This window comes from Capricornis sumatraensis, chromosome 16 (assembly GCF_032405125.1).
Source record: "Capricornis sumatraensis isolate serow.1 chromosome 16, serow.2, whole genome shotgun sequence".
Classification (NCBI taxonomy): Eukaryota; Metazoa; Chordata; class Mammalia; order Artiodactyla; family Bovidae; genus Capricornis; species Capricornis sumatraensis.
The window spans coordinates 19340244-19463780 of NC_091084.1; the positions used below are offsets into that span (position 1 = coordinate 19340244).

The following is a 123537-nucleotide window of genomic DNA, read 5'->3' on the forward strand; positions in this document are numbered from 1 at the left end:
TTTCACTTTAGCCACCAAACTATGTGACCCATAAAGGACATTTCAACTTTTCTGAGATGTGTATTCTTCAGCTGTTAATCAAAGGCAATCCTTGCTGAGGACAGTCATCAAGATCCTCTCTTTTAAAACACTTTGATTTAACAGAACATGATGGTGGTGCTACAAAAGATTGTTTAATGTCACAGGTCTTTTTTCTAATTGTTAAAGCGCCACCTGTTGGAAATACTGATATTACATTCTAATACTCTGAAACACATATCCGAAAGGTAAGAAATGTTAAGTGCTCATCCACAAAATGGGCTTCCCAGGTGGCTCAGTGGGTAAAGAATCTGCCATCATCCACAAAATGGGCTTCCCAGGTGGCTCAGTGGGTAAAGAATCTGCCTGCAGGAGAGCAGGAGACTAGGGTTTGAAACCTGGGTCGGGAAGATCCCCTGGAGAAGGTCATGACAACCCACTCCAGTATTCTTGCCTGGAGAATCCCATAGGCAGAGGAGCCTGGCAGGCTACATACAGTCCATTGGGTTGCAAAGAGTCAGACACGACTGAAGTGACTGAGCACAGCACATCCAAAAAAGAGAATCTAAATTCAAAAGGCAAATAATGAAAATGGTACCAGCAAAACACTCTCTTCTGACAGTGTTACCACAGTCCAATTGCACAATTTACTACCACTATATAACACTAAGGATCTAGAAACTCTATTATACTATTCAGCAGGAATTTTTTTTAATGACATGAATATCTACAAAAAATATAGAAAAATCAATATTGCTTTAATAGACTGAGAAAGAATTTATAGGAGGTTCTCAGCTTAAGAATGTGTTGTGTTTTAAAAGCTTGTGTGTAAGCCAGATATTTGAAAACACATCTTCCACGAAAGTGGCATTATATAAGCTAAACTGACAGTCTTCACAACTTACTTAAACCAGGATGCACAGCCTTGTGTGTGTGTGTGTGTGAAGTCACTTCAGCCATATCCAATTCTTTGCGACCCCATGGACTGTAGACCACCAGGCTCCTCTGTCCATGGAATTCTCTAGGCAAGAATACTGGAGTGGGTTGCCATGCCTTTCTCCAGGGGATCCTCCCAACCCAGGGATCAAACCCGTGTCTCTTGAGGCTCCTGTACTGCAGGCAATTCTTTACCGAAGCCCCTCCTTATATGCACAGCCTTGCAGTATTGTTATATAGTTTTTGAATGTCATTCATAGCATTGCTTCTTTGGAACCCTGAATTCTGAATTTTAATGTGAGATGCCTAGACTGGAACTCCTCTGCCCCTTTCCAAAGGCAGCAAGCAAGGAGGAACACCAGGATTAAGGGCAACAGGTAAAAAAAGAGCAGGGTAGGATAATTTACTCCCTACAGACATCAAGAGCCTATTGATAAGGGTGAAAGAGGAGAGTGAAAAACCTGGCTTAAAACTAAATATTCAAAAAACTAAGATCACGGCATCCAGACCCATCACGTCATGGCAAATAGATGGGGAAAAAGTGAAAACAGTGGCAGATTTTATTTTCTTGGGCTCAAAAATCACTACGGATGGTGACTGCAGCCATGAAATTAAGACACTTGCTTCTTGGAAGAAAAGCTATGACAAATGTAAGACAGTGCATTAAAACAGAGATACCATTTTGCTGACAAAGGTCCATATAGTCAAAGCTATGGTTTTCCAGTAGTTGTGTATGGATATGAGAGTTGAACTGTAAAGAAGGCTGAGCACTGAAGAATTGATGCTTTCAAATTATGGTGCTGGAAAAGACTCTCATCCCTTAGACTTCAAGGAGATCAAACCAGTCAATCCTAAAGGAAATCAACTCTGAATACTCATTGGAAAGACTGATGCTGAAGCTCCAATACTTTGGCCACCTGATGTGAAGAGCTGACTCTTTGGAAAATATGGGAAAGGTTGAGGACAGGACAAGATGATGTCAACCTCGAATGAGATGGGTGGGTGGTATCACCGACTCAGTGAACATGAGTTTGAGCAAACTTCAGGAGATATGGAAAGACCAGGAAGCCTGGTGTGCTGCAGTCCATGGGGTCACACAAAGAGTTGGATGCAACTTAGCAACTGAACAACAGACATGTATCTGCATAAGAGGCCTTACTTTAGATCAGACTCTCCTTAAATGTTCTGAACTGGGACCAAAGACAAAGTTCACTAATCTCACTTCACTCAAGAAGTAAGATGACCAAGGACTAGAAAGATGATAAAAAGCTGTTGACATGGAAGAGCTCAACCTGTGGTGAAAAGGGACAAGTAAATGACAAGCACCTCAATTCACTAAGTGTTATAAGGAAGATGTGAATAAGCAAGGGCCCCTGGGAACATAAAGGAGGGGGAGACCCAGCCTGGACAGCCTAAAAAAGGCTTCATAGTAGCACAGATTCATTTGAGCTCAGACTCAGAATACTGGATACTGAGTATCCAGTGGGATACTGACACCTGAGATTCTCCGTCTGTCTGTCTCTGTCTGTTTACCTGCTTAGTCATGTCCAACTCTTTGCGATCCCGTGGACGGTAGCCTGCCATGCTCCTCCATCCACGGGGTTTTCCAGGTAAGAATACTGGAGTGGGTTGCCATTTCCTGCTCCAAGGGATCGTCCCAACCCAGAGAGGGAACCCAAGCCTCTTTTGTCTCCTGTGTAGCAGGTGGATTCTTTACTGCTTGAGCCATCAGGGCTACTTCATCACTATCCCTATAGATACAGGTTTATTGTTAATCAAGTTTCTTTAAAGAAATAATCAGTGTATTAATCAAACTGGAAGTCTTCTCCAAAGAGTCAAACATTTTAACATAACCTTTTTCCACTCACTGACAGATGTTAATGGTAAAGAGTGAAAACCAAACATCAGTTTTAACTGGCTGCAGGAAATGAAAGATTATTTCACTTTAAAAAGTTTTCTTTAAAAATCATTAAGGTAATTCAAAAGTTTTAAATGTTTATCCCAGCAAATAACTTGGGAGCTTGCTCTGATTTCCCCTCCATTCTGACATAGCCCCAAATAGATAAGGCTGCCCACCTTAAGACATGACTCTAAAAAGTTGTATATGAGGAAATCTTGAATATATTGTCATTTAAAATCCACAAGGGGAATTAGGTAATCAAAGAAACCACACAGTAAATATATTTCCATGAAATCAAAATCTTTTAATAGTACGAATTTACCCTCAGTTTCATTATTATATTTTTCATCCCCAAAAGTTCACATACAGAGTTTTTACAAAGTGGTATTCTGGCAGTTGATATCATAATGACGCTGCATATTAACACTCTGCATTGAAGAGGTATCATAAAAATCGCATGGCACATTATTTGCTAAGAAGTAGCATAGGTACAGTTGGGAGAAGGTTCCTAGCTTTACTGTACTCTACTTGACGGCTTCTATGGTACTCACAGTTGCATCTCGGGATTTCTCAAGTGCTGCCCCACCCATTTTCCCTTTCCTAAAAGGCCACAAGGTTTGTGGACAATTGGCTCAGCAAGACAAAACTCAGATGCCTCCAAATGAGAAAACCTACTCCCAACCACCCTGGGCTGCCCCTTCTCCTGACTACCTAGCCCATTCTGGACAGCCTGAGTCTGGCTCACACCCAAGTATCTGCCCAATCCTGCTTTCCCACTTGTGCTTCTAACAACCCAGGGTGCGCCCCATATCTTGTCTCCCTAACACTAACAGGTATTTGGCCTGAAACATACAGAAACACAATCCTAGCCTCGGCTTCTGCTCTATTTTGGCATTTCCACTTTTGATACATGATTTTAATAATCCTTTTAAAATCCAACTGGATCAAACCCAATGCTATGGAGTGTTCACTCTGATAAGTTTTCAAGTAGCCCAAGCAGTAGGCTCTGCTTTATCCAGGTGACAGCTCCCAGCTCCCCAGGAAACCTCAGGGGCATGTATATGTCTTCTTCTCCAGCTACAAGACTGCAGAGTGGGTCTCCTGCAGGTTCTCCTCAAGCTTCAATCCCAGGTTGTCAATTCCAATGCTGGTGACTGGTGGTACACTGCTTTCAGCTGGCTCTGCCGTGCATGTCGGGGTGGAGCAGTACAGGATGAACCCTATCATGATGACGGTGAAGGACAGGATGTAGAGTCCTGAAAACTAGGAGGAGAGGATCGGCTAAGATAGTGGTCTCTCACATACACATCTTTGCTGCTGCCTTCTGTCCACTGAGTTCGGAGAGTTACCTTCTCATAACCTTTCAGATAAAAGTTGTCCAAGGAGATATTAAGGACCCAAACTGTCCCAAGTATCTGTGATCTCTGCCAATATTACCCAGCCCATCAGTCAACTGGGTAAAACATCTTAGATCTCTAGGAAATGGACTCTTGCCTTTGTCTGCAATAATACAGCAACATCCCACCTCACAACTAGTCCCACGTACTTAGTGGAGAGACTAAAAGGAAAGACCCAGATTTAGACCCTAGACAACAACATATAACAATGGCGTGAAACAATAAGAAAACAGAAAGGGTTGGAGAAGGAAAAGAAAAATAAAATGAAAGAGAAGAAAAAGTGAGACACATTCTCAAGGGTAGAAGGAGAAACGAAATAGGTTTTGAAATGAGTATTATATAGATTGCTGGTGCCCTCCAGCTGTGGGCTTCTACAGGTCACCATTGGTTTCAACATGTTAATGTTTCATAGATGCTCAATTAGTTCTTAACCTTAAACTTTTAGAACCCTGGAAGAGCCAGTTTAGTTCAGTTCAGTTGCTCAGTCGTGTCCGACTCTTTGCAACCCCATGAATCACAGCACACGAGGCTTCCCTGGCCATCACCAACTCCCGGAGTTCACTCAAACTCATGTCCATTGAGTCGGTGATGTCATCCAGCCATCTCATCCTCTGTCATCCCCTTCTCCTCCTGCCCCCAATCCCTTCCAGCATCAGAGTCTTTTCCAGTGAGTCAACTTTTCACATGAGGTGGCTAAAGTATTGGAGTTTCAGCTTCAGCATCAGTCCTTCCAATGAATATTCAGGACTGATCCCCTTTGGCATGGACTGGTTGGATCTCCTTGCAGTCCAAGGGACTCTCAGGAGTCTTCTCCAACACCACAGCTCAAAAGCATCAATTCACCTGTGCTCAGCTTTCTTCACAGTCCAACTCTCACATCCATGCATGACCACTGGAAAAACCGTAGCCTTGACTAGATGGAACTTTGTTGGCAAAGTAATGTCTCTGCTTTTGAATATGCTGTCTAGGTTGGTCATAACTGTTCTTCCAAGGAGTAAGCATCTTTTAATTTCATGGCTACAGTCACCATCTGCAGTGATTTTGGAGCCCCCCAAAATAAAAGTCTGACACTGTTTCCACATCTAATAGCCAGAGCCCTCCCCAAAGCTAGAAGACCTCCAATGGACTCGGTGATGATGCAACACCAGTGATAATTTCAAGCAGAGCAGGAGCCAAACTAATTTCCATGGGTTTCATTCTTGGATCCAATCTTAGCACAGCACCCAGCACATAGCTAGTATTGAATAAATGTTTTTGTTCTGAGGGGTGAGCAGTGGTTTGGGTGGGGGGAGGTGACTCAGAGAAGATTAAGGGGGAGTTAAAGCTATTTCAGTTAAGTTCAGTCGCTCAGTCATGTCCAGCTTTGTGACACCATGAATCACAGCACTCCCTGTCCATCACCATCTCCCAGAGTTCACTCAAACTCAAGTCTATCGAGTTGGTGATACCATCCAGCCAACTCATCCTCTGTTGTCCCCTTCTCCTCCTGCCTCCAATCCCTCCCAGCATCACAGTCTTTTCCAATGAGTCAACTCTTCGCATGAGGTGGCCAAAGTACCGCAGTTTCAGTTTTAGCATCATTCCTTCCAAAGAACACCCAAGGCTGATCTCCTTTAGAATGGACTGGTTGGATCTCCTTGCGGTCCAAGGGACTCTCAAGAGTCTTCTCCAACACTACAGCTCAAAAGCATCAATTCTTCGGTGCTCGGCTTTCTTCACAGTCCAACTCTCTCATCCATGCATGACCACAGGAAAAACCTTAGCCTTGACTAGATGGACCTTTGTTCGCAAAGTAATGTCTCTGCTTTTCAATATGCTATCTAGGTTGGTCATAACTTTCCTTCCAAGAAGTAAGTGTCTTTTAATTTCATGGCTGCAGCCACCATCTGCAGTGATTTTGGAGCCCGAGAAAACAAAGTCTGACACTTTTTCCACTGTTTCCCCATTTATTTGCCATGAAGTGATGGGACCAGATGCCATGATCTTCGTTTTCTGAATGTTGAGCTTTAAGCCAACTTTTTCACTCTCCTTTCACTTTCATCAAGAGACTTTTTAGTTCCTCTTTACTTTCTGCCGTAAGATTGGTGTCATCTGCATATCTGAGGTTATTCATATTTCTCCCAGCAATCTTGATTCCAGCTTTTGCTTCTTCCAGCCCAGCGTTTCTCATGATGTATTCTGCATATAAGTTACACAAGCAGGGTGACAATATACAGCCTTGACGTACTCCTTTTCCTATTTGGAACCAGTCTGTTTTTCCATGTCCCGTTCTAACTGTTGCTTCCTGACCTGCATACAGGTTTCTCAAGAGTCAAGTCAGGTGGTCTGGTATTCCCATCTCTTTCAGAATTTTCCACAGTTGATTGTGATCCACATAGTCAAAGGCTTTGGCATAGTCAATAAAGCAGAAATAGATGTTTTTCTGGAACTCTCTTGCTTTTTCCATGATCCAGTGGATGTTGGCAATTTGATCTTTGGTTCCTCTGCCTTTTCTAAAACCAGCTTGAACATTTGGAAGTTCATGGTTCACGTATTGCTGAAGCCTGTTTTGGAGAATTTTGAGCATTACTTTACTAGCGTGTGAGATGGGTGCAATTGTGCGATAGTTTGAGCCTTCTTTGGCATTGCCTTTCTTTGGAATTGGAATGAAAACTGACCTTTTCCAGTCCTGTGGCCACTGCTGAATTTTCCAGATTTGCTGGCATACTGAGTGCAGCACTTTCACAGCATCATCTTTCAGGATTTGAAACAGCTCCACTGGAATTCCATCACCTCCACTAGCGTTGTTCATAGTGATGCTTTCTAAGGCCCACTTGACTTCACATTCCAGGATGTCTGGCTCTAGGTGAGTGATCATACCATCGTGATTATCTTGGTTGTGAAGCTCTTTTTTGTACAGTTCTTCTGTGTGTTCTTGCCACCTCTTCTTAACATCTTCTGCTTCTGTTAGGTCCATACCATTTCTGTCCTTTATCAAGCCTACCTTTGCATGAAACTTTCCCTTGGTATCTCTAATTTTCTGAAGAGATCTCTAGTCTTTCCCATTCTGTTATTTTCCTCTATTTCTTTGCACTGATCGCTGAGGAAGGCTCTCCTATCTCTCCTTACTATTCTTTGGAACTCTGAATTCAGATGCTTATATCTTTCCTTTTCACCATTGCTTTTCACTTTTCTTCTTTTCACAACTATTTGTAAGGCCTCCCAGAAAGCCATTTTGCTTTTTTGCATTTCTTTTCCATGGGGATGATCTTGATCCCTGTCTCCTGTACAATGTCATGAACCTCAGTCCATAGTTCATCAGGCACTCAATCTATCAGATCTAGTCCCTTAAATCTATTTCTCCCTTCCACTGTATAATCATAAGGGATTTGATTTAGGTCATACTTGAATGGTCTTGTGGTTTTCCCTACTTTCTTCAATTTAAGTCTGAATTTGTCAATAAGGAATTCATGATCTGAGCCACAGTCAGCTCCCGGTCTTGTTTTTGCTGACTGTATAGAGCTTCTCCATCCTTGGCTGCAAAGAATATAATCAATCTGATTTAATCAATCTGGTTTTGGTGTTGACCATCTGGTGATGTCCATGTGTAGAGTCTTCTCTTGTGTTGTTGGAAGAGGGTGTTTGCTATGAGCAGTGCATTCTCTTGGCAAAATTCTATTAGCCTTTGCCCTGCTTCATTCCGTATTCCTTGGCCAAATTTGCCTGTTACTCCAGGTGTTTCTTGACTTCCTACTTTTGCATTCCAGTCCCCTATAATGAAAAAGACATCTTTTTTTGGTGTTAGTTCTAAAAGGTCTTGGAGGTCTTCATAGAACCGTTCAACTTCAGCTTCTTCAGCGTTACTGGTTGGGGCATAGAATGTGATACTGAATGGTTTGCCTTGGAAACGAACAGAGATCATTGTGGCTTGTCGTTTTTGAGATTGCATCCAAGAACTGCATTTCGGACTCTTTTGTTGACCATGATGGCTACTCCATTTCTTCTAAGGGATTCCTGCCCGCAGTAGTAGATATAATGGTCATCTGAGTTAAATTCACCCATTCCAGTCCATTTTAGTTTGCTGATTCCTAGAATGTCTAAAGCTATTTACAGTACTCTAAACTTTTGAAGTCGGTATCGTAAAAGTCAATTGTGCTCTCCCATAGAATGTTCGTTTTTAACTGTGAGGAAACCTAAGTAACTTATTCAAAACATGTTCTGCTTGATTTGGAGGTTTTAAATGTTTATAAGAAAAAAAGTCTTGTTCCTCTTAAGAAGTATTAGGTGCCTGGTCATGTCCGACTCTTTGCAACCCCATGGATTGTAGCCCACCAGGCTCCTCTGTCCATGGAATTCTCCAGGGAAGAATACTAGACTGGGTAGCCATTCCCTTCTCCAGGGGATCTTCCTGATTCATGGATCGAACCCAGGTCTCCCACATTGCAGGCAGATTCTTTACCATCTGAGCCTCCAGGTGATTAAACGGAGGCACCTTTATTAGAAGAGAGAGACTGAGGGAGTGAGATAATAAGTCTCCTGAATTAAAGGCTCTTACCTTTTTTTTAACTACCCTTTGTGTCTGGATCTACACAGGAAGTTTCTGTGGCTACTCTGTTTGGTGAGTATTTACTAAAGATCAATCCGGGGAGGGGGTGGAGTCTGACACCAATGAAGGTAGAAATTTTTAACATTTTCTTCAACTGTTTCAAAATATTAGAGCCCAGGTTATCTTAGATGCTACACTTTTTTAAACTGGTGATATATTGAGTTATGATTCTTTACTTAAAATTTTCTTCTAAAACTCTAGGTATCTTCTTTATGTTCTGTATGATTTCCAACCTCTGTAATTTACTCTGAAGATCACAGCAGACCTCTTTCCTTTACAAGTCTTGAAATAGCCTTTCACCAAAAAGAATAAAATCTGATTAGAGTTAAAAGTGAGCTGCTAGACATGCAGGGACAAAGACACACAAAGCAAAAGAACTGTAAAGGAATTATCACTTGCATGTTCCATTTTGAAAACAATAGTGTAAATCATTTGGGCAAAAAAGACACACAAAAAGGCTTTTTCTCATTAAAGTTAATAGCAATTAAAGAGCAAATACTACATTTAGGGAGCTTATAATAGGTAGCGACAAGTGTATTTTCACTTTGAAGCTTTTATTTCTTTAAGCTTACTTCCTCCTTGGACAATATTTTATTTATGAGGGAAAAGTACATGTTAAACTACTAATGCTATCTCAATATGTTTAGTTTTAAGAAAAGCACACGTGAGCCAGGCCACAAGTTATACTGCAGAGCTTTCAAGCTTTCTCTGGTAGCCATCAGCTGGCCTTGAAATGCAGAATAAAATCACCACGGTCCTCTAGTGGTGGCCACGTGAAAAGCAGTAACACCAGCACGGAACAGCTAACACTTGAAAGGCTTGCTTTGTACCCCTTAATGATTTTTATCACAGGAAAGAACCTAAGCCTATCAAGATCACTGTTCTGATTCACTCTGACATCTGTCACTTTTTAATGATGCCACCAAAAAGCTATAAATACTTCTTCAGGCTTGGTTTGTGAATACCACAACCAGTAGGCTTTTTCCAAAGATAACAGCTAGTTTCTATGATGTAATTTTGCAAAGCAAAAATGGTTTATGCTTCTTAAGCAGAAATTTCTGGGAATACACTGAACTAGGCATTCTGAGTTCATGGTCAATTCCTGGGCATAGTGTCAATCAACACCGTGTAATTTCCACCCAGATCTAGAGCTTTATAAGAATAAAGAAATACAGTTGCTATACCCAGCTAAAAGTAACATTACCAAGCAACAGCTGACATTCTATTTGTTCAAATGATTGTAATAGCAGGCAGGTTAACAAGCTTTATACTATGGAAAGATAGATTTCTAAGGCAGTAAGAAATTCTTGCTAAGGAGATGAGAAGGTTTTATTTTGGGATCTAAAATTTTAAAGAAACCCACTACTTCTTTTACACCAAACAAATGTTCCTATTTGAACAAGATCTATTTGCTCACCTTATAGCCAAACAGAAAGAGTCCAAAGAAAAGACTGTAGAGGTCAGCTGTCAGGATGCCCAGGTTGACAGAAGTAGCACTGGTGACTTTCATCACCAGTGGCATGAAGCTATACAGGCAAAACATACAGAGGGCAAATGCTACAAATAGCAGGGCTGTGGGGGGAAAAATGCAATATCTAATGTTAAAGGAAGAAATCAAAAGATAAAGGATAAAACTTGCCTGATGTAAAATTCCTTGATCTTTTAACATACTGTCCACAAAGTCTCTTATTAACAGTAAGCATTACAAATGAGACATACAAAGTTCTCATGTGATGTAGATGAAGAACTACAACAGAGTGTTAGATGATCAAGGCCATAGAATCTTGCTTATGGTGTAAGCTAACAGCTCTTTTCACTCCATGCTATCCACACCTGCCCGGTGAGGTGCCAATGATAAAAGACATCATGGTTGGACACAATTTGTATGGTTGAATTCAAAATAAAGTATTCTTAGGGTATCAAAGACAGTTGTTAGAGTCTTATCTTTTGTTCATCCTATAAGAGAGATAGTCATGTGGGTGCTGACTACTTAGTATCTCTGCTTCACAACCACTTCTCCAACCTCATTCAACACATACACAGTACACACACAGGAAATCTAAGTTACTTACTTAAATGAAATCATTCAAGCATGGTAAATGAATTTCAATTCAATGACATTTCATGCACTACTTTTTTCCATCCATAAGGTTCAAATCTTTCCTGACTGTCCCACTACTGCTGTCTTCTGTTGTTTATCTGTGCAGATGCTTAAGACTATCAGATGAGAGAAGCAATCAAGATGGTAGTGACTACACACCATCAGATTATTTAAGTTAATACTTCACTGATTATACCAAGCAGGCAATCTTTACAAGAAGTCTGAGGACACGAAATATAGATCTAGTTGAAAGCTAGTGTGACCAAAGGTCAGTCTTATTCAGAATTCCTAGTAAAGAAAGGTTATTCTTGAGGGTAAAGATTAAGGATTAACTTTTACAGGGGTTCATTTACAAGTTCTCGGAGAAAACTTGACATAAACCACTATAGTTTTCTGTGTACTAAATTACTCTGTGATTTTATACAAAAATGCCTAAATAGTATTATTAAAATATTTCTTGGTGTGTGTCAGGGGAAAGACTAAAAATAATTATTATAGATATACATACCAATTTTCCAGTCCCAGTGAATGCTGGCAATATCCTTATATTCCACAATCAATCTGTGATTAAAAAAGAGGTCACAGAGACATCTTTATATAAATTTTCATTGTTTTATAAACAAGTTCCTTCAAGCTTTAAGTACTTCACTTTAAGTGCTTCAGCTTTTAAGGTAATGAATTATGTTGACTTTTGGTTTTCATAAAATATTTTAAAAAACTATCTTTAATTAATGACAAAGAATTAAACTCAAAGGAGACCATAAACACATGTTTGACACCCCTAGAAGCACTGTTTAGTGGTAGTCAGCTACAGGAGGGAAACATGATATTATGAATAGGAAGTTAATATTTTCTAGGAATAACTGAAAAAGAAAGTCTTCAACTGGTAATACAAAGTCTAATGATATTATAAGCAGGAATCTTAAGCATCAAACATGTGTAAAAAAAATGAGGCATAATTACTGACATTTTAACAATCTTCGAATAGATATTTAGCAAGCTGCTGATTTTGAATATGAATTTAGGCCAAATAAACAATGAATGTTAGTAGCTGGAAACTAATCATCTATGACATATTTGCTGATTTTGTTTTTAAGGATATGTTTAGAATCTTACAGCTGTATGCCACTGATAATTGTTCCAAATAAGCCCACCATTCCTAAAAACTCCCGTCTGCTCAGCTTCTTCACGATGTATTCTTCACACACATTAGAAACAGCATAGAGGGAAGCTCCAAGAAGGACCAAGATGTCACCAATCAGTACATTATTACCTATAGAGAGATAAGCCATAAAAAGGGATACATTGTCACTAGGGAAAACTCTCCAGCTTGCTTCCAGAAGTATATCTGACTCATAATCATCTAAATAAGATTTTATAGGAGAAGAAACCCTGATTTTTAAAAGTTTAAAGACTTACTCTTCTCACTTTCTGGCACAATTCTGCTTTCATTTTTCTTATTTTGGATCTTCAGGAAACTAACAGATTGGAAGATGGTGGTGTATACCATAATGTAAGGCCCCAGAAAATGATTCTATGACATGGGAAATTAATGGAATTTATTAATGGGAATTCACTGAAAACTACAGGGAAGCAAGGCAATTTTCTCAATCAAAGGAGACACTGAAGTCGCTTGCAGATTGGGGAAATTCATAGACCTTATTTAGATTTTATACTATAAACTATCTCAACCTTGACATAAAGAATATCAAAATGTTCTCATCTACAGAGTAGCTGAAATAGAGGTCATTTAGTGTACACAAAGTCTCCTTTTTGATGGCAACAAAACCTACAGTAGGGTTTCCGGCAACTAATCTAAATGTATGGGCTAAAAGAAGATTATTGCAAATATATAAAGTTCTCTCTCAGGACACAAAACAAACTAGTGTGACAAAAAGCAAGGACTCTGGGCAGGTAGGAACATAGAATGCTTTGTCAAAGTGGTCATAGTACCAGAAGCAAGCAAATCTAAAAATAAAAATTTTAAGATAGGTAATCAGGACATGTTCTCTGCCTTTTACTTTATCTTTGCAAAATAAAAGTGAAGAAATAAGCAAAATGTCTTCTGTGACTAAACCAGAAACAAGTAACACAGTCTCACCTGTATTTTCTTCCCTCCCTGCTAATATGTCTGCACCAACCATAGTTCCTACACCCAACAGACAGACAGCCACAGCAATGAAGTGGATCACTCTGTATCTTGCATAAAGAATAAACCACGAAAGAGCCATCAACACAGGAATCCCAAAGCAATCCAAAAGCTGCATGAAAGGAGAAATAAAAAACTTAAAATATCTCTCATTAGTGAAAAGATGACCAAGTAATAACAGAAATTGGTGTTTATTGAGCATTTATTATTGCCAGCCCTGTACTAAATGCTTTATCTGGATGAACTCATTCAATCCTCACAAGAACTCTATGAAACTGGAACTTCAACCTCCATTTTACCCATGAGGAAACCAAAGGCACAGAGAGCTTAAATGAGTTGCCCAAAATTACACAGTTAAAAGTTTGGGAGTCAGTTGATGAACCCAGGAATTCTGCCCAACAGCCTATACAATGTATTTCTACACTCTCACTTGTGTTTATCCTTAAGTCCAGTAGACATGTACCCATTCAGTCAATAAATATTTAAGTATGTGATATGTGGGAGACACTAATGGAGGAGGTGGAATGTAGAGAATAAAAGAGGTACCAAGTGGAGTATTTAGAACACTAGACAGAGAAAAATAGCATAACCAATGTTTAATTGCAGTTGGGCTTAAGAACTACAAAAAGAACAGGTTATTATGAGAAAGCAAACAGACGCCATCTCCCTGACAAAGTGTCCAACCCCACCATATAAGACAGATACTTGCTCACAGCAAATACTCTCGCTCATCTTCATCATATACTCCTCCACCACCTGTTGATTCTGGGTCCAGAAAATACTTGCTACACCCCTGATATTGCCAGTCTGAAAGGCAGGGGGATCAAGAGTGCCAAAATTATAGTAAATCCAAAATCTTTGCAAGATAAAGTAAAAAGAGATTTCATTCATTCGATTCTCAAAGGCACACATTTGTAGAGTGCATTCAAGGATAAAATACATTCCTTTTACTAATAATGTTCCTGATGTTGCTGTTTGATTGCTCATCCTGTATCTATTTAGTCTTGGACAAGGCAGGCCCTAAATCTCAGCAGTTTGTTTGATCCTATCCACAGTTGTTTACTGATTGCCTTTCACTGCAATGTCAAGTATAGGAATGGGCACTTTGCCTTCTGTTATTTATTCCATCTATAGAACTCTAATCTCTTAAGTGCTTTATTGAGCCTGCCTGAATAACAAACCATTAAACGATGCAAATGATAATAGCTTGTCCTGGAAGACACCAAAAGAATCTAGTCATAGTGAAGTAATAAAATCAAAACTATGGTCCATAAACAAAAAAAAGTAGACAAAAATCTCTCTAAAAACTATCACAGAAGACTCCCTATCCTCAAATTGTATCTTAAAATCAAACTTAAACCTGCTCTATTTTTAACCATTTTTGGTGGGCAATGACTGGCCAAACAAGAGAGGCACCTACATCTTGGTGAGAGCTCCCAAGGCCTCAGGCTCCAGCCCTGCCATTGACCAGCTGTGTGATCTCCAGCTAGTCAACTCTTGAGTCAAAATCTAAAATCAAGAAGTCAGACCAAATGACCTCAAGGTACCTGGCCACTCTAAAGTTCCATGACTTCTAATCTGGTATCTATCACAGTCAGTCATTTATCTAAACGGAATCTTTTCAAAATGTATTCCTGGTGACAGATGCCTTCTGCTTGATGCTTTTAGTTCTAAGAGCCATCTATTTAATGTTTAAAAATTATTGGCTAGATTTCTGATTTTAAAAAATAGATATGCAACAAGCAACAAAGGTTTACTGTGTGGCATGGGGAACTATAGTAAATACCTTGTAATAACCTATAATGGAAAATAATTTCAAAAATAACATGTGTGTATAACTAAATCACACACACACAAAAATTCTACTTTTTGAAATTAAGCAATGTTTATTTTTTTGCCACGTTTTCTAAATGGCCTATGGACATCTAATAACAACATATGAGATACAAAATTTTAAATATATTTGTGTAGGATATGATTAATATAAATTAATTAAATATAAATCTATTATATTTAAATTATTAATGATATCATTCAAGATGCTCCTATTCTTATTTATTCTGCACTTGATAAAATATTCTCAGAAAAATATTAATATGTCTCACTGCTACTGCTAAGTCGCTTCAGTCATGTCCGACTCTGTGCGACCCCATAGACGCCAGCCCAACGAGGCTCCCCCGTCCCTGGGATTCTCCAGGCAAGAACACTGGAGTGGGTTGCCATTTCCTTCTCCAATGCGTGAAAGTGAAAAGGGAAAGTCAAGACACTCAGTTGTATCTGACTTCTTAGCGACCCCATGGACTGCAGCCTACAAGGCTCCTCCGTCCATGGGATTTTCCAGGCAAGAGTACTGGAGTGGGTTGCCATTGTCTCACTATGATTATATATTTTTTCTTTTCCTTTATATTTCTTCTGATTTTTCCTTTATATATCTTTGTTTCTTTGTTGATAAGGTATCTAATGGTTTATGATGTCTATCTTCTTTGTGAATTGCTCCTTTTATCATTAAAAATATTCATCTTTGCTTTAAAAAAATTTTTATATAGACACAAGAAGTAAGAACCTGGAATGAGGGGGAAGGATGGATATAAACATGAATCAGACTTTGTTAGTGATACAGTGGAGTATACTCTATAGAGAAGAAAATGAAATTGAATTAGGCCTTTGAGAAGGGGCTTTGAAAAGGATGCATTCTAGAAATAATATAGCCAAATGAGAGAAGCTGGTTGTGGGTAGGGAATGTGTAGATATGGCAAGTGAAATGAGAAGTAACATGAGTAGAAACCTAGGCCAGCAATGTCAACGTCATGACACATGATGAACCACTACATTAGCATTTACAATTACAGAATCCTTGAAGGAATCCTTAAGAAAGAGGTTCAAAGACCATCCAATTTGAACTTCCACCCTCTCAGGGGGAATTCCCTGGTGGTCCAGTGGTTAGGACTCTGTGCTTCCACTGCAGGGGGCACTGGATCCATACCTGGTTGGTAAACTAAGATCCTGCATGTTGTATGTCCATAAAGAAACAAACAAGCAAACTTCCACCCTTTCGGATTAACCAGACTAGAGGTTTACTCAAGGAGATAATCCAATTGAAGAATTCCAGTGACAGGCACTCTTCACTGCTGGAAGGAGGTTTAGTTGTTAGATGCACTTGTTATAATATGGCTTCCTAGGACCATAAGTACTTAATTTTTGACAACCAAATGCTTAGGTTTTTCTAAGAGGCTAGGATGAAAGAAATTGTTTGAGATTAGTTTAAGGCATGAATTTTAGTCACAAAACTTCAGTGTAAGTATTTTGCTTAGCTCTGTTTAGACCTGTACCAATTCAAAACTTCTAAACATCATCTGTCACAGATCAAAATTTCTGGAAATTATAATCAAGCAATTAAACTGTGTGTGAGATCATGAAGGTAGATGTGACTAGAAAAACGCCATTTTCTGTATTTGTTGTTGTTTAGTCACTAGGTTGTGTCTGACTCTGCGACTCCATGGAACGCAGCGTGCCAGGCTTTCCTGTTCTTCACTATTTCCCAGAGTTTGCTCAAACTCATGTTCATTGAGTTGGTGATGCCTCCAACCATCTCATCCTCTGCCACCCCCTTCTCCTCCTGCACTCAATCTTTCCCAGCATCAGGGTCTTTTCCAATGAGTCGGCTCTTTTATATAGAGTACATTTTCTATATACTTACACTCTTATTATTCATTGCTAAAAGTACACTTAATACTATTTGTGATGAATGCATCTTCTAGGTCACTCCTGGTTTTAATTTCTATGAAATTCTGAGTTTTTCATGTGCCTCTTATGATGTCTGTCTTATAAAAGATTTCCTATCTTTCCCACCAGGCTCCTCTGTCCATGGGATTTTCCAGGCGAGAATACTGGAGTGGGTTGTCATTTCCTTCTACAGGGGATCTTCCCGACCCAGGGATGAAACCCGCGTCTTCTGCTTGACAGGCAGATTCTTTTTACCACTGAGCCACCTGGGAAGCCCAGAGGACAATGCTTAGCACAGTATTAAATGGCATTCTGGTAATAATAGCATTTAACGCATATTCACATCAGAAAAATACCAAGTTTTCACTAATCATTAATCTTTCTCTTTAAATCTTCAATTTTTCCATGTTCCTTAAATTTGGAGATAAGACTATCTCTGTTTTATAGGAAAAAGTAAAGCAACAGGAATTCTCTGGTGGTCCAGTGGTAGAGACTCTGTGCTTTCACTGCTGAGAGCACAGGTCCAATCTCTCCTTGGTTGGGGAAGTAAGATTCTGCAAGTTATACAGCACAGACAAAAAAAAAAAGATGCATCAAAAGTCATAAATTCAGGGACCTCCTTGGTGGTCCAGCGGCTAAGACTCTGCGATTCCAATGCAGGGAGCTCAGGTTTGATCCCTGGTAAAGAACATAAATACCACATGCCACAACAAATTTTTTTTAAGTCATAAATTCAGTAAACTGTGAAGTCTAAACCCGACATGGGAATCTATTTTACTTTCATCTCCATTTACAACACATTTTATTGTTAGCAATAAACAGTCAGTGTTATGATACATTCCACAGTTTGCTAACGTTAAGACAACTCTTCTTTTTTTAGGGTGTGTCACATAGCTTGCTGGATCTTAGTTCCCCGACCAGGGATCAAACTCGGCCACAGCAGTGAAAGCCCAGAATCCTAACCACTAAGGCCACCAGGGAACTCCCTAATGTTAAGACAACTTAATCAGTCGTCCTCAACTCCACCAAGTTGAAAAGTACCGCTATGTAGGAACATTTTTCTTTCAATCTAATGAGACTAAACCTAGAAAAGGAATAGATATAAGTTTTACTTTTGGCTACCACCTCTACCCAAAATGTCTAACGCCCTATTAGACAACAGACAACAAAAAGACAACAACCTATTAGTTGTCTTAAATATCTACTTTACTTGTAAGACTCCAATTTATCTGGGACACAATAGTATATTCACTTTATATGCCATTTAAGCAACACACAGAACAGAACTCTTGCCAACATTACAGCATCGACTGCCAACTAAATATTTATGTTTATTTGGTAGCAACTGTTCTATTCATCTATAGCATTAGCAATTTGGGAACAGATTAACTTGTATATGTTTTCACTAATTCCAGGAAGCCTTTCTCATTAGCACACATGCTCTACTGGAAAACAGATAGCATCTACTGTTTTTAGTTTTTTTCTGAGTGAACAGGTTGTTAAGCAAATTAGGTGAGTACATATGAGTTCAGATTCCTTTCTTAAAGCTATAAAATCCAAACTGGTCAGAGGACTCCTCCTTACCTGGACACTGGTTAGAGTTGTGTACTGGTATGCTCTGACAATCAGGTAATTAGCTTCTACATCTGCTAGTCCAAGCAGGATGTACTTCCACCATTTCTTTTTCAAGATGTATAAAAGATTATCACTACCTGGTTGAAAGAAATCTAGATTAGGACATGTTACTTGAAAATTATTCCATGCATGTTAATTTAGAGATAAAGACTCAAAGCTAGTGTTTGTGCTAGGCTGTGCTTGGTCGCTCAGTTGTGTCTGACTCTCTGCAACCCTATAGACTATAGCCCACCAGGCTTCTCTGTCCATGGGGATTCTCCAGACAAGAATACTGGAGTGGATTGTCATGTCCTCCTCCAAGAAATCTTCCCAACCCAGGGATGGAACCCAGGTCTCCTGCATTACAGGCACATACTTTACCACCATGTACATTGAACATGGTCCCTCCTAATGTCCATTACTCATAACTCAAACTCCTGCAACAGCTCAGCAGAGTTGGTCAGATTTTCTTCTAGTATGAGGCACAAGCTAAGATGTCATCATAGACCAAGTGCTCAATGAAAACACCAGAGATAAAGGAAGTAAGAGTGGTTAAATTCATTGAATTCCTTTTTCTTTCCTACTGCAACAGAAATATAACATCCAGATCATCTTATGAAATGAAATGTTTTCTTATAACTTTATCAAACAGACCAAAACTCTGTTTGTGGTCATTATTTTGGAAAATATCTGCTTTCAACAGAAAATTAAGCCAGTGGTAAGTTTGGAAAAACAGCCTAGTGACATCATTGAAGAAACACCTTTTATCCCTTAAATTCTATTTATTCAAGTTAACTGTGAATAATTTCTTTGGAGAATCTAGCATTACAAGGAGATAGAGTTGGCATATATGCAAGAAGGCTTTATGGGTAAGATAACCTGCAAAGAAATAAAGGCAGAGAGAATCATAGTCAAATTCTGTTATTGTTCAGTTACTCAGTTGTGTCTGACTCTTCACAACCCCATGGACAGCAGCACACCAGGCTTCCCTGTCCTTCACTATCTCCCAGAGTTTGCTCAAACTCATGTCCATTGAGTCGATGAGGCCATCCAACCATCTCATCCTCTGTTCCCCACTTCTCCTCCTACCTTCAATCTTTCCTAGCATCAGGGTCTTTACCACTGAGTCGGCTCTTTGCATCATGTGGCCAAAGTACTGGAGCTTCAGCTTCAGCATCAGTCCTTCCAATGAATATTCAGGACTGATTTCTTTTAGGATGGACTGGTTGGATCTCCCTGCAGTCCAAGGAACTCTCAAGAATCTTCTCCAACACCACAGTTCAAAAGCATCAATTCTTCAGTGCTCAGCTTTCTTTATGGTCCAACTCTCACATCCATACATGACTACTGGAAAAACCATAGCTTTGACTATACGAACCTTTGTCAGCAAAGTAATGTCTCTGCTTTTTAATATGCTGTCTAGGTTGGTCATAGCTTTTCTACCAAGGAGCAAGTGTCTTTTAATTTCATGGCTGCAGTCACCATCCACAATAATTATCATTAAATCCCAACTAGCAGGAATATCCTAAAAACACAGTCTTCCTAACATGAGATAGCATGGAAGGCATCTATTAATAATAACCATCCCTTAGGGGACTTCACTTATTTATTTACATATCATTTTTTTAGTGGTAAAGAATCTACTAGCAATGCAGGAGATGGAGGCTCAATCTCTGGGTCAGGAAGAACCCCTGGAGAAGGAAATGGCAAACCACTCCAGTATTCTTGCCTGAGAAATCCCATGGACAGAGGAGCCTGGTGGTCTAAAGTCCATGGGGTCGCAAAGTCAGACACGACTTAGCAACTAAACACAATAATAGCCATCCCTTAGAGGGACTTCACTGATACATTTACAAATCACACTGACTTCCTAAAGGCCAGTTCTTACAGATAGGAGCAAATTCTGAGGCTATTAACCACGACATACCAGTTCTATTTCCAGCTTGTACAGCTCTTGCCAAATTTGGTGCTTTCCCCTTAGGATAGTCCCCCCTTCTCATAATTGGCTTCCACTTTCTTTCAAAAGTAAATTATTTATCCTGACATATAGGAATACCATTGATGTATTAATGTTCATATTAAAACCACTACACTGGTAATTTTATCATATGCTTTAAATGTGCTGAAAATGGTAGTATTGCACCCTCCCAGTCTGGGTTATCCACTGTCTTTACACTCTTGAAATCAATCTTGTGATAAGATGTTAATTCCTTGTTTTGTTTCACTCACATTTACAGGCAGTGGTGCTCTACTTAGCATTCTCCACTTAGCTGGAAATATATATTTTGGAAAGTGAGGTTCTTGACTTTTTAAGTGTTTTTAACACTGTCTCTTAAATTTATCAGCCACAGGGGAGGAAAAAAGGTGTAACTTATAATGGCATTTACACTTTTTTTTTTTTTTTTTACAAATCCTGTGTTACAGTTTGATGCTACTCATTTTAATCACTCTAGTCACTAACTTCATAGAATTCAGAGGTGTCATACCTTTCTAGTGACTTTTATAAAAACAGCAGTAGTTTCCAGTTCTTGGTTTTGGTTTGGGCTCATGTTTTATTTTTTGAATGTATAGAGCCAAAATTTTTATGAAGATAGTTAGTTAAAAAGGTAATTTGACTTACCTGATTGAAATGCCAGCATCACTGTATAAATTAGAAACAGCAAGCAGTAGTTGATAAAGCTCTGTAGCATAGGAGTATTCACTTTATATCTTTCTGCCAAATACTGGCTGGTGATGGCTGTCCCACATATACACAAGGATAACATCTGACCTAAGGCAATTGTTTTCAAAATGTTCCTAGAAAATAAAGGAGAAAATAAGAGTAACTGGTAAATAATTTATGTATTTCACATGCACACACACACTTTAGGGCTAAACAAAAAGGAAAATGCTAATAATTCCAGGTGGCTCTTTATTTCATTTTATCACTTACTTCATATGCACAAAAAGTGTTGGATTTTCAACAACTACAATTTTATTCTCTTTTATATTTCTAATTTCTCCCACAAAAATACATATCCCCCTAGTTCACTGATGATCTATTTAGAGATCATCTTGGTTACTTAGTAGCAGTGGCCACAGGACTAGAAAAGGTCAGTTTTCATTCCAATCCCAAAGAAAGGCAATGCCAAGGAATGATCAAACTATTGCACAATTGCACTCATCTCACACGCTAGAAAAGTAATGCTCAAAATTCTCCAAGCCAGGCTTCAGCAGTATGTGAACCGTGAACTTCCAGATGATCAAGCTGGTTTTAGAAAAGGCAAAGGAACCAGAGATTAAATTGCCAACATCTGCTGGATCATCGAAACAGCAAGAGAGTTCCAGAAAACATCTATCTCTGTTTTATTGACTATGCCAAAGCCTTTGACTGTGTGGATCACAATAAACTGTGGAAAATTCTTCAAGAGATGGGAATACCAGACCACCTGATCTGCCTCTTGAGAAATTTGTATGCAGGTCAGGAAGCAACAGTTAGAACTGGACATGGAACAACAGACTGGTTCCAAATAGGAAAAGGAGTACGTCAAGGCTGTATTTTGTCACCCTGCTTATGTAACTTATATGCAGAGTACATCATGAGAAACACTGGGCTGGAAGAAGCACAAGCTAGAATCAAGACTGCTGGGAAAAAGATCAATAACCTCAGATATGCAGATGACACCACCCTTATGGCAGAAAGTGAAGAAGAACTAAAGAGCCTCTTGATGAAAGCAAAAGAGGAGAGTGAAAAAGATGGCTTAAAACTCAACATTCAGAAAACTAAGGTCATGGCATCCCTCAGGCAAACAGTGGAAACAGTGACAGACTTTATATTTTTGAGCTCCAAAATCACTGCAGATGGTGACTGCAGCCATGAAATTAAAAGATGCTTGCTCCTTGGAAGGAAAGTTATGACCAACCTAGACAGCATATTAAAAAGCAGAGACAATATTGTGTCAACAAAGGTCTGTCTAGTCAAGGCTATGGTTTTTCCAGTAGTCATGTATGGATGTGAGAATTGGACTATAAAGGAGGCTGAGTGCCAAAGAATTGATGCTTTTGAACCATGGTGTTGGAGAAGACTCTTGAGAGTCCCTTGGACTACTAGGAGATCCAACCAGTCCATCCTAAAGGAGATCAGTCCTGAATATTCACTGGAAGGACTGATGCTGAAGCTGAAGCTCCAGTACTTTGGCCACATGATGCAAAGAGCCAACTCACTGGAAAAGACGCTGATGCTAGAAAAGATTGAGGGCAGGAGGAGAAGGGGATGACAGAGGATGAGATGGTTGGATGACATTACTGACTCTATGGACAGGAGTTTGGGTAAACTCTGGGAGTTGGTGATGGACAGGGAGGCCTGGCGTGCTGTGGTTCATGGCATCGCAAAGAGTCAGACACGACTGAGCAACTGAACTGAACTGAACTGATTACTTAGCTATGTCATATATTATTTGAATTGTGTCTGTGTGATTTTTTAAAACTCAACTTTAACTCTAGTTTTAAAGTTTATCTGTTTATTAAATGTTTAACATTTTCTTATCCTTTCATTCTCCCAGAGACTTGGTTTCTTCAATTAGAAGCAGAGACTTTCAGTGTTACCTACGTGTTAGAAATCACAGAGCTTTTAAAAATGTTAATACCCCAGGTTGTACCCCAGACCAATTATACTATCACCTCGAGGGGTGGGTCCAGGCATCAGTGATGTTCAGAGCTCCCCAAGTAATCCCCAAAGCTGCCAAGACTGTGAATCACCACTTCAGAGACGGGTACTTTGAATCCAGATAGAACAAGATCTAGAGCCTACCCGTCTTCATTTTAAAAGAGAATACCTTAGCAACCAACTGAAAACTGCAGAAAGCAAACCACACAAACCATTTTTTTTTTGTTACAGAAAGCAATCTTATAACAGTGGTACAAGTGAAAAAGGGCTGAGAGAGCACACAGGTTAATTCTGAATGAGGGAGTTAGCAGGCAGAGGGAAAACTGAGAAAAGTTTTATGGAAGAGACAATTTTTCAGTTAGATTTGGATGTATATAAGAGGTTGATAGAGGAAGAAGTAGGGAGAAGGGAATCCAAGAAGTAACTGTAGGCCCAAATGTACAGGCACAAACATCCAATGGTGGGTTCTGGAAGCAAGTGGTCTATGCCTAAGGCACAAGTGCAAAGAGCCACGGGCAAGAAGCCTGGAAAAGTAATGTGTGAAAGCGCCATCTAAGATGGCCACCAGTGAATCTGTTTCTGGATAGCTCTGTTCTGTGTAATCGCTTCCATCTGAACATGAGCTGGATCTTTAATTTGACTCTAACCATTAGAATTCAAATAAAATAATGGGATACCAGACTGTACAACACAGAGAATACATCCAGTATTTTATAGTTACTGCAAATGGAGTATAACCCTTAAAAAGTGTGAATCATTATATGGTACACCTGTAATTTATATACTATTGTACATCAACTATACTTCAATTAAAAAAAAAAAACCCAGGCTACCACTTCCATGATTACATTAGATGAGGTTATAACTTCCATCTTGCTAGCCAACTCTACTGATTCTCCTCCTTACTGGTTCTAATCAAACAAGCTGCTATATAATGAGGCCCACATGGCAAGGAACAAAAGGAGGCCTCTGGTCAACAACCAGTAAGGAATTGAGACCCTGAGTCCACCAGTCTCCAAGGAAATAAATCTCACCAACATCAACACAACCTCAGAAGCATTTTCTCCCCAGTCATGGCTTCAGATGAGACTCCATCCCTGGCCAACATCATGACTGCAGCCTTATGAGAGATCTGAAGCGGAGAGCAGAGCTAAGCCATGCCCAGATGCCTGATCCATCAAAACTATAAGATAACAAGTGTATTGTTTTAAGCCACTAAATTTGAGGCAATTTGTTATACAGTAGCAAGAGGTTAAAAAAATACAAAGTTGAAACTCTGAACTTCAGAAAGACTGTATCTATATCTGTTTTGCTCTCCACTACATATCCAGTGCTAGCACTTTGCTGTCACTCAATAAATATTTGTCAAGTGAATGTAAATAGATAAAGAAATTACCAGATATGCCCAAACATATGGTTACCTCAAATATAAGACACTTTCCCACTTGTCCTATGAAGTGTAATAGTTGAAGAAAAACAACAAACTATGAAAGTGCCATGATACAGAAACTAAGAGTACAAAAACATTTTAAGAAAACTGATATCAACAATACAACAGCCAAAAACTGCAGAGACAGAAAAAGGGTCATCATGACTAAACAGACACAGTTGAAATGGCAAGCTGGAAGCTCCTAGATAGCTTGGAAAGAAGGCTTTTTGTTAGTGGTAGTAACTAAAGTCAGATTTCAGTGGGCTGAGTGAGTAGAATATCAGTAAATTAATGCACCAAAATTTCTTGCCAAGAGAATGCATTGGTCATAACAAACACTCTCTTCCAACAACACAAGAGATGACTATACACATGGGCATCACCAGATGGTCCATACTGAAATCAGATGAATTATATTCATTGCAGCCAAAGACTGAGAAGCTCTATGCAGTTAGCAAAAACAAGACTGGGAACTGACTGTGGCTCAGATCATGAACACCATACTGATTTCAATAAAATTCAGACTTGAAGAAAGTAGGGAAAATCACTAGGCCATTCAGGCATGACCTAAATCAAATCCCTTATGATTATACAGTGGAAGTGACAAATAGATTCAAGGGATTAGATCTGATAGAGTGCCTGAAGAACTATGGACAGAGGTTTGTAACATTGTACAGGAGCCAGTGATCAAAACCATCCCCAAGAAAAAGAAATGGAAAAAGGCAAAATGGTTGTCTGAGGAGGACTTACAAATAGCTGAGAAAAGAAGAGAAATGAAAGGCAAAGGAGAAAAGGAAAGATATACCCATCTGAATGCAGAGTTCCAAAGAACAGCAAGGAGAGATAAGAAAGACTTCCTAAGTGATCAATGCAAAGAAATAGAAGAAAGACTAGAGATCTCTTCAAGAAAATTAGAGATACCAAGGGACCATTTCATGCAAAGATGAGCACAATAAAGGACAGAAATGGTGTGAACCTAACAGAAGCAGAAGATATTTAAAAGAAGTGGCAAGAATACACAGAAGAACTGAACAAAAAAGGTCTTAATGACCCGGATAACCACAATGGTGTGGTCACTCACCTATAGCCAGACATCCTGAAGTGTGAAATCAACTGGTCCTTAGAAGGCATTACTACAAACAAAGTTAGTGGAGGGGATGGGATTCCAGCTAAAGTATTTCAAATCTTAAAAGATGATGCTGTGAAAGTGCTCCACTCAATATGCCAACAAATTTGGAAAACTCAGCAGTAGCCACAGGACTGGAAAAGGTAAGTTTTCATTCCAATCCCAAAGAAAGGCAAGGCCAAAGAATGTTGAAACTACTGCACAATTACAGTCATTTCACATGCTGGCAAGGTCATGCTCAAAATCCTACAAGCTAGGCTTCAACAAGGCTGAACCAAGAACTTCCAGATGTTCAAGCTGGATTTAGAAAAGGCAGAGGAAGCACAGATTAAATTGCCAACATCTGTTGGATCATTGAAAAAGCAAGGGAATTCCAGAAAAATGTCTACTTCTGCTTCATTGACTACATTAAAGCCTTTGACTGTGTGCATCACAACAAATTGTGGAAAATTCTTCAAGAAATGGGAATACAAGACCATATTGCCTGAGAAACCTGTATGAAGGTCAAGAAGCAACAATTAAAACCAGACATGGAACAATGAACTGGTTCAATATTGGGAAAGGAGTACATCAAGACTGTGTATTGTCACCCTTTTTATTTAACTGATATACAGAGTACAACATGTGAAATGCCAGCATGGATGAACCACAAACTGGAATTAAGATTGCCGGGAGAAATATCAGTAACCTCAGATATGCAGATGACACTACCCTAATGGCAGAAAACAAAGAAGAACTAAAGAGCCTCTTGATGAAAGTGAAAGGGGAGAGTGAAAAAGCTGGCTTAAAACTCAACATTCAAAAAACAAAGATCATCTGGTCCCGTCACTTCATGGCAAATTGATGGGGCAAACAATGGAAACAGTGACAGACTTTATTTTCTTGGACCCCAAAATCACTGCAGACAGTGACTGCAGCCATGAAATTAAGACACTTGCTCCTTGAAAGAAAAGTTATGACCAACCTAGACAGCACATTAAAAAGCAGAGACATTACTTTGCTGACAAAGGTTTGTATAGTCAAAGCTATGGGTTTTCCAGTAACCACTAACAGATGTGAGTCAGATCATAAAGATGTCTGAGTGCAGAAGAACTTATGCTTTCAAACTGTTGTGCTAGAGAAGACTCTTAAGAGTCCCTTGGACAAAAAGGAAATCAAACCAGTCAATCCTAAAGTAATTAACCCTGAATATTCATTGAAAAGATTGCTGCTGAAACTTTGGCCACCTGATGCAAAGAGCTGACTCACTGGAAAAGGCCTTGATACTGGGAAAGATTGAGGGTAGAAGTTGAAGGCCCAACAGAGGATGAGATGGTTGAATGGCATCATCAACTCAATGGACATGAGTATGAGCAAACTCTGGGAGATACATATAGTTCCTGGAAGTTTCAGGGACCAGGACTGAGAAAACTGGAACTTTTATCTAAATGTTCTCTACATAAATACTTTCTTCATGAATTGCTCTTAGCAAAATAGAAAATACCAATACTATGGAAGGCACAGAATATCTGTTCTAACAGTTTATAGTTTGGGGTTTGTTGTTGTTGTTGTTGTTGTTGTTGTTTTGGAATATTTGTTTCAGTAATTCACAATTAACCTCAAACAATCCCAACACAGGCAAAAAGAAAAAGGGGAAGCTTGCTGGGTGGGACAATCCTAATTATAGAGCATCTACCATGTGCCAGGCCATGAGAATACAAAAACTGAATAGGCACTTTCTGTGCCTCAAAGGCTCAGAGACCACTGGGGATAAGCAGGAATATAAACTAGTAACTAGGGCACAGACAGACAAATACAAAAATAGGCTGGTTACAAAAACTTCATGAATTCACTAGACAGGCACAGTAAGGAAAGATATCTCAAGCAGAAGGAATAGCAAGTACCAAGGCACAGGGCTCTAAAATAATATGGCACATTCAGGGATTTCATGTGAGTTAGTATAGCTGTACCTCAGAGTATAAGAGAGAAGAACAGCAGCAACAGATGATGGAAAAGTCAATAAAAGTGAGATCAAGAAAAGATCTAAAGTAAGTTCTAAAGCTGGTATCTTATTTGCTAGTGGCAAGCTCATTGAAATCTTCTACAAAGAAGGGAAAAAAGTGACTAGCAAGGCAGAAATTGGGCATGCCTGGGTCCCTATATGTCATAACACATAGCACCAAAACCTTACTCTTAATTCCTGCCATGGAAGCCAATTAAAGAGGAAATTTGTCAGAGACAGGTCTGTCTAATATAATACGCAGTTTTCTGAATCAGACACGTGGTAGATAACAATGTGGTTAATCAAGATCCCAAAGCCAAAAGGAAAAGGCACATTTAGAAAAGAGAATAACTCCATTTTGGACATGCTGGATTTTGTTTAAATTATGAGATAGTCAAGAAGAAATATCCAGTAGACAATTTGGAGTTGGGATAAAAAGACTGGATTGGAGAAATAAATTTGGGAATCATGATCATAAAAGTGGTAATTGAAGTTGGGATATAAATGAGATCACTAAAACATATACCTAAAAACTGAAAAGAAAAGAGGGTAAAAAAGAAACACCCAGGGAAACAGCAACATTTAGTAGGCAGAGGAGGAAGAGGAATTAGAGATGCAGATGAAAAGGCATGGCCAGAAAGATGCAGGGAGAGAACAAGCAAAAAATACTGGAAGCAAGAGTAAGTGGCATTTGAAGCAAAAAGTACTCTACAGTTTGAACTGCAGCAAATTTCCCCTAACTGTTCTTTCTTCTTTACTCTCCACAAACCCAATCTCTACACTATAGAGGAGTCAACATTCTGCATGTTAATCAGAAGATGTAGAAGTTTGGTTTTTTTTTTTTCCAACATTTATTTATTCATTTGGCTGCATTTCATCTTAGGTGCAGCATCCTGGATTTTTTAGTCTTGGCATGCAAACTCTCAGCTGTGGCATGTGGGATCTAATTCCCTGACCAGGGATTGAACCTGGCTCCCTGCATTGGGAGCGTGGGAGTGTGGCATCTTAGCCACTGGATCAACAGGGCAGTCCCATCACAGTTCAATTTTTAAGTTTTGAAATTTCTTATAGAATATTAAAATATAACAAAGTACAAAGCATAATCAACATGTACTTGTGTATCTACCAGGCAGCTTAAGATGTAAAATACTGATGACATCAACATTCCCTCTTGTGTTCTCCCCAGTATCTTAGCTCTCCTGAGATAAGTACCTTCTAGAACTTGGAATTTAACATCTCATGCATTTCCATATATTTTCATATTTATGTAAGTATCCCTGTGCAATATAAACAATTATTTTAACTGTTTAAAATTTTTATATAAATAGCATCACACTATATGTATACTTTTTGCAACTTGCTGTTTTGATCAACATGGTATCATTGATAATGATACATTAGTTCTAGTTTATTCCTTTCCACTACTGTATTATATCACACTTCATGTACCCATTCTTTTATTGATTATTAGGTTGTATTCCAAATTTTTTTGCTTCTATAAACAATGCCTCTATAATATTCATATGTATGTTTTTCAACATGCATATCTAAGAGTTTTTATAGGTTTTATAAAATTTGTGCAAATGAGTTACTAATGTGTAATGTATAATCTCCTCAGCACTCAGGATGGCCTGATGGGTACCACCTAGACATCTTCTGAAAGCAGTGAACTCATAGTACCCTACAAACTTCTATTTATGTCATGAAGTTCAAAGGAATCATTTGCTTTAGAGATGTATTTAATAGAATAATTGGTTTCAGAACATGTCCTCAGCTTTACTTATTTTGCTAAAATTCTCTTTAAAGGGTTATATTGCTCCATATAGCCTACTCTGTTACTTTCAAATGGAAGAAAATGAGGCAAATTTCACCCTTCAAGAGGCAGAAATAGTATCAAGAACTGTTCAGATGCAAAGAAATTTTACTAGGCTACTGTAGGAATTTTCCAACCAGGTGAGCAAAAGTTTCAAGACTTGCTCTCACAGAGTAGTATTCTTTCTAGGGCTGCTCTTCTCGTCACAGGCTGATGAGGCAAACTGGATCTGCGGGTTGCTACCTCTCTCTTGCGCTCATTTCTTTCCGAAGGAGACAAGTTTGTATTGATTCTGGAAATTATGCTGTCCTATCCTAAGCAAAAGAAATTCACCACTTGGTCCCATATGATGAACTGGGAACCTACAAGTGTATAGACCAAAGCCAAAGAATGAAAAAGTGCATTCAGAGTCATTGTTCCCAGCCACACACTTCCCTCTGGAATATGTGAGGAAGGGTACCTGGCAAGGAAATGGTTCCAATTTTCTTGTATTTCATTGTTTAATGAACGCTTCCTTTCTTTAAACTTCTCTTTCTCTGTTCCATGGAACAAAGTCTCAGACTTGCTGGACTTCGTTGTTAATCTCCATTTTTTTTTTTAATTGAGGAAACTGGTCAGAAGAGCTGAGTATATCACCTAAGAAAACATAGGAGCCAATTGTATGCAAATTCTCTGACCATTAAGCATCTGCTGTGCCCACTGGAGAACACGGTCTTAGGATAGGAAGCGAGGTCATCTCTCACAGCTGCTATCTTCTTACTCCTGTGCCTCTTCGTCCTCACTCACCTATCCCCACACCCCTTTTCCCACCCTCTTTCACTTCTCTATGATTTTATAACAGACCCTACATTAGAAGCCACCTTCTTCAAAGCATCTGTGCACTTCACTTTACGGTCAGGAAAGAAAGGGTCTAGCCCGATTTCTCTGCTACTGCTTCCCACATGTCAGGAGGACATTGGATGTCCAAAATACAGGGCACCAAAAAGTTAATAAAGGAGCTGAAAATTTTTTTAAATTCAGAACATTTTTTTCCCACCATAATGGGCTCAAAAGCAACTATAAATTTGAAACGTGAGAATAAGAAATGTGGAACTAAGCCCTGTTCACGAATGAAAATTCCTCTAATAAGCCCAAATTTATATTCTTGTTGTTCAGTCACTCAGTCGTGTCAACTCTTTACAACCCCATGGACTGCAACACACTAGGTTTCCCTGGCCTTCACAATCTCTCAGAGCTTGCTCAGACTCACATCTATTGAGTCAGCGATGCCATCCAATCATCTCATCCACTGTGGGCCCCCTCTCCTCCTGCCTCTATCGTTCCCAGCATCAGGCACTTTTCCAATGAGTTGGCTCTTCACATCAGGTGACCAAAGTATTGGAGCTTCAGCTTCAGCATCAGTCCTTCCAATGAATTATTCAGGGTTGATTTCCTTTAGGATTGACTGGTTTGATCTCCTTGCAGTCCAAGGGACTCTCAAGAGTCTTCTCCAACACCACAGTTCAAAAGCATCAGTTCTTTGGTGCTCAGCCTTCTTCATGGTCCAACTCTCACATCTGTACATGACCACTGGAAAAACCATAGCTTTGACTCGACAGACCTTTGTTGACAAAGTAATGTCTCTGTTTTTTAATATGCTGCCTAGGTTTGTCACAGCTTTATGAAGTGTCTTAATTTCATGGCTGCCGTCACCATCTGCAGGGGTTTTGGAGCCCAAGAAAATAAAGCCTGTCACTGTTTCTATTGTTTCCCCATCCATTTGCCATGAAGTGATGGGATCAGATGCCATGATCTTAGATTTTTGAATGCTGAGTTGTAAGCCAGCTTTTTCACTCTCCTCTTTCATTTTCATCAAGAAGCTCTTTAGTTCTTCCTCACCTTCTGCCATTAGGGTAGCATCATCTGCATAGCTGAGGTTATTGCTATTTCTCCTAGCAATCTTGATTCCAGCTTGTGATTCATCCAGGCTGGCATTTCACATGATGTACCCTGCATAGAAGTTAAATAAACAGGGCAACAATATACAGCCTTGGTGCACTCCTTTCCCAATTTTGAACTAGTCCGTTGTTCCATATCGGTTCTAACTGTTGCTTCTTGACCGGCATACAGTTTTCTCGGGAGGCTGGTAATATGGTCTAGTATTCCCATCTCTTGAAGAATTTTTCACAGTTTGTTGTGATCCACAAAGTCAAAGGCTTTAGTGCAGTCAATGAAGCACATGTTTTTCTGGAATTCCCTTGCTTTTTCTACGATCCAACAGACTTTGGCAATTTAATCGCTGGTTCCTCTGCCTTTTCTAAATCCAGCATGAATATCTGGAAGTTCTCAGTTCATGTACTGTTGAAGTCTAGTTTGGAGGATTTTAGCATGTGAGATGAGTGCAACTGTGAGGTAGTGTGAACATTCTTTGGCATTGCCTTTCATTGGGATTGGAATGAAAACTGACCTTTTCCAGTCCTATGGTTACTGCTGAGTTTTCCAAATTTGTTGGCATATTGAGTGCAGCACTTTCACAGCATCATCTTTAAGGATTTTAAACAGCGCAACTGAAATTCCATCACTTCCACTAGCTTTGTTCATAGTAATGCTTCCTAAGGCCCATTTGACTTCACACTCTAGGATGTCTGGCTCTAGGTGAGGGATTACACCATCATGGTTATCCGGGTCATTAAAATCTTTTTTGCATAGTTCTTCTGTGTATTCTTGCCACCTCTTCTCAATATCTTCTGCTTCTGTTAGGTTTATACTATTTCTTTATTGTCCTTTATTGTGTCTATTTTTGCATGAAATGTTCCCTTGGCATGTCTGATTTTTTTGAGGAGACTGCTAGTCTTTCCCATTCTATTGTTTTCCTCTATTTCTTAGAATTGTTCACTTAAGAAGGCTTTCTTATCTCTCCTTACTATTGTTTGGAACTCTGCATTCAGATGGGTATATCTTTCCTTTTCTCCTTTGCCTTTCATTTCTCTTCTGTTTCAGCTATTTGTAAGGCCTCCTCAGACAACCATTTTGCCTTTTTGCATTTCTTTTTCTTGGGGATGGTCTTGATCACTGCCTCCTGTACAGTGTTACAAACCTCTGTTCATAGTTCTTCAGGCACTCTGTGTATAAGATCTAATCCCTTGAACCTATTTGCCACTACCACTGTATAATCGTAAGGGATTTGATTTAGGTCATACCTGAATGGCCTAGTGATTTTCCCCACTTTCTTCAATTTAAGTCTGATGTTTGCAATCAGGAGGACATTCAAGTGTTAGTCACTCGGTTGTGTCTGATTCTCATTCAACCCCATGGACTGTAGGCAGGCTCCTCTGTCCATGGGATTTCTCAGGCAAGAATACTGTAGTGGGTTGCCATTCCCTTCTCAAGGGGATCTTCTGCACCCAGGAGTCATATTCTGGTCTCCTGCATTGCAGGCAGATTCTTTACCATCTAAGCCAACCAGGTGAGATCCATTTACATTCTAAAATAGCACACTTAAGAAAGTTATCCTCCCACTATAAAGTATACCTATCTTCTAAAAAATAAAAAGGGAGTCATAAATTGAGTATGGAGATTAAAGTTACAGCAATGCACTTCTCTTGGCTCCAAATCATAATGACCTCATCTATAATGGAAGAGGAAGAGAGCAAGGACAAAAGTGAGAAAGAGAGACAGAAAGAGGAGCTGAAGGGGTTGGAGGCCGCACAAGGCAGAAAGAAGAGGAAACGACTCAGACATGTACAGAGAGATACCTAAGGCCACAAAACAACTTTTGTTACTTATGGCTTCATATGTAAGCATTTGAACTTCACAAATTCCTAGTCCATATGAATTCTGAGTTAAACACAGGGACTCTCTCTATACCATAATAAAGCCTGTCCTCTTTAAGGGAAGTTGCCAGAAGCAACGTGCATCTAACCATGGGACATATCCTGTCACTGTTTTTCAAACGGAACCTCTACTGAAGTGAACTTCAATGACAGGATATGATCCAGCTCCAAGACGTGTTTCCCAAGGCAGCTTCATGCTGTGAGAGCTGGGCTACACAGCATGAAGCAGAACAAATAAGTCATGGTCATCAGGGGCAGGGGTGAGGAAACCGGTAGAAATGAAACTAACCACATTACTCATTCTGACCACATTACTCATTGGATATATTGTACAAATTTAACAATTTAAGGAATAAAGGAAGAAAAGATTGCAGGCCATTTTATTTCCTCCCTTCCTTCTTCTAGAAAACCTGAAGTGTGTATTTTAATATCCCGTCCATTCTAAAACTCATACTTATTCATATGCTTTCCAATGAAACTATAATTTCTCTTATTCATTTATTCAGTCAGTAAACTCTTTGGTCATGAACTTACTAAAGTTTCTTGGGTGCCTAATATGTGCTACTATTTACTTGTGTGTGTGTTAGTTGCTCAGTGGTGTCTGACTCTTTGTAACCCCATGGACTACAGGCCACCAGGCTCCTATGTCCATGGAATTCTCCAGGTGAGAATACTGGAGTAGGTAGCCATTCCCTTCTCTGGGGGATCTTCTGGACCCAGGAATCAAACCCATGTTGCCTGCACTTCAGGCAGATTCATTGCCTTCTGAGCCACCAGGGAAGCCCCCCAATATGTGTTATACATGAAGAATTTAGAACTTTAAAGGCCCATGTATTTCATGGTCCCAGGCCTTCTTCTCTAAAGATGCTCTTACTGTGTGTCTTGAAAAAAATACCCACATGCCTCTATCCTAGCACCCACCATGCTGCTTATGGTTCTTCTTCCAAGACTCTAAGCTCCCGGAAGACAGGAACATTATAGAAACACAATGTTATGTCTCAGATCCATGCTGCTAGGTTGCCCATTATCAGCTAAAGGCAGGATTTAGAATTAAAGCTTAAAGACTTCTATGGAGCCATCTTCTTAGGGAGATTTTTAAATCTATCATACTTGCCATCTGTAAATACTTGGGATAGAATAATAACTTGAGCACTTCTATAAAAAATCCTATTACAAATCTGAAAAGAATAAATCCTCATATTTAGCACATAGAATATCCAATGTATATTAGTATTTTAAATTAGACTGGAAGGAAGCTAAAAAATAAATGATAGATTTTCTTTACATTGTAGCAGCCTAGATGATCTGTTATATTCTTTCCATATCTACATTTCTATGATTCAGAAATTTAGCCATCTAATTATAATAAACATAAGTAGCTAGCAGTTTTGAGGAACCAACATTCTGATGTAATAAAGGCATATTCAAAGTGGCCAAGCAAGACAAATTTCAAAGAATAGAAAGGTTAGTGTGTGTGTGTGTGTGTGTGTGTGTGTGTGTGTGTGTGTGTGTGTGTATAATTACTCTAAATGGAAGACAAATAAGGAAAGGTAATTTTCTTTTTCCCCCACTGGATTATGTCTCATTCACAGGAGATGCTCAGTAATGTTTACTAAATTAATGAAAAATGCGCAATTAACAGTTGAGATGCCATAATGTTAAAAAGCAAGGTAGACAAAGACTGTAGATAAGAAACCCTTTGAAGTGAACTCAAGGAATTACAGTAAAAGGAATATGAACTCAGTTAGTTAAAACTGGGGTCTGGATTTAAATCTGAAACATGAAACAATAGAAAAATGGGTGCAAGCAAGTGAGAAACAGTGGGTTTTGTTGTGTTTGGTTTTGTTTTGTTTTGTAAAAGGCTGGTAGAGATTGCACCCCAGATAGAGCTTTCAGGAAAGGAGTACTCCTCTGAACATAGTGGAAAAAGCTTTAGACTTTCTCTCAGTATTATGAAGTTGAATAAGTTAGTCTCTCAAAACTTTCTTTTTTTTAATGGGTGTAATATCTTGCCTGGAAAATCCATGGACGGAGGAGCCTGGTAGGCTGCAGTCCATGGGGTTGCTAAGAGTTGGACACAACTGAGCGACTTCACTTTCACTTTTTACTTTCATGCATTGGAGAAGGAAATGGCAACCCACTCCAGTGCTCTTGCCTGGAGAATCCCAGGGACGGGGAAGCCTGGTGGGCTGCTGTCTATGGGGTCGCACAGAGTCGGACACGACTGAAGCGACTTACCAGCAGCAGCAATACCACCTATATGGGTTTAAGGATTAATTGATGTAACCTGTATAAAAGTATCTGCAACCTTAGACACTCAATGAATCTTCTTTCCTTCTTTCTTCTGGCTCACCCAGACTTCTGGAAACCTCCTGACCAGAGCTGTATAACAGAACTTTTTGTGATGATAAAAATGTTTGTATAACCAACACCCACATGTTGGTGTCAGCCACATGTAGCAGTTAAACACTTGAAATATGGCTACTGTGAATGTAAATTTTAATGTTATGTAATTGCGATTTAAATTAAAATAGCCATGCGTGGCTAGAGGCTACCACACTGAAGTGTAGCCACAGACCAGCACTGTGCAACAGAAGCTACTAATAATGCAAATGTTTAAAACTGGCTATTGAGCACTTGAAATGTGGCTAGTAGGGTGAATGAGGAACTGAATTTTTTACTTTATTTCATTGAAATTCATTTTAATTTAAATAGCCCCATGCAGCTGGTAGTTATAAATACTAAAAAGCACAACTCTAGACCAGAGCTTCTCAAATCTTGAAGTGTTAGTCGCTTAGTCATAACCAACTCTGTGATCCCATGGACTATAGCCTGCCAAGCTCCTCTATCCATGGGGATTCTGCAGGCAAGAATACTGGAGTGGGTGGCCATTCCCTTCTCCAGGGGATGTTCCCGACACGGGGATCAAATCCTTGTCTCCCTCATTGCAGGCAGACTCTTTACTGTCTGACCCACCGGGGAAGCCTGGTATGAATCACCTGAGAATCTTGTTAAACTACATGCTCTGATTTAGTAGATTTGGAAAGAAGTCTGAGATTCTGCATTTAAACACTCTCAGTAAAGCGTCTGTCTACAATGCGGGAGACCTGGGTTCAATCCCTGGGTTGGGAAGATCCCTTGGAGAAGGAAATGGCAATCCTCTCCAGTACTCTTGCCTGGAAAATCCCATGGACAGAGGAGCCTGGTAGGCTACAGTCCATTGGGTTGCAAAGAGTCGGACATGACTGAGCAACTTCACTTCACTTCACTTCACTTCAGAGGATGCCTATGATGCTTGTTGCTGGACCATACTTTGAATTGTAAGCCTCTACAGCTGTTGTTCAGTTGCTCATTCATATCCAGCTCTTTGCTACCCCACAGACTGCAGCACTCCAGGCTTCCCTGTCCATCACCAAATCCTGAAACTTGCTCAAACTCATGTCCATTGAGTTGGTGAAGCCATCCAACCATCTCATCCTTTGTCATCCCCTTCTCCTCCTGCTTTCTACATTTTCCAGCATCAGGATCGTTTCCAATGAGTCAGCTCTTCACATCAGGTGGCCAAAGTATTGGAGCTTCAGCTTCAGCATCTGTCCTTCCAGTGAATACTCAGGATTGATTTCCTTTAAAATTGACTGGTTTGATTTCCTTGCAGTCCCAGGGATTCTCAGGAGTCTTCTCCAACACCACAGTTTGAAAGCATCAGTTCTTCGGTGCTCAGCCTTCTTCATGGTCCAACTCTCACATCCATACATGACTACTGGGAAAACCATTGCTTTGACTATACAGACCTTTGTTGGCAAAGTAATGTCTCTGCTTTTTAATATGCTGTCTAGGTTTGTCAGAGCTATTCTTCCAAGGAGCAAGAGTCTTTTAATTTCATGGCTATAGTCACCATCTGCAGTGATTTTGAAGCCCAAGAAAATTAAGACTTTCATTGTTTCCCCATCTATTTGCCATGAAGTGATGGGACTGGATGCTTAGATCTTAGTTTTTTGAATGTAGAGTTTTAAGCCAGCTTTTTCATTCTCCTTTTTCACCTTCATCAAGAAGCTCTTTAGTTCCTCTTTGCTTTCTGCCATAAGGGTGGTATCATCTGCATATCTGAGGTTAGTGCTACTTCTTCCAGCAATCTTGATTCCAGCTTGTGATTCATTCAGCCTGGCATTCTGCATGATGTATTCTGCATATGAAAGGTCGTTGCTGAACCACAAAAGACATCAGGATTCTTGGCCTCCAGAGGAGAAGAATTCATTCCAGGGCCAGAGAGGAGGCTTGATCACACAGAGCTTTTGCGTAAAAAAAGTTTTATTAAAGTATAAAAGAGACAGAGAAAACTTCTGACATAGACATCAGAAGAGGGCAGAAAGAGTGCCCCCTTGTTAGTGTTAGCAATAGAGTTATATACTTTTTAATTATTACAGTGAGTCAAAAGAATGTCTGGAGGTTATAAAGACCTTACTAGACCCACTCCCATAATTTACATTTTAAGATTACAGGTTAGCCAGAAGGTTTTTTCCAGAAACTGTCCTCAAGCAGGATACATTATTGTTATATAATCCTAAGAAATGTAGAGGAAAAAAAGTTTGTCCTTTCCTCCTCCTTGAGAATTCCAGAACTTATCTCCTCCTAGAGGACCCTAGACCCCTCTCTCCTTGGGGACCACCGGACTTCCTATCAACCTGCCTAGGAATTGACTCTCTCACATATAAGTTAAGTAAGCAGGGTGACAATATATGGTCTTGACATACTCCTTTCCCAGGTTGAACCAGTCTGTTGTTCCAGTCCAAGGCTCTACATAGAGCTTCCAATTCTGAGCTCTCTCAACTCTGAACCCATAGAACTAGTGGCAGCAATGCATGGGCTATTTAGGAGCTATTTTTGACACTTCAAAAAGCTGAACAGCATTTCGGACACTTTCTGGCAAGAATGCAAAAATGATACATTATTTATGGTGTGGAGAGGTACAATTTCTAGCAATTTTATTTCTAGGAAAATACCCCAAAGTTAATCTGGGAAAAATACAAAAGGTGTTCAGTTCAGTTCAGTTCAGTAGCTCAGTCATGTCCGACTCTTTGCGACCCCATGAATCACAGCACGCCAGGCCTGCCTGTTTATCACCATCTACCAGAGTTCACTCAGACTCACGTCCATCCAGTCAGTGATGCCATCCAGCCATCTCGTCCTCGGTCATCCCCTTCTCCTCCTGCCCCCAATCCCTCCCAGCATCAGAGTCTTTTCCAGTGAGTCAACTCTTCGCATGAGGTGGCCAAAGTACTGGAGTTTCAGCTTTAGCATCATTCCTTCCAAAGAAATCCCAGGGTTGATCTCCTTCAGAATGAACTGGTTGGATCTCCTTGCAGTCCAAGGGACTCGCAAGAGTCTTCTCCAACACCACAGTTCAAAAGCATCAATTCTTTGGCACTCAGCCTTCTTCACAGTCCAACTCTCACATCCATACATGACTACTGGAAAAACCATAGCCTTGACTAGACGGACCTTAGTCAGCAAAGTAATGTCTCTGCTTTTCAATATGCTATCTAGGTTGGTCATAACTTTCCTTCCAAGGAGTAAGCGTCTTTTAATTTCATGGCTGCAGTCACCATCTGCAGTTATTCTGGTGCCCAAAAAAATAAAGTCTGACACTGTTTCCACTGTTTCCCCATCTATTTGCCATGAAGTGATGGGACTGGATGCCATGATCTTTGTTTTCTGAATGTTGAGCTTTAGGCCAACTTTTTCGCTCTCCACTTTCAATTTCATCAAGAGGCTTTTTAGCTCTTCTTCACTTTCTGCCATAAGAGTGGTGTCATCTGCATATCTGAGGTTATTGATATTTCTCCTGGCAATCTTTATTCCAGCTTGTGTTTCTTCCAGTCCAGCATTTCTCATGAGGTACTCTGCATATAAGTTAAATAAGCAGGGTGACAATATACAGCCTTGACGTACTCCTTTTCCTATTTGGAACCAGTCTGTTGGTCCATGTCCAGTTCTAACTGTTGCTTCCTGACCTGCATACAAATTTCTCAAGAAGCAGGTCAGGTGGTCTGGTATTCCCATCTCTCTCAGAATTTTCCACAGTTTATTGTGATCCACACAGTCAAAGGCTTTGGCATAGTCAATAAAGCAGAAATAGATGTTTTTCTGGAACTCTCTTGCTTTTTCCATGACCCAGCAGATGTTGGCATTTTGATCTCTGGTTCCTCTGCCTTTTCTATAACCAGCTTGAACATCAGGGAGTTCACGGTTCACGTACTGCTGAAGCCTGGCTTGGAGAATTTTGAGCATTACTTTACTAGCATGTGAGATGAGTGCAATTGTGTATATACAGGCTATTCACTGCAGTATTATTTATAAAGTCTAAAGAGAAAATCGTATATGTCTCACAATAGTGTTTCAGGAAAGAAAGTGGGCCTGAGAGGACGGTTACATCCTAGGTCTCAAGTGAGTGTCTGGAATGGCTTAGCCAAGCGTGGGTTCTTGGCTTCGCATAGGAAAGAATTCAAACGCTAACCACGGTAAAGTGAAAGAAGGTTTACTCAGGGCAAAACACCCCACAGACAGAGTATGGGCCACCTCAGAAGATGAGAAGCACCAGGGTACAGGGCTGTTGGTTTTTATAGGGGTGGGTAATCTCACAGGCTAATAAGTGGGAAGATTATTCCAACTATTTTGGGGAAGGGATGTGGATTTCCAGGAATTGGGCCACTGCCCACTTTTCAGTCTTTTACAGTCCAGTCTCAGAACAGTCATGTCATTTAGCTGATCTACTACAATGAGTGTATACTGCGTCTTAAGCTCTAGTGGAAGTCAATCATCTGCCATCTTAGACCTAGCTGGTTCTAACCAGTTTCTGTCCTGTCCTCAATGGCTGTCATTCTTTTAAAGGTTATGTCCCACTGCCTTCCTACCTCAGGGAACTAGATTAATAAATACAAAAGAGTACTACGTAGCTATAAAAAGCAAAGCAAATATCTCTATACACTCTACAAAATGACTGCCAAGATATACTAAAAAATAAGTATGGAGGAAAATGGGTATGGAATGCAAACATTTACCTACATTTGTTAATATTTTTAAGTGGAAACAGGCAACTGCTTCTAAAGCTACCTATATGTCAGAAGAGAGAAAAAGTAAGAGTTATATTATGTCTGAATATGCCTTGGTTTATAGATTTGTCTTAGGAACCATTTTACATAACTATAAAACAAAACTTTAATTTTAAAATAAGCTACATATAAAATTAAAAACAAAATGTTAAATGAACTTAAAAGAATGTCTTAAGTTGGTGGCAAAACCCAATAGGAATTATTTCAAATGACCTTAAAACATACTAATTTGTGACAACTCAGAATGGTGGGTTGGGGTGCAAGGTGGGAGGGAGTTTCAAGAGGGAGGGGACAAATGTATACCTATGGCTGATTCATGCTGATGTATGACAGAAACTAACACAGTGTTGTAAAGCAATTATCCTTCAATTAGAAATAAATAAACTTTTAAAAAATACACTAATTTGATAGTAAGTTCTTAATAGAATACACTATAGGACCAATAAGAACTGCAAAATGCGTTAAACACCTTGAGAGGTAGTGTAGATATTATTTTGAAACTGTATGCATATTGTGGAATAAAACAAGTAAGAAAATATATTAATGTATTGATTTCTGGTGCAGGAAAAAGACTGGAACTCCAGTCACACCAAATGGCAAGAAACTTTAGTGAAGTCATGATAAAAAGACCATCTAGGCATCAGTAAGAGCAACTACACTGGATTGAAATACCTCTAGTATGTTTGAATCCGTGAAGCAGGGCTTTCCTTATGGTGCAGTGGTAAAGAATCTGCCTGCCAATGCAGGGACACAGGTTAGACCCCTGGTCTGGGAAAATTCCACATGCCACAGGGCAACTAAGCTTGTGCACCACAACTACTGGGCCCGTGAGCCGCAACTACTGAGGCCTGCACACCCAGAGCCCGTGCTCTGCAACAAGAGACTGTACTGCAATGAAAAGCCTGTGCCCCGCCACCAAGAGCAGGCCCGGCTCTCTGCAAAGCGAGAAAGCCTGAGGGCGCAGCAGCAAAGACACAGCACAACCAAAAATACATAAATAAATAAACATTGTTATTGAGAAAAAAAAAAGAAAATCATTCCTGGTTCTTTCTCTGCGAAACCCCCAACATATCTGCCTACAATTGACCATCTTTGGTGGATGCTAGGGAACCAATCTGGGCTTCCCAGGTGGCTCAGTGGCTAAAGAATCCACCTGCAATGAGGAAACTCAGGTTCAATCCCTGGGTCAGGAAGATCCCCTGAAGAAGGGCATTACAACCCACTCCAGTATTCTTGCCTGGAGAATTCCATGGACAGAGGAGCCTGACGGGCTAGTCCATAGGGTCACAAAGAGCTGGACACAACTGAAGTGACTTAGCACACATGCACGCAGGGAATCAACTGATTATTTTGAAAACTGGTAAATAGAGGGAAAGAAGCAAACATTTATCCTGCCCTTCCTATACAAATTATACCTCAGGGTAATGAGTTGATGACAGGAAGTTCATCTTTGTAGAAATACGTATATAATAAATAAACATGGAATGACAGAAAGAGAATATAATTTTATAACTCCTAATAAAATAATGAATCTAGGCAATAAAACTTCATAGCTCCTAACATAACAGAAAAAAAAAAAAAAGACATGTGAACATTAGGCACTTCCTGAAGACAGTACACAATATCTACAAAATTGTCTTGCTAAAATTGTAGAACCACAAAGTTTTTAATAGGGGTCCATGGATCAGGCCCATGAAAATATTCTAGGGAATACATGAACTTGGATGCGTAAAAAATACATCCTGATCTTCAGTAACATTAAACTGTAGTTTAAATTCCCTTCGATTGCAAACATAGGTAACAAATTAAAGAGGTATTACTATTAGTGGTGCCTATAATTTTGCTGCCAAAGATTTTACAGATATTTTCATATTATATGACAACTGTTGGCTGGAATTTCAAAACATCATTGCTACTCCAAAATGATGGTAAAGACCCATTGTGAGATCTTTAATCTAACATTTTTTTTAAAAGAGAGCACATATATTAACATCATATTGTTTTTAATAATTTAATACCTAAATAGAGAGAATGGGTTTCCTCTATAATCCTATGTATTTTACTTTTTTGCATTTAAAAACATTATTCTGAGAAGGAAATACTGTAAACCCACCAGATACAGTCAGCAAAACCCAGAGAGTGGAAAACTCTCTAGCACATATGAACTGTTCCTTTAAAAATAAACTGCAAGAGACCAGACGTGCTTGGGTTGCCTGACTGGCCTTTCTTATAAGTTTTCAGAAAACAGAAGCGCAATAGTTGGAGTCCAAGCAGTCTTGTGGTGGTCTCCAGGTACCCTGTGAGAGGAAAGGGGAGGGTGCCCCTGGAATCATCTTCCTCTTCAATGCCGCTCCCCTTCCCTTCTCCCTTCTGTCTCAGACATTTCTAACTCTTCCCCTCCCCCGTGTCTTACATCATTTCCCAGGAGATAAAGTGTATCCTTCCCTGGTTTGCCAGCTGGTCGGGTTCTCAGTGTGAACCTTTCCAACAGGACCTGGTAGCTAAGACAGTACTGGGAAAATTACAGACACTGCTTGCAAGTCTGGAGCGGCTCAGAGTGTCTGGAGCAAACCCACTACCTTGTATCTTTGAGTGCCAGCTGCATCTTCGGGATAAACGGTCCTGAGGTTGGGCTGAGCAACAGCACTAGGAATTTGTCAGGCAGCTGGAGGTCAGTAAGCCAGGCTTTGTGGCAAAATTTTACCAAGCTGTGGCTACTACAGCTGCCGAAGAATGCTAGGCATTAAAAATCAAAGAAGATAACCAGAGCGAATAGAGTCAAGGCCACAACTTTACTATGAGAACTTCAAACATGTCACTTAAAGATCTGGAGATGGTGTCCCAATCAGCTGACGGAACTCGATGACCAGTACAGGCCTGGTGATTTCAACAGCCTATCAGCTGGACTCCTAGTGTAAATGTTTTCCATTTAAGCAAATCCAGATCAGCCGTCTGCCTCCTAACTTACTTCTTTCCAAGAGAAGTCAAACCCTCAAGAATTTAAAGATTTCTTTGGCGACTATAATCAAAAGGAATCTACACATTGTAACTCAAGCTTATTGTTAGCCTACAGGGGTATCAAACACAGCTCTTGAACTCCAGAAATGGAAGAATGGCCAAAAAAATATCATGTTTTTATAATTTAGCTGGGTTCAGATACCTGGTTTTACCACCACTACCAAATTCTAGCATAATTATCTGACATCCCAACTACTAGCTTTTCTAGTTATGATTTAGTAAAAGTATGAAAAAAAATCAGATTAGTTACTCCTTTCTCCACACTAATGCTTGTCTGGGTCTAAGTAACAATGATTTTTCTTCTAAAGTATACGTGACATCCTTGGGGCTGGCAGCAGATAGTCTTATTCTATAAGTTTGCTCTACAACAATAAACAATATGAAAACAAGTGACACTCTTTACAAGTTGACGGGCTTATTTTTTATATCAAAATAAAGAATGAATTTTGAGAACCAAAAAAATAAATAAACTGCAAGAATAAAAGAGCCAAAAAAAAAAAGAAAAGGACAATAGAAAAGAGCCAAGAGGAAGAGGAAACATATAGAAGAAAGAGATGTAGATATAACAATCTTTAAAAATGAATGGTACTTATGTGCATCTTTATATAAACAAACTATTTTAAAAATTAAGTTATAATTGGGAAAACTTGAACATAGACTAGCTATATGATAGTAAGGAATTAGTGCTAATTTTTAGGTGGAATAATAGTACTATGACTATGTTTCTTAAGTCCTTATCTTACATGTTGAGATTAATACTGAAATATTTATGCATGAAATTATATGATAATCCAGGAGGGATGAAGTGGAGAAATATGAAAGAAACGAGCTGATAATTATCAGTTGATCTGTATATCACAGCAGGTAATAGTCTCTACTTTTATTTAAATGTTCCCATAATTTTTTTAAGCCTAACAGAAACCTCACATTTACCCATGATAAGACTATTCAGACAAACCCAAATATCATATTTACTTACTTTTAGTTATAATTATACCAACCAAATATGGGAACACTCATTTTCTCTTACTAATCAGAAGCTTTAGTGTCTGATTAGTTAAAACAGAGAGGAAAAAAAATTAATTCATTATTATTTAACAAATACAATTTTTTAAAGTTTCAAAATATAAAATTCTGGGGAGAGAAGTAATGAAAACATGTTTATAATGGAGGAAAACCTAGATTGCTGATCTAATAAAATGTCTCATATAGTATTCTATTTAGTATGTATTTGGCTCGCCAGATAGGTTGTAGTACGAAGTCAAGTGGGCCTGAGGAAGCATCACTACAAACAAAGCTAGTGGAGGTGATGGAAATCCAGCTGAGGCATTTCAAATCCTAAAAGATGATGCTGTTAAAGTGCTGCACTCAATATGACAGCAAATCTGGAAAACTCAGCAGTGGTCACAGGACTGGGAAAGGTCAGTTTTCATTCCAATCCCTAAGAAAGGCAATGTCAAAGAATGCTCAAACTATCGCACATTTGCACTCATCTCACATGCTAGCCAAGTAATACTCAAAATTCTCCAAGCTAGACTTCAACAGTACCTGAATTGAGAACATCCAGATGTTCAAGCTGGATTTAGAAAAGGCAGAGGAACCAGAGATCAAATTGCCAACATCCACTGGGTCATAGAAAAAGCAAGAGAATTTCAGAAAAACATCTACTTTGGCTTTATTGACTACACTAAAGCCTTTGACTGTGTGGATGACAAGAAATTATAGAAAATTCTTCAAGAGATAGGCATAACACACCACCTTACCTGCCTCCTGAGAAATCTGTATGCAGATCAAGAAGAAACAGTTAGAACTGGACATGTAACAAAGGATTGGTTCCAAATTGGGAAAGGAGTACATCAAGGTTGTATATTGTCACCCTGTTTATTTTACTTATATGCAGAGTACATCATGCAAAATGCTGGGCTGGATGAAGCACAAGCTGTATCAAGATTGCTGGGAGAAATATCAATAACCTCAGATATGCAGATGACACAACCCTTATGGCAGAAAATGAAGAAGAACTAAAGAGCCTCTTCATGAAAGTAAAAGAGGAGAGTGAAAAGCTGGTATGAAAGTAAAAGAGGAGAGTGAAAATCTGGCTTAAAACTCTACATTCAAAAAACTAAGATGTTGGCATCTGGTCCCATCACTTCATGGCAAATAGGTGGGGAAACAATGGAAACAGTGAAAGACTTTATTTTCTGGGGCTCCAAAATCACTGCAGACGGTGACTGCAGCCATGAAATTAAAAGTCACTTGCTCCTTAGAAGAAAAGCTATGACAAACCTAGACACCATATTAAAAAGCACAGATATTACTTTGCCGACAAAGGTCTGTCTAGTCAAAGCCATGGCTTTACCAGTAGTCATGTGTGGATGCAAGAGTTGGACTATAAAGAAAGCTGAGCACCAAAGAATTGATGCTTTTGAACTGTGGCGTTGGAGAAGACTCTTGAGAGTCCCTTGGACTGCAAGGAGATCCAACCAGTCCATCCTAAAGGAAATCAGTCCTGAATATTCACTGGAAGGACTGATGCTGAAGCTGAAATTCCAATACTTTGGCCACCTGATGCAAAGAACTGACTCATTGGAAAAGACCCTGATGCTGGGCAAGATAGATTGCAGGAGAAGGGGACGACAGAGGACAAGGTGGTTGGATGGCATCACCAACAAGACTCATGGCATCACCATGAGTCTGAGCAAGCTCCAGGAGTGGGTGATGGACAGGGAAGCCTGGAGTGCTGCAGTCCATGGGGATAACAAAGAGTCGCCCACGACTGAGCGACTGAACTGAACTGTGAGTTGTAGGCTCTTGCCAAATTATTACCATTTCTCTAGTCCTATACAGGAGCAAGGGTCCATTGACAATCAATCCTAACTGCTTGGAAGTCAGATACCAAGAGTAGAAGAAAAGATGTCATGAAGTAAGGGGAGACTTTCTTTTGTCTTTGTCCTAGATTCACCAAACAACATCAGATCTTGTAGTTCCTAAGTAGATTTTTCAGTTGGGATGATTTCACTGTAACCAGCTGTCAAATTTAACAGTGACAATTCTTGTTATAAATTGTTGTGCTTAGCCACTCAGTCCTGTCCAACTCTTTGAGACCCTATGGACTATAGCCCACCAGGCTCCTCCATTCTTGAGAATCTGCAAGCAAGAATACTGGTGAGTGTGTAGTTCCCTTCTCCAGGGGATCTTCTCAACCCAAGGATCAAACCCGCATCTCCTGCATTGCTGGTGGATTCTTTACCATCTCAGCCACTAGGGAGGCCCCCATCATAAATCACTACATTTATTTTCAAGTATAAATGTAAGTTTCAACAGCAAGAGCCCCACTTTATCTAGAGCCCAATCACCCCCAAATGAACTGACCATGATGTTCCAGATATACAGAAGTAGAAAATTCCCCCAAGGAACAGGAATTCAGAAATTCAGCTATCAGCTTTCTTATCTACAATGCTAGAAGGATGTTCATAAAATTTTGCCATAACCACAATCTATCATTTAATGAAGTAATGAAGCAAGTGTGTCCAAAAGTTGCCCCATAAATCATAGCACCTATTATATTTTCTTCTATTTATTACTATTAAACAGAATAATAGAATAAGGCACTTCAAAATTAGCAAAACGTTTTTCTCCACTTACCATCATCATATGTCATAGTGAACTTCTTACACTACAAGGGGAGGGGGAAAGCTAACCAATTTTGTGGTCCTCTATGACAATACAACGAGGTTTGGAGAAGAGCAAACTTAGGATGTGTATAGGCCCAGCAAGGACCAGAATTACACTCAGTCTCTTTAGTTGTAACTCAAGATGTATTCAACCAAAATTAACTTCAACCTCTGAGCCTTAACAACTCTCTTCTAGTTCTTGAAACTCTCATTCCATTCTGACTCTGCAGAAACATGAAAGGGCCTAGAGCCAAAGGATATTAGTGAAAGAGATAAGAAATCAATGACTAGATTGGTAGATGGATCAAATTACCTGATTGAACCTTAAAATTAACAGAGCATTTGGCTGGGATCATAGGACTTTGGTTGTTTTCTTCTTTATCAAATTTGTGCATAGCAAGTTTTCTAACAATGAGAAATCTATTTTTAAAAATCTATGTTCTTTCTTTAAAAACCTGTAGAGTCTGAAGGGACCAGAAGACCAACGTTACAAGACTTCTTTGACTTCATTTTGAATCCTTGTGCTAAGGTTGACTCATCTGTCACCATCAAGTATTATTTTCTTACATTCACGCTAAAGAACCCCATCAAAATACCTTACTTTATGTTTTTTATAGTGCCTTGCAAGATACAAAAACTTCTCTCTACCGTCTTTGATTTTTGATCCATTTGACAGTGCTGTGGAGTTACAGATGAAGAAACTGAGGCTGAGAGCGATGAAATGGGTCACCTAACTGATGTTGGTTCCAAAGTAGCAGAATTAGGTACAAAATACAAGGCTCCAGAACTAAATAGAGTGCTTCTGCTAGCCCACTATGTTCCCTCCTATTGATTCTGTTAAAATAACTTAAAGTAGAGGATTCATCTCTTCTTCTTTTTCTCTAACCAAATATCTGACGAAAATGGATAAGGTGGCAAAAATACAAACTGGATAATACTCTGAACTGAACTGAATTCCATCTCTTTCTATAAATGCCTGACTTCTCATCTAATCATTGAATATGACTTCAAATTATATTTTCCCATATATTTTATATTAGGTAAAATATTCCATAATAACTATAAACTCAGTTTGCATAGAATTAAATCAGTTATAGAATTATAATTAGTTTACATATTTCTCAGAATTTTATTTGCAAATATATCCTAACACATGCCAAGCAATTTAATAAATACTGTGCACAATACTGAAGTATGCAAATTTTGGCAATACCTGGCAACTCTAATCATTGCAATATCATCCCACAGCCAATATGAGAAGGATACCAATATTAAGTCCTGTAGAAAATTAGAGTTAAGCAAAAACAGAAAGATATACACACAACCACATACACACACATCCTCACACAAATAGAGAAGCGTGGATGGAGAAAATAGCTACTTAAGGTATTTTTCAGTAACTGCACCTGTAATAGAAAGCTGCAGCTTATTCGAGGGACCTGATCTATCTCAGTTCAGTTCAGTTGCTCAGTCATGTCCGACTCTTTGCAACCCCATGGACTGCGGCATGCCAGGTTTCGCTGTCCTTCACCATCTCCTGAAGTTTGCTCAAACTCATGTCCATCAAGTCAGTGGTACCATTCAACCATCTCATCCTCTGTCAACCACTTCTCCTCCTGCCTTCTATCTTTCCCAGCATCAGGGTCTTTCCCAGTGAGTCAGTTCTTCACATCATGGGGCCAAAGTATTGGAGTTTCAGCTTCAACATCAGTCCTTCCAAAGAACACTCAGGACTGATTTCCTTTAGGATAGACTGGTTTGACCTCCTTGCAGTCCAAGGGACTCTCAAGAGTCTTCTCCAACACCACAGTTCAAAAGCATCAATTCTTCAGCGATGATCTAATCAAGTTTATACCTGGGTGTTTTTTTCAGGAGTGGGCTAGGCTTTGCAGTAGTATACTACTGCTACCTACAGACTGCTTAGTGAAAATAGTCCAACCTGGCAGATAACTGCTACAACCCACGGTGACCTTTATTACCATCTTCTTATTAGTACCCTTTTCAATTCAGCAAATTTTTTTTTAGTTCCTGATACCATATCAGACTCTCAGAACATAGAAAAATAATAGAGAGCCTGCCTTCATGAAATTCACAATACAACAGTGAAGAAGAAAAACAGTAAAGAAACAACTGAGTGAGTGATAGTCACTCAGTCGTGTCTGACTCTGTGACCCTATGGACTGTAGCCTACCAGGCTCCTCTGTCCATGGAATTCTCCAGGCAAGAATACTTGAGTGGATTGCTATTTCCTAATCCTTCCTTCTCCTGCGCTAGGGCTTTTGGGTATGTCTTTTGGCTTAACACCCATTAAGAAATGATCCCAGTTTTCAGATAACAGAACAGGAATTCCTATTCCCTTTTCTATTCCTATTCCCTGATATCGTCAAGCTGCTCAGGCTAAGAGAAAGGGAATAGGAACTTCTCTTCTGTTACCTGAAAACTGGGATCACTTCTTAGTGGGTGTTAAGCTAAAAGACACAGCCAAAAGCCCAAGAGCAGGAGAAGGAAGGATTACTACTTGCAGCGAGTAAGAACAACAGGTATCTTTCCCAAAGCAGTGTCTCACCAACAACAAAGCTGGAGAAGCTTGAAGCTAAGGGTTCACATATACTCATGAAGGGACTTGAGCAGAGAAGTCAGCACAGAATTGGAACTAAGGTTGACAAAGTACAAGCTATAGTTGACTGAAATCTCCAGGGTCAGAAAAGGTCAACATCATCATTCCTTAGATTCCAGTAGATCTGGTGGTTGAGCATGTGGTCGGAGGAGGGGTCAGTTCCACAAAACAGACCAAGAACCCACATACTGGCTATCTTTACCAGTGAAACATAACTGGGGGTCTTTATAACTGATTTATTCCTTAGCTATTGTTACTTTTCTTGCCTAAGAACACATTTGTTCTTTTGTCCTTAAGATCATTGAATACTGAGACCTGATCAAGGATTGTGGTCAGGCTTAGATCACAAAATAGCTTAGGCCATGCTCTAATGTCAAGAAAACCATGCCTGGTTCTCTTTCTCCAGAGACCCTTTGCCTTATCTGCGTATAGGTCCCAGCAGACAGTGGTATTATGAATTCTCCAGCATGCCTGGAGCCTAGAGATGCAGCTCATCCAAAGAAATTAGCAGCTACCAAATCTCTTTCAAACCTGTGGAACAACCGAAAAAGAGAACCAATTATTGGTTGATTATTTCAAACAAGGACCATGTGCAAAGGTGAGGGTTAGATGAGTTGAGAAATGTTTTCTTGATATTTTATGAATTATTGCTTACATTTGTACCAGCATCCAGATGGTCTCTGTGCTCTAAAGTTATTTTTTTTTAACTGGAACCAATTTTAGACTCTATCACCAAATGTACTAGACAGAATAATGTCTCCCAAAATATCTCCATGCCCTAGTACCCTGGAACATATGAATAGTTTACCTTACATGGTACAATATTATGATATAAAAATATATATATTTTAGTCTTGGCTCCTGGCCAAATCCTAAAGTCCTTATAATTTCCTAAATGATAAGACTGAAAGGGGACTTCCCCGGTGATCCAGTAGCAAAGACTCTGCATTCCCAACTTTTGAGGGCTGGGTTCTATCCCAGGTCAGGGAACTAGATCCCACATGCCCTCAACTAAAGAAAGATTTCACATGCCACAATAACAATCGAAGATCCAGCATGCTGCAACTAAGATCCGAGGCAGCCTAATTAATTAACTAATTTTTAAAAAAAGAGAGTTGTTCAGTTGCTCAGTCATTTCCGACTCTTTGTGACCCTATGGACTGCAGCACACCAGGCTTCCCTGACCTTCACCATCTCCCGGAGCCTGCTCAAACTCATGTCCATTGAGTTGGTGATGCCATCCAACCATCTCATCCTCTGTCATCCCCTTCTTCTGCCTTTGATCTTTCCCAGCATCAGAGTCTTTTCTAATGAGTCAGCTTCTTGCATCAGGTGGTCAAAGTATTGGAGCTTCTGCTTCATTACTAGTCCCTACAATGAATACTCAGGATTGATTTCTTTTAGGATGGACTAGTTGGATCTCTTTGCACTCCAAGGGACTCTCAAGAGTCTTCTCCAACAGCACAGTTCAAAAGCATCAGTTCTTTGACGCTCAGCCTTCTTTATAGTCCCACTCTCACATCCACACATAACTACTGGAAAAACCATAGCTTTGACTAATGTCAGCAAAATAATGTCTGTGTTTTTTAATATGCTGTCTAGGTTTGTTACAGCTTTTCTTCCAAGGTACAAGCATCAAATTTTAATTTCATGGCTGCAGTCACCATCTACAGTGATTTTGGAGAGAGAGAAAGTGAAAGGACCACCTTTTTTTATTTGTTGGTCTCTAGATCCTGAAATAGCTCCAGAGTAATAAAGAAGAAAGAATCATCTTTAGTTATTCGTAACAGGCCCTTTAAACCACGCCAGAGTTTATGTTAATAATATGACTTTAAGAAAGCCCCTAAGGGTAAAGGACTGGTTGCCAGGGAAACCAGACAGCAATTAGAGGGCTGGAACTTTCAGCCCTACTCCCAAGGAAGAGGAAAGAGGCTGGAGGTTGAGTTAATCACTAATGACCAATGAATTAATCACTTTGCTACATAATGGGGGCTTCCCTGGTGGCTAAGGCCCTAAAGAATTTGTAGCAAATGAGGGAGACCCAGATTCAATCCCTGAGTTGGGAAGACTCCCCTGAAGAGAATAGCTATCCACTCCAGTATTCTTGCTTGGAGAATTCAATGGACAGAGAAGTCTGATGGGCTACAGTCCATGGGGTCACCAATGAAAACATTCACTAACCTCTGGTTGATCAGCAGAAATACAAGGTGACAACCTGGGACTCATGACTGGTGTCTGAAATGGAAGGTTGGGAGGTGGGGGCATGTTAGGGAAATTAAAATGGAGGAAGTTCTGTTCAGGCTTCAGAAGCAGGAGAGCAGGCCTCTGATCGGCTTCTGACCTGCCTGGACACTGCCAGAATTCCATGCCTGCCTGCAAGCAAAGCAAGTCAGGAGGCACTTTAGATAAAACCCATTCCAAGAATGCGTCTTGGAATTCTTGAGCCCCTAGAGATCTAGCTAACTTCCTGGGGTCTAATGAAATACAAACAAACAAACAGCATTGTAAAAAAAATTGAAATAATGGGGCTTCCCTGGTGCTATACTGGTTAAGGATCTGCCTGCCAATGCAGGAGACATGGCTTTGATACCTGCTCTGGAAAGATCCCACATGCCATTGGGCAATGAAGCCTGTGTGCCACAACTACTGAATCCTGTGCCTTCTAGAGCCTAAGCAAAGCCAGACAGTCTGTGCACAGCAACAAAGACCCAGCACAGACAAAAATAATAAATAAATTTTTTTTTTAAAAAAGGAAAGATTAATGTAAAACCAGAGCTGAATTTTTGCACACAAACTGACAATGATATCAGTTTGCAGCCTGGGGTTATAAGTGGTAGCCTCTGAAACTACAGTCTGAAGTCTCACACATGGAGCAGATGAATCACCCAGGGTCCTTCCCCCAGTTGGGACCCCAGATTGCTGTTAATGAGGGACTTTCCAGCATGCCATTTAAGTCTGGATGTTGGTCAGCACAATTTGGTGATATATATGCTATTAATCTTCTCTATTGTTTGTATTTCTCTTTCCTTTTAATGACTGCATATTGAAATTAAGTTAAATAACCCTTTATTAAATATTGAAATTTAAGAGGCAAGGGAAAAGGGGAAAGATATCCCCAGCTGAATGTAGAGTTCCAGAGAATATGAAGGAGAGATAAGAAGGCCTTCTTAAATGAACAATGCAAAGAAATAGAGGAAAACAATACAATGGAAATACTAGAGATCTCTTCAAGAAAATTGGAGCTATCAAGGGAATATTTTATTTAAGGATGGGCACAATAAAAGACAAACATGGAATGAACCTAACAGAAGCAGAAGATATTAAAAAGAGGTAGCAAGAATACACAGAAGAACTATACAAAAAAAGTCTTAATGACCCAGATAACCACAGTGGTGTGGTCACTCACCTAGAACCAGACATTCTGGAGTATGAAGTCAAGTGGGCCTCAGGAAGCATTACCTCAAAGCTAGTGGAAGTGACAGAATTCCAGCTGAGGTATTTAAAATCCTAAAATGATGCTGTTAAAGTGTTGCACTCAATATGCCAGCAAATTTGGAAAACTCAGCAGTGACCACAGAACTGGAAAAGGTCAGTTTTCATTCCAATCCCAAAGAAAGGCAATGCCAAAGAATGTTCAAACTACCATACTATTGCGCTTATTACACATGCTAGTAAGGTTATGTTCAAAATCCTTCAAGCTAGACTTCAGCAGTACATGAACTGGGAATTTGGAATTGTATAAGCTGAATTTAGAAAAGGCAGAGGAATCAGAGACCAAATCACCAGCATTCATTGGAACACAGAGAAAGCAAGGGAACTCCAGAAAAAAAAACATTTATTTCTGCTTCATTGACTATCCTAAAGCCTTTAACTGTGTGGATCACAATAAACTGTGGAAAATTCTTAAGGAGATGGGAATACCAGACCACTTTACCTGTCCCCTGAGAAATTTGTATGTGGGTCAAGAAGTAACAGTTAGAACTGGACACAGAACAACAACTGGTTCAAAATTGAGAAAGGAATACGACAAGCCTGCACATTATCAACTTGCTTATTTAAGTTATAGGCAGAGTCTATCTTGGGAAATGCCAGGCTGGATAAATCACAAGTTGGACTCAAGAATGCTGGGAGAAATATCAACAACCACAGATCTGCAGAGGACACCATCCTTGTGGCAGAAAGCGAAGAGGAACTAATAAGCCTCTTGATGAGGGTGAAAGAGAGTAAAAAAGCTGGCTTAAAAGTCAACGTTCAAAAAACTAAGATCATGGCATCTGGCCCATCACTTCATGGCAAAAAGAAGGGGAAGAAGTGGAAGCAGTGGCAGATTTTATTTTCTTTGGCTTCAAAAATCACTGTAGATGGTGACTGCAGGCATGAAATTACAAGACACTTGCTCCTTGAAGAGAAAGCTATGACAAATCTAGCCAGCGTGTTAAAAAGTAGAGACATCACTTTGTCAACAAAGGTCCATCTAGTCAAAGCTAGGGATTTTCCAGTATTCATGTACAGATGTGAGAGTTGGACCATAATGAAGGCTGAGAGCCAAAGAATTGATGCTTTCGAACTGTGGTGTTGAAGAAGACTCTTTAGAGTCCCTTGGACAGCAAGGAGATCAAACCAGTCCATTCTAAAGGAAATCAGTCCTGAATATTCATTGGAAGGACTGATGCTGAAGCTGAAGCTCCAGTACTGTGGCCACCTGATGTGAGGAACTGACTTATTGGAAAAGTTCCTGATGCTGGGAAAGATTGAAGGCAAAAGGAGAAGGGGGTGGCAGAGGATAAAATGGTTAGATAGCATCACCAACTCAATGGACACTGGATTCCAGACAGAATTGATCAGCAGCCATCCTGGATTAAAACACTTTCATCATTTGCTGGGAAGAATACGAGCAAACTCTAGGATACAGTGAAAGACAGGGGAGCCCGGCAGTAAATAGGGCATCAAAGAGTCATACACAACTTATGAACAACAACATATTGAAATTAAGTTAAATAATAATCCTGTATTAAATACTGAAAGTGTTCATTTGTGTGTAACTACAAGTGGTTTCTTCTGTTAATAAATCCTTCGAACCTAAAATGAAAATAAAACTTTCCACAAAATAGGGCAAACTTTAGGGCTGCTGCTGTTTAAATGCTATGTCATGTCCAACTCTTTTGCAACCAACCCCATGGACGGTAGCCTGCCAGGCTCCTCTGTCCACGGGATTTCCCAAGCAAGAATACTGAAGTGGGCTGCCATTTCCTTCTCCAGGGATCGTCCAAACTAGGGATTGGACCCATGTTCTTGCTTGGCAGGAGCATTCTTTACCACTGAGCCACCTGAAAAGCGCCTGTGGAGTCTGCACTAATTCCAAACAGCATCATAACTAAATTGTAGGTACACCCAATTTGTGTCAGAAGAGCTGGTAAATTTGTTGATGTGAGAAACCACAACCACCACCCCCACATTTGTTGTCAGAAATATCGAGTTAGGAAAATAGTTTTTTCCCTAGGGCAAAAGGGACTTTGCAAATGTAATTATGGTTAAGTACCTTGAGATGAGTCCTTAAAAGGAAAACCCTTTTCCATCTGTGGTTGAGGGTGGTATGACTACATAAATAGAGTCCAAGAGAAGCAACGTTGCTGGTTTTGAAGATGGGGGAAGGGGCCAAAACCAAGGAATACAGGCATCCTCCAAAAAGTGAAAAGGCAAGGCTATCCACTCTCCCTAGAGCCTCCAGAGAAGAACACAACCCAGCTGATGTCTTCCTTTTTAGCCCAGTGAGACCTGTGTCAGATTTCTGCCCTAAGGAACTGTAAGATAATAAATCTGTTGTTTTCAGTCACTAAATTTGTAGTAATCTGTTATAACAGCAATAGAAAACTAGGGCACCAAGTCAAGTTAGTCGCATATGACACTTAATATTTGAATCATAATGTTATTTAACTCTTTACATCCAACCCAATGAATGGCCTTAAGTAACAAGATAATCAAATCAAGTAAAAAGCGTATTAAGTAACTGCAAACAAAGTTGATCAGCAGCCATCCTGGATTAAAACACTTTCATCATTTGCTGGGAAGAAAGTGAAACCAGGCCATCAAACAAGAAACTATTGAACTAGTTCTATGTAAAAGAACAAAAGTACAGTTGGAAATCCAGAGATTTCCTCTTACATATCATGTCCTGCATGACTCTAAGATAGTCAGGAGTACAGGGGAAACATATTAATACTCACCCTCTCTACAACAAAAAGGGAGACAAGTGCCAATCACTGACAAGTACTGAGCTTTTACATATATTAACTTCATGGATTTTTATACAAACCTAAAATGTAGGTATTCTTTTGCCAAAGTTCAAAGTCCTTTAACTAAGTTATAACAAATAAATAGTAACACTAGGAAAGTGAAAGTCGCTCAGTAGTGTCCAGCTCTTTGCAACCCCATGGACTGTAGCCCACCAGGCTCCCCTGTCCATGGAATTCTCCAAGCAAGAATAGCAGAGTGGGTTGCCATTTCCTTCTCCAGGGGAACTGCCCAACCCAGGAATAAAGCTTGTTCTCCTGCATTCCAGGCAGATTCTTTACCATATGAGCCACCAGGGAAGCCTTGCAGCTAGATTAAAATTCAAATAAGATTCTAAAGCCTGTGTTCTTTCCATTCTGCTATGCTAAGAAAATGAAATAATTGTGGGAAGAAAGATAGTAAGAAGGGTGCACAGTTCTAGAATATTTATCCCTCAATCCCTATAGCATTTGCCTTGTAACTCTCCTTCCCACTTTCTACCATATGTCTGTAGTGTTTTAGATTCCTGTTTCATTTGTTTTACTAGATTATAAATGCAGAAAGTGTGTCATGGGGATTTTTGTGCCTTCCCCTTACATTCATATAATATCCAGTACTGTTACTATTATTGCTGTTGTTACTATTGTTACTATTACTATTATTACTATTTACAGTAACAATAATATCTGACACTTGTTGAATGCACATTTCTTACCAAGCACTGTTCTAACAATTTCATAATTTTAATTCATGTAATCCTCCCAGCAATCCTATAAAATAGGTAATATTCTTTTGCTATTTATAGATAAAGAAACCAAAGCACAAGACATTAAGCAACTTGCCCAATATTATACAGCTAATAAACAGTAGAACCTGGGGAGCAGCCCAAGCAATGTGGCTTATAATAACTTTATACTCCAGTATGGTAGCCCTCTCCCCTTTATCTATGGAGGATACATTCCAAGAATCCCAGTGGAAGACTGAAAATGTATATAGTACTCAACCCTACACATGCTATGTTTTTTCCTATACATACATACTCATGACAAAGTTAATTTATACATGAAGGAAGAGATTAACAACAGTAACTAATAACAGAATAGAGCAATTATAAAAATATATTATAATAAAAGTTATGTGAATGTGAGCTCTCAGAATATTTTATAGTACAGGTTTAATGTGTTTTCCATCTTAATCTTAACTAAGTATTTATCACACACTGTGGCTGTAACTTATTTTATTTTGCTCTATTTAGGTGTGTCAGGTCTTAGTTGCAGCATGTGGGATCTTCGTTGCAGCTCAGGGACTCTAGTTGTGGGCTCAGCAGTTGCTGAAGTGGGCTCTCCAACTGCGGCGAACAGGTTCTGGCTCAGTAACTGTGGCACATGGGCTTAGTTGCTCTGCAGCATGTGAGATCTTAGTTCCCCAATCAGGGATCAAACACACGTTCCCTGCATTGCAAGGTGGATTCTTAATCACTGGACTGCCAGGGAAATCCCTGTGGCTGTAACTTTTGCAGTTTGAGGTGCAACGGCAAAACTAGCACACATTTCTTTTTCCTTCTTCACAGTTTCACAGAAGATTCGTTCTTACCATACATCTTAGCAACTTCAGCAGACAAGTTTTTTCCCTCATGAAACAGAGAACTTTCACCATTTTAATTAAAGAAAATACCTTATGGCTTCCCTGTGCTGTATCCAAACTGCCAGCATCACTACTCTTGCATCTGTGGGCCATTTTTAAGTAATCTAATGGTGACATGAACACAAAAATAGTCAATCTGATCATCAAGATGCCACAAGTGACTAATGGGCAGCAGAGCAGAACAAAGAGATGAATCAAATCCCAGGTGGATGCAGCAGACAGCAAGGATTTTACCACACGACTCAGAGCAGCACGCAATCTAGAACCTATGAACTATTTCTGGAATTTTCCATGTAATGTTTTCAGGCCTCAGCTGACCATGTGAAACTGAAACCAAGGACAGCATTTATTAGGGACTCAAAATACCTTTCTTATTATCCTAACAAGATTGAGGAGACAATAAAAATAACTGTGTCGGGTATCATACTAAGTGCTTATATATGTTGTTTCATTTAAATCTCATAAAAGCTTTAGTGAGAAAGGGATTACAAGTACAACTGAATAGGTAAGAAACTGAGTTTCAGCCGTTCCAAGTTTGTATTTTCCCATCCTACATATTACCTCACCTCTCTGATAATAACAAAAATAAAGTACACAATATTGAGGATTATGATACCATGCAAGGAGATCAACTGATACAAATTACCCTGAATCTCTAACAATGAGCATTAACACATCCATTTAAGTATACGTTCCACAATTATTCTAATAAGGGGTGTTCTAATGAAATTAAGAAAGACATATCTATTTGCGGTATCCTCTCTCTGCCCTCCAATTTTGATTGGCTGGAAAGAGAAAGTCTGAAACACATATTCAACTCACCTATTCTCTTTGGTGGAGAAGGCAATTGCACCCCACTCCAGTACTCTTGCCTGGAAAATCCCATGGACAGAGGAGCCTGGTAGGCTGCAGTCCATGGGGTCGCTAAGAGTCGGACATGACTGAGCGACTTCACTTTCACTTCTCACTTTCATGCATTGGAGAAGGAAATGGCAACCCACTCCAGTGTTCTTGCCTGGAGAATCCCAGGGACAGGGGAGGCCTGGTGGGCTGCCGTCTATGGGGTCGCAGAGAGTTGGACACGACTGAAGTGACTTAGCAGCAGCAGCAGCATTCTCTTTGGACACAGATCAGAGAAACTTGAGTCCTACGGCCTACAAGGGGGAGGTTAAAATGAAAGTGTTAGTCGCTCAGTTGTGTGCGACTCTTTGCGACCCCATGGACTGCAGTCTGCCAGGCTCCTCCGTCCCTGGGATTCTCCATACAAGAACGCTGGAGTGGGTTGCCATTCCCTTCTGCCAGGGTCTTCCCCACCCAGGGATCGAAGCCGGGTCTCCTGCCTTGCAGGCGGATTCCTTACCTGCTGAGCCACTACGGAAGCGAACAAGAAGGCTCTGGAGAAGCACTACCTGTGGGCAAAATGTAGAGGATGTGGCCTCTACCTCTTGGATTCTCCCTTTCCCCAGACTCCTGAGTGAGAATTCCAAAAGGGGCAACCAATATGAAACACCATCCAAGGTCAGGAACAGGAGCTCCAGGAGGGCTGACAAGCTGGGGACAGGGATGGGGGAAGGGTAAATTCAGAAGGATGGAATCAGTACTGGGTAATTAGCCCACTGCAGTTTCAAGAGTCTAGATGGCTAGAGTTTAAAATCCTGTGACAGACGTACAACCATATCTCTACCCAGCCCAGTCTGGCAAAGGCATGGAAGAAAACAGACTAACCCTGTTCTCTATGGGCAACCAAGAAGCCACCACCCATAAAACTTTAAATTCCTAATACTGCCTACCCATTGAGGCTGAGGCTGAATAGGAAGTTTTGAAGAACTATTTTTTTTAACCATTGGAAAATCTAAATGTACATCCCTTGTGGATTATCAAAACAAAAATACGGATTTCAAAATTTGAGGGTTTTGTTGTTTTCTGTTTTGTGTGTTTTAAATGGCAAGATATAATCCTCAAATGAAGAAAATCAACTGGTCTGCAGTTAGAAGAATGAAGTCAACAGCGACAGCAAAGCACAAATAGACAGGCAGAGAATCCCACTGTGGTTTGGGTTCCTGGCTCCATCTGCTTCTCTGCTCTCTGTGGTTTGGCACTTAAACCCTCCTTGAATTCTGTGAAGTCATAAATCTTCCTTTTTACCTACAACAGTGGTCAGCTGGATTTCTCTTCTAACAATCAAATTCATACACTATTCAAACACCAACCAGGCACCAAAAGAAAACAGGAATCTAAGTCTGAAAGTTCCTGAGGACTGGGTCTGGGAGGGGAAGGGAGGTGTAAAGGAGTGAGTCATGACAGTCTTTCAACATTCCACAGACCTTAAACCAGAAAAACTCACTCTCCTCCTTAGTCTGCTTCATTTGCTCCTAATTTATGCCTGCCAGCTCTCAACCACTCTCAACCTTTTCAAATGGAACTGCCAGCATCAGGCAAAGAGAAGTAAATGAGCATTAGTGGGGAACCTGATACAAGCCCCAATTTTTTAAGCTCTCAGGTGGCATCTTTAAAAATCTATGTAAATTGCATTGCGTATGTATGTGTGAAAGTCACTCAGTTGCGTCTTTGTGATCCCATGAACTATACAGGCCATGGAATTCTCCAGGCCAGAATACTTGGGTGGGTAGCCTCTCCCTTCTCCAGAGGATATTCTTAACCCAGGGATCGAACCCAGGTCTCCCACATTGCAGGCAGATTCTTTACCAGCTGAACCATAAAAGAAGCCCATAGAGATGTCATTTGATATAAAAGTAATAGCAAGAGATGGGTATTTCACAGGTAATATGAGTATTTCTCAAAAGTGGAAACAAATAAAGCCAATAAACATACACAGAGACCCAGCTTCATTATTGATCAGGGATACACAAATTAAGATACTCTTTTACATTCACTTGATTGTAAAAATCTTAAAGTATGATAACATCAAATGTTAGGATATTTGTTTCACAGGATTTCTCATATTCATACAAACACTTTGGAAAAAGTTTGGCATTTACTTTATAAAGTTGAACAATCACATATCCTCTAATCCAGCAATTCCTCTCATAGATGTATGTGTGTGTGCATGTGTATGTATCAAAGAAGCTCTTACAAGTGATCAATAGAAGACAGTAAAGAATGTTCCTAAAACTCCTGTTCACTATTCCAAAACACATAGGAAAAAGCCCAAATGCCCCTCAACGGAATGAGAACATAAAATGTGGTATACTCACAAGAAAGAATATTATATGAAGCAAAAGGGAATATTTTGCAGCATCAGGCAACAATACAGATGAATCTTAGCAATGCGATATGGGGGGTGTAAATAAATCCCAACAGATTATTCATAACATACCCTTTTTAAACAGTTAAAAAAAACAGATAATAAAATATAAGTTTTAGAAATGTATACAGGTACAAAACTATACCAAAATGAGAGCAAGGAAATGGTGAAAGAAGGATTTAGGATGGTGATTATCTTTGGTTAGGAAAGAAGGGATAGTACGAAATGAAATATTTCCTGCCATATCAGCTAGCAAGAAATGGCATCACCAAATGTGAATTTCTGAGCCCTGCCAACAAATGGCACCACTCTCTACCCAAGGAACTTAAGGATGTTCCAGTCATCAGCGATTACAGTCCTCCAGTGTGAGCTGGTGAGCCATAAGGGACTTCAAGAGAGAAAAGAATACTTCTGTAAAATTGCAGGATGCTGGCCCCAGATAGCTGAAATGCATATGAAAGAAATGACTTCAATAATCCCAGACTCTTGCATCTTCTCATACATAGAAAGGTGCTAAATTCCTTGATACCTGGTTTTCCTTACTTAACAATAATCTGTGATGGTCAGCCTGCCCGATCCCTTTGTTGCAAATTTGTATATTGCCTGACTCCCTCTCCTGCCTGCTCAGAGCAGTTTTTCAGGGCCTCTGAGATGCTGTCTCCTGGGCTAGGAGTCCTAAACATTCCCACCAAGTGAAATATTCTCTATTTTCAGGATGTGACTAATTTTTCAGTCAACAGTTGAAAAAGGTAGATGAAAATTACCAGTAAATGCCAGTTTCAGGGCTGATAGTAGGTATATAGGAATATATTGCATGCAAAAAAAAACTAATTTAGTCATTTATGGGCCAACTATGAAAGCATGTCATGTGCCAGGGATTATGAGTAATACACTTCCATGCAACTGGAATCTAAAAAATAAATGATGCTCCAGGAAAAGAATTATATTTATCTTGTGACTTTATATTCTCCCTGGAACCCTAACGGGATACGAACAGCCCAGAACAAAAACTCTAGAGGGTAAAATTGTCCCGGGCTTGATTTTTGTTTGGTGTCCAGCTCAGAGGGGGTAGCGTCACCACAGTGGTAGCAGCCCGGGCGCTGGGACCAGACTGACTTGGAGGAGATGAAACCTGGCTGCTTTCCTTACTGCTATGTGACTAATCCCATTAGGGAATAAGATTTAACCTCTCAGTGCCTCAGCTTCCAAATGTGTCTAGGGGCCTGGCAATGCAAGTATAACACTGCAGAGGATTATTGTAAGGATTACATGAGTTAATCCACATGATGTCCTGGAATAGTGAGGTTGCTCTAGGTATACTAAGTAAAGTTTACTCAACAAAGATTGGCTTTTAACATTATTTTATCTCTGACTTGACACCACGTGAAAAGCTTAAGAAATATTCTCCTAATGGATATGTTAGGGGAAGCACACTTACTGAAACTGCCTACCCTGGCCAGGCACCATAGTAACTATTTGCATGAGTTATTTTACAACAGGAAGTCCTAGTAAGGAACATGGAACTAATAAGCCACCACCAACCAGTTCAGGAAAGGTCAAAAGGAGACACCACATGTCAGACCACCTCCCAGAATCCTTCTCATGGGCATCCATCTTGGTTGACCAATGTGTGCACCACCAGGAAGGACTCTGAGTCAGAATGGTTGGCCAAAGACAACCCAGAAATTAATCCCATCACCATAAAACCTGAGACTGAGAGTCGCATGGCAGAGTAGTTCTCCTGGGTTCCCTTACCTTACTGCTCTCTGCACGGGTGCCCTTTCCCAGTAAGATCTCTTGCTTTGTCAGCATATATGTCTCCTTGGACAATTTATTTCTGAGTGTTAGACAACAGCTCTCTGGGACCCTGGGAGGGATCCCCCTTCCTGCAACAGATACATTTATACATAGAGCTGAGTAGCTTTGCTGTATATCTGAAACTATCACAACATTATTAGTCAGCTACACTCCATCATAAAATAAAAACTCAAAAAGAAAAAATATTCCATAGTACAAGAGTACTATTCTGGGAGGCTCTAAATCATACTAGAGAAGGAAATGGCAACCCACTCCAGTGTTCTTGCCTGGAGAATCCCAGGAATGGGAGAGCCTGGTGGGCTGCCATCTCTGGGGTCACACAGAGTCAGACACAACTGAAACGACTTAGCAGCAGCATAGTAATACTAGCATAGTAATATAGTCATATAGCATATTAATACTAGCCTCAAGCTCTCAGTAGGATTTGCTGGAGTGCAGAAACTGAATCAATACGTTCCTTAAATACTCTGATTTCCAAGAAATGACTAGAAAGAAGTCTGAGATTCACAGGTGGTTTTTAATGGAATCTTTCTCTGAATCATTGGCATAAATAACCAAGTTTTCATGACATATTACTTATCTGATGACTTTAATTAACACAGACCCCTGTAACCATCTAAAAAGAAGTCCCACAATCTGTAGACTTAAAGTTTTTATAATTTATTAAAATAAAAACCATTTAAATCTTTATACAGGGCCTATTTATACTTTGACTATGAGCAATTCTAAGAAATGGGTTATCTAGTTTCTATAGCATTAATTGGCTAGAAGTCATAATCTAGAAAAATGTAGACTTTTAGATATGCTCCATAATACAGAAAAAAATCATGTGTGACAACTATGAGAAAGAAGTCCAAAAAAAAAATTAAGACAAAATATTAAGTCAAATGGCCTCTTAGCATATTATGACTACTCAGCAGAATAATTTTAATTATAATCATCATAATGATGATCCTGAATCATTAAGAAAAGGTACTATGTTGAATGCACTTTGTTTATTAAAAGGCAAGTAGTCTCATTTCTATTTTAAATATACCATGAAGACTTCTAAATGATGGATTTTTCCCTTGGTAAAATCTCCAGGATTAGTTGCAAATGGACTCACTAAGTAATTCAGTGGGTTGGCCTAACCTAGACAGTTGTTTGATACAAACCAATTAAATGGTGAAGAACTGTTGCCCAAAATTATGACAATAGAAATGAGTAATCCATTACATAAACAGTGCCACTTTGATTAGGTTTAAAAGTAAGTCTTAATATTTTTTAAAAAGTGTGTCAAAAGTTACCTGTAAAATTCACCTGCATGAAATACTTCATTTTCTCTGATGTTCCTCAGTAAATAATAATATAAGGAAGCTTTATAACTTTTTAATAAACTTACCAAAACTAATGTACACAAGCAGTTACCTTGAGAGGCAATTCGCTTCTTCCATAGCTGTAGCTCGTGAAAACTACTTTTTTGTTACAGTATGGTAACGTAATGAGTTAGGAAACAGGTACAGAGGAACAGAGAGGAAGGGCACCCAACAGAGAGACAGCAAGGAGCCAAGGAAGAAGACTGCCTAACTTAGTGCTGTCTGCAAAGAGTCTTTAAGCAGCCATGAGGTCAGATAGGAAAGCATTCAAGGAGGGAGGTACGAGTATAAAGACATGGACTATGACGTGTTGGCAGCAAGGCACTCAGAGGAATGCCAGTGTTGCTGGACCACCACATGAGAGATGGACACCCTGGGAAATAAGCCTGGAGAGGGAAGTGGACCAATGATAGACAGCCTTACCGTTCATGTCAAGAACTTTGAGTTCTCAAAAAAAGGAAAAATTTTGCATGATTCCATTTATAACAGGGATCTAGAATAGTCAAATTTATAGAGACAGAATGCAAAATAGTGGTTACCAAGGGCTGTGGGGAGAAAGGGATGTGGAGTTAGGGTATAACAGGTTTAGGGTTTCCATTTGGAATAATTAACAAGTTCTGGAAATGGAGAGTGGTGATGGATGCACAACACTGTGAATATACGTAATGTCACTGAACTAGCACTTTAAATGGTTAAAATGGTAAACTTTACGTTATGTATATTTTATTATAATAAAAACCTCTAAAAATATAATAATTGTGTTCAGGTAAGAAGACAAAGGAGGGAGGAAGGGAGAGAGGGAGGAAAGAAAAGGAGGGAACAGCGACCAGAAGCACTACCAATAGACACAGCTTGAGCTCCGTTCAGTAACCAATGGCTCTCAGCCTTGTTTTAACTGCAGAACCCTGTCTTCAAACATCTTGCACAAAAGCCCAACTGTAAAACAGGCAAAGCCACAGACCGAGTAGGGGCCAAAGGCCAGCCCAGGACCCCGCCAGCTTCTACTTCCCATCTTGCCCCCATAATGGACCCAGAGGAAACTTCAGTGCCCCCCAAGATCTTCCCCAAATTGTAAACCATTGTGCAGGTAATGGGAGGAAGCCAAAAATTTCACCCTCAACATGATGCAGTGAGATTTCTGAAATAGTACTGCAAAAGTTTAGTTTAGAATCAAATGATTCTACAGTCCATCGGGCCGCGAAGAGTAGGACACCACTTGGCAACTGAACAACAACAACATGAATCAAATGAAACTATCTCAACTTTGCCTCTCCCTGAGGCAGGAAGACAGTTGGGTCACAATTAGGCATTTACAACTGGCCACTTGTTTACATTTCTTAGAGCAAGAAAAAGATGGGCTTCATGCCAGACACTTAAAGCCAGCCTCCAGTTTGCTAAGTAGGACATGTCGGACTGTTTGCAACCCCAAGGACTGTAGCCCACCAGGCTCCTCTGTCCATGAAATTCTCCAGGCAAGAATATTGGAGTAAGCCCTTCCCTTCTCCAGGGGATCTTCCTGATCTAGGGATCAAACCCAAGTCTCTTGCATCTCCTACAATGGCAGAAGGATTTTTTTTTTTCTCAATGATAAATAAATCTTTTTTTTAATAAATTTATTTATTTTAATTGGAGGTTAATTACTTTACAATATTGTATTGGTTTTGCCATACGGATGGGGAACACGTGTATACCTGTGGCAGAAGGATTCTCTACCACTGCGCTATGAGTGAGTGAAGTCGCTCAGTCATGTCCCACTCTTTGCGACCCCATGGACTCTAGCCTACCAGGCTCCTCTGTCCGTGGGATTTTCCAGGCAATAGTACTGGAGTGGATTGCCATTTCCTTCTCCAAGGGATCTTCCCCACCCAGGGATCGAACCCGGGTCTCCGGCATTGTAGACAGATGCTTTACCGTCTGAGCCACCATAGGGAAACCACAGCGCTACCCAGGTTCAATTCCTGGGCAGGGAATTAAGATCTGAGGCCCCTGCTCACAGCTGCCTCTGTGAGATCATCAACAGCAATCTGCCCTCAGGCAAATTACTTACCTGCTATCTAAGTGAAGTGAAGTCGCTCAGTCCTATTCGACTCTTGGCGATCCCATGGACCTGTAGCCTACCAGGCTCCTCCGTCCATGGGATTTTCCAGGCAACAGTACTGGAGTGGGTTGCCATTTCCTTCTCCAGGCGATCTTTCCGACCCAGGGATTGAACCTGGGTGACCCGCATTGTAGGCAGACGCTTTACCATCTGAGCCACCAGGGAAGTCCAACCTGCTATCAAAGGGACTAAAAAAACTTTTTATAAGGACTGATGAAATGTTAGTTAGAAGCCTATCCCTTCTCCAGCGGATCTTCCCGACCCAAGAATCGAACCAGGGTCTCCTGCATTGCTGATGGATTCTTTATCAACTGAGCTATTAGGGAAGCCTGAAGGATACCTTATTGGGGGAAAAATTCTCATTTGATGGCAGTTATTGGTACCCTTCAGTGTTATTTGGCATTACTCCGGTTCCTCTGTAATGAGATGATTTAGGGTAGATGAAGGCATGAATGGAAGCTGTGACAAAAGTGCAAGTAATGATAAAGGTCTAAACGTAAGTAGTGACCATAGGGATTGGAGGGGGAGGTGGACTCCATATACTTTCTGGAAGCGCTGTCAAGAAGAGAAATAAGCACTGGCAGCCATCTCATATTCCTCCAAATGAACCTAGAGAAAGGAGCAGAGATAAGCAGGAATAACCTAGAACTGTTCTGGGGGGGCGGGAAGGAGAAGAATATACCCTTGGGCAGAGAACGGCCAGAGGCCACGTGGAAGGCTTTTAAAGTCCACCCTTACCTCCTCCCTACACTGCATTACTGCCCATCCCTCTGACAACTTCCTGCAGTGCTGAAAAGTTAAAAAGGTTCAGGCTTTCTAGCCTGGAGCCATTCCTTCACCCAGCTCCCTCCAGCTCCTAAGGTAATGAGCTACTTCACCTCTTGAAGTCTAGCAGAAGAGATGAGTTTTAACACTGAGAGTTTAAAATACTAAATATAAGGAGTACTGGATATTGGGTAAAATGCATTTTTCTGATTGCTGGGTTAAACAAAGAGAAACTGCACATCAGAATTTATGTTTGGACAGTTGCCAGAGGTAGGACTGAAAATCTTAACGAACAAAAGAGCTTTGCCAAAAGCTCCAGCCCAAGACCCTCAGAATAAAGACCAATAAAGGGAAGATTATAGGGAGTATGGTAGAGTGAAAAGGAAGTCTCAAGAACTCTAGTCATCCCTTATTCATTTATTCATTTGTGGGATTGTGGGGGGCGGGGGAGAAAAAGATCTGAATTCCTGCTATTAAGGACTTTGTCCATCAGGAATGTAAGATGCATACAAATAGCTATCACACAGGGAAGAAATTAAAAATCAATAAAGGAGGCACACAAAAAAAGTGTGTTTAGAGAGAGAAGACATCTCATGTCTAGGAAGCTATGAGATATTCCTGGTATTAATAAAATAGAATAGATTTTGGAAAATATTAGAGCATTAGGGAAAAAAAATATTGCTCATCTTTCTTATGTCTTGCTAAACTAATCTGCTGTATCGTCTGTCTAGTCTCAGGATTGCTATTATCTCCTAAAGCAACACCACACCTTCCTATTACCCAAGAACTGGGGGCTGATGATGAATGAAACAAACCCATGAATAGTACCATGAACCAAGCTGTCTGCCCCTCCTGTGTAGTCAGCCACTTAATCTCCACAATATCACAACAAAATAGGTACTGTTATTATCCCCATTCTACAAGTGAGAAAACTGGGGCCCAGAGAAGTTAAATGACTCATCCACAATCAGTCAGCTGGTAAGTGGCACAAACAGAATTTGAGTCTGTACTGTTAGACATTACTCTAAGACATGTACTCTTAGATACTGCCTCCCAGCTGAGAACTTCTGTCTAAATTATGAGGCATACTGCATACTGCTGGATAATACAAGGTGATTTTTGGCCACCTTTCCCCTTTAAACATATACAGCTGTTTAAAACTATTCTTATTTACATGATAAAAATATCTACACCATTATTGATCTAGTTTTGAAAATGGTATGACTTTTCAAGACATAGTTTTCACAACCTTTTATGAAAAATTTGATTTGTTAATCTGAAAAAGAAAAAAAAATGCCTGTGTCATAATGAGCCAGTGGCCAGGAGCACTTCAGGTCAGCTGAGACTGAGGTGGACAGGCGTCATTCCTCACAGGTCGTTGCATGGCCTTGCAAAGTTGCTTTAGCTTTCTCTGTTTCTCCATCGGCAAAGTAGGGATAACAACAGTGCCATCTCATAAAGTGGTAAGGATTAAATAATATTATCCATAAAAATTCCTAAGCACAGTACTTGACTGTGAATGCTCCATGAATGCTGGCTTTCATTATTTAGATCCTGAGTTATCTCTATTTTCCAAGTCGTCCACCGACCACAAAAATGCTTTCCCCGACCCAGAGTCTCTCCCAATCCCTTAAACACACTTCTGTTTCCCACAGAGCATGGTGACAACAGAAGCAGCTTCTCTGAGGACCCTGGACCCAAAGGTGGCTGCGTCGCCTCTCATCTCAGCCCAGGGAAGGAGCTGGCTCTCGACTACCTCCAGGCGGCACCAGAAAACTCAACCCTGATTTTTCACTTGGGTGAACTCAACTGTTAGTGGACTGGGCTCCGCAGCAGTGGAATGTGGACATAGGCTCCAGGGAGAGGAGCTCACCCACCTACAAAGCCCGAGGGTGGGGACCCCTCTTTCACAGCATCCCCGGGGGGCTCCGTCCCCTGTAGGCTGGGAGGCCACCGGGGACAGACCTAACGATGCCCAAAGAATTAATTTCCCATCAAATCCTCTGAAACACATCCCCACGATTTCTAAGAGGGAGCCCGGGGAGGGACACCAAGCGCTTCATAAAGCCAGTAAGGAGTAAAACCCCTGCGGCACATGTTGAGCCGCCTGAACCAGCTCCCCCAACGCACGCGGCCGCCGAGCCCGAGCCGGGGTGCTCCCTGCGGCGCCCGCAGCCCAGCCGGCCGCGGAGCACTGCCCTCCACTCACCAGGTGAAGAGTTTGCCCTTGATCCAGAACAGCAGGCTGGCCGAGCCCGGCGCGTGCGGCTGCCGGCCGCTAGGTCCCGCCGGCGAGGCGGCCTCCATCGGAGCCCCGCGGTCTTCGGCGCCCGGAACCCCTAGAAGTGCCGGGTCCCGGAAGACGGGAGGCGGCGCTTGTGCGGCCGGTGGGGGCTCGGCACGGGCAGTGGGTCTGCGCTGTCGCTCTCGCCGGCGTCGCTCTCTCACCTCTGCTGGGCGGACTCGTTCTGCGGCAAATCATTAACTGTCAAGGCCCTGGGGCCAGACGATCCATCAGCAGATGACAGTCTGGCACCTCCGAGAGAGAGCAAGGAGCAGCAGGAGAAAGGGCGCTTTTTTTTTTTTTTTTCCCGCCTTGGCAGTGGAGCTTAACTGCTGGGCGACACCCAGTATGCATTTCAAGTTCTTATGGTCCTTTATTTAAAATCAGCAAATGAGGTGAATCGAGATTATGCCAGTGTACTAACCTAAGAAGCAGTAATTTAGCTACTGCCGCCAAAAGCTTGACTCTCTATGTACCAATCACAAACAGAAATAGGGAGTCAGAACCATAGAGAAGGAAAGAGTGGCTTTCTTTCTTTGCCAGGCAAACGGGGAATCCAGAAGGCAAGTTTCTAGAACAATGCCCCCGGCCCTGGTGAATAGGTAAAGGTTATATAGTCTGGCAGGGGGATGTGATAAGGCTCAAGGCAGTAAAACTCTTGCTTTCTTCCGCAAAGTTTTAAAAGGGTGGGGTTACTAACAAGATTAAGGTGTTTGTAGAGTCCAAGTTTACCCTTGGAGTACAAAATGAAAGGGCAAAGGTTAACAAAGTTTTGCCAACAGAACTGGTCATAGCAAACACCCTCTTCCAACAACAGGAAACAACTCTACATATGCTCATCACCAAGTGGTCAATACCAAAATCAGATTGATTATATCTTTGCAGCTGAACATGGAGAAACTCCATACAGGCAGCAAAAACAAGACTAGGGGCTGACTGTGGCTCAGATCATGAACCCCTTATTGCAAAATTCAGACTTAAAATGAAGAAAGTAGGGAAAACCACTAAGTCATTCAGGTATGATCTAAATCAAATTCCTTACCATTATACGGTGGAAGTGACAAAAAGATTCAAGGGACTAGATGTGATAGACAATCAGTTCAGTTGCTCAGTTGTGTGCTAGTCTGTGCGAGCCCATGGACTGCAGCACACCAGGCTTCCATGTCCAACTCCTGGAGCTCGCTAAAACTCAGGTCCATTGAGATGGTGATGCCATCCAACTATCTCATCCCCTGTTGACCCCTTCTCCTCCCACCTTCAATCTTTCCCAGCATCAGCGTCTTTTCCAATGAGTCACTTCTTCACATCAGGTGACCAAAGTATTGGACTTTCAGTTTCATCATCAGTCCTTCCAATGAATATTCAGGACTGATCTCCTTTAGGATGGAGTGGTTGGCTCTCCTTGCAGTCCAAGGGACTCTCGAGAGTCTTCTCCAACACCACAGTTCAAAAGCATCAATTATTCATTGCTCAGCTTTCTTTATAGTCCAACTCTCACATCCATACATGACTACTGGAAAAACCATGGCTTTGACTAGACAGAACTTTATTGCAAAGTAATATCTCTGCGTTTTAATATGCTGTCCAGGTTGATCATGGTTTTTCTTCCAAGGAGCAAGCATCTTTTAATTTCATGGCTGCAGTCACCATCTACAGTGATTTTGGATACCAAGAAAATAAAGCCTTTCACTATTTCCGTTGTTTCCCCATCCATTTGCCACAAAGTGATGAGACCAGATGCCATGATCTTAGTTTTCTGAATGTTGAGTTTTAAGCCAACTTTCACTCTCCTCTTTAAATTTCATCAAGAGGTTCTTTAGTTCTTCTTGGATTTCTGCCATAAGGGTGGTGTCATCTGAATATCTGAGGTTATTGATATTTCTCCCAGCAATCTAGATTCCACCTTGTGCTTCATCCAGCCCAGCATGTTGCATTATCTACTCTGCATATAAGTTAAATAAGCCAGGTGACAATCAGTCTTGATGTACTCCTTTCCTGATTTGAAACCGGTCTATTGTTCCATTTCAGGTCTGTTGCTTCTTGACCTGCATACAGATTTCTCAGTAGGCAGGTCAGGTGGTCTGGTATTCCCATCTCTTGAAGAATTTTCCAGTTTGTTCTGATCCAGAGTCAAAGTCTTTGGCATAGTCAATAAAGCAGAAGCAGATGTTTTTCTGGAACTCTCTTGCTTTTTCTACGATCCAACAGATGTTGGCAATTTGATCTCTAGTTCCTCTACCTTTTCTAAATCCAACTTGAACATCTGGAAGTTCACGGTTCATGTACTGTTGAAGCCTGACTTGGAGAATTTTGAGCATTACCTTACTAGCGTGTGAGATGAGTGCAATTGTGTGACAGTTTGAACATTCTTTGGCATTGCCTTTCTTTGGGATTGGAATGAAAATTAACCTTTTCCAGTCCTGTGGCCACTGCTGAGTTTTCCAAATTTGCTGGCATATTGAGTGCAACACTTTCACAGCATCGTCTTTTAGGATTTGAAATAGCTCAACTGGAATTCCATCACCTCCACTAGCTTTGCTCATAGCGATGCTTCCTAAAGCCCATTTGACTTCGCACTCCAGGACACATGGCTCTAGGTGAGTGATCACACCATTGTGATTATCTGGGTCATGAAGATCTTTTTTGTATAGCTCTTCTATGTATTCTTGCCACTGCTTAATATTTTCTGCTTCTGTTAGGTCCATACCATTTCTGTCCTTTACTGTGCCCATCTTTGCATGAAATGTTCCCTTGGTATCTCTAATTTTCTTGAAGAGAATTCTAGTTTCCCTTTCTATTGTTTTCCTCTATTTCTTTGCACTGATTATTGAGGAAGACTTTCCTATCTCTCCTTGCTATTCTTTGAAACTCTGCATTCAAATGGGTATATCTTTCCTTTTCTCCTTTGCCTTTAGCTTCTCTTCTTCTCTCAGCTATTTGTAAGGCCTCCTCAGACAACCATTTTGCCTTTTTGCATTTCTTTTTCTTGGGGATGGTCTTGATCACTGCCTCTTGTACAGTGTCACAAACCTCAGTCCATAGTTCTTCAGGCATGCTGTCTATCAGATCTAATTCCTTGAATCTATTTGTCACTTCCTCTGTATAATCTTAAGGGATTTGATTTAGGTCATACTTGAATGATCTAGTGGTTTTCCCTACTTTCTTCAATTTCAGTCTGAATTTGGTAATAAGGAATTCATGATCTGAGCCATAGTCAGCTTCCGGTCTTATTTTTGCTGGCTGTATATAGCTTCTCCATCATTGACTGCAAAGAATATTTTCACTCTGATTTCAGTATTGACCACTCTGATAGACAGAGTGACTGAAGAACTATGGACAGAGGTTTGTAACATTGTACAATAGGTGGCAATCAAAACCATCCCCAAGAAAAAGAAAGGCAAAATGGTTTTCTGAGAAGGCCTTACAAATAGCGGAGAAAAGAAATGAAGCTAAAAGCAAAGGATACAAGGAAAGATGTACACACATCTGTTTGCATAGTTCCAAAGAATAGCAAAGGGAGAAAAGAAAGCCTTCTTAAGTGATCAATGAAAAGCAATAGAGGAAGAAAATAGAATGGGAAAGACTAGAGATCTCTTCAAGAACATTAGAAATAACAAGGGACATTTCCTGCAAAGATGGGTACAATGGAGGCCAGAAACTGTGTGAGCCTAACAGAAGGAAAAGGTATTAAGAACAGATGGTAAGAATACACAGAAGAACTATACAAAGGAGATCTTCATGACCCAGATAATCATGATGATGTGATCACTTACCTAGAGCCAGACATCCTGGAGTGTGAAATCACGTGGGCCTTAGGAAGCATCACTACAAACAAAGCTAGAGGAAGTGATGGAATTCCACCTGAGCTATTTCAAATCTTAAAAAATGATTCTGTGAAAGTGCTGCAATCAATATGCCAGCAAATTTGGAAAACTCAACAGTGGCCACAAGACTAGAAAATGTCAGTTTTCATTTCAATTCCAAAGAAAGTAAGGCAATGCCAAAGAATGTTCAAACTATCATACAATTGTACTCATTTCACATGCTAGCAAAGTAGTGCTCAAAATTCTCCAGGCAAACCTTCAACGGTAGCTGAACCAAGAACTTCCAGATATTCAAGCTGGATTTAGAAAAGGCAGAGGAACAAGAGATGAAATTGTCAACATCCATTGGATTATAGAAAAAGCAACAGAATTCCAGAAACACATCTAATTCTGCACCATTGATTACACTAAAGCCTTTGACTGTGTGGATCACAACAAATTGTGGAAAATTCATAAAGAGATGGTAATACCACATCACCTGATGAGCCTCCTGAGAAACCTATATGCAGGTCAAGAAGCAACAGTTAGAACCAGACATAGAACAATGGACTGGTTCCAGATTGGGAAAGGAGTACAACAAGGCTATTTATTGTCACCCTGCTTAATTAATTTATATGCAGGGTCAGTCAGTAGGTGAGTTCAATCGCTCAGTCGTGTCTGACTCTTTGTGACCCCATGAGTCACAGCATGCCAGGCCTCCCTGTCCATCACCAACTCCCGGAGTTACTCAGACTTATGCCCATCGAGTCAGTGATGCCATCCAGCCATCTCATCCTCTGCCGTCCCCTTCTCCTCCTGCCCCCAATCCCTCCCAACATCACAGTCTTTTCCAAAGAGTCAACTCTTCCTATGAGGTGGCCAAAGTACTGGAGTTTCAGCTTTAGCATCATTCCTTCCAAAGAAATCCCAGGGTTGATCTCTTTCAGAATGGACTGGTTGGATCTCCTTGCAGTCCAAGGGACCCTCAAGAGTCTTCTCCAATACCACAGTTCAAGAGCATCAATTCTTCAGTGCTCAGCTTTCTTCACAGTCCAAATCTCACATCCATACATGACCACTGGAAAAATCATTGCTTTGACTAGACAGCACTTTGTTGACAAAGTAATGTCTCTGCTTTTTAATATCATATCTAGGTTGGTCATAACTTTCCTTCCAAGGAGTAAGCGTCTTTTAATTTCCTGGCTGCAGTCACCATCTGCAGTGATTTTGGAGCCCCCCAAAATAAAGTCCGATATTGTTTCCACTGTTTCCCCGTCTATTTGCCATGAAGTGATGGGACCAGATGCCATGATCTTCATTTTCTGAATGTTGAGCTTTAAGCCAACTTTTTCACTCTCCTCTTTCACTTTCATCAAGAGGCTTTTTAGTTCCTCTTCACTTTCTGCCATAAGGGTGGTGTCATCTGCATATCTGAGGTTATTGATATTTCTCCCGGCAATCTTGATTCCAGCTTGTGTTTCTTCCAGTCCAGCGTTTTTCATGATGTACTCTGCATAGAAGTTAAATAAGCAGGGTGACAATATACAGCCTTGGCATACTCCTTTTCCTATTTGGAACCAGTCTGTTGTTCCATGTCCAGTTCTAACTGTTGCTTCCTGACCTGCATACAGATTTCTCAAGAGGCAGGTTAGGTGGTCTGGTATTCCATCTCTTTCAGAATTTTCCACAGTTGATTGTGATCCACACAGTCAAAGGCTTTGGCATAGTCAATAAAGCAGAAATAGATGTTTTTCTGGAACTCTCTTGCTTTTTCCATGATCCAGCAGATGTTGGCAATTTGATCTCTGGTTCCTCCTCCTTTTCTAAAACCAGCTTGAACATCTGGAAGTTCACGGGTCACGTATTGCTGAAGCCTGGCTTGGAGAATTTTGAGCATTACTTTACTAGCATGTGAGATGAATGCCATTGTGCAGTAGCTTGAGTATTCTTTGGCATTGCCTTTCTCTGGGATTGGAATAAAAACTGACTTCCAGTCCTGTGGCCACTGCATATTGAGTGCAGCACTTTCACAGCATCATCTTTCAGAATTTGAAATAGCTCAACTGGAATGCCATCACCTCCACTAGCTTTGTTCATAGTGATGCTTTCTAAGGCCCACTTGACTTCACATTCCAGGATGTCTGGCTCTAGATGAGTGATCATACCATCGTGATTATCCAGGTCATGAAGATCTTTTTTGTACAGTTCTTCCGTGTATTCTTGCCACCTCTTCTTAATATCTTCTGCTTCTGTTAGGTCCATACCATTTCTGTCCTTTATCGAGCCCATCTTTGCCTGAAAAGTTCCCTTGGTATCTCTAATTTTCTTGAAGAGATCTCTAGTCTTTCCCATTCTGTTCTTTTCCTCTATTTCTTTGCATTGATCACTGAAAAAGGCTTTCTTATCTCTTCTTGCTATTCTTTGGAACTCTGCTTTTGGATGCTTATATCTTTCCTTTTCTCCTTTGCTTTTCACTTCTCTTCTTTTCACAGCTATTTGTAAGCCCTCCCCAGACAGCCATTTCACTTTTTTGCATTTCTTTTCCATGGGGATGTTCTTGATCCCTGTCTCCTGTACAATGTCACGAACCTCAGTCCATAGTTCATCAGGCATGCAATCTATCAGATCTAGGCCTTTAAACCTATTTCTCACTTTCACTGTATAATCATTAGGGATTTGATTTAGGTCATACCTGAATGGTCTAGCAGTTTTCCCTACTTTCTTCAATTAAAGTCTGAATTTGATAATAAGGAGTTCATGATCTGAGCCACAGTCAGCTCCCGGTCTTGTTTTTGTTGACTGTGTAGAGCTTCTCCATCTTTGGCTGCAAAGAATATAATCAATCTGATTTCGGTATTGACCATCTGGTGATGCCCATGTATAGAGTCTTCTCTTGTGTTGTTGGAAGAGGGTGTTTGCTATGACCAGTGCATTTTCTTGGCAAAACTCTATTAGTCTTTGCCTTGCTTCATTCCACATTCCAAGGCCAAATTTGCCTGTTACTCCAGGTGTATCTTGACTTCCTACTTTTGCATTCCAGTCCCCTATAATGAAAAGGACATCTTTTCTGGGTGTTAGTTCTAAAAGGTCTTGTAGGTCTTCATAGAACCATTTAACTTCAGCTTCTTCAGCGTTACTGGTTGCAGGATACATCATGTGAAATGCCAGGCTGGATGAAGAACAAGCTAGAATCAAGGTTTCTGGGAGAAATATCAATAACCTCAGATATGCAGATGATACCACCTTTATGGCAGAAAGTTAATAGGAACTAAAGAGCTTCTTGATGATGATGACGGAGGAGAGTGAAAAATCTGTCTTAAAACTCTACATTCAAAAAACTGAGATCATGGCATCCAGTCCCATCACTTCATGGCAAAAAGATGGGGAACCAGTGTACACAATGACGGACTTTATTTTCTTGGGCTCCAAAGTCACTGCAGATGGTGACTGCAGCCATGAAATTAAAAGGTGCTTGCTCCTTGGAAGAAAAGCTGTGACAAACCTGGATAGCATATTAAGAAGCACATACATCACTTTGCCAACAGAGGTCCATCTAGTGAAAGCTATGGTTTTTCCAGTGGTCATGTATAGATGTGAGAGTTGGAATATAAAGAAGACTGATCACTGAAGAACTGGTGCTTTTGAACTGTGGTTTTGGCGAAGAGTCTTGAGAGTCCCTGCAGTCCATCCTAAAGAAAATCAGTCCTGAATATTCATTGGAAGGACTGATGCTGAATCTGAAGCTCCAGTACTTTGCCACCTGATGCAAAGAGCTGATATTATAAAAGACCCTGATGTTCAGAAAGATTGAAGGCAGGAGGAGAAGGGGACAACAGAGAATGAGATGGTTGGATGGTATCACTGACTCAATGGACAAGAGCTTGACCAAGCTCTGGGAGATGGTGAAGGACAGGGTAGCTGGTGTGCTGCAGACCATGGGATCATAAAGTGTCAGACTGAGCAACTGAACAACACCAACTGACCAAATTAAGTTGTGTGCAGAGTCTCAGGTGGTCCCTCTCCTAATATAGAATGAGCCTCTCTGGTCCCTTTAATCTTGTCTCAAGTGGCTTCAAGGCTGCTACTTCCTTAATAAGCAACTGTATGAAGCTGTTGTTTGAAACTCAGGGAAGGTCTTGGAAGCTTCAGTCTTGCATACAAGAAATGAAAGAACAAAAGGCCTCCATGGCAGCGAGCCCCACAGGGCACTGCTCAGCATCACTATACCCTCTAGTGCTTGACCTCTGCTAACTTGAAAGGACCATCTAACCCTTCCCCTGACCTAGTCTTCCTCCCTTTGACTAACGTAAAAGATATTTACCATCTAAAAGAACTGAAGATGCTTTATTCTGTGTTTCCTTTCTACTGAAAACACAGGTAAAATCTTGTGTCCTATCCTTAAAAGGATCCTGGAAGCATGTTGTTGACTTAAAAAATAATCACAACCTAAAAGCTGAGAGTTATGTTTTATTAGGTGGAAACTTTAAGGACTTCAAGCCTAGGAGACAGGATCTCAAGTGACCCTGAGAGAACTGCCCTGAGAGGCACAGGAAGGAAACAGATTATACAGAAGTTTTACAACACAGGAGAGGTAGTCTGACATCAAAAGATAATTTTTATTTAAAGAAAATGAGATTATCCCAAGTTAAGGGATTTAGGGCTTCTCTGTGTATAACAGTAGTACTAGTGTTAGTCACTCCGTCATGTCCGACTCTGCGACCCCATGGACTGTGGCCTGCCAGGCTCCTCTGTCCATGGGATTCTCTAGGCAAGAATGCTGGAGTGGATTGCCATTCCCTTCTCCAGAGGATCTTTCTGACCCAGGGTTCGAACCTGGGTCTTCTTCATTGCAGGCAGATTCTTTACTGTCTGAGCTACAAGGAAGATCCTCTCTATGTATGGGAAGATACAAGAGTCTGGGTTCATTGAAATTATTGCTTTCATATGTATCTCAGCTATCTGGGGATAGTAACCTGTGTTTTCTCACATCCTGAGCTTCCTTGGTATCAGTGTAGGGAGTGGCTGCAGTCTGATGGCTGCTAGATCACAGGTGGTCTCCTTCCACTGCCCTTAGGGCCCACCAGCTTATATTGGAGGGATGCTGGTTCTAAGATGTTTACTTACTGATATGGCAGGAAATAGGTATGTCTCTTTCCTTATGCTAAGTCTAAGTCACTTCAGTCTTGTCTGACTCTGTGTGACCCTGGGATTCTCCAGGCAAGAACACTGGAGTGGGTTGCCATTTCCTTCTCCAATGCATGAAAGTGAAAAGTGAAAGTGAAGTTGCTCAGTCGTGTCCAACTTCGCAACCCCATGGACTGCAGCCTACCAGGCTCCTCCACCCATGGGATTTTCCAGGCAAGAGTACTGGAGTGGGGTGCCATTGCCTTCTCCCTCTTTCCTTATAGGTGTGTTCATTTTGCCTTTCAACATTCAGAATTGTCTCTGAGGTATCAGAGAAGAATGCCAACCCCTGGCACTCAGCTGGGTGCCCTGGACCTGGGTCATGGCTTCCCGTGATTCTGCAGGTCCTTGGGACTAGGAACTGGGGTCATAAATTTCCTGATTCATTGACATGAGGACGTTGGTGGGTCTTGTAGACTCCTGCTTCTGGAAAGGAGAAAAGAAAGACAAGAGAAAAAGAGTTGGGACCACTTTCCCTTGATTACGTCCTTCCCGGGGCAAGGATCAGGTGGCCAAAGTGGGGAGCAGGCCATGAGAAGATTCTAAGAAAGAAAATAGATTTCAAAAAATGAAATGTAGCTTGAGGAACTTCAAGTTTAGCAGCTACAGAAACCCCAAATTTGAGTGAATTGATTTTTTTAAAAAACTGTTTAAGAAGAGAGGTGATATGATAATGGAAGTGTTGCCAAAAGCTCGCCTCTCTGTATCTGCATGTGAGTGCTCAGTTGTATCCGACTGTTTGCAACCCCTTGGACTGTAGTCTAACAGGCTCCTCTGTCCCTAGGATTTCCCAGGCAAGAATACTGGAGTGGGTTGCCATTTTCATTTTAATTTTTCTAGAATTGAGCTGCATAAGTTGCTTGTATATTTTTGAGATTAGTTGTTTGTCAGTTGCTTCATTTGCTATTATTTTCTCCCATTCAGAAGGCTGTCTTTTCACCTTGCTTATAGTTTCCTTTGTTGTGCAGAAGCTTTTAATTTTAATTAGATCCCATTTGTTTATTTTTGCTTTTATTTCCAGAATTCTGGGAGGTGGATCATAGAGGATCCTGCTGTGATTTATGTCTGAGAGTGTTTTGCCTATGTTCTCCTCTAGGAGTTTTCTAGTTTCTGGTCTTATATTTAGATCTTTAATCCATTTTGAGTTTATTTTTGTGTATGGTGTTAGAAAGTGATCTAGTTTCATTCTTTTACAAGTGGTTAACCAGTTTTCCCAGCACCACTTGTTAAAGAGATTTTCTTTGATCCATTGTATATTCTTGCCTCCTTTGTCAAAGATAAAGTGTTCATAGGTGTGTGGATTTATCTCTGTGCTTTCTATTTTGTTCCATTGATCTGTATTTCTGTCTTTGTGCCAGTACCATACTGTCTTGATGACTATGGCTTTGTAGTAGAGCCTGAAGCCAGGCAGATTGATTCCTCCAGTTCCATTCTTCTTTCTCAAGAATGCTTTGGCTATTTGAGGTTTTTTGTATTTCCATACAAGTTGTGAAATTATTTGTTCTAGCTCTGTGAAAATATACCATTGGTAGCTTGATAGCAATTGCATTGAATCTATAGATTGCTTTGGGTAGTATACTCATTTTCACTATATTGATTCTTCTGATCCATGAACATGGTATAATTCTCCATCTATTAGTGTTCTCTTTGATTTCTTTCACCAGTGTTTTATAGCTTTCTATATATAGGTCTTTAGTTTCTTTAGGTAGATATATTCCTAAGTATTTTATTCTTTTCATTGTAATGGTGAATGGAATTGTTTTTGTGAATGGTGAATGGAATAATTTCTTTTTCTATTTTTTTCATTATTAGTGTATAGGAATGCAAGGGATTTCTGTGTGTTGATTTTATATCCTGCAACTTTACTATATTCATTGATTAGCTCTAGTAATTTTCTGGTGGAGTCTTTAGGATTTTCTATGTAGAGGATCATGTCATCTGCAAACAGTGAGAGTTTTACTTTTTCTTTTCCAGTTTGGATTCCTTTTATTTCTTTTTCTGTTCTGATTGCTGTGGCCAAAACTTCCAGAACTATGTTGAATAGTAGTGGTGAAAGTGGGCACCCTTGTCTTGTTCCTGACTTTAGGGGAAATGCTTTCAATTTTTCACCATTGAGGGTAATGTTTGCTGTAGGTTTGTCATATATAGCTTTTATTATGTTGAGGTATGTTCTTTCTATTCCTGCTTTCTGGAGAGTTTTTTTTTTTTAAATCATAAATGGATGTTGTATTTTGTCAAAGGCTTTCTCTGCATCTATCGAGATAATCATATGGCTTTTATTTTTCAATTTGTTAATGTGGTATATTACATTGATTGATTTGCAGATATTGAAGAATCCTTTCATCCCTGGGATAAAGCCCACTTGGTCATGGTGTATGATCTTTTTAATGTGTTGTTGGATTCTGATTGCTAGAATTTTGTTAAGGATTTCTGCCTCTATGTTCATCATTGATATTGGCCTGTAGTTTTCTTTATTTGTGGCATCTTTGTCCGTTTTTGGTATTAGGGTGATGGTGGCCTCATAGAATGAGTTTGGAAGTTTACCTTCCTCTGCAATTTTCTGGAGGAATTTGAGTAGGATAGGTGTTAGCTCTTCTCTAAATTTTTGGTAGAATTCGCTGTGAAGTCGTCTGGGCCTGGGTTTTTGTTTGCAGGAAGATTTCTGATTACAGTTTCAATTTCTGTGCTTGTGATGGGTCTGTTAAGATTTTCTATTTTGTCCTTGTTCAGTTTTGTAAAGTTGTACTTTTCTAAGAATTTGTCCATTTCTTCCACGTTGTCCATTTTATTGGCATATAGTTGCTGATAGTAGTCTCTTATGATCCTTTGTATTTCTGTGTTGTCTGTTGTGATCTCTCCATTTTCATTTCTAATTTTATTGATTTGATTTTTCTCCCTTTGTTTCCTGATGAGTCTGGCTAATGGTTTGTCAGTTTTATTTATCCTTTCAAAGTACCAGCTTTTGCCTTTGTTGATTTTTGCTATGGTCTCTTTTGTTTCTTTTGCATTTATTTCTGTCCTAATTTTTAAGATTTCTTTCCTTCTATTAACCCTGGGGTTCTCCATTTCTTCTTTTTCTAGTTGCTTTGGTGTAGAGTTGGGTTATTTATTTGACTTTTTTCTTGTTTCTTGAGGTATGCCTGCATTGTTGTGAACTTTCCCCTTAGCACTGCTTTTACAGTGTCCCACAGGTTTTGGGTTGTTGTGTTTTCATTTTCATTCATTTCTATGCATATTTTTATTTCTTCTGTGATTTGTTGGTTATTCAGAAGCGTGTTGTTCAACCTCCATATGTTGGAATTTTCAATAGTTTTTCTCCTGGCAAATTATCTATTAATATTTCTTCTTGACTCAATTTTGGCAGCCTGCAAGTTTCTAGAAATTTGTCCATTTTTTCTAGGTAATCCTGTTGACATATAACTATTCATAGAATTGTCTCATTTTTTGTGTATTACTGTTGTATCAGTTTTTTTTTTTTTCCTCTTTCTTTTTTTTTTTTTTGTTGTTGTTTTTTCTTTGGAGGGGGGTCCCCTCTTTTTTATTCTTGGTGAACCTGACTAAAGGTTTGTTGATTTTATTTATCTTTCCAATAATCAGTTTTTGTTTTTATTGATCTTTTCTATTGTTTCTTTCATTTCTGTGTCATTTATTTTCTCTCTGGTCTTTATTATTTCCTTCCTTCTGCTGACTGGGTTTTGTTTGTTCTTTTTCTAATTCTTTTAGGTGGCAAGTTAGCTTGTTTATTTGAGATTTTTCTTGTGTCTTCAGGAAGGCCTGTCACTATGAACTTCCTTCTTAGAATTGCTTTAGCTGTATCCCATAGATTTTGTTAAGTTGTGTTTTCATTTCCATTTTCTTGAGGGATTTTCTGATTTCTTCTTTGATTTCATCATTGATATTTACTTTCCATGGTTTGGTCTGATCCCATTTTTCTTTCTGTGTTTAATTTCTAGCTTTATACCAATATAGTCAGGAAAAAAAATGCTTGAAATAATTTCTATCCTTTTAAATTTGTTTTGTGAACTAGTATGTGCTCTATCCTAGAGAATGTTCCTTGCATTTTTGAAAAGAATCTGTATTCTGATTTTTTGGATATAGTATCATATAGATATAAATTCAGTCCAACTGGTTATTAGGATCTCTGTTGCCTTATCATCTCTCCATTGGTGTCAGTAAGGTGTTAAATTTTACTATTATTGTATTATGATCAATTTATTCCTTTATCCCTGTTAATGTTTGTTTTATATAGTTAGGTGCCTCTATATTGGATGCATATATGTTAATGAGTGTAATATCCCCTTCTTGTATTGATCCCTTTATCATTAGATAATGCTTTTCTGTGTCTTTGTTTTAGAGCCTTTGTTTTAAAGTCTATTTGTCTGATGTGAGTATTTGCTACAGCCAATCTCTTGTCGTTTCCATTTGCATGAAATATCTTTTTCCATCCCCCTCACTTTCAGTTTGTCTTTCACCCTGATGTGAATCTCTTATAAGCAGCTGTTTTGCTGACAATTTTGCTTTCATTTTAAGTTTGAAGGAATTGTTCACGAAAGAAACCACTAATTACACACAAATAAAAAATTTCAATGTTTAATAGGGGATTATTTGACTTAATTTCAACATACAGCCATTAAAAGAAACAATAGAAGTTAACAGTATATACATCACCAAATTGGGCCAACAACCTACATCCAGAACTGAACAGTGCTAGGAAGCCCTGAATGGCAGCAATCTGGAGTCGCAGTTGGGGAAGGGTCCTGGGCAGTGTGTCCATTCCATGAGTGATACTTCAAATCTCAGCTTTGGAGGCTCCTGTTTATAATCCCAGGCTGCAAACTGATATTATCATCAGATTGCATGCAAAAATGCAACACTGTTTTTGTTTTATTTCAGTTTGTTTTTTTTAACTTTAACAATGTTATTTGTTTCACCTTTAGAGTCATAAGACTTCTTAGACCTCAGGAGCCTAACTAGGCCTCCAGGGGCTCAGGAAAATTATACGATTTTATCTAAAGTGCCACTTGATTTGCTAGTAATGATTGGTGTGTTTTGCAGGTAGGTACATGATCTGGGCAGTGTTCAGGCAGATCAGAAGCAGCTGAAAAGCCTACTCTCCTGTTTCTGAAGCCTGAAGAAGACTACTTCCTGAACAGGACTACTACTTTCCTTGACAGTAACATATCATAGGTTCTTGTTTTATTATATAATCTGTCACTCTGTGTCTTTTTATTGGAGAATTTAGTCCATTGATATTTAAAGCAATTATTGATAGGTATGTACTTATTGCCATTTAAATTTTTATTTTCCAAATGTCTTTGTAGTTCTCTTTTGTTCATCTCCTCTTGTTATTATTTTTCCTTTTGTGTTTTGATAATTTTCTTTGCAGTATGCGTGAGTTCTTTCCTTTTTGCTTTTTTTGGAATCTATTGTATGTTTTAAATTTGTGCTTATCATGGAGTTCAAGTATGTTGACCCATAACTGTACTTTTTTAAACTGATAGTCATTCAAGTTAAAATATAGTCTAAATTAATTTAAAATATATACATACTCTAAATGATTTATGTTTTTATACTGCATTCTCCTATATTTTGTGATTTTGATATCCTATTTTAAAACTTTGTGCTTATCCTTTTACTATTAATTATAGTTAAAAATCACTTTTTACAATTATTAAAATTGCTTTTTAATCTATTTTCTGGCTCATTAAAGTGATAGTCAAGAATAGTAAGAATGTTTAGGACTCTGAGCCCAGGAAACAGCATCTCAGTAGCTCTGAGAAAACTGCTCCAAGGAGGTCAGAGGGAAAATCAGGCTATATACAAAGGTGTGTCCAGTATTTTTGGTGTGAGGGCTGATTTTGATATGGATGCTGTGCAGAGTATGCTGGCTGTTATCTCCTTGATAGGGTGTATGGTTTGTGTTAGAGGATTTAAATCCTGTGCAGGAATGAAGCAGGGCTTCTTCTTTGATCTGTTGTTATTTTGACCTATTGTGGCAAGGTTTGACCCCAGTTTTTGGAGTTTTTGCCCCCTGAGACACAGATTCTATCAGCCTCCATTGTATTTGAGTGCAAGACCTGCCGCAAAGGATGTGAATACTAAAGCAAGTGAAGTCCTTGTTAACACAGAGGACCCATCTGCCTCCTGTGTACGTACCTGTGATTCCACTCAGAAGCAGCCCCAGTTTGCATCTCTTTTCCTCTTGTGTTCATCCCAGATATAGTACAAGGCTATGATTGGGGGTCAGGGCATTGTGACTGCAGGAATTGAGATGGCTGTGCTGCCCCCAAATCTGGGCTGCCTCTGTGGCAGACTTCTCCCAGGATATATCTGCTCCAGATCTAATGTAAGCCATGGTGTGAAGTGGGTAGGGTGGAGGCACTCTCACTGGAAAATAATCTGCTGAGTTCTCCTGCCCAGGGCCTGTTTGCCTAAAATTCAGAAGTTAGCCACTGAGCCCTCTTGTAGGGCTGCCTTTGTACACACATTGATGATATTCACAGCAGATGAATATAGATGTCAAGGCTATAAATTAGTGCCACAAATTCACTGAGTTCTGTTAGGTAGTTAGAATAGGGAAAAGGAGTCCAGAATGGCGGTGGCTAAAAGACAAGGAAGAGAAAAGCCCGCGAAAAAAGAACAGAGGAGGGTCAAAGGAAGATCCGAGGACCAGAGTGAGGACTTCAGGTAGAACAGCACTCCTGACTAAGCCCAATTTACATAGGGCAGGCCCAGGGGGAAGAAAAAAGCATATAAAAAGAGGAGTCAAAGTGCTCTCTCGCTCTCTCTCCTTGTGCACTGGGGCGCTCTTCTCTTTGCGTCTTTAGATCGACGTGCCCTCATGCCTCAAAGATAGATTTTCCTGCTATCTTCTAAATAAAATAGAGCTGTAACACTGATTTGTCTAAAAGTTATAACACGGTCTGTCCAAGACCCGAGAGCACCGATGGGGGCTTTAATGTCTGTTACTCCAAATCTTTGTTGTGATGAGACAAAAACTGAGGAGCATACACTCGCGTGACAGTTCCATACGAACCATTCTCTCTAAGGGTAATAATAGGCATAGTTCATAAAGCACCCAGCCTTGTCTTGTAATATTATCAGGTTGATCATTTTTAGTATGATTTAATTGTTCCCAGCATACAGAAGCTTTTAAACTTAAACGAACATAGCTTTATGTTAACCACATAGATCCATCCCATAATTGTGGGAGCTTTCCTTTTAATAGATGACAGGTTAGTTTCTTGACTGAGACTTAGCTTGTCACGCTGATTGAGTTTGAATGACTCTAAGATGAAACTCTGTAAGGAGATCCAACCAGTCCACTCGAAAGGAAATCAGTCCTGAATATTCATTGGAAGGACTGATGCTGAAGTTGAAACTCCAATAGTTTGCCCACCTGATGAGAAGAACTGACTCATTTGGAAAGACGCTGATGCTGGGCAAGATTGAAGGCAGGAGGAGAAGGGAACAACAGAGGATGAGATGGTTGGATGGCATCACTGACTCAATGGACTTGAGTTTGAGTAGAGTCCAGGAGTTGGTGATGGACAGGAAAGCCTGGCGTGCTGCAGTCCATGGTGTTGCAAAGAGTCAGACATGACTGAGCAACTGAAATAAACTGAAGAGAAAACTTAATCTATGGCCAGCATCAGAGCACGTATTATTAGTTGGCCAGGTGAGAGGATCCCATCTAGTAATATTATGAATAGACAGAACAGGACTGAACTCTTATCTAAAATAAATTTCCTAGGGGGGTATTCAGTCAGAATCCAGGAGGACAGAAATCCACCAAGTTAACCCAGAAGTACTAGACACAGGTAACTGGCCACAACAATTGGATTGAGTTTTAAACTAGCATAGAATCATGTCCATGATAGAAAACATTTGATTGATAGGCACAGGTCCAAGGAATCAAGAAAACATAAATGATCATATGAATCAGATCAACATCTGAGCAAGCTGTCTACTTCTGATGTTGTTATCTTCTCATCATAGTGTAATGCAACTTCCTCTTTGAGACTCATTTTAAGGTGAGTTTGAGGTCAGCAGGCCTCTCTATAGACCAGTCCAGCTTAGGGGCCTTTGGAAGTGGCAGTTAATTCAACAGACAACTTCCCTTCAGTTTCACTGTGCATCAGTCAGTTAAGAGTACCTGACAGAAAGGTCCTTCCACCCAGGTTTGAGACAGTTTCTTAAATTATGTCTTTTGCCAGTATTGGTTGCAGGTTGTGTGTGAGGCATCTGATCTTCACCCAAAGATAAATTACTGAGATAAGCTTCAGAAACAAATCTTGATGTCCTTTAAAAATTTAATTAAATTCTACACTAATATATCCAAACAGCAAAGAACTATCTAGGAAAAGATTCTTAGCAGATACAGACCTCCATTAATAAACTGGGGTTTCAGTTCAGTTTAGTTTAGATCAGTCGCTCAGTCGTGTCCGACTCTTTGCGACCCCATGAATCACAGCACGCCAGGCCTCCCTGTCCATCACCATCTCCCGGAGTTCACTCAAACTCATGTCCATTGAGTCCGTGATTTCATCCAGCCATCTCATCCTCTGTCATCCCCTTTTCCTCCTGCCCTCAATCCCTCCCAGCATCACAATCTTTTCCAATGAGTCAACTCTTCGCATGAGGTGGCCAATGTACTGGAGCTTCAGCTTTAGCATCATTCCTTCCAAAGAAATCCCAGGGCTGATCTCCTTTGGAATGGACTGGTTGGATCTCTTTGCAGTCCAAGGGACTCTCAAGAGTCTTCTCCAACACCACAGTTCAAAAGCATCAATTCTTCGGCACTCAGCCTTCTTCACAGTCCAACTCTCACATCCATACATGACCACTGGAAAAACCATAGCCTTGACTAAACGAAACTTTGTTGGCAAAGTAATGTCTCTGCTTTTCAATATGCTCTCTGGGTTGGACGTAACTTTTCTTCCAAGGAGTAAGTGTCTTTTAATTTCATGGCTGCAATCACCATCTGCAGTGATTGTGGAGCCTAAAAAGATAAAGTCTGACACTGTTTCCACTGTTTCCCCATCTATTTGCCATGAAGTGAGGGGACCAGATGCCATGATCTTCGTTTTCTGAACGTTGAGCTTTAAGCCAACTTTTTCAACTCTCCTCTTTCACTTTCATCAAGAGGCTTTTTAGTTCCTCTTCACTTTCTGCCATAAGGGTGGTGTCATCTGCATATCCGAGGTTTTTGATATTTCTCCCGGCAATCTTGATTCCAGCTTGTGTTTCTTCCAGTCCAGCATTTCTCATGATGTACACTGCATAGAAGTTAAAAAGCATGGTGACAACATACAGCTTTGGCATACTCCTTTTCCTATTTGGAACCAGTCTGTTGTTTCACGTCCAGTTCTAACTTGCTTCCTGACCTGCATACAGATTTCTCAAGAGGCAAGTCTGGTGGCCTGGTATTCCCATCTCTTTCAGAATTTTCCAGTTTCTTGTGATCCACATAGTCAAAGGCTTTGGCATAGTCAATAAAGCAGAAATAGATGTTCCTGGAACTCTCTTGCTTTTTCCATGATCCAGCGGATGTTGGCAATTTGATCTCTAGTTCCTCTTCCTTTTCTAAAACCAGCTTGAACATCAGCAAGTTCACGGTTCACATATTGCTGAAGCCTGGCTTGGAGAATTTTGAGCATTACTTTACTAGCGTGTGAGATGACTGCAATTGGGTGGTAGTTTGAGCATTCTTTGCCATTGCCTTTCTTTGAGGTTGGAATGAAAACTGACCTTTTCCAGTCCTGTGGCCACTGCTGTTTTCCAAATTTGCTGGCATATTGAGTGCAGCACTTTCACAGCATCATCTTTCAGAATTTGAAATAGCTCAACTGGAATGCCATCACCTCCACTAGCTTTGATCATAGTGATGTTTTCTAAGGCCCACTTGACTTCACATTCCAGGATGTCTGGCTCTAGGTGAGTGATCACACCATCATGATTATCTTGGTCATGAAGATCTTTTTTGTACAGTTCTTCTGTGTATTCCTGCCACCTCTTCTTAATATCTTCTGCTTCTGTTAGGTCCATACCATTTCTGTCCTTTATCGAGCCCATCTTTGCATGAAATTTTCCCTTGGCATCTCTAATTTTCTTGAAGAGATCTCTAGTCTTTCCCATTCTATTGTTTTCCTCTCTTTCTTTGCATTGACGGCTGAGGAAGGCTTTCTTATCTCTTCTTGCTATTCTTTGGAACTCTGCTTTTGGATGCTTATATCTTTCCTTTTCTCATTTGTTTTTCACTTGTCTTCTTTTCACAACTATTTGTAAGGCTTCCCCTGACAGCCATTTTGCTTTTTTGCATTTCTTTTCCATGGGGATGGTCTTGATCCCTGTCTCCTGTACAATGTCATGAACCTCATTCCATAGTTCATGAAGCACTCTATCAATCAGATCTAGCCCCTTAAATCTATTTCTCCCTTCCACTGTATAATCATAAAGGATTTGGTTTAGGTCATACCTGAATGGTCTAGCAGTTTTCCCTACTTTCTTCAACTTAAGTCTGAATTTGGTAATAAGGAGTTCATGATCTGAGCCACAGTCAGCTCCTGGTCTTGTTTTTGCTGACTGTATAGAGCTTCTTCATCTTTGGCTGCAAAGAATATAATCAATCTGATTTCGGTGTTGACCATCTGGTGATGTTTATTAAAACTTCTTTTTCTCTCTAAGATCATCATTTTTACAGGTCTGGGCTCAATAAACTTGACCTCATGATATAACCATAATTGATCACAGACTTTTTTGCTTTGCTGAAACTTTTAGAGTCACAGACTGAAGGCTAGGAAAGTCATGTCAAAGGCTTATCACAGATTTTGCCTAACAGATATAAGTGAATTCCTCCCTTCTCGAGGGCTCCATAATGCTTTGAGATTTCTGTATCTCCTTGTGAGATAACTTTCTTAACTTATCTGATTAAGTTACTGGAAACTAAGAGTTTCCAATCTCTGGAGGGTTCACAGATTAAAAAGATAACTGTTTCAATTTGTTTATAAAATATAATTTTACCAAATTATTGTCATAATTAGTTTGAGGGCAAGGTTTTTTTCTTACACCTGGAAAACATAGATTCAAACCAGTAATTTTTCAGATAGAAACCATAAAATTTCTAAGCATATTTGCCAATTCATTCAGTCCTTTTGTTAAACTTTGTGAATTCATCAGGTTTCACATTAGAATCCTTACCCAGTTCAGAAACTAGTGTTTATCCAAAAGTCCTTTCTATAAAGCTTCTTGAAGAGGAAGGATTTTTGCGAAACTTGGTTATTGCTATGACAATATTTTGAGATAATAACTAGAATTATGACTGATAACAAAAAACATCAGAATTTTAAGAAGTCCTTATAGTTTCTAGGATATCTATATTACTAATATTTACCATAAAATATCTCTTACCCTTATTAATCAGGGGACAGAAGGATGTGCTATACATATATGTCAGTCTTGGGTGCAATTTCTAAAGGATGGAATGATCTCTGTTCGTTTCCAAGACAAACCATTCAATATCACAGTAATCCAAGTCTATGCCCCAAGCACTAATGCCAAAGAAGCTGAAGTTGAATGGCTCTATGATGACCTACAAGACCTTCTAGAACTAACACCCAAAAAAGATGTCCTTTTCATTATAGAGCACTGGAAGGCAAAAGTAGCAAGTCAAGGGATACCTGGAATAACAGGCAAGTTTGGCCATGGAGTACAAAATGAGGAAGGGCAAAGGCTGGCAGAGTTTTGCCAAGAGAACACACTGGTCCTAGCAAACACCCTTTTCCAACACAAGAGAGAACCCTACACAAGGACATCACCAGATGATCAATACTGAAATCAGATTGATTATATTCTTTGCAGCAGAAGATGGAGAAGCTCTAACAGCCCTCAAAAACAAGACCAGAAGCTGACTGTGGCTCAGATCATGAACTCCTTGTTGCCACCAGTGCCAGTGAAGTTGCTCAGTTGTGTCCGACTCTTTATGATCCCATGGACTGTAGCAAACCAGGCTCCTCCATCCATCCAACTTTCCAGGCAACAGTATTGAAGTGGGTTGCCATTTCCTTCTCCAGGGGATCTTCCTGACCCGGGGATCGAACCCAGGTCTCCCCCATTGCAGGCAGACACTTTACCATATGAGCTACCAAGGAAGCCCACTGCTACTGCTACTGCTGCTAAATCACTTCAGTCGTGTCCAACTCTGTGCGACCCCATAGATGGCAGCCTACCAGGCTCCACCGTCCTTGGGATTCTCCAGGTAAGAACACTGGAGTGGGTTGTCATTACCTTCTCCAATGCATGAAAGTGAAAAGGGAAAGTGAAGTCGCTCAGTCGTGTCTGACTCTTAGCGACCCCATGGCCTGCAGCCTACCAGGTTCCTCCATCCATGGGATTTTCCAGGCAAGAGTACCTGAGTGGGGTGCCATTGCCTTCTCCGAGGAAGCCCACATTCAGACCTAAATTGAAGAAAGTAGGGAAAACCATTAGACAATTCAGGTATGACCTAAATCAAATACCTTATGATTATACAGTGGAAGTGACAAATAGATTCAAAAGATTAGATCTGATAGAGTGCCTAAAGGATTATGGATGGAAGTTCATGGCATTGTACAGGAAGCAGTGATCAAAACCACCCCAAGGAAAAGAAATGCAAAAGGGCCAAATGGTTGTCTGAGGAGGCCTTACAAATAGCTGAGAAAAGAAGAGAAGCTAAAGGCAAAGGAGAAAAGGAAAGATATACTCATCTGAATGGAGAGTTCCAAAGATTAGTAAGGAGAGATAAGAAATCCTTCCTCAGTGATCAGTGCAAAGAAATAGAGTCAAACAATAGAATGGGAGAGACTAGAGATTTCTTCAAGAAAACTAGAGATACCAAGGGAACATTTCATGCAAAGATGGGCACAATAAAGGACAGAAATGGCGTGAACCTAACAGAAGCAGAAAACATTAAAAAGAGGTGGCAAGAATACACAGAAGAACTATACAAAAAAGATCTTAATGACTCAGATAACCATGATGGTGTGATCACTCACCTAGAGACAGACATCCTAGAATGTGAATTCAATTGGGCCTTAGAAAGCATCACTACAAACAAAGCTAGTGAAAGTGATGGAATTCCAGTTGAGCTATTTCAAACCCTGAAAGATGATGCTGTGAAAGTGCTGCACTCAATATGCCAGCAAATTTGGAAAACTCAGCAGTGGCCACAGGACTGGAAAAGGTCAGTTTTCATTCCAACCTCAAAGAAAGGCAATGCCAAAGAATGTTCAAACTACCACACAGTAGCACTCATCTCACATGCTAGCAAAATAATGCTCAAAATTCTCCAAGCTAGGCTTCAATGGTACCTGAACCAAGAACTTCCAGATGTTCAAGCTGGATTTATAAAAGGCAAAGGAACCAGAGATCAAATTGCCAACAGCCGTTGGATCATGGAAAAAGCAAGAGAGTTCTAGAAAAACATCTACTTCTGCTTTATTGACTACACCAAAGCCTTTGACTGTGTGGATGACAACAAATTGTGGAAAATTCTGAAAGAGATGGGAATACCAGACCACCTGATCTGCCTCCTGAGAAATCTGTATGCAGGTCAAGAAGTAACAGTTAGAACCAGACATGGAACAGTGGACTGGTTTCAAATTGGTAAAGGAGTATTCCAAGGCTGCATATTGTCACCCTGCTGATTTAACATATATGCAGAATACATCATGTGAAATGTCGGGCTGGATGAAGCATAAGCTAGAATCAAGATTGCCAGGAGAAATATCAATAACCTCAGATATGCACATGACACCTACCTTATGATAGAAAGCAAAGAGGAACTGAGGAGCCTCTTGATCAAAGTGAAAGAGGAGAGTGAAAACTCTGGCTTAAAACTCAACATTCAAAAAATGAAGATCATGGCATCTGGTCCCCTCACTTCATGGCAAATAGATGGGGAAACGATGGAAACAGTGAGAGACTTTATTTTCTTGGGCTCCAGAATCACTGCAGATGGTGACCATGTATTAAAAAGCAGAGACATGACTTTGCCAAAAGGTCCTTCTAGTTAAAGCTATGGTTTTTCCAGTTCTCATGTATGGATGTGAGAGTTGTACCATAAAGAAAGCTGAGCACAGAGGAATTGATGCTTTTGAACTGTGGTGTTGAAGAAGACTCTTGGGAGTCCCTGGGACTGCAAGGAGATCCAACCAGTCAATCCTAAAGGAAATTAGTCCTGAATATTCATTGGAAGGACTGATGTTGAAGCTGAAGCTCCAATACTTTGGCCACCTGATGTGAAGAACTGACTCATTGGAAAAGGGCCTGATGCTGGGAAAGACTGCTGGCAGGAGAAGGGGACGACAGAGGATGAAATGGTTGGGTGCCATTACCGATTCAATGGACATGAGTTTGAACAAGTTTGGAGATTTGGTGAAGGACAGGGAGGCCTGGTGTGCTGCAGTCCCTGGGGTTGCAAAGATTCAGACACGACTGAGCAATTGAACTGAACTGAACTGAACCATCTTGCTTGGGTCTGGATCAGATTCATTTGTAGAGTTAGGGAGAATGAAGCAATGAGCCACTGAAATCAAAAGTCAGAATAGAGAGGGACAGGGAATGGGGTAGTAAAGTGAAAGGGCCTTCAGTCTCACAAAACATCTTTGGAAGGGTTAGCCTTTGGAAGGGGTGTATTAATCTGTTCACAGGTGGGAAGGATTAGATTATTTCTCTCTGATCTGAGTAAAGTGAAAGTGAAAGTCACTCAGTTGTGTCCAACTTTTGTGACCCCATGGACTACACAGTCCATGGAATTCTCCATGCCAGAATACTGGAGTGGGTAGCCTTTCCCTTCTCCAGGGGATCTTCCCAACCCAGGTGTCCTGAATTGCAAGTGGATTCTTTACCAGCTGAGCCACAAGGGAAGCCCAATAATACTGGAGTGGGTAGACTATCCCTTCTTCTGGGGAACTTCCCAACCCAGGAATCGAACTGGGGTCTCCTGCATTGCAGCAGATTCTTTATCAACTGACCTATCAGGGAAGCCTGATCTGAATAAAGGTACTTTAATTTACAGTCAGGGAGAGGGGTAGGGTCCTCTGAGTCAGGCCATTATGTATGACTGCAATAACAAAAACAACAAGAAGCAAGTCAAAGGAACAGTTTCCCACATGGGGTCAGAACTGACTTCTTCTCTGCAAAAGCAATACTAATTTATGATTTTTTTTCCTGCCTTGATGTTATTTTAATAATTTCATTTATCTATCTTTGGCTGTGCTGGGTCTTCCTTGCTGCTCAGGTCTTTCTATAGTTGCAGCAAGTGGGGGCTATTCTCTAGTTGTGGTGCGTGGGCTTCTCTTGTTGTGGATCAAGGCTCTAGAGTTGAGGGCTTCAGTATCTGTGGTGCTTGGGCTCAGTAGTTGCAGTTCCTGGGCTCTAGAGCACAGGCTCAATATTTGCAGCACACAGGCTTCGTTGCTCCATGGCCTGTGGGATCTTCCTAGGCCAGGGAAAGAATCCAAGTCTTCTGCATTGGCAGGAGGATTTTTTACTACTGAGCCACCAGGGAAACCTTTATTATTATTATTATTAAGTGATTACCATGTGTCAGAAACTAAGGCCTACAGAGGTATGTAAATTGCCCAGTATCACACAGTTAACAAGTGATATACTCAAACGCAGTTTTGCTGACTCCAGAGTTTGGGCTCTGAAGGGTAAATGTTTATAGTCTCAAGACAGACTTGAATGGAAGGTATATTATGGAAGCAGAAAGAAGATTCTTGATGCAGAAAGGCAAGAGATAGCACTAACAGAGTAAAAACGAATCAAGAATGATATTATTTACTAAGAAAGTGACATATGTAGCTTTTTAAAAAGTAAAAGTTTGGTAGGCAAACAAGGAGATAGGGAGAACATTACAAGTGAAAATAAGAATACGAACTACAAACATGCAAGGTGTGGCTAGATGACAGAGGGCTTATGGAGACCCCAAGTCAAAAATATCTGAACACCTCCCATCAACCAACTTAGACAAAAGTTTATCTTCCCCAAAGGTATAATTCTAAATAAGGAGAAATCTAGGAAACAGGTCACTTACCTTTTTATTAATGTATTTAATAATTAAAGACTGAGTGCTTACTCTTTGTCAGACACTTCCTGGTTATTAAGTGGAAACAGCATGGAAGATGGAGTGGGGAAGTAACTAAATAAATAAACTCATTAATAATACATAGCAAGGATATCAGATAATTATAAGTTCTAGAGACAAGAGGAAAGGAATAGGAAAGTAGAAATTAGTAATAACATGAAGACAAACTTGTGTTTGGTTTTCGGGTTAAGCTATCACCGACTCAATGGACGTGAGTTTAAGTGAACTCCGGGAGTTGGTGATGGACAGGGAGGCCTGGAGTGCTGCGATTCATGGGGTCGCAAAGAGTCGGACATGACTGAGCGACTGAACTGAACTGATTCTCTCCTCTGCTTTTAGCTCTCATCAAATTAAAGTCATTTTAAAAGATAGTGTACTAAACATATATGTCTATTCTTATTCCTCTTCAAAATATCAGCAAATGATATAGTATACATTAACAAGTGTTAAATCCACAAGGACAAAGAGGACAGAAGAAAAGACAACAGCAGATAAGCTCCCAGCCAAATTTTGCAAGATAAAGATATTTCAAAACGTGGTGAATGAATTAACAGAATTGAGGAAGATGCAACCTCAGTGTGGAAAGTCAAAGATCAAAATAAATCACCAGAGAAAATAAAATAAAGCCAAATGAAACAGACTAAGCAGAGACCAAAAGAAAACTTTAAAAATAATGATGTCAATAGTAATAACGTCATAAAAAAGATAAAGCAATAATATATTCATAGAACAAGAACAATATACCATGAAAGGAAAACAACAACAGCAAAAATCTCTTGGAAATAAAAGTATGATAGCAAAATTTTTCGGAGAAGGCAATGGCACCCCACTCCAGTACTCTTGCCTGGAAAATCCCATGGATGGAGGAGCCTGGTAGGCTGCAGTCCACGGGGTCGCTAGGAGTTGGATACGACTGAGCAACTTCCCTTTCACTTTCCACTTTCGTGCACTGGAGAAGGAAATGGCAACCCACTCCAGTGTTCTTGCCTGGAGAATCCCAGGGACGGAGGAGCCTGGTGGGCTGCCGTCTATGGGGTCACATAGAGTCAGACACGACTGACGTGACTTAGCAGTAGCAAAATTTTTTAATTCAATAGAAACATTGAAATATAAAATTGAGGAAATCTACTAAGATGCAAAACCAACATATAAAGAGATATAAAATGGGAGGGGCTTCCCAGGTGGCACTAGTGGTAAAGAACCCACCTGCCCATGCAGGAGACAAGTGATGCAGGGTATGGCAACCCACTCTAGTATTCTTGCCTGGAGAATCCCATGGACAGAGGAGCCTGGCAGGTTACAGTCCATAGGGTTGCCAAGGGACACAACTGAAGCGACTTAGCAGGCACACATACATAAAATAGGAGATAAGTAATAGGAAATTCAGAAGGTATCTAAAAGACTCTCATCCAATCTTAATGCATTTCAGGAAGAAAACAAAGAAATGGAAAAAATGAAACCCACAAAGAAAAAAAATTACCAAAAAATCCTACCATTGAAAAGTGAGTATTCATAATGAAAGAGCCCATAGTGAGAGAAAAACTTACATCATTATAAAGTTTTATGAAACCAGATATTTTTTAAAAAGGATCTGAAAAGCATTCAGACACAAAAAAAAGCAAGTAGTTTCAAGACATTTAGGAATGAAAATGGCTTTAGACTTCTCAACTTCTCAACTCTGGACTCTAAGAGATGATTCAAAAATGTTTACAAAATTCTGATGGAAAATTATTTCCAGCCATAAAATACAATATCCAGGCAAGTTATTAAGTAAATATGAGAGTAAAATAAAAGCATTTTTAGACTTGAAAATTCTCAAAACTTTTTCTTGCTTTGCCTCCTTTTTTGGGAGGCTGTTGGAGAATATGATCTACCAAATCAAAGAGTTTATTGAGAAAGAAAGAGATATGGTGTGACTGACACAGTGGACTGGCTCACAAATAACTTTTATAACTACTTCCTAAAGTGTTTCTCTGGTTATATATAGGTTGGAAGCTAAAAATTACATTTACCCAATTCTCTTAAAGCTATGACTTTAGCTTTGTTCATCAGAAGAATGCACATAAAGAGCTGAATTCAGAATTGAGTGGAGAATGAGTATATAACATGCACAGCATCTGTTTTTGCTGATATGGGTAGTGCAAGTGACATGACTGTGGAGCCAACAGCTGCAGTAGCAGCATCATGATTCCTATGTCAAAGCTAAGAGGATATGCCCCTGGAGACCATAGATGTAACCTGGCTTTCTGATTCACCAGTGTCTTGATTAGGACAGGATTGGCAGCACCAGTAGCCATTCTTGTTTTGTGAGCCACTGCATGGAGGCCCCACCTAGAGCCTGCTCCTCCATCCCTTTAGGTTATTTTTTTCACCACTGAGTTCCTACATTCAATCATTTTCTGTTTAAAATAGCTGGAGTAATTTCTGTTGTCTACCTGTATCCAAAAATATTGTAGGCAGTGTTCAAAGATAAGAATCTGGGGTCATGTGAGCTGCATTTATTTGAAAGGAGTGGGGATGTGTTACAATTAGAAGATGGGATACTAAAAATCCAGCCAATGGCCATGTTACTTAAATGAACACCTGTGTGAACTAAAATGAAATGCCTCTCATAGGCACAGCTTTTGTGGAATGAGTAGCAAAAGCTCTAGCACAGTGTGATTTCTATAAAGAATATACCTATAAAGAACAACCTAGATGTCCATCAGCAGATGAATGGATAAGAAAGCTGTGGTACATATACACAATGGAGTATTACTCAGCCATTAAAAAGAATACATTTGAATCAGTTCTGATGAGATGGATGAAACTAGAGCCGATTATACAGAGTGAAGTAAGCCAGAAAGAAAAACACCAATACAGTATACTAACACATATATATGGAATTTAGAAAGATGGCAATGACGACCCTGTATGCAAGACAGCAAAAAAGACACAGATGTGTATAATGGACTTTTGAACTCAGAGGGAGAGGGTGGGATGATTTGGGAGAATGGCATTATAACATGTATACTATCATGTAAGAATCGAATCGCCAGTCTATGTCCAACGTAGGATACAGCATGCTTGGGGCTGGTGCACGGTGATGACCCAGAGAAATGTTATGGGGAGGGAGGTGGGAGGGGGGTTCATGTTTGGGAATGCATGTACACCCGTGGTGGATTCATGTCAATGTATGGCAAAACCAATACAGTATTGTAAAATAAAATAAAGTAAAAATTAAAAATTAAAAAAAAAAAAGAATAACATCACAGTAAAAAAAAAAAAAAAAAGAATATAAGAACTGAGAAATTCAGGTTCTTTTTTGCTTTCCTGAAAAGTGAAAGTGAAAGTCACTCAGTCATGTCTGACTCTTTGTGATCCCATGTACTATACAGTCGTGGAATTCTCCAGGCCAGAATACTAGAGTGGGTAGCCTTTCCCTTCTTCAGGGTATCTTCCCAACCCAGGGATCCCAGGTCTCCCACATTTGCAGGCAGATTCTTTACCAGCTGAGCCACAAGGAAGGCCTTGTGCTTCCCTGGGTCCCTTTAAATCTACTGTATGGCACTAATTTCACCCCCTAACTCTAGGTAAAACTCAGTCCAGTGCTTGGATTTTTCAGGCCATTCTTAGATAATGAGGAATCATTTTAGTTACGTCAATTCACTTAACACACATTCAATTCAATAATAAAAATCTCCTGTCCAATGATTCAAAGTTGCAGTTTATCCCCAACCCCCAGCTCTGGCCTGTTGCAGTGAGGAGCCTGCAATTGGGAAAGAAAGAAAGGTAGCTTCTGCCCTCTCCTCTACCTAGTACATCTCCTTTTCCTCCCTTATCTTGCCAAACCAGGGTCTGAGAACAGGGAAGAGGAATGGGAAACAGAAAAATTCATAGCATACTGTCAAGGTGATGTGGTGTCATGCTCTTTGGTCTCAGAGCAAGTCTTAAACCAATTCTTTTCTTCCTGTCACTTTGGAAGATTTTGTGGGCTCTTCAGAAATCCCGTATTACAAGAAAACTATCATTTGTAAATCTCTTATCATGACTACACACATTTTCATTTCAATCCCAAAGAAAGGCAATGCCAAAGAATGCTCAAACTACTGCACAATTGCACTCATCTCACACACTAGTAAAGTAATGCTCAAATTCTCCAAGCCAGGCTTCAACAGTACGTGAACTGTGAACGTCCAGATGTTCAAGCTGGATTTAGAAAAGGCAAAGGAACCAGAGATCAAATTGCCAACATCTGTTGGATCATAGAAAAAGCAAGAGAGTTCCAGAAAAACATCTACCTCTGTTTTATTGACTATGCCAAAATCTTTGACTGTGTGGATCACAATAAACTGTGGAAAATTCTGAAAGAGATGGGAATAACAGACCACCTGACCTGTCTCTTGAGAAATCTGTATGCAGGTCAGGAAGCAACAGTTAGAACTGGACATGGAACAACAGACTGGTTCCAAATAGGGAAAGGGGTAGGTCAAGGCTGTATACTGTCACCCTCCTTAATTAACTTATATGCAGAGTACATCATGCAAAATGCCAGGCTGGATGAAGCACAAGCTGGAATCAAGATTGCCAGGAGAAATATCAATAACTTCAGATATGTAGATGACACCACCCTTATGGCAGAAAGTGAAGAACTAAAGAGCCTGTTGATGAAAATGAAAGAGGAGAGTGAAAAAGTTGGCTTAAAACTCAACATTCAGAAATCTAAGATCATGGAATCTGGTCCCATCACTTCATGGGAAATAGATGGGGAAACAGTGGAAACAGTGGGAGACTTTATTTTGGGGGGAGCTCCAAAATCACTGCAGATGGTGACTGCAGCCATGAAATTAAAAGACACTTGCTCCTTGGAAGAAAAGTTATGACCAACCTAGACAGCATATTAGAAAGCAGAGACATTCCTTTGCCAACAAATGTTCGTCTAGTCAAGCTATGGCTTTTCCAGTAGTCATGTATAGATGTGAGAGTTGGACTATAAAGAAAGCTGAGCATGGAAGAATTGATGTTTTTGAACTGTTGGAGAAGACTCTTGAGAGTCCCTTGGATGGCAAGGAGATCCAACTAGTCCATCCTAAAGGAAATCAGTTCTGAATATTCACTGGAAGCACTGATGTTGAAGCTGAAGCTCCAATAATTTGGCTACCTGATGTGAAGAACTGACTCAAAAGCCCCTGATGCTGGGAAAGATTGAAGGTGGGAGGAGAAGGGGACGACAGGGGATGAGATGGTTGGATGGCATCACTGAATCAATGGACATGAGTTTGAGTAAACTCCGGGAGTTGGCGATGGATAGGGAAGCCTGGCTTTTTACTAGACTAGATAATTCTTAAGGTCTCTTTCAGCTCTGAAAACTGTGCGGATGGTGAGAGACATATTTGAAGAGGAGAGGGAAATGCTAATGATGGTGGCATTATGAAGAGGAGGAAAGGTGTGGGGTGATGTGGTCAGGGATGGGTATAGCAACAGTACTTCCTGTTGACTCTCCCTGAAAGCCTTGGAGGATGGGGCTGAAAGGATGACCACATAAGAACAGAAGATGAAAGGACTACTGACAATCATTTTTTTAAATTAATTAATTTTATTTGGAGGCTAATTACTTTACAATATTGTAGTGGTTTTTACCATACATTGACATGAATCAGCCATAGACATCATCATTTGAAGGGACCTGAAGAAGATGGTTTAGAAAAAGAGAAAACTTTCTTCTCCATTTTGAGATCTGTAGGATGTTAGGAAAATACTGTTCAATATGTTTTACTCTAGAGAGGATTATAATAGTGACTTTTTAATAATATACCAGTTCTCTGCTTTTAATAAAACTAAATGAGCAATCTTTTTCAGTAATTCCATGAATATATTATTGAAGAATGTAGGCTACATTCAGGTTGCCTATTCCTAAAATGAAATGCTGCTTGATAGAAAATTTAGCAAAAGCTAAATCATTTCCCCCAAGCATTTAGCTCTGATGAGGTGAATAGGTCCTGAACACTCTTTGGTAGACTTCCAATCAGAAATAACTGGCATCTGAAAAGGCTTAGCCTTGGAAGAGAGCCAATTCTTTCTCCTTCTTCTCCCTCAATAATATTGATTTCTGAGCATTGTAAAGCAAAATTTTCAAAATGTTTCAGGTTTGGGATTAAAGCAAAATATATTTCTATTTTCACAATTCAAAACTTCCAACAAAATTGCTTTCTTTAATGATCTTGAAATTTTTTTGTGATGGTTTATACCCTGACCTTTGGGTCATTTAATTTCCAATAATGGGGAAAGTGAGGTAAGGAAAAACCAAAGTGATTGATCATCAAGTTAGTCACTCTCAGTAAAATCGTCAATATAAAGGTAAAAATTGCATATCATTGATTTAATTTGCATCTCTTTGATTACAAGTGATATAGGGTATTTTTCTTTCAGTGCTTAACAGCCAATTATATCTCTTCATTTTTAAGGTACCCATTCATTAGTAGAACTGGTCTTTTGATAAAACAGATAACAATTTCCAGTAGAGTAGACAAAGTATGTTCTGGTCCCTCTCCTTTTTTAATTTGTATTTTAATGCTATACTGCATTTAGATGAGTAGATTACAGGCCTCAGCTATAAAACAAAATGAAACAAAAAAAGTTAACCTTTATCTTAAACGTGAATCACTTTTAGTTATTTCTGCTGTAACTGTTCTATTTTCTATTTTCACACAAGAAATGTTTCTAAAAAGTCAACTGTTCTAAATATATATTCTTACCCTTAAAAGACAGATATCAGTGTTTAACTTGCATATCAATTGTAAATTTATACGAGTTAACTCATTGAATTGCCTCCATATATATTCACTTTGAATGAGAGAGATATTTAGTTTCAACGGATTAAAAATTTTTTCAGGTTAATTTCCTAAAGTCATTCTTTATTACTGAACTTTGTGGCCTTGAAGACTCTTTCATCTATGTGCTAGAGTGAATTCAAAACTGCTTCCTGAAGAGAATCTAGGCTCCAAGAGTATTCCCCTGGTTTACCTCCATGCCTTCTTTTCTGCCTTCAAAGGAGGTTATCAATCTTACTTCCAGCCCAGTTGACTATTAATATTTATGACTCTAACTTCACACATTCTAAAGGTATTGCGAACAACAATGAATTCACAATACTAGTTCAAAGTGAGACAAATAATATAAATGGAAGATTGACTGAATGCTCTATTCCTCTAGTTTATTCTAAGGTCTATCCTTAGGAAAGACCAAACCAGAAGAGCTAGATCTCAGCCTCTTATTGTCTGTTCTTGCTGAATTAAGCTCAGACATGATGTCATTATCATACTCTAAGTGATATTTATATAAAACAATTAAACTCACTGGCTTTTCAGTTCATTGACCTTCTCATCTCCATTGACATTTCTCATCTACACAATCAACTGAGGTACCCACTTTCTGAAGTTACATCCTGGATGTCATCACAGAACAAACTGTACTGCTTCCAAATTCATAAATCAAATATCTCAGTCCCAGCTCCTTTACTCAAGTAGCACACTGCCACACTCTTCATCTCATTAAAAGCACCTATCAAAAACAAAAGAGCACCTATCCATTGACACCACCACCACAATTTTCAATCTATGAAGGTTTTCTAATCTTAACTTTCTTCCTTACCCATGTTAGGTACCATGGCCAAAATTTATAGTGTTAGTCACCCGGTCACATCCAAATCTTTGAGACCCCATGCGCTGTAGCCCACTAGGCTTCTCTGTCTTTGGGATTTCCCAGGCAGGAATACTGGAGTGAGTTTCCATTTCCTTCTCCAGGAGTCTTCCCAACCCAAGGACTGAACCCAGGATACCCACATTTCAGGTAGATTCTTTACCTCCTGAGCCACAAGGGAAGCCCACCAATACTGTCGTCGGTTGCCATGCCTTTCTCCAGGGGAATCTTCCCAACCCAGGGATTGAACACAGGTCTCTGCATTGTAGGCAGTTTCTTTACTGTCTGAACCACCAGGGAAGTCCAAGAATACTGGAGCAGATAACCCATCCCTTCTCCAGGGGACCCTCCCAAACCATTAATCAAACTGGGGCCTCCTACATTGCAGGGGGTTCTTTAACAGCTGAGCCACAGGGAAGCCCGAAGATTTATAATCATTCATGTCAGTTAAAAACCCAATGGTACATCTTGCTTTAGCTATAGCTTGATGTTGGGGATCAAATTGACAAAAGAGCTGTTTCTTTTCTGAGTTTAAGGGGCTCTGTTTCCTCAAGATTGGTTCCTACTCTCAGACAGGATCTCTTCTCTTGATGGCAAGAAGGCTGCAGTAATTAGCTTCAAAAATCCACATCTAACTGAAACAAAGACTCTCTTTATTAATAGCTTTCAATAAAGTCCTGGGACTCACTTAAAGTCATTTGGAGGATGCACATTCCACTCCTCCCGCTTACGGCTCGCTACAGCTTAGATATGATGGCTGGTACTTAAGTAGCCATTTTGAAGGTGAAAGCCAAATGTAGAGGATGGCAGCACAGCAGTAGACACAGAGCCTGGGTCCTTGCCTTTGTAAAACTGCTCTAATAGTTCTGGAGAATCCAACTACATATTTCTTTTACACAAAGATAAATAAATTTCTACCATATTTAAGGCAATGTTATTTTATTGTTTTTCTTTTTTATATCACTCACAACCTAATCTAATCCTCATTCATGCAAAAAACATGGTGCTGAAATAAACCGTGGCATTTCAGGAGCCACATATAGTACAATAAATGCAAAAGCAAATATAAAGAAATAGGAAAAAAAAATAGGAAGTGAAAGAAAATCCAAAGGTGACCAAAGTATTTTCTATCATAATCCAGTTCAGCTCAGTCACTCAGTCGTGTCTGACTCCTTGAGACCCTGTGGACTGCAGCACACCAGCCTTCCCGGTCCATCACCAACTCCCAAAGCTTGCTCAAACTCATGTCCATCGAGTCAGTGATGCCATCCAAATATCTCATCCTCTGTCGTCCCCTTCTTCTCCTGCCTTTGATCTTTCCAAACATCATGGTCTTTTTCAATGAGTCAGCCCTTCGCATCAGGTGGCCAAAGTATTGGAGTTTCAGCTTCAGCATCAATCCTTCCAATGAATATTCAGGACTGATTTCCTTTAGGAGGGACTGATTTGATCTCTTTGCAGTCCAAGGGACTCTCAAGAGTCTTCTCCAACACTACAGTTCAAAAGCACCAATTCTTCAGTGCTCAGCTTTCTTTATAGTCCAATTCTCACATCCATACTTTACTGGAAAAACCATAGCTTTGACTAGATGGACCTTTGTTGGCAAAGGAATGTCTCTGCTTTCTAATATGCTGTCTAGGTTGGTCATAACTTTTCTTCCAAGGAGCAAGCATCCTTTAATTTCATGGCTGCAGTCACCATCTGCAGTGATTTTGGAGCCCCCAAAATAAAGTCTGTCACTGTTTCCACTGTTCCCCCATCTATTTCCCATGAAGTGATGGGACCAGATGCCATGATCTTAGATTTTTGAATGCTAAGTTTTAAGCCAACATTTTCACTCTCCCCTTTCACTTTCATCAACAGGCTCTTTAGTTCTTCTTTGCTTTCTGTCATAGGGTGGTGGTCAACTGCATATTTGAGGCTATTAATATTTCTCCCGGCAATCTTGATTCCAGCTTGTGCTTCATCCAGCCTGGCATTTCACATGATGTACTCTGCATATAAGTTAAATAAGCAGGGTGACAATATACAGCAGTGACTTACCCCTTTCCCTATGTGGAACCAGTCTGTTGTTCCATGTCCAGTTCTAACTGCTGTTTCTTGACCTGCATACAAAATTCTCAGGAGGCTGGTCAGGTAGTTTGGTATTCTCATCTCTTTAAGAATTTTCCACAGTTTATTGTGATCCACAAATTCAGAGACTTTGGCATAGTCAATAAAGCAGATGTTTTTCTGGAGCTCTCTTGCTTTTTCAGTGATCGGCAATTTGATCTCTGGTTCCTCTGCCTTTTCTAAATCCTGCTTGAACATCTGGAAGTTCAGCATTCATGTACTGTTGAAGCCTAGCTTGGAGAATTTTGAGCATTACTTTGCTAGCGTGTGAGATGAATACAAATGTGTAGTAGTTTGAACATTCTTTGGCATTGCCTTTCTCTGGGATTGGAATGAAAACTGATCTTCCAGTCTGGTGGCCACTGCTGAGTTTTCCAATTTTGCTGACATATAGAGTGCAGCACTTCCACAGCATCATCTTTTAGGATTTGAAATAGCTCAACTGGAATTCCATTGCCTTCACTAACTTTATTCGTAATGATGCTTCTTAAGGCCCTGTTGACACTGCATTCCAGGATGTCTGGCTCTAGGTGGGTGGTCACACCATTGTGATTATCTGGATGATGAAGATCTTTTTTGTATAGTTCTTCTGTGTATTCTTGCCACCTCTTCCTAATATCTTCTGCTTCAGTTAGGCCTACACGGTTTCTGTCCTTTATTGTGCCCATCTTTGCTTGAAATGTTCCCTTGGTATCTCTAATCTTCTTGAAGAGATCTCTAGTCTTTCCCATTCTATTGTTTTCCTCTTTTTCTTTGCATTGATCACTGAGGGAGGCTTTCTTCTATCTCCTTGCTAGTTTTTGGAACTCTGCATTCAGATGCGTATATCTTTCCTTTTCTCCTTTGCCTTTAGCTTCTCTTCTTTTCTCAGCTATTTGTACGGCCTCCTCGGACAACCATTTTGCCTCTTGGAATTTGTTTTTCTTGGGGATGTTTTTGATCACTGCCTCCTGTACGATGTCACGAACCTCCATCCATAGTTTAGGCACTCTATCGGATCTAATCCTTTTAATTTATTTGTCATTTCCACTGTATAATCGAAAGGGATTTGATTTAGGTCATACCTGAATTGTCTTGAGGTTTTCCCCACTTTTTTCAATTTAAGTCTGATTTTGCAGTACGGGGATCATGATCTGAGCCACGGTTGGCTCCCAGTCTTCTTTTTGCTGACTGTATAGAGCTTCTCCATCTTTGGCTGCAAAGAATATAATCAGTCTGATTTTGGTATTGACCATCTGGTGATGTCAATGTGTATAGTCTTCTCGTGTTGTTGGAAGAGGGGGTTTGCTATGACTAGTGGGTTCTCTTGGCAAAACTGTTAGCATTTGCCCTGCTCCATTTCGTACTCCTTGGCCAAATGTGCCTGTTACTCCAGGTACCTCTTGACTTCCTACTTTTGCATTCTAGTCCCCTATAGTGAAAAGGACATCTTTTTTGCATGTTAGTTCTAGAAGGTCTTTTACATCTTCATAGAGCCATTGAACTTCAGCAATTTTCAAATTCAACTTTTGTATCATAAGAATAAATTTAAAATTTATTCCTTAAGCTGTGTGTGTGTGTGTTTGTGTGTGTGTGTAAATAAAGAGGGGATATGAAATAGTTTGGGCTAGGCATAATATGATAAGATTATAGTATATGTTAGAAAGATTCTTTAAGTGACATGGCAGACATTTTGGAGGTGGACAAGATCAGAGGAACTGAGCTTGTAGCAACTCTAGTGAGAGATTAGAATTAAAACAAGGGCAACAACATTGGGGATAGCAAAGAGGAGACAGATTTGAAAAATGTTTAATATATACAAGAAGGAATTGACCAAGTCTAGTCAACCTGAATAACTTTTAAATCTCTAGAAGCAAATTTTGTTGTTGTTGATTTAGTCACTACATCATGTCTGAGTCTTTTGTGACTCTATAGACCATAGCTGGTCAGGCTCCTCTGTCCATGGCATTTTCTATCAAGAATATTGGAGTAGGTTTCCATTTCCTTCTCCAGGGGATCTTCCCAACGCAGGGATCAAATTTGTGGTTTCCTGCATTGGCAAGTGGATTCTTTACCACTGAGCCACCTGGGAAGCCCCACTAGAGGCAAATAGACTCTAATATAAGACCACAATCAGCTAATATGAGATTCAAAATGAGCATTTCAGAGAGATGGCATAAAAAAAAAAAAAAAGCAGTTCTTCATGTTGTAGATTTTTCACTCCTCACATATTTACCACTCACAAAAGTCCTTAGATTCACACGCATGTTGTGTCTGAATGAATGTGCCTAGGTATTGGAATGCACACTTATTTAAACCACTATTATTTGTCAGTTTTTATTTGGATCAGTTCTTCCTCTTTTAGCAAACAAGATGTCTTCAATTTATTGCCTCAGGCATGCAAGTAACTATCTTTCTGCAACTCAACTTAGTCTTTATCTTAAGCTTCCATCCCACCTAATAACCTAATGTAGTTATTTAAGGTTTTTTCTTTTTCCCAGTCATTGCAGACTTAAACTCTTGTCAGTTCACAATTTTTTCCTCCCTCCCTATTTTAGTTCTGCTGCTGCTGCTACTAAGTCGCTTCAGTCGTGTCCGACTGTGCGACCCCATAGACGGCAGCCCACCAGGCTCCCCCATCCCTGGGATTCTCCAGGCAAGAATATTGGAGTGGGTTGCCATTTCCTTCTCCAATGTATGAAAGTGAAAAGTGAAAGTGAAGTCGCTCAGCCGTGTCCGACTCTTCACAACCCCCTGGACTGCAGCCCACCAGGCTCCTCCGTCCATGGGATTTTCCAGGCAAGAGTACTGGAGTGGGGTGCCATTGCCTTCAGGGCATTTAAACTACCGGATGCTTGTATGAGCTCTTTGTATTGTAGATGGGGAGTAGAATTGGTCATTGGTCCAACTGAGAGATAACATAGTGAAGGTCTTCACATTGCAGTTTTATCTCTTAAGTACAGAGCAGCACACAGAGGAGATTCTAACACTCAGATGCCCCCCACTGCAAATATAACAAAATTAAAATAATACCTACACAAGTTAGAAAATTTTTATTATGTTTTTCAAGTGTAAGTTGACTTGTGCTTCACTTTGGAGAGACTGTCATATTCAGAAAAGAATTGTAAAGACAAAAATAATTTTAAGTATTGAGAATGGCATGAACGTACATTCCAAGCTGACTTCTAATTTTATGCAATTATTTTTATCCACACTATTCATACTCTGGGAAAACTTCACTTGATTCAGTCTCTAGATAGTTAAAGGAGAGTTTAAATGAGACTGGTTAACTATTTCAAATCAGAACTTTGGTTCCAGTTTAATCATTCCCTGACTGTGATCAGGATATTGAGAATACTGAATATCTTACTCACTTCATACATACTCCTCAATGGTATATTTCATGACTTTATGGTGAAACCACTAGGAAAAGATCCAGTTTTTGTGTCAAAATTAATCATTTATCAACTTAATCCTTGGTAGTAAAAGGTTATGAAACAGTTCATAAAACAAAATTGGAAGTGATAATACAGTCTCTACTCTCCATATCTAGAATTTTCTTCCTTTAATTTCCACCCGAAGTCTTCAGTCTCCATGTCTAAAATCAAATATCATTATCTGTTTAAAGGTCCCTATCAGTTATCCTGATTTTGTCTTTTAGACAAAAGTTATGGAGACCTTAAATTTACTAACAAATATTTATTGACTATTTACCATATTCCAGGTATTATGCCAGGCACTGGGATACTGCTGTGAAAAAACAACAACAAACAATCCATACTCATGGAGCTTGCGTTTTCTTGTGCATGCTAAGTCACTTCCGTGGTGTCCGACTGTTTGCATCCCTATGGACAGTGGCCCACCATGGGATTCTCCAGGCAAGAATACTGGGTGGGATACCACGCCTTCCTCCAAGGGATCTTCCTGACCCAGGGGCTGAAACTGCGTCTCTTGTCTCCTGCCTTGGCAAGCAGGTTCTTTACCACTAGCACCACTTAGATAGCATTTTCATGTGCGATGTGGACAAAATTTAAAATGCCATATTTTATTACATGCTGATAAGTACTATGGAGAAAAATAAAGCAGAGGGGGTAGTTTTACACTGTAGGGAAGGAAAGCCTCATGGAAACATTTTAGTGAAAACTGAATAAAGTAAAGGAACAAGCCGTGCAAGACAAAGGGGAAAAGTAATTCCAGAGGAAATGGCAAATTGAAAGGTTCTGAGGTGGCAGCCTGCCTTGCATATTTGAGAAATACTGAGTACATTTGTTTCCAGTATGTTTGTTGTGGAGATATTAAAAGGACAGTAGAAGGTGAGAGCTAAGAGGTAAAGAAAGACTGAGGACTTTGACTTTTGCTGTGAGATTTGAAGCCATTTAGACATTCTTGAGTAAAGAAGCCACACGATCTGACTTATATTTTAACGAGATCATTCTAGCTGCTAGGTTGAAAATAGCAAAGGCAATGCCTAGTAAGACACTTTTACAGTAACCCAGACTACAGATGATGGTAGTTTGGATCATGTTGGTAAAGGTAACGGTGGTAAGAAGTGGTTAGAATCTGGATATATTTTCAATATAGCTTATCAAATTTCTTCAGTTCAGCCACTCAGTCATGTCTGCGACACCAAGGACTGCAGCATGCCAGGCTTTCCTATACATCACCAACTCCTGGAGCTTGCAAAAAACCCATGTCCATAGAGTCATGCCATCCAACCATCTCATCATCTGTGGCCACCTTCTCCTTCTGCCTCCAATCTTTCCCGGCATCAGGGTCTTTTCCAATGAATCAGTGCTTTGCATCAGGTGACCAAAGTATTGGAGTTTCAGCTTCAGCATCAGTCCTTCCAATGAAAATTCAGGATTGATTTCCTTTAGGATTGACTGGTTTGATCTCCTTGCAGTCCAAGGGATTCTCAAGAGTCTTCTCCAACACCACATTTCAAAACTATCAATGTTTCAGCTTTCCTTATGGTCCAACTCTGACATCCATGCATAACTACTGGAAAAAACAGCTTTGACTAAGTGGGCCTTTGTTTGCAAAGTAACATCTCTGCTTTTAAATATGCTGTCTAAGTTGGTCGTAGTTTTTCTTCCAAGGAGCAAGCACCTTTTAATTTCATGGCTGCAGTCACCATCTGCAGTGATTTTGGAGCCCCCCAAAATAAAGTCTGCCACTGTTTCAACTGTTTCCCCATCTATTTGCCATGAAGTGATGGTACTGGATGCCATGATCTTAGTTTTCTGAATGTTGAGTTTTAAAAGCCAACTTTTTCACTCTCCTCTTTCACTTTCATTGAGAAGCTCTTTAGTTCCTCTTTGCTTTCTGTCATAAGGGAGGTGTAATCTGCATATCTGAGGTTATTGATATTTCTCCTGGAAATCTTGATTCCAGCTTGTGCTTCACCCAGCCTGGCATTTCGCATGATGTACCTTGCATAAAAGTTAAATAAGCAGGGTGACAATATACAGCCTTGACGTACTCCTTTTCCTATTTGAAACCAGTCTGTTGTTCCATGTCCAGTTCTAACTGTTGCTTCTTGACCTGCATACAGATTTCTCAGGAGGCAGGTCAGGTGGTCTGGTATTCCCATCTCTTTCAGAATTTTCCACAATTTGTTGTCATCCACACAGTCAAAGGCTTTAGCATAGTCAGTGAAGCAGAAGTAGATGTGTTTCTGGAATTCTCTTGCTTTTTCAATGATCCAGTGGATGTTGGCAATTTGATCTCTTGTTCCTCTGCCTTTTTAAAATCCAGCTTGAACATATGGAATTCATGGTTCATGTACTGTTGAAGCCTGGCTTGGAGAATTTTGAGCATTATTTTGCTAGTGTGTGAGACGAGTGCAAATGTGTGGTAGTTTGAACATTCTTTGGTATTGCCTTTCTTTGGGATTGAAGTGAAAACTGACTTTTTCCAGTCTTGTGGCCACTGTTGAGTTTTCCAAATTTGGTGGCATATTGAGTGCAGCACTTTTACAACATCATTTTTTAGGACTGAAATTTCTAGCTGGAATTCTATCACCTCCACTAGCTTTGTTCATAGTGATGCTTCCTAAGGTCCACTTGACTTTGCACTCCAGGATGTCAGGTTCTAGGTAAATGATCACACCATCATGGTTATCTGGGTCATGAAGATCTTTTTTGTATAGCTCTTCTGTGTCTTCTTGCTATTTCTTCTTAATATCTTCTTCTGTTAGGTCCATACATTTTCTGTCCTTTATTGTGCCCATTTTTGCATGAAATGTTCCCTTGGTATCTAATTTTCTTGAAGATATCTCTAGTCTTTCCCATTCTATTGTTTTCTTCTATTTCTTTGCATTGATCTCTGAGGAAGGCTTTCTAATCTCTCCTTGCTATTTTTGGAACTCTGCATTCAAATGGGTATATCTTTCCTTTTCTCCTTTGCCTTTTGCTTCTCTTCTTTTGCCAGCTATTTGTAAGGCCTCCTCAGACAACCATTTTGCCTTTTTGCATTTGTATTTCTTGGGCATGGTTTTGATCACCGCCTCCTGTACAATGTCAGAATAAACTTTACTCTACCTTAAATGTTATTCAATTTTTTCAGCTCTACCCAGAAATTTGAAAGTTGACTGGTCATGCTAGTTTCCATGTAAGGATGCTATAGGCCATGTGATGAGGAAGGTCACAGGTCCTTTTACCCACACCCAGAATCTCTACACAAAGGGGTAAATTGTCGTGTTTTTACTGACTCAAACACCACCATTCCTGATTAGCATATTTTTGCTTGTTATTTTATCCCAGCAGTCAACTTATTTAAAACATTTCCCTTCTCATTTTTTAAAATATACTGAGAATTTATCTAATCATTGGGGGGAAATGTCAGAATATCTAATATATCCTCACAGGATATACATTTTCCAAGAAAAGTGTTTGGAGGAATGAACTCACAGACAACCATTTTGCCTTTTTGCATTTCTTTTTCTTGGGGATGGTCTTGATCATCACTTTCTGTACAATGTCATGAACCTCTGTCCATAGTTCTTCAGCACTCTATCAGATCTAATCTCTTGAATCTGTCATTTCCACTGTAAATAATAAGGAATTTGATTTTGGTCATACCTGAATGGTCTAATAATTTTCTCACTTTCTTCAATTTAAGTCTGAATTTTGCAATAAGGAGTTTATGATCTCAGCCACAGTCAGCTCCTGGTCTTGTTTTTGCTGACTGTATAGAGAATATAATCTATACTATCTTCAGCTGCAAAGAATATAATCAATTCGAGTTTGGTATTGACCATCTGGTGACATTCATGTGTACAGTCTGCTCTTGTGTTGTTGGAAGAGGGGATACGTTGCTATGACCAATACATTCTCATGGCAAAACTCTGTTAGCCTTTGCCCTGCTTCATTTTGTATTCCAAGGACAAACTTGCCTGTTACTCCAGGTATCTCTTGACTTCCTACGTTTGCATTCCAGTTCCCTATGATGAAATGGACATCTTTCTTTGATGTCAGTTCTAGAAGGTCTTGTAGGTCATCATGGAACCATTCAACTTCAGCTTCTTTGGTATCACTGATTGGGGCATAGATTTAGATTACTGTGATATTGAATGGTTTGCCTTGGAAAGAAACAGAGATCACTCTGTCATTTTTGAGGCTGCACCCAAATACTGCATTTCAGACTCTTTTGTTCACTATGAAGGCTACTCCATTTCTTCTAAGGGATTCTTGCCCATAGTAGAAGATATAATGGTCATCTAAAATTAAATTCACCCATTCTGGTTCATTTTAGTTCACTGATTCCTAAAAAATCGATGTTCAGTCTTGCCATCTTCTGTTTGACCACTTCCAATTTACCTTGATTCATGAATCTAACATTCCAGGTTCCCAAGTAATATTGCCTTTTACAGCAATATTTTTCTTTCTATCACCAGTCACATCACAACTGGGTGTAATTTTCACTTTGGCTCAGCCTCTTCATTCTTTTTGAATCTATTTCTCCACTCTTCTCCAGTATCATATTGGCCACCTACTGACCTAGGGATTTCATCTCTCAGTGTCATATCTTTTTGCTTTTTCGTACTGTTCATGGGGTTCTCAAGGTAAGAATACTGAAGTGGTTTGCCATTCCCATTCTCCCTCCAATGGACCATGTGTTGTCAGAAATTTCCACCATGACCCATGCATCTTGGGTGGCCCTACATGGCATGGCTCATAGTTTCATTGAATTAGATAAGGCTGTGATATATGTGGTCAGTTTGGTTAGTTTTCTGTGTTTGTGGTTTCCTTTCTGTTTGCCCTCTGATGGGTGAGGATAAGAGGCTTGTGGAAGCTTCCTGATGGGAGGGACTGGCTGTGGGGGAATCTGGGTCTTGCTCTGATGGGCAGGGCCATGCTCAGTAAATCTGTAATCCAATTTTCTGTTGATGGGTAACTCCCTGTAGTTCCCTCCCTGAGGTCAAACTGTGGTAGGTGTAATGGCAGTGATGGCTACCTCCTTCAAGGTCTTACGCCAGCACACCATCCACAGCTCCCAGGACTGTTGTATTCAGTGCCCCTGACCCCGCAGCAGGCCACTGTCCACCCACACCTCCACTGGATACTCCTGGATACTCACAGGCAAGTCTGGCTCTGTCTCTTGTGGGGTCACTGCTCCTTTCTCCTGGGTCCTGGTGGGCATAAAGTTTTGTTTGTGCCCTCCAAGAGTCTGTTTCCCCAGTTCTGTGGAAGCTCTATAATCAAATCCCACTGGTCTTCAACATCAAATTCCCTAGGGATTCTCAGTCCCTTTGCCGGATCCCCAGGTTGAGGAAACTTTTGCGGGCCCTAGAATTTTGCAACAGTGCAACTTCTTTGGTGTAATTGTTCTCCAGTTTGTGGGTCATCTGCTTGGTGGCCCTTTGGTGGGGCTAATGGCGACCTCCTCCAAGAGGATTTATGCCACACGCAGCACCTCCCAGGTCTACTGCAGCCAGAGCCACTGTCCTATCAAACTTGTTAGTGGAACACTTATGGGAGACATAAAAAGTGTGGCATCAGGCTGAGATTTCTGAACTGAACAACTAAAAAAAATGGTGTTTCCCTTTACTTAAGTGGTGAAGACTGAAAGAAGAGCAAAATTTTTGTTGTCTTCTCACTTGTAAATCACAGCACACGTGTATAGATTTAATGTAGCAAACATGGATACTGCATGGAGAATTCCTGAGCATTTTAAGAGAATCTCAAAGTCAGAAGCTGCATTAAAAATCATCTAGCTTTAAAAATTTTTTACTTTGACCCAAAAGAAATAAATTTTACATCTTGACCCAGCACAGACAAGTATGAAAATACACATACAAACACACACACACAACACACACACACACACACATCACTGAAAGAAAAGTTTCATGCAACAAACATCCCTATTATGTATGATGGACTCTGGAGTTTTGTTTTGAATTCTGGTAGTTTCCCACCAGGTTGATTTTAAAACCCCAGGCTTGAAAAACACTGATGCAACTCAACTCTTTTAGTGTCAGATGAGGAAACAAAGATCCAGAGAGAGTAAGTGATTTATAAAAAGTCACCCAAACTTAGTGGCAATGCTGGGATCAGAACACAAGTCTCTTAACTCTTGGTTAATAAACAACAGAGTATTCTCCTTTCCAGCATTTTCCATTTTTTCTCAGCAGAATGCCCTGAGTAGCAGCTTAAGAAGTTTTCTTAAATTAAATTTTCCCTATTATCTGCCTTATTTTCTAAGCTTAAATGTCTACAAATACAAACATAACAATGTATTTTATTAAAGTATTAAATTATTTTTACTCAGCTTACATAATTCAAATGTACTTTAAAGTTATTCATGAATTATTCAAAGACAAATTTTAGCAATCATGAAATTAATCAATTCTAATTCATTATGAACCTCATCGTGTTGTGTGCACACTGCATATGTTTAAAAGTTCAGGTTCATGATAATTATGGCTGACAATTAATCTTCACTCAATGAGCACTTATAGAGTACTACTATATGCTAGCTCTGTGTGTGCTGGGGAAATAGCAAAAAATTAAGAGGTCCCTCTGGCCTTAAGGAACTTACAATCTAGCAAGAAATAGTCAAACTATAGCCATGATTCAATGAGATATTTTATAGAAGATATGAGATATTGTATAAGCACAGAATACTCTCTGCTTATCTGCTTTAGTAACACAGATGAGAGACAAACTGATTCTCTTTGAAGGGCATAGATGGTTTAGAAAGACTACAAATGAGCCTTGGAAGATAAATAGAAATTTGCTAACCATATTTTCATCTGGTAAAAAAGATATAAGGAAAGGGAGAACAACAGGGGGGAAAAAGCTAGTATAATATAAATTGCATGTCATGTAGAGGAATTACTGATTAGATTACAGACATCACATTATTGTTGGTCATACATGATGCTATTAGGTATTTAGATTTTATCCTAGGATGAATAAGTCATTCAGTTCAGTTCAGTCGCTCAGTCATGTCCTACTCTTTGCAACCCAATGAATCACAGCACGCCAGGCCTCCCTGTCCATCACCAACTCCCAGAGTTAGTCACTCAGACTCACGTCCATCGAGTCAGTGATGCCATCCAGCCATCTCATCCTCTGTCGTCCTTTCTCCTCCTGCCCCCAATCCCTCCCAGCATCAGAGTCTTTTCCAATGAGTCAACTCTTCGCATGAGGTGGCCAAAGTACTGGAGTTTCAGCTTTAGCATCATTCCTTCCAAAGAAATCCCAGGGCTGATCTCCTTCAGAATGGACTGGTTGAATCTCCTTGCAGTCCAAGGGACCTTCAAGAGTCTTCTCCAACACCACAGTTCAAAAGCATCAATTCTTCGGCGCTCAGCCTTCTTCACAGTCCAACTCTCACATCCATACATGACCACTGGAAAAACCATAGCCTTGACTAGATGGACCTTAGTTGGCAAAGTAATGTCTCTGCTTTTGAATATGCTATCTAGGTTGGTCATAACTTTACTTCCAAGGAGTAAGTGTCTTTTAATTTCATGGCTGCAGTCACCATCTGCAGTGATTTTGAAGCCCCAAAAAAGAAAGTCTGACACTGTTTCCACTGTTTCCCCATCTATTTCCCATGAAGTGATGGGATCAGATGCCATGATCTTCGTTTTTTGAATGTTGAGCTTTAAGCCAACTTTTTCACTCTCCTCTTTCACTTTCATCAAGAGGCTTTTTAGTTCCTCTTCACTTTCTGCCATAAGGGTGGTGTCATCTGCATCTCTGAGGTTATTGATATTTCTCCTGGCAATCTTGATTCCAGCTTGTGTTTCTTCCAGCCCAGTGTTTCTCATGATGTACTCTGCATAGAAGTTAAATAAGCAGGGTGACAATATACAGCCTTGGCGTACTCCTTTTCCTATTTGGAACCAGTCTGTTGTTCCATGTCCAGTTCTAACTGTTGCTTCCTGACCTGCATACAGATTTCTCAAGAGGCAGATCAGGTGGTCTGGTATTCCCATCTCTTTCAGAATTTTCCACAGTTGATTGTGATCCACACAGTCAAAGGCTTTGGCATAGTCAATGAAGCAGAAGTAGATGTTTTTCATTGGAGGTGTTTAATAAAATGGAGCCATCAGGGAAGCCCCAATAAAATAATTTTGGAAGAAATGTAGACACAAAATGGGGGCCTGCTAAGGAATAATTTGTTTTGAAGTCCTAACTTCCAGTACTTTAGATGTATATCTTATTTGTAAACAATCTTTACAGATGATCAAATTAAGATAAGGTCATTCAGTCCAGATGGTGCTGCGGTGAAAAACTTGCCTGCCAATGCAGGTTTGATCCATAGGTTGGAAATATCCCCTAGAGGAAGGCACAGAAGCCCACTCCAGTATTCTTGCCTGGAGAATCCCATGGACAGAGGAGCTTGGTGGGCTATGGTCCATAGGATCAGAAAGAGTCAGATACAACTGAAGTGACAGCACACATTCAGTCATAATGCAATATGACTAGTGTCTTTATAAAATAGGAAAAATTTGGAAACAGACACAGGCATGTACAGAGGGAAGATTATGTGAAGAGATAAGGGGGAAATGACCTGTGAAGGTGGAGAATTGAAGTGATACATCCACAGTCCAAGTAACTCCAAACAAAGATCACCAGTAAACCACCAGAAGTTAAGAAGGATGGAATATTGTCTTGTTCACAACCCTAAGAAGGAATCAAGCTGGGACTTCCCTGGTGTCGAGTGATTGAGAACCCACCTTTTAATGCAGGAGACATAGGTTCCATCCCTGGTCAGGGAACTAAGATCCCATATGTTGTGGGGCAACTACTAAGACTACTCCCTGAAATGAAAGACCCCACATATGTCAATTAAGACCCAACACGGCCAAATAAATAAATAAATAAATTTTAAGGAAGCAACCAATACTACTGATATCCTGATTTTTTATTTCTAGCACTAGAACTATAAGCCCATAAATTTCTGTTAGTTTGTTGTTGTTGTTCAGTTGCTCAGACATGTCCAACTCTTTGCAACCCTGTGGACTGCAGCACCCCACTCTTCCCTGCCCTTCATCATCTTGCAGAACTTGCTTAAACTCATGACCATTGAGTTGGTGATGCCATCCAACCATCTCATCCTCCTGCTTTTTATCTTTCCCAGCATCAGGGTCTTTCTCAATGAGTCAGCTCTTTGCATCTGGAGCTTCAGCTTTAGCATCTGTCCTTCCAGTGAATACTCAGGATTGATTTCCTTTAGGATTGACTGGATTGATTTCCTTGCAGTCCCAGGGATTCTCAAGAGTCTTCTCCAACACCACAGTTCAAAAACATCAATTCTTCCATGCTCAGCTTTCTTTATAGTCCAACTCTCACATCCATACATGACTACTGGAAAAACCATAGCTTTGACAATACAGACCTTTGTTGGCAAAGTAATGTTTCTGCTTTTTAATACACTGTGTAGGTTTGTCATAGCTTTTCTTCCAAGGAGCAAGTGTCTTTTAATTTCATGGCTGCAGTCACCATCCACAGGGATTTTGGAGCCCAAGAAAATAAAGTTTGTCATTATTTCCATCATTTCCCCATCTATTTGCAATGAGGTAATGGGACCCAGTGCCATGATCTTCGTTTCTTGAAAGTTGAGTTTTAAGCCAGTTTTCCACTCTCCTCTTTCACCTTCATCAATAGAGCTCTTTAGTTTCTCTTCACTTTCTGCCATAAGGGTGGTATCATCTGCATATCTGAGGTTATTGATATTTCTCCTGGCAATCTTGATTCCAGCTTGTGATTTATCCAGCCCAGCATTTTAAACCATTCCTTTTGTGTTATTTTAAGCCACTCCTTTTGTGGTATTCTTTTACTTCAGGCCTAGGAAACTAATAGAGATGCCTTTGAGCAGTGTAGCCTAAAGTGATAAGAGAATGAAATGAACAGACAGTGATAGTGGGGAGTTCAGAAATATCATAAATCTATAAGATACTGTTGAAGTAAAAGCAACAAGACTTAATGATTGGAAGAATACAACAAAGAAGAGTGAAGATTCCTAGATAGATGAAGTTTTTATTCTATCTTAATCAACTGAATGTAGTGTCTAAATCCTTAGTGTCCTCATTAGATCTCTCCTGAGGTTGAGGACCTTATAAAAAGTCCCATGCTTTTCCTCTGGCTTGTGGTATCTAACCAAGCCATATTCTGATATCTCATACAAATCTTCCTTTGGGATGGATTCCCCAGTTTTCACTCTGGTAGCTTACAGCAATATCTGCTCCTTCTACCCATTTTTTTCTAAGGCCTGCCTAAATTCCTTTCTGTTTTACTTTTGTTCTGGATATTATCTATCAGATTATTAGCTAAAAATTAGCTCTACATTCTGCCACCTTTAGACCAATTTCACCTCTCCCCTTTATGCAACACAAACTCCCAGCCTCCCAATTCAGTACCATGTGTCTTTCATGTGTCTAAGGAGCTAGGGTAGATACTAACACTATTAACCAAACTGTAATACACAGCAAAAGAAAACAGCAAGAAAGCCACTGAATTCATCTTCGTCAGCAAATATGGAAAACTCAGCAATGGCCATAGGACTGGAAAAGGTCAGTTTTCATCCAAATCCCAAACAAGGGCAATGACAAAGAATGTTCAAACTACTGCACAATTGCCCTCATTTCACATGTTAGCAAACTAATGCTCAAAATTCTCCAAGCCAGGTTTCAACAGTACATGAACCAAGAACTTCCAGATGTTCAAGCTGGATTTAGAAAAGGCAGAGGGACCAGAGATCAAATTGCCAACATCCACTGGATCACAGAAAAAGCAAGAGAATTCCAGAAACACATCTACTTCTGCTTCATTGACTACACTAAAGCCTTTGACTGTGTGGATCACAACAAATTATAGAAAATTCTTCAAGAGATGGGAACACCAGACCACCTTACCTGGCTTTTGAGAAATCTGTATGCAGGTCAAGAAGCAACAGTTGGAACTGGACATGGAATAACAGACTGGCTCAAAATTGGGAATAGAGTACGTCAAGACTGTATATTGTCACCCAGCTTATTTAAATTATATGCAGAGTACATCATGAGAAATGACAATCTGGAGGAAGCACAAGCTGGAATCAAGATTTCTGGGAGAAACATCAATAACCTCAGATATGCAGATGACACCACCCTTATGGCAGAAAGTGAAGAAGAACTAAAGAGCCTCTTAATGAAAGTGAAAGGGGAGAGTGAAAATGCTGGCTCAAAACTCAACATTCAAATAAGTAAGATCATGGCATCTGGTCCCATCAATTCATGGGAAATAGATGGGCAAAAAATGGAAACAGTGATAGACTTTATTTTCTTGGGCTTCAAAATCACTACAGATGGTGGCTGAAGCCATGAAATTAAAAGACGTTTGCTCCTTGGAAGAAAAGTTATGACTAATCTGGACAGTGTATTAAAAAGCAGAGACATTACTTTGCCGACAATGATTCGTCTAGTGAAAGCTATGGTTTTTCCAGTAGTCATGTATAGATGTGAGAGCTGGACCATAAAGAAAGCTGAGTGCCAAAGAATTAATACTTTTGAACTGTGGTGTTGGAGAGGATTCTTGAGAGTCCCTTGGACTGCAAGGAGATCAATCCAGTCAACCTTGTTTTGACTGCAAAGGAAATCAATCCTGAATATTCATTAGAAGGACAAATGCTAAAGTTGAAGCTCCAATACTTTGGCCACCTTATGTGAAGAGCTGACTCATTGGAAAAGACCCTGATGCTGGAAAAAATTGAAGGCAGGAGGAGAAGGGGACAACAGAGGATGAGATGGTTGGATGGCATCACTGAGTCAATGGACATGAGTTTGAACAAACGCCAGGAGATGGTGATGGACAGGGAAGCATGGTGAGCTGCAGTCCATGGGTTTGCAAAGAGTCAGATATGACTGAGCAACTGAGCAGCAACAACAACAGTACTCTGTAATGGCCTATATGGGAAAAGAATATTTTAAAAAATAGTGGATACATGTATATATATATATTATAAATATATACATATATATGTATAACTGATTCACTTTGCTGTACACCTGATACTAATACAACATTGTAAATCAACTATACTCCAATAAAAATTAAAAAAAAAATTTTTTTAGCTACTGAGTTCATTATTGGACATTATAGAGAATATATTTTGACACAAAAGGAAGGCACTGACCCATCCTTTCTCCAGGACTGCTAATATCCCACATACCCCATACAAACTGATTGATCTGCTGCATGTTCCTCTTCCCCTGACCATATCTCTTTGGTACAAACACGTATTCTGAACTGGGTCAACCAGACTGTCTCTACAGAAAAATGGAAATTGGTTTCCATATGTGTCTAAATATATATCTTGGAAACAGAAGCAACTACAGTCTTCCATATGGACTAAGTAGCAGGGAAAGCTGATTTGCAGGGAGATAAGGATTAAGCAGATGTCAGACAGAAAGAAATATAAGAGACACAGGGACACATGCTGCCTGGGTTCTTCAGATCTTTCCCTTTCCCAGTTCCAACCCCTTCCTGATAACAGCTGCACACTTGCCTGTGGACTCTGTGAAAATACCTCTGTACTCTTGTGATAAGCACACTTATCTTTTTATTTCACCCTAACTAAAACTTCCAAGGCCAAATTTGCCTATTACTCCAGGTGTTTCTTGACTAATAGCGTTTTGCCAAGAAAATGCATTGCTCTTAGCAAACACCCTCTTCCAACAACACAAGAGAAGACTCTACACATGGACATCACCAGATGGTCAACACCAAAATCAGACTGATTATATTCTTTGCAGCCAAAGATGGAGAAGCTCTATACAGTCAGCAAAAACAAGACCAGGAGCTGACTGTGGCTCTGATCATAAACTCCTTATTGCCAAATTCAGACTGAAATTGAAGAAAGTAGGGAAAACCGCTGGACCATTGGGTATGACCTAAATCAAATCCCTTATGATTATACAGTGGAAGTGAGAAATAGATTTAAGGGACTAGATCTGATAGATAGAGTGCCTGATGAACTATGGAATGAGGTTCGTGACATTGTACAGGAGTCAGGGATCAAGACCATCCCCGTGGAAAAGAAATGCAAAAAAGTAAAATAGCTGTCTGGGGAAGCCTTACAAATAGCTGTGAAAAGAAGAGAAGTGAAAAGCAAAGGAGAAAAGGAAAGATATAAGCATCTGAATGCAGAGTTCCAAAGAATAGCAAGAAGAGATAAGAAAGCCTTCTTCAGCGATCAATGCAAAGAAATAGAATAAAAGAACAGAATGGGATAGACTAGAGATCTCTTCAAGAAAATTAGAGATACCAAGGGAACATTTCATGCAAAGATGGGCTCGATAAAGGACAGAAATGGTATGGACCTAACAGAAACAGAAGATATTAAGAAGAGGTGGCAAGAATACACAGAAGAACTGTACAAAACAGATCTTCATGACCAAGATAATCACGATGGTGTGATCACTCATCTAGAGCCAGACATCCTGGAATGTGAAGTCAAGTGGGCCTTAGAAAGCATCACTACAAACAAAGCTAGTGGAGGTGATGGAATTCGAGTTGAGCTGTTTTGAATCCTGAAAGATGATGCTGTGAAAGTGCTGCACTCAATATTCCAGCAAATTTGGAAAATTCACCAGTGGCCACAGGACTGGAAAAGGTGAGTTTTCATTTCAATCCCAAAGAAAGGCAATGCCAAAGAATACTCAAACTACCGCACAATTGCACTCATCTTACACGCTAGTAAAGTAATGGTCAAAATTCTCCAAGCCAGGCTTCAACAATATGTGAACTGTGAACTTCCTGATGTTCAAGCTGGTTTTAGAAAAGGCAGAGGAATCAGAGATCAAATTGCCAACATCTGCTGGATCATCGAAAAAGCAAGAGAGTTCCAGAAAAACATCTATTTTTGCTTTACTGACTATGCCAAAGCCTTTGACTGTGTGTATCACAGTAACCTGTGGAAAATTCTGAGAGAGATGGGAATACCAGACCACCTCATCTGCCTCTTGAGAAGCCGGTATGCAGGTCAGGAAGCAACAGTTAGAACTGGACATGGACCAACAGACTGGTTCCAAATAGGAGAAGGAGTACATCAAGGCTGTATATTGTCACCCTGCTTATTTAACTTCTATGCAGAGTACATCATGAGAAACGCTGGACTGGAAGAAACACAAGCTGGAATCAAGATTGCCAGGAGAAATATCAATAACCGCAGAGATGCAGATGACACCACCCTTATGGCAGAAAGTGAAGAGGAACTAAAAAGCCTCTTGGTGAAAGTGAAAGAGGAGAGTGAAAAAGTTGGCTTAAAGCTCAACATTCAGAAAACGAAGATCATGGCATCTGGTCCCATCACTTCATGGGAAATAGATGGGGAAACAGTGGAAACAGTGTCAGACTTTCTTTTTGGGGAGGTTCCAAAATCACTGCAGATGGTGACTGCAGCCATGAAATTAAAAGATGCTTACTCCTTGGAAGAAAAGTTATGACTAACCTAGATAGCATATTGAAAAGCAGAGACATTACTTTGCCAACTAAGGTCCTTCTAGTCAAGGCTATGGTTTTTCCAGCAGTCATGTATGGATGTGAGAGTTGGACTATGAAGAAGGCTGAACACCGAAGAATTGATGCTTTTCAACTGTGGTGTTGGAGAAGACTCTTGAAGGTCCCTTGGACTGCAAGGAGATCCAACCAGTCCATTCTGAAGGAGATCAGCCCTGGGTGTTCTTTGGAAATGATGCTAAAGCTGAAACTCCAGTACTTTGGCCACCTCATGCATAGAGTTGACTCATTGGAAAAGACTCTGATGCTGGGAGGGATTGGGGGCAGGAGGAGAAGGGGATGACAGAGGATGAGATGGCTGGATGGCATCACTGACTCGATGGACATGAGTCTGAGTGAACTCCGGGAGTTGGTGATGGACAGGGATGCCTGGTGTGCTGCAATTCATGGGGTTGCAGAATTGGACACGACTGAGCAACTGAACTGAACTGAACTGAACTAAAACTTTTTTCAAAGAATCCTAACCAACACAGAGTGAACTGTGAAATGTCTATATAACATCTTAGAGGAGAGGTAGTTTGTAATATGAATCTGAATACAGAGCAAGGGTTGGGGGAGGACGTATGATTTTGGTAAGGGAGTAACTGAAGTCACTAGATTAGATTAAGTCATGAGTAACAGCCTAAAGTGAAGGAAAACAGGGGAAAGGAAAGACAGACCTCTTATGAACTTTAATATGTAAGATATGGTTCAAAGGAACAAGAAACTAAGAGAGAATGCTTCTGTAGAAACCAAGAAATAAAAGTATTTAGGCTACCCTTATGGCTTTCCCTGGTGGCTCAGAGGTTAAAGCGTCTGCCTCCAATGGGGGAAACCCGGGTTCGATCCCTGGGTTAGGAAGATCGCCTGGAGAAGGAAATGGCAACCCACTCCAGTATTCTTGCCTGGAGAATCCTATGGATGGAGGAGCTTGGTAGGCTGCAGTCCACGGGGTCGCAAAGAGTCAGACACGACTGGATGACTTCACTTTCACTTTCATAGAAAATTCAATCACCACTGGCTTAAACAGGTACTGATTAATTTATCTCAAACAAGATGTCCAGAACTGGTACCACAGATCAACAAGCCCATCAGGGTCTCAGGTTGTTCCTCTCTCTCCTACCACCATCTGAAGCATCTAGCCTTCACCTCTACAGTCACACATGGCTGTTACATCTTCCAGGTAGGAAGGAAAAAGAAAGGCAACAAAGTGATGGCCAGTAAGGGTTTTGTTATCAGGAAAACAAAAGCTTTATGTCTCATTGATTACACCTCTGTCATTTGGCCATCCCTAACTGGAGAAACACTAGAAGAAAGAAGACTATGGTTTTAAGAGTTGAGTCAGCCGATTAGCTTTCAGCCAAAGAGTTTAATCAACAAAAACTACAGAGGGGTCAAGAATAACTAAAGACAAACGATGGGGTTGTTACCAAACGGTGTGGTGTGGTGGGGAGGCATCAGGTCTGGCTGCTCAATGCTCAAAAGCCAAGAAATAGGCCAGCTTGGTGGAAAGG

At 40.1% G+C, this 123537-nt stretch overlaps 1 protein-coding gene across 2 annotated transcripts; it reads right to left on the reverse strand.

Moving 5' to 3' along the window:
* Positions 1 to 3190: 3190 nt before the first annotated feature.
* Positions 3191 to 69177, reverse strand: SLC35F2 (solute carrier family 35 member F2). 2 transcript variants are annotated; one of them, XM_068988931.1, is made up of 8 exons: positions 69072 to 69177; positions 21044 to 21219; positions 18394 to 18521; positions 13039 to 13198; positions 12054 to 12210; positions 11446 to 11498; positions 10254 to 10408; positions 3191 to 4117 (listed from the first exon to the last, which is right to left on the reverse strand). In XM_068988931.1, the coding sequence occupies exons 1-8, from the start codon at positions 69167 to 69169 to the stop codon at positions 3932 to 3934; spliced, it is 1113 nt and encodes a 370-aa protein (XP_068845032.1). In that variant the 5' UTR covers positions 69170 to 69177; the 3' UTR covers positions 3191 to 3931. The 2 variants fall into 2 exon arrangements, with proteins under 2 accessions (XP_068845032.1, XP_068845033.1); XM_068988932.1 differs by having other exon boundaries at positions 3965 to 4110.
* Positions 69178 to 123537: the final 54360 nt, after the last annotated feature.

Coding starts and splice junctions, on each gene's coding strand:
- SLC35F2 (XM_068988931.1), bottom strand. CDS start 69,169: ATGGAGGCCGCCTCGCCGGCGGGACCTAGCGGCCGGCAGCCGCACGCG. Junction 21,220..69,071: donor AAGGGCAAACTCTTCACCTG/GTGAGTGGAGGG, acceptor TTTATTTTCTAG/GAACATTTTGAAAACAATTG. Junction 13,199..18,393: donor CAACTCTAACCAGTGTCCAG/GTAAGGAGGAGT, acceptor CCTTTCATGCAG/CTTTTGGATTGCTTTGGGAT.